The sequence below is a fragment of the Hyperolius riggenbachi genome, chromosome 12 (assembly GCF_040937935.1).
Source record: "Hyperolius riggenbachi isolate aHypRig1 chromosome 12, aHypRig1.pri, whole genome shotgun sequence".
Classification (NCBI taxonomy): domain Eukaryota; kingdom Metazoa; phylum Chordata; class Amphibia; order Anura; family Hyperoliidae; genus Hyperolius; species Hyperolius riggenbachi.
The window spans coordinates 149,817,222-149,939,117 of NC_090657.1; the positions used below are offsets into that span (position 1 = coordinate 149,817,222).

Consider the following 121,896-nt stretch of genomic DNA (forward strand, 5'->3'; position numbering starts at 1 on the left):
ACTGGTATAATACAGTGTGCAGTCACACAGATGCAGTGAATGGTATGCAGTGACTGGTATAACACAGCGTGCAGTCACACAGATGCAGTGAAAGGTATGCAGTGACTGGTATAATACAGTGTGCAGTCACACAAATGCAGTGAATGGTATGCAGTGACTGGGATAATACAGTGTGGAGTCACACATATAAATATCAGCAAGGAGCAAGCTAACAACAGCCTAACTAATGTTTCCCTAGCAAGCTCTCTCCCTTCCTCTCATTATAGCAAGATCAGCAGAGTGAGACGCTGTGGCATTTTTATAGGGGGTGGGGGTCCAGGAGGGAGTGCAGCATGATTGGCTGCCATGTGTCTGCTGACTGTGATGTAGAGGGTCAAAGTTTAGCCCAATAATGTGGTATAGGGGGCGGGTCGAACTTGCTATGTGCCACGAACGCGAACCGCTCGGATTCAAAACAAGTTCACCAGCGAATCGTTCCGGGCCATATCTAGGGAGAGGTTTCTTTTCTGTCCAGAGAGACTAAAAACTATGGGCATGGGGAGAAGAAACGTTCTGCTCTCTGCACAATTGTTCTAATGATTGCATCTGCTCAGCCACTGATAAGGAATCATACAAATTTTTGCAGACAAATATTTGTAGGCAGTCCCCATTCAGTTTGCAGCAACCCCCAACCTCTCTACCCCTCCCCAAGTACACTGTACTGTAGTGATCCTGTAGAAGTCTGCAGAGCCAGTTCTACATCTATCAGAGATGGACAGAGTGAATGTAATAAGTTGAGGCTGGGATCACACTCGTCTGTCGGTTTTCTATGTTTTCTGCACACCATGTGTGTTGTGTCTGTATGTGTGAATACATGCATGTTTTATTACAGAAGCTAATGAAATTGATAGAGAAAAAGCGTGCAGTGCTTCACTGCTGTCTATTTTTATCTTCACGGGGAAACACATTCAAGTGTGCACTAGCCAATTGAATAACATTCGTTCTCAGTTTACTTGTGCAGAAAGCAAGAGGGGAAGGGGGGCCCAGTGATTTCTAATTACGCCCTTGGACATGTCCTGTCACTGATCACCGCTGATTGCTCCCTGTATACAGGGCAGAAGCATGGGGATCTCCTTTTAGCTGCAAAAAAACAATGGAAATTCTAAGGAACAGGGAGAATTCTCATTGGTCTATGGTGGGCCAATGAAAATTCTCCCTGTTGCTACTAGGGAGAATTGGTCTATTGCATACTATGGAGAGTCCCATGATCCTGCTGACCTCCAGGCGGAGTACAGAGAGGGACCAAGCAGCATCATCTTTGGACGGGCAGATGGCGCAGAGTGAATGCATTTTGAGGTGTCAATTTTGCATCTGCTCAAGTGGGAACTGAGTCTCACAGAATGGAAATTATGTCTTGGCTTCCTTTTGGTCTAAACTCATGTCTGTTGGAACTAAGTCTGATGGACACGTCTTTGTTTTAGCCCAGTAAACTTGTGTATCCTGTTTCTGTGTCCTCTAGCCATTGCTGCCCAGCCCTCCCATTGTCTGATAATATCTTGAGTGAAAAACAAAGCCTTATTTTCTTCAACATAATGTGATGATGTCACACTTTCAGCTTTTGTTGTCCACAGTTCGGAACAAATACCTGAGCCAATCCCCAACCTGATCAGCCTCCAACCTTCTAATCTGCAGTGATGAGTAATTGAGTTTAACAGCTCTGAGGGCCCGTTTTGCAATGCATCCTGTGTTAGCACTGGCACAAAGGCATGTGGAGAAAACACACAGAGATTAAACGGTGAATAAAAGGTTATGTTTGCTCACTGAGAATTAGATTAAATATACAGTAGTCAAGTCAAGGTGATAGCTGTACATTAGCTCAGACAGCAGACAGTGAAAGATTATATGAGGTGAGATTACAGAGCTTTATTCTCTGCGATTTCCATAAGATGCCCACACAATTATCAGTTTTCCCGTTCAATTTCAGACAAGTATTTCATTAGAGTACTCTGATCAATTCTGACAGGCATTGATTCCCCCAAAATGTCTGATCGATGGACTTTCGATCGATATTAAATATCTCAATCTCGATATTGTGGCAATCTCAATCTCCTTCAGTATGGGGTAAGTGCTCAAAAGTTCAATCTCTGTAGCAAACAGGATGTCCTTATACTTCAAACAGGTGCGGGCGAGGTGCACAAAGCAACCCTCCCTATATGAAAAGACTCACCAGATCATGAGGCCTGATAGGCCGTACAGCCCGTCAGGGGTATTGGCCACCCCTCAGCCTCACCAACACTATCTGCTGGGTTCTTGTACTCCTGGTGTCACCTGTGGGCTGGAGACTTTGGCCCACGCCTACAAGTCTGAGAACCCCCTCTCCCTGCTTCCTCTCCTCCTCCTCGAGGAGAGGAAGCAGAGAGAGGGGGTTCTCAGACTTGTAGGCCCAAAGAGAAGCTGTCCTCACCATCAAAGTCTCCAGCCCACAGGTGACACCAGGATTGGAGTGCAAGAGCCCAGCAGATATTGCCGTTGAGGCTGAGGGGTGGCCAATACCCCTAACTCGCTGTACGGCCTATCAGGCCTCATCATCTGGTGAGTCTTTTCATATAGGGGGGGTTGCTTTGTGCACCTCGCCCGCACCTGTTTGAAGTATAAGGACATCCTGTTTGCTACAGAGACTGAACTTTTGAGAGCTTACCCGATACTGAATGACTCTTTCTCGCTAATTACTCCGATAGCAAGGGAGCGCTCCACTAGAACTGAGCACTGGCGAACTCAGGGGGCTATTCCGGGTGTCTGGAACCTCCCCCCTGCACTGAGCTGTGTATTCAGCCAGGGAAGCCCGCATAATATAAACAGCCTCATTCTCCCTCCCTTCTTACTTCTGGTGCCTCCCTCCAGCTAATAGAATGAGAGAGGCAGCCGAGCTTCCCTCACAACCCTCACAAGAAGATGCAGCCTGCAGTGAGAGAATGTTGATTATGGAGTCCTGGACTCTCCCCAGCACAGAAGTGTCAGACATGATGAAATTAGAGTGCAGGCAAGCTGGTAAATATGCACAGCATGATGCAGAGCTTGCCTGGACTCAGGGTCTGTGGGCAAACATCTGTCTGGTCTCTCCCCATTGTTATAATGACTGCATGTGTGGGTAAGGTGTGGATAACAAGCTGAAAAGTTTTTGACAGTCCCTAGACTCCAGGAGGGCTTCTTTCTGACTTGTGTGAGAGACTGACAGGGACAGGAGTCCGATTACAGGCAAGTAGCCTGTGTGATGTGGGGCTTCAATACAGATAAGTTCTCTGCTCCATCTCAGGCTATTCTCAATTTCTCCACTCCTCTCTCTGGGCTAGTGCAACGCCAAAATGACAATAGCAATCGCTAGCAATTTGTGAGTGTGATTTTGTGAAGTGATTTTCAGAGCGATTTTTTTTTTTGAATGAATTGTTCAAAAACATGCTACATGCAGTATACCTGCGATTTTGAAAAAAATCACAACGCTGCTGTGGGAACACCCACATAGGGTAACATTAGCCAAGCGCTTTTCAAATCACTGTTGATTTGAAAAACGCTCAGAAGCACTCTTGGAGTGCACCAGCCTCCTTCATTCACCTTTGTTTCCCTCTTCCCCTAGAGCTGACTGTGTGTTCTTGTCTTACAGGAAAGCTAAATAAAAGTGCAATCCTGGTGAGGCAAAATATTATTATTTAGTATTTATGTAGCGCCGACATCTTCCGCAGATGCATATATCCCTGCATCATATGGGTATCGCTTGCGCTATGTGAAACTATGTAGCATATTCCACTGAATTGTCCAAACTAAGTCTATCTCCCGTTCCTCTCTTGGGGAGTTGTTCCAGCGCTGTACCCCGTTCACATTTGCTGCTACCAGAAGCCCTCAGAAACACTAGTGTCCTTGAGTACTTCCAAAGATAGGCAGCTCCGTAATACGCCAGCGCACTTTTGTGCATGGGCAGTATGGAGCCACCTGTATTCGGAAGCACTCGGGACATACGTGCTTCTGGACCTTTCAGGAACCCCCCCCCCCTTAAAAATCCTGCGTTTGCCACTGCTGAGAGTGTTTTGTTCAGCCTGATTGTTTATGTCCTTTATGTACATTTAATTGCAGTTATTGATTGTAATTTCTCATGGTCTTTGAGCGCTTGTACTTAATAGTAGAATCTCAATCTCCTGACCTCAATATTATTGAGCTGGGGAAACCTAAAACGTGCAAGACGGCCTAATGTGTGGGAACTGGAGGCTTTTTGCCCGAAAAAATGGGCAGCTTTACCACCTGAGAAGACCACAAGCCTTATCCACAACTAAAACTTCAAACTATCATTGATGTCAAAGTGGGCAATACATGGAATTAATTTTGGGGTATGTAAATTTTTGATCAGGGTCATTTGAGTATGTTGGCCTCAATTCACTGCAGTTGGGTAAAATAATTTAGGTTGGTAAAATACAGCATTCAGCATGTTACACTTTTGCCCCAATTCACCAAGATTTACCGCATGCGGTAGAAGTTCAGTAATATAGCGGAAAAAAACATGCTGAAATTCAATTCACCAAGACCTCCTGCGAAATTCTCAACAGCTGTGGAGCAAGAAGCTGTGTCAAGCAGGAAGCTGTGAGTCTTCCCAAAAGTGGGGTGCATGAATCAGGGTTTTTTTCTGTCAAGTGCATCCCTGGTAACCCTTTAGATGTGCTGCAGCTCTTCTGTATACCAATATATAGATATACACATTTAAAAGGTATACAGAAAAGCCTTAGAGATGGCCCGAACTTCCGGAGGCTTGCGATCGCGGAGAACCGCAAACTTTACCGGAAGTTTGCTTCGCCCCCATAATGCACCATTAGGGTGAACTTTGACCCACTACATCACAGTCAGCAGGCACATTGTAGCAAATCAGGCTACACTCCCTCCTAGAGCCACTCCCCCCTTATAAAAAGCAGTCATCGCCGGCCATTTTACTCACTCGTGTGCCTACAGTAAATAGAGAAGGGACAGCTGCTGCTGCTGCAGACTCTCATAGGGGAAGCTTAGTTAGGCTCTTGTAGGCTTGTTAGTTTGTTTCTTGCTGATTCTTATTGCTAAAATAGCACCCCACAATAGCTCTATTGAAAGCTAATCTTGTTCTTGTGATCTATTTTTTTTTCTGTGTGTCCCACTGACACTTGTGTTGCATAGACAGCCTTGATAATTCATACTGTGTGTGTGCCACTGCCAGGCCCAGCACATTCAGTGACTACCTGTGTGTGTGACAGGTGCACATTGTAATACCCATTACTGCATATACAGTACCTACCTACCTGTTGTTCACAGTGCACCCACCTACCTACGTGAGTTGAGCGCACGCAGTGTCACTGTGCCTGTCCGCTACCTGTCTGTGTGTGACAGGTGAATATTGTAATACCAATCACTGCATATACCTACCTGTTGTGTTCAGCGCACACACCTCATCACTGCATATACCTACCTGTTGTGTTCAGTGCACCCACCTACCACCACCACGTGAGTGCACGCAGTGTGATATACCACTCCGTGCATACCTTTTAACTGCACCTGTGTGACTGCCCATTGTATAAGTCAAGTCAGTGCATACCTTTCACTTCATCTTCCCCCCCCCCCCCCCCGATATGGACACAACAGACAAAACAGGTAGAGGTAGTGGCAGACCCAGAGGAAGGCCACCTGGCAGGTCTGCGCAAAGTCGTGTTGATGTGATTTCGTGGGGCCCTGGCCCAAAGTACAGTGCTCAGAAGAAGGCACGTCCCATCAACTCCCAAGATTGTCAGGACGTGGTTGACTATTTAACACAGAACACCTCATCTTCCGCAGCCACCAGCGCTACTCCAAGCACCACATCTGCTGCATTTGACACTTCGCAGGAGTTAATTGGTGGGGAATTAACCGATTCACAGCCCTTATTGTTACAACCAGATAAAGGCGCTAAGCAAGTTACACCACCTCATATGTCTGATGAAGTACCTGCTGTTGGTGCAGTTTTGGAGGTGTCTGGGGAAAGCAAAGCTGAGCAGGATGATTATGATGAGGACGATGATACAGATCCCACGTATGTTCACAATAGAGGAGATAAACAGGGGGGCAGTTCAGAGGGGGAGTCAGAGAGGAGTAGGAGGAGACGAGTTCCTGAAAGAAGCAGGGGGAGCTCGTCGTCAGAAACAGCTGGTGGCAGTGTCTGGCGCCATGTATCGCCACCTATGTACAGCCAGCCAACATGCCCTTCAACGTCAGTTGCTGATTCCACCATAGTGCCATCACCCCAGGGGGGTTCAGCGGTTTGGACATTTTTAATGTGTCTGCCTCACATCGGAGCAATGCAATCTGTTCTCTCTGCCTCCAAAAATTGAGCTGTGGAAAGGCGCGAAGGGACAAGAGTCTTACGAAGGCACATGGAAAAAAAAGGTACAAACTGCAATGGGAAAAGCACCTGAGCAAAAGCAGCACACAAAAGAAAAGCCACCCTCAGGTGCATCATCTTCAGACGCTTTCTCCCTTGCACCTTTACAGCCACCCTCCTCCACTCCGCCTCTGCCCTTGAACAGTTCCTGCTCCTCTGCCCACAGCAGCCAGGTGTCCGTGAAGGAAATCTTTGAGCGGAAGAAGCCAATTTCTGCCAGTCACACCTTTGCCCGGCGTCTGACAGCTGGCGTGGCGGAACTGTTAGCATGCCAGCTGTTACTATAGAAGCCGGTGGACTCTGAGGACTTCCGTAAATTTGTGGCCATTGGGACACCGCAGTGGAAGATACCAGGCCGCAATTATTTCTCTAAAAAGACAATACCCAAACTGTGCCGTGAAGTTGAGAGGCAAGTGGTGTCATCTCTGGCACACAGCGTTGGGTCAAGGGTCCACCTGACCCAGGGCCGAGCCTGGGCGGGTGCTGTGGGTGCATTGCATTGCCCGGCCGCCGCTCACCCCATCTGGCTGCCGCTCTCTCCCTCCCTTTCTCCCTCCCTGTAGCCGCCGCTGCGTCAGACCTCGATCAGGCGGCGACCAATAGTGCGGGCGCTAGGACCCAGCTCCCGCAGTGATATGTGGAAGTGACATCACTACCGCATATAGAGCGGGTGCGTCCGGCGCTTGCACTTACTGGTAGGGTCGCCGCTGATCTTGCTGCGAGGTAAGGGGGGAGCGGCGGCTAGAGGGGGGCTCCCTGTCACTCACTAACTAAAGGGGCACCCTGTCACTCGCTAACTAAAGGGGCTCCCTGTCACTCGCTAACTAAAGGGGCTCCCTGTCACTCACTAACTAATGGGGCTCCCTGTCACGCACTCACTACCTAAAGGGGCTCCCTGTCACTCACTCACTACCTAAAGGGGCTCCCTGTCACTCACTCACTACCTAAAGGGGCTCCCTGTCACTCACTCACTGCCTAAAGGGGCTCCCTGGCCCTCACTCACAACCTAAAGGGGCCTCCCTGTCACTCACTCACTAACTAAAGGGGCTCCCTGTCACTCACTAACTGGGCTCCCTGTCACTCACTAACTGGGCTCCCTGTCACTCACTCACTACCTAAAGGGGCTCCCTGTCACTCACTCACTACCTAAAGGGGCTCCCTGGCCCTCACTCACAACGTAAAGGGGCCTCCCTGTCACTCACTCACTAACTAAAGGGGCTCCCTGTCACTCACTAACTGGGCTCCCTGTCACTCACTCACTACCTAAAGGGGCTCCCTGTCACTCACTCACTAACTAAAGGGGCTCCCTGTCGCTCACTAACTAAAGGGGCTCCCTGTCACTCACTAACTGGGCTCCCTGTCACTCACTCACTACCTAAAGGGGCTCCCTGTCACTCACTCACTAAAGGGGCTCCCTGTCGCTCACTAACTAAAGGGGCTCCCTGTCACTCACTAACTGGGCTCCCTGTCACTCACTTACTACCTAAAGGGGCTCCCTGTCACTCACTAACTAATGGGGCTCCCTGTCAATAACTAACTAATGGGGCTCCCTGTCACTCGCTAACTAAAGGGGCTCCCTGTCACTCGCTAACTAAAGGGGCTCCCTGTCACTCGCTAGCCAAAGGGGCTCCCTGTCACTCACTAACTAAAGGGGCTCCATGTCACTCACTAACTAATGGGTCTCCCTGTCACTCACTCACTCACTCACTCACTACCTAAAGGGGCTCCCTGTCACTCACTCACTACCTAAAGGGGCTCCCTGTCACTCACTCACTAACTAAAGGGGCTCCCTGTCACTCACTAACTAAAGGGGCTCCCTGTCACTCACTAACTGGGCTCCCTGTCACTCACTCACTACCTAAAGGGGCTCCCTGTCACTCACTCACTAAAGGGGCTCCCTGTCACTCACTAACTAATGGGGCTCCCTGTCACTCGCTAACTAAAGGGGCTCCCTGTCACTCACTAACTAAAGGGGCTCCCTGTCACTAACTAAAGTGGCTCCTTGTCACTCACTAACTAATGGGTCTTCCTGTCACTCACTACCTAAAGGGGCTCCCTGTCACTCACTCACTACCTAAAGGGGCTCCCTGTCACTCACTCACTACCTAAAGGGCTCACTGTCACTCACTGCCAAAAGGGCTCCCCGTCACTCACTACCTAAAGGGGGTCCAGGCTGGCTACATATACTGGGGACACTGGCTGTTTGTCATTATGTGCATTTACTGGTGAAAAGCTGTCTCTTATGTGCATTTGTTGGTGAAAAGCTGTCTCTTATGTGCATTTGCTGGTGAAAAGCTGTTTCTTATGTGCATTTACTGGTGAAAAGCGGTCTCTTATTATGTGCATTTACTAGGGAAAAGCTGTCTCTTATTATGTGCATTTACTGGGGAAAAGCTGTCTCTCATTATGTGCATTTACTGATGAAAGGCTGTCTGTCATTACGTGCATTTACTGGTGAAACGCTGTCTCTTATGTGCATATAGTGTGGAAATTTTGTCAGTAAAAATAATCTTTTGTCAGTACATTTTTAGGTATTTGTCAGTAAAAAAATAACGTGAAAGGTTGGCAACACTGGCTGGCGGCTAGAGTTGGGCCGAACCTCCGATTTTAGGTTCGCGAACCGGGTTCGCGAACTTTCGCGGAACGTTCGGTTCGCGTTAAAGTTCGCGAACCGCAATAGACTTCAATGGGGATGCGAACTTTGAAAAAAAAATTATGCTGGCCACAAAAGTGATGGAAAAGATGTTTCAAGGGGTCTAACACCTGGAGGGGGGCATGGCGGAGTGGGATACACGCCAAAAGTCCCCGGGAAAAATCTGGATTTGACGCAAAGCATCGTTTTAAGGGCAGAAATCACCTTGAATGCTAAATGACAGGCCTAAAGTGCTTTAAAACATCTTGCATGTGTATACATCAATCAGGTAGTGTAATTAAGGTACTGCTTCACACTGACACACCAAACTCACCGTGTAACGCACCGCAAACAGCTGTTTGTGTAGTGACGGCCATGCTGGACTGGTGCGCACCATGGCGAGAGTGCAGGTTTTGGTGGCTTTACAGCCCATATGGTCGCCTGGCTGATGTAGCTGAATGACAGAACAGTGACTGTCCAGCTGATCAAATTTGGTCTGACCACAATGAAGCAACGACCTTATTATCTTTTGTGTGCCCCCCGAGACACTCATCTAGGCGCCGGTCATTGCTTCATTGTGATACGCAAGCCCCTTCACCACGGCAAGGTAATGATCACGAAGGGGAATGGGCGCATGTACATGCCTTTTCTTTTGTTGTTGCAGCTGCCCGCAGTGCAGCCAGAAAAATTAGGCAGTCATGTACACGCACCAGAAAAATTATTACAGCGGCCGCTGCTAGCAGCGGCCTAAAAAACTCAGCAATCCGCCTGGAGTCCCGGACCCTGTTGGTGGTGGCGGAGAAGGTAGTCAAGCGGCCTGCAGGCAGACATGCTGTGTGGAGGGACTGGGAGCGACTTAGTCTTCTTGGGGCAGGCCAGGCAGCCAGTCACACGGCGTGCAGGCAGAGATGCTGTGTGTGCGGGGACTGACTTAGTCTTGGGGCGAGCAGCAGCCCTCCGGGATCCATGCCTCATTTATTTTGATAAAGGTGAGGTACTTAACACTTTTGTGACTTAGGCGACTTCTCTTCTCAGTGACAATGCCTCCAGCTGCGCTGAAGGTCCTTTCTGACAGAACGCTTGCGGCAGGGCAGGAGAGAAGTTGGATGGCAAATTGGGACAGCTCTGGCCACAGGTCAAGCCTGCGCACCCAGTAGTTCAAGGGTTCCTCATCGCTGTTCACAGCAGTGTCTACATCCACACTTAAGGCCAGGTACCTGCCGTTCCAGGCGTTGGTGGAGGGTGGATCCGGAAGGGCTACGGCGAGGCGTTGGACTAAAGAACGTCCGCATGTCCGACATCACCATGAGATCGCTGGAGCGTCCTGTCTTTGACTGCGTGGACACGGGAGGAGGATTAGTGGCAGTGGTACCTTGCTGGCGTTGTGCCGTCACATCACCCTTAAAGGCATTGTAAAGCATAGTTGACAGCTGGTTCTGCATGTGCTGCATCCTTTCCACCTTCAGGTGAGTTGGTAACAGGTCCGCCACTTTGTGCCTGTACCGAGGGTCTAGTAGTGTGGCCACCCAGTACAGCTCATTCCCCTTGAGGTTTTTTATACGGGGGTCCCTCAACAGGCAGGACAGCATAAAAGACGACATCTGCACAAAGTCGGATCCAGTACCCTCCATTTCCTCTTGCTCTTCCTCAGTGACGTCACGTAAGTCAACCTCCTCCCCCCAGCCGCGAACAATACCACGTGAAGGTTGAGCAGCACAAGCCCCCTGCGACGCCTGCTGCGGGTGTTCTCCTGCCGCCGTCCCCTCCTCCTCCTCCTCCCCCAAAGAAACACCTTGCTCATCATCCTCTGAGACTGACTCATCTTCTGCACATGACTTCTCTTCTTCCTCCTCCTCCCCCCTCTGTGCTGCCGCAGGTGTTGAGGAAACAGCTGGGTCTGATGAAAATTGGTCCCATGCCTGTTCCTGCCGTAACGGTTCCTGGTCACGCTCATTCGCAGCTTCATCCACCACTCTACGCACAGCACGCTCCAAGAAGTAAGCGTAGGGAATTAAGTCGCTGATGGTGCCCTCCCTGCGGCTCACCAGGTTGGTCACCTCCTCAAACGGCCGCATGAGCCTGCATGCATTTTTCATCAGTGTCCAGTTGTCGGGCCAGAACATCCCCATCTTCCCAGACTGTTTCATTCTACTGTAGTTGTAGAGGTACTGGGTGACGGCTTTCTTCTGTTCTAGCAGGCGGGAGAACATGAGCAGGGTCGAATTCCAGCGAGTCGGGCGTCTCACCGGCATGTTGTTTTTCCACTGAATTTCCGCAAAGCGTGCCATGGCTGTGTAAGACCGCCTCAAATGCCCACAGAACTTCCTGGCCTGCTTCAGGACATCCGCTAAGCCAGGGTACTTTGCCACAAATCTTTGAACAACTAGATTCATGACATGTGCCATGCAGGGTATGTGTGTCAGCTTCCCCATATGCAAAGCGGCAAGCAGATTGCTGCCATTGTCGCACACCACGTTGCCTATCTCCAGGTGGTGCGGGGTCAGCCACTCATCCACCTGTTTCTTAAGAGCAGCCAGGAGAGCTGCTCCAGTGTGACTCTCCGCTTTGAGACAAGACATGTCTAAGATGGCGTGACACCGTCGTACCTGGCATGCAGCATAGGCCCTGCGGAGCTGGGGCTGTGTAGCTGGAGAGGAGAACTGCCACTCAGCCAAGGAGGAGGAGGACAGCGAAGAGCATGTAGCAGGAGGAGAGGAGGTGGCAGGAGGCCTGCCTGCAAGCCGTGGAGGTGTCACAATTTGGTCCGCTGCGCCCTGCTTGCCATCGTTCACCACCAGGTTGACCCAATGGGCTGTGTACGTAATGTAGCGGCCCTGCCCGTGTTTGGCAGACCAGGCATCCGTGGTCAGGTGTACCCTTGACCCAACGCTCTTCGCAAGAGATGACATCACTTGCCTCTCAACTTCACGGTGCAGTTGGGGTATGGCCTTTCTCGAAAAATAACTGCGGCCTGGCATCTTCCACTGCGGTGTTCCGATGGCCACAAATTTACGGAAGGCCTCAGAGTCCACCAGCCGGTATGGTAACAGCTGGCGAGCTAACAGTTCCGCCACGCCAGCTGTCAGATGCCGGGCAAGGGGGTGACTGGCCGAAATTGGCTTCTTCCGCTCAAACATTTCCTTCACGGACACCTGACTGCTGCTGTGGGCAGAGGAGCAGGAAGCGCTCAAGGGCAGAGGCGGAGTGGAGGAGGGTGCCTGTGAAGGTGGAAGGGAGAAAGCGGCAGAAGCAGATGATGCACCTGAAGGAGGAAGAGGAGAAGGAGGGTGACTTTTCTTTTGTGTGCTGCTGCTGCTTTTGCTCAGGTGACCATCCCATTGCTGTTTGTGCCTTTTCTCCAGGTGCCTTCGTAAGGCACTTGTCCCTACGTGAGTGTTGGCCTTTCCACGGCTCAATTTTTGTTGGCAGAGCGAATAGATGGCTTTGGTCCGATCTGAGGCACACACATTAAAACATTTCCACACTGCTGAGCCACCCTGGGATGTGGGCACTATGGGGACCTCAGCAGCTGATGCTAAGGGGAAGTTGGCTGGCTGTACATAGGTGGCGATACATGGTGCCGGACACTGCCACCAGCTGTTTCTGACGAAGAGCTGCCCCAGCTTCTTTCAGCAACTTCTCTCCTCCTACTACTCTCTGACTCCCCCTCTGAACTGTCCCCCTCTTCATCTCCTCTATTGGGAACATACAGAGGATCCCTATCATCGTCATCATCGTAATCATCCTTCCCAGCTTCGCTTGCCTCAGACAAATCCAAACATGCACCATCAGTAGGTCCTTCATCCTTCTTACACGTTACATCCATAGTGTTGCCGCGTAACTCAGACACGAGCTGGTGAAAATTCATCTGGCTGTAACAACAATGGCTGTGCATCAGTGATTTCAACACTAAATAATTCTTGCGAAGTGTCAAATGCAGCGGAATTGGTGCTAGTAGTAGCGCTGGTGGCTGAGCAAGATGAGGTGTTCTGTGTCGCTAAATACTCAACCACGTCCTGACAATCTTGGGAGGTGATGGGACGTGCCTTCTTCCGAGCACTGCACTGTGGGCCAGGTCCACACGAAATTACATTTACACGACCTCGCGCAGACCTGCCGGGTGGCCTTCCTCTGGCTCTGGCACTACCTCTTCCTCTACCTGTTTTGTCCATATCGGGTCGGGTATGCACGGAGTGGTATATCACACTGCGTGCACTCACGTAGGTAGGTGGGTTCACTTAACTGCACAGGTATGTGCACTGATGCGGTGGGTTCACTGAACAGAACAGGTATACAGTGGCGGGTTCACAGAACAGGTATGCAGTGGCAGGTTCACTGAACAGAAAAGGTATGCAGTGGCGGGTTCACTGAACAGTACAGGTATACAGTGGCGGGTTCACTGAACAGGTATGCAGTGGCGGGTTCAATGAACAGAACAGTTATGCAGTGGCGGGTTCACTGAACAGTACAGGTATACAGTGGTGGGTTCACTGAACACAACAGGTATGCAGTGGCGGGTTCACTGAACACAACAGGTATGCAGTGGCGGGTTCACTGAACAGGTATGCAGTGGCGGGTTCACTGAACAGGTATGCAGTGGCGGGTTCACTGAACAGGTATGCAGTGGCAGGTTCACTGAACAGAACAGGTATGCAGTGGCGGGTTCACTGAACAGGTATACAGTGGCGGGTTCACTGAACAGAACAGGTATACAGTGGCGGGTCCACTGAACAGAACAGGTATGCAGTGGCGGGTTCACAGAACAGGTATGCAGTGGCAGGTTCACTGAACACAACAGGTATGCAGTGGCGGGTTCACTGAACAGGTATACAGTGGCGGGTCCACTGAACAGAACAGGTATGTAGTGGCGGGTTCACTGAACAGAACAGGTATGGAGTGGCGGGTTCACTGAACAGAACAGGTATGGAGTGGCCGGTTCACTAAACAGGTATGCAGTGGCAGGTTCACTGAACAGAACAGGTATGCAGTGGCGGGTTCACTGAACAGTACAGGTATACAGTGGCCGGTTCACTGAACACAACAGGTATACAGTGGCGGGTTCACTGAACAGAACAGGTATGCAGTGGCGGGTTCACTGAACAGGTATACAGTGGCGGGTTCACTGAACAGAACAGGTATACAGTGGCAGGTTCACTGAACAGAACAGGTATGCAGTGGCGGGTTCACTGAACAGAACAGGTATACAGTAGTGGGTCCACTGAACAGAACAGGTATGCAGTGGCGGGTTCACTGAACAGTACAGGTATACAGTGGCGGGTTCACTGAACAGTACAGGTATACAGTGGTGGGTTCACAGAACAGGTATGCAGTGGCAGGTTCACTGAACAGAACAGGTATGCAGTGGCGGGTTCACTGAACAGGTATACAGTGGCGGGTTCACTGAACAGAACAGGTATACAGTGGCGGGTCCACTGAACAGAACAGGTATGCAGTGGCGGGTTCACAGAACAGGTATGCAGTGGCAGGTTCACTGAACACAACAGGTATGCAGTGGCGGGTTCACTGAACAGGTATACAGTGGCGGGTCCACTGAACAGAACAGGTATGTAGTGGCAGGTTCACTGAACACAACAGGTATGCAGTGGTGGGTTCACTGAACAGGTATGCAGTGGTGGGTTCACAGAACAGGTATGCAGTGGTGGGTTCACAGAACGGTATGCAGTGGCAGGTTCACTGAACAGGTATGCAGTGGTGGGTTCACTGAACAGGTATGCAGTGGTGGGTTCACTGAACAGGTATGCAGTGGTGGGTTCACAATACAGGTATGCAGTGGTGGGTTCACAGAACAGGTATGCAGTGGTGGGTTCACTGAACAGGTATGCAGTGGTGGGTTCACAGTACAGGTATGCAGTGGTGGGTTCACAGAACAGGTATGCAGCCAGGAACAAGCTAAGCCTAACTAATCTTTCCCTATGAGAGACAGTCTGCAGCAGCTCGCCCTACTCTCACTAATGCAGGCACACGAGTGACCGTAATGGCCGCCGCTGCCTGCCTTATATAAGGGGGGTGGGGCTCCAGGGGCTAGTGTAGCCTAATTGGCTACACTGGGCCTGCTTACTGTGATGTAGAGGGTCAAAGTTGACCCTCCATGTGCATTATGGGGCAAACCGAACTTCCGCAAAACTTCGCCTGCGGGACGCGAACGCGAACCACGGAAGTTCGCATGGAACCGCTCGCAGGCGAACCGTTCGGCCCAACTCTACTGGCGGCGCAACGGGAAAGATACAGGCAGCCCACCTCACGCCTGGGCTTGGTGGGGGGAGGAGCCAACAGCGAGCGAAAGTAGGGTGGCCGCAGGCAGCCATAAGTACGCAGTGTGTGACTGCGTCGCACTCGCAGAGCCTCTCAGCCTGAGTCAGTCCAGAGACAAGCAGACTCGCAGGCAGCCAAAGCCAGCCAGGAGCAAGCCCATGGAAGAGGGGTAAGAATGGGGTATCACATGCATGCGTAAAGAGGTGGAAGGTGTGGGTGTGATTAGGCAGGACATGGGTGTGGTTATGTGGTTGGGTGTGGTTATGTGGTTGGGTGTGGTTAATTTAACCACTCCCATAGGCACCAGAAAAAATCTTGCACCCAGGTGCCAGGCACCCCAGGCTCACTCCATGCCTGGTCTGCCAAGCACGGTCAGGGCAGGTAAATAACTTACACAGCCCATTGCGTCAACCTGGTGACCGATGGCAAGCAGGGAGTACGTGGCTGTGCAGCGGGCCAACTTGTAACACCTCCATGGCTTGCAGGCAGGCCTCCTGCCACCTCCTTTCCTCCTGCTACATCCTCTTTGCTGTCGTCCTCCTCCTCTTCCTTGGCTGAGTGGAAGTTCAACTGGTGCTGCGATCTCTTCTCCAGCTACACAGCCCTATCTCACCAGGGTCTATGCTGCATGCCAGGTACAACGGTGTCACGCCATCTTAGACATGTCTTGCCTCAAAGCGGAGAGTCACACTGGAGCAGCTCTCCTGGCTGCTCTTAAACAGGTGGATCAGTGGCTGACCCCGCACCAGCTGGAGATCGGCAACGTGGTGTGTGACAACGGCAGCAATCTCCTTTCTGCTTTGAATTTGGGAAAGCTGACACATGTACCCTGCATGGCACATGTGCTTAATCTAGTCATTCAAGGATTTGTGTCAAAGTACCCAGGCTTAGAGGACGTCCTGAAGCAGGCCATGAAGTTGTGTGGGCATTTCAGGCGGTCTTACATGGCCATGGCACGCTTTGCGGACATTCAGCGGAAAAACAACTTGCCGGTGAGACCCTTGATACGTGATAGCCCGACTCGCTGGAATTCAACCCTGCTCATGTTCTCTCGCCTGCTAGAACAGGCGAAAGCCGTCACCCAGTACCTGTACAATTACAGTAAACGGACACAATCTGGGGAGATGGGGATGTTGTGGCCCAACAACTGGACACTGATGCAAAATGCATGCAGGCTCATACGGCCGTTTGAGGAAGTGACCAACCTGGTGAGTTGCAGTGAAGGCACCATCAGCGACTTGATCCCGTACGCTTACTTCCTGGAGCGTGCCGTGCGTAGAGTGGTGGATCAAGCTGTGGAGGAGCGTGAACAGGAACAGTTACGGCAGGAACAGTTGTGGGAAAATTTTTCTTCAGAATCAGATGTTTCCTCAACACTTGCGGCAGCACAGAGGGGGGGGGAGGAGGAGGAAGAGTCGTGTGGGGAAGAGGACTCAGACTCGGATGATGAGGAACGTGTTTCTTTGGAGGAGGAGGAGGAGGAGGCGGCAGCAGAAGAACAACCACAGCAGGCATCGCAGGGGGCTTGTGCTGTTCGATGTTCCCGTGGTATTGTTCATGGCTGGGGGGAGGGAGGAGGACTTACCTGACGTCACTGAGGAAGAGCAAGAGGAGATGGATAGTACGTCTGGATCCAACTTTGTGCAGATGGGGTCTTTCATGCTGTCCAGCCTGTTGAGGGACCCCGTATAAAAAAAACACAAGGGGAATGAGCTGTACTGGGTGGCCATGCTACTAGACCCTCGGTATAGGCACAAAGTGGCGGACATGTTACCAAGTCACCAGAAGGCAGAAAGGATGCAGCACATGCAGAACAAGCTGGCAACTATGCTTTACAATGCGTTTAAGGGTGATGTCACAGCACAACGCAATAAAGGTACCACTGCCAGTAATCCTTCTCCCATGTCCACGCAGACAAGGACAGGACGCTCCAGCAATCTCATGCGGACATTCTTTAGTCCAACGCCTCGCCTTAGCCCTTCCAGATCCACCCTCCACCAACGCCTGGACCGGCAGGTAGCCGACTATTAGGCCGTAAAAGGGAAGGTTCAGGGAGGGTGGGTAAAAAATAAAAATCAATTTTCACTTACCTGGGGCTTCCTCCAGCCCGTTGCAGGCAGGAGGTGCCCTCGCCGCCGCTCTTCAGGCTCCCGGTGGTCTCCGGTGGCCGACCCGACCTGGCCAGGCCGGCTGCCAGGTCGGGCTCTTCTGCGCTACAAGGCCCGGCACTTCTGCGTCCCACGCCGGCGCGCTGACGTCATCGGACGTCCTCCGGGCTCTACTGCGCAGGCGCAGTAGTTCTGCACCTGCGCAGCACAGCCCGGCGGACGTCCGATGATGTCAGCGCCCCGGCGTGGTACGCAGAAGTTCCGGGCCTTGGAGCGCAGAAGAGCCCGACCTGGCAGCCGGCCTGGCCAGGTCGAGTCGGCCACTGGAGACCACCGGGAGCCTGCGGAGCGGCGGCGAGGGCACCTTCTGCCTGCCACGTGCTGGAGGAAGCCCCAGGTAAGTGGAAATTGATTTTTTTTTACCCACCCTCCCTGAACCTTCCCTTTAAGTGTGGATGTAGACACTGAGCAGCGATGGACCCTTGGACTGCTGGGTGCGCAGGCTTGACCTGTGGCCAGAGCTGTCCCAATTTGCCATCCAACTTCTGTATTGCCCTGCCTCAAGCGTCCTGTCAGAAAGGACCTTCAGCGCAGCTGGAAGCATTGTCACTGAGAAGTTGTTCTATCATTGAGCTACCGCAGCCCGGCGACCATATGGGCTTGAAAACCGCCACGGCCTGCACTCTGGCCATGGTGCGCACCAGTCCAGCACGGCCATCATTACACAAACAGCTGTTTGCGGTGCGTTACACAGTGAGTTTGGTGTGTCAGTGTGAAGCAGTACTCTAATTACACTCCCTGATTGATGTATACACATGCAAGATGTTTTAAAGCACTTTTGGCCTGCAATTTAGCATTGAAATGTGATTTCTGCCCTTAAAACGCTGTTGTGCGTCAAATCCTGATTTTTCCCCGGGACTTTTGGCGTGTATCCCACTTTGCTATGCCCCCCTCCAGGTGTTAGACCCCTTGAAACCTCTTTTCCATCACTTTTCCATCTGGCCAGATTTAATGTTTGAAGTTTTGAAAGTTCGCCTGCTCATTGAAGTCTATTGCGGTTCGCAAAGTTCGCATTCGAGGTTTGCGAACCTAAAATCGGAGGTTCGAGCCATCAATGTCCAAGAGAGATATGATTTCTGCCCTTAAAACTGTGTTTTGCGTCCAATCCAGATTTTTCCCTGGGACTTTTGGCATCTATCCCACTCCGCCATGCCCCCCTCCAGGTGTTAGACCCCTTGAAAAATCTTTTCCACCACTTTTGTGGCCAGCATAAATCTTTCTAGTTTTCAAAGTTCGCCTCCCTTTTGAAGTCTATTGCTGTTCGCAAAAGTTCGCTCGAACGAAACTTTTTGCAGAGGTTCGCAAACCGAAAATCGGAGGTTCGGGCCTTCTCTATGTTTAAAATGTCTCCTTCTCCTGCTCTGCCATTCTGAAGTCCCACCCTCCATAGTATCAGATCAAATGGGGTGAGAAGCAGGGATGTAAGGCTCTCCCTACTGGCTGTCTGCTACATCTGTCAATATTACCGCATGGAGATTGCAACTTATCGGCCGGTTAGAGCTGGAGGTAAATACCGAACACTTTTCCTAGATTTACCGAATGCTTTAATCTTTGTGAATTGCAATTTCTTGACATTTCTTGAGGTATTTACCTCACTAGTCAGTAATTTCACTTTTCAGTGCAGTAAAGGTGCCCATACGTGGTACAATTTTTCTTTTTTTTCGATTAGATAATTCAGTTAGATTATTCCGTTAGATCAAATATAAACATTTTTCCAGCATGTCCGATCAGATTTTTCTAGAAAAAAAAAACGAGATAATCGTTTGAATTTCTTGATCGGTAAAAAAAATATTTTCTACTTTCATTCGATTCGATCATTTTGATGGAACAAACGGGAAAATCGAACGTTTTTTATTGTATCGTGTATGGGCACCATAAGATTGCATTTGGCAAGGTGATTGGTAAAATCGGCTGTTTTCTGCATTGCCAAATTCAGTAATGCTTAGTGAATTAAAGCTTTCGTGTAGTGATTATGATTTAAAAAGAGTAAACACAGTTGTTTGACAATAAATGGCTTCAGCGAGTGAAAGAAACGTTTTTGTGTTATCATTCATATTCTATGAAAAATTGTTAAGAAATAAATAATTCTGGCAGGGTATGTAAACTTATGAGCATAACTGTATACCCCTGAGTGCCTACAAATACTTAAAGACTTGTAATCTAGTTTTTACTAGACGCTATAGAATTCTCACTGCAGTTGAGTTGCATACACATTTACGATTTGTCGAACCTGTTGGCAATACTGTGGAAGAATGAGCACATGAAGAGGCATTGCTCAGCTACAGTTGGCAACATGAACTATGTGACTATGGATAGGGGACAAGGGACAACTGAGCAGTACACAATTGAGGGGCTTTCTGTAGGCTGAGTAAGGAGGGGAACAATGCATTCGGGCACAGCTCTCTCTTCAAGGTCCACCATGCAGGATCTCGAGGGACAGCTGTACCCCCACTAGATTCTTAGCCAAGACAGCCCTGAATAACTGTCTTGGCCAAGTTCCATCTAGTGTGCATTTGTTGCTTTGGGGTGCAGCCTCCTTTGGAACTCATGGGTGACATGTAAACTGAAGTGGAGTTGGGTAGTATTTCTCCACTTGCTGGTTGCCCATTCTGGCAACCTTTTTTGTGTGTAAATAATTTTATATCACGCTTTCAGTTTTCTAAAAGTATTTCTTCCATGTCCTTTGAATAAACCCTTAAGGTTCGTACACACATCAGATTGAAGTAGTTCAAAGACTGAGTCCATGAGCAATGCGTCATTAGCGATGGTAGCCAAAAACAGCATTTTGCAGATGCTCTTCGGTCATGATCAACAGATTCTTGTACACACTCTTCACTATGAACGATTGTCGGCTGTAACAATCCACCTGGCAGAGGTCCGTCATTTATAGTTGTCTTTTCAGTTGTTCCCTTCCATTTTTGATAATGATAATCGGTCGATCATTTATTTATTTTTTTTAATAACTTCCTTCCGATGTGTGTACAAAACTTAGAGGAACTCCAATGAAAATAATGTAATAAAAAAAAGGGCTGCATTTTTACAATAATTATGTATAAATGATTTAGTCAGTGTTTGCTTATTGTAAAAGCTTTCCTCTCTCTGATTTAGATTCTGACATTTATCACATGGTGCCATTTTTACTGCTGCATGTGATGTATATGGAAGTAGCTGCTGCATGCTTTTTTGGCAGTTGGAAACAGCTGTAAGCAGCTATTTCCCACAATGCAACAAGGTTCCCAGACAGGAAACTGCCAGGCCCATGGTCCTCACAGTGTCCTGTGGGAGGGGTTTCACCACAATATCAGCCATACAGTGCCCCCTGATGACCCCTTTGTGAAAAGGAATAGATTTCTCATGGGAAAGGGGGTATCCGCTACTGATTGGGATGAAGTTCAATTCTTGGTCACAGTTTCTCTTTAAGGATGCACAACTGTCAAACAGTTGGACTTAAGAAGGAGGCACATTTTTTGCTAATGTAAATAGATGCCATTAATATGTATTGCAAATGAACTGCCTGCACAGGTGTTAGCTAATCACTAAAATGTTATAAAGTCATTTACAAGAAATAGAGAAGACCCCCTGTATTGAGGTAATTTGGACGCTGCGTGGTGCACAGGATTTGGGCGCTGCCTTAGGCCGTAATGTGAATTACGGCTATAGCAGCACTTAATGGGTAATTTGGGAGCCATCAATAACCGGAGACCAAATTCCAATACAAATGGTGTAATTTGGGTGCTAGCATTAGCCAGAGCCCCAATTATGCGGGGAATAAAAGAGTTAGATTGTCACTAGGGAATAGATTATAAAATAGGCAGGAGAATAGCTAGATCAGGGCGCACCATCTTGCGGCTTCACCCTGCACCCAAATTACATAGTGAGAGCCACTATGGCTGTAATTCACATTACGGCCTATAGCAGCGCCATAATCCTAGGTGCTCTGCACCTGTCTCATCCCCTTGTGCCACCAAAACCGTTCTGATGAGTCAACACATGTACTCTTCTGAAGGTGTTCTGTGCTAGTTGGTATCTGGAAGTTAGCAGCAGGTACTTACTATCAGGAAATGCCATAGTCAGGAAAGGGAGTACGTGGTAAGTTTCAAAGTAATGTCCCAACCTTAAAACATGACTCATCAAACCAAGCCACCTTCTTTCATGCACCTTAATGTTTAGTGAGATGCTGCAGTTTGAAGACTTACCATAATTTAAAGCGAACTTAAAGAGGAACTGTAACATAAAAATATCCCCTGGGGGGTACTCACCTCGGGTGGGGGAAGCCTCCGGATCCTAATGAGGCTTCCCACGCCGTCCTCCATCCGTCAGGGGTCTCGCTGCAGCCCTCCGTGGAGTCCGGGCAGCGGTGACGTCATTATTTACCTTCCTGGCTCCTGCGCAGGCGCTCTGACGGCTTTCCATTCCGAACTACACGGAAATACCCGATCGCCGTCGGGTCCGCTCTACTGCGCAGGCGCAAGTCTCCTGCGCCTGCGCAGTAGAGCGGACCCGAATGAGATCGGGTATTTCCGTGTAGTTCGGAATGGAAAGCCGCCACAGCGCCCCCGCTGGAGCCAGCAAAGGTAAATATTGAAATGACAGTCGGCACAGTCGCCGGCTGTTCGGAGGGCTGCGGAGAGACCCCCGTGGGACAGAGGACGGCGTGGGAAGCCTCATTAGGATCCGGAGGCTTCCCCCACCCGAGGTGAGTACCCCCCAGGGGATGTTTTTAATGTTACAGAGTCTCTTTAAACTCAATTAAAAAAAGGCAGATTAACTTACCTGGGGCTTCTACCAGCCCCCTGCAGCCACCCTGTGCCCGTGCCAGGACAAACCAATCCTCCAGTGCCCTGCAGTGACCCAGTTACATTTTTGGCACTGCGCCTGCCCGGCCCTGGCCAAGTACAGTCTTGATCCCGCTCCTGTCGCCTGGAGCGTCCTGTGCATGCACATTACGAGACGGGAGCGTGATCAAGGACGCGCACGGCCAGGGTCACGCAGTCGGCGAAAATGAAACTTTGTCGCTGTGGGGAACCAGAGGATCAGTTTATCCTGCCGTGGACACAGGGCGGCTGCAGGGGGCCGGTAGAAGCCCCAGGTAAATTAAACTGCCTTTCTTTTTTCTTTATTGAGTTTAGGTTCACTTTAAGTAATATTCATTACAATAACGTGAAAAAATATTGTTGTTGGAAAAAACTCTCCAATTTATGTCTATATATAGACAAATTTATTGCCACCTATTCACAAAATAATTAAAGGATTGAAAACAAAGGAATATACGAAATTAATGTTTTCAACTGGGCCTCTGCATTTTCAGGAGCTATCTGCTATTCTGCGTACTGTAAAAAAAGCACTGGCTGCTGTAGAAAAAAATAAATGCGTAAAAACTAGGCGCAGGGGTGAGCCTGGGGTGCCTGGCACCTGGGTGCAAGATTTTCTCTGGTGCCTATGGGAGTGGTTAAATTAACCGCGCCCAACCACATAACCACACCTATGTCCTGCCTAATCACACCCACACCTTCCACCTCTTTACGCATGCATGTGATACCCCATTCCTACCCCTCTTCCATGGGCTTGCTCCTGCTTTGGCTGCCTGCGAGTCTCTGGACTGACTCAGGTTGAGAGGCTCTGCGAGTGCGACGCAGTCACACACTGCGTATTTATGGCTGCCTGCGGCCACCCTACTCTCGCTCGCTGTCGTCGGCTCCTCCCCCCGCAAAGCCCAAGCGTGAGGTGGGCTGCCTGTATCTTTCCCATTGCGCTGCGCAGCCTGCCAGTGTTGCCAACCTTTCACATTATTTTTTACTGCCAAATACCTAAAAATTTACTGCCGAAAGATTTTTACTGACAAAATTTCCCCACTAAATGCACATAAGAGACAGCGTTTCACCAGTAAATGCACGTAATGACAGACAGCCTTTCATCAGTAAATGCACATAATGAGAGACAGCTTTTCCCCAGTAAATGCACATAATAAGAGACAGTTTTTCACCAGTAAATGCACATAATAAGAGACCACTTTTCACCAGTAAATGCACATAATAAGAGACCACTTTTCACCAGTAAATGCACATAATAAGAGACAGCTTTTCACCAGTAAATGCACATAATGACAAACAGCCACTGTCCCCAGTATATGTAGCTAGCCTGGACCCCCTTTAGGTAGTGAGTGACAGGGAGCCCTTTAGGCAGTGAGTGACAGGGAGCCCTTTAGGCAGTGAGTGACAGGGAGCCCTTTAGGCAGTGAGTGTCAGGGAGCCCTTTAGGCAGTGAGTGTCAGGGAGCCCTTTAGGCAGTGAGTGTCAGGGAGCCCTTTAGGCAGAGAGTGACAGGGAGCCCTTTAGGCAGAGAGTGACAGGGAGCCCCTTAGGCAGAGAGTGACAGGGAGCCCTTTAGGCAGAGAGTGACAGGGAGCCCCTTTAGGCAGAGAGTGACAGGGAGCCCCTTTAGGCAGAGAGTGACAGGGAGCCCCTTTAGGCAGAGAGTGACAGGGAGCCCCTTTAGGCAGAGAGTGACAGGGAGCCCCTTTAGGCAGAGAGTGACAGGGAGCCCCTTTAGGCAGAGAGTGACAGGGAGCCCCTTTAGGCAGAGAGTGACAGGGAGCCCCTTTAGGCAGAGAGTGACAGGGAGCCCCTTTAGGCAGAGAGTGACAGGGAGCCCCTTTAGGCAGAGAGTGACAGGGAGCCCCTTTAGGCAGAGAGTGACAGGGAGCCCCTTTAGGCAGAGAGTGACAGGGAGCCCCTTTAGGCAGAGAGTGACAGGGAGCCCCTTTAGGCAGAGAGTGACAGGGAGCCCCTTTAGGCAGAGAGTGACAGGGAGCCCCTTTAGGCAGAGAGTGACAGGGAGCCCCTTTAGGCAGTGAGTGAGTGACAGGGAAGCCCTTTAGGTAGTGAGTGAGTGACAGGGAGCCCCTTTAGGTAGAGAGTGAGTGACAGGGAGCCCCTTTAGGTAGTGAGTGAGTGACAGGGAGCCCCTTTAGGCAGTGAGTGAGTGACAGGGAAGCCCTTTAGGTAGTGAGTGAGTGACAGGGAGCCCCTTTAGGTAGAGAGTGAGTGACAGGGAGCCCCTTTAGGTAGTGAGTGAGTGACAGGGAGCCCCTTTAGGCAGTGAGTGACAGGGAGCCCCTTTAGGTAGTGAGTGAGTGACAGGGAGCCCCTTTAGGTAGTGAGTGAGTGACAGGGAGCCCCTTTAGGTAGCGAGTGAGTGACAGGGAGCCCCTTTAGGTAGCGAGTGAGTGACAGGGAGCCCCTTTAGGTAGCGAGTGAGTGACAGGGAGCCCCTTTAAGTAGTGAGTGAGTGACAGGGAGCCCCTTTAGGTAGTGAGTGAGTGACAGGGAGGCCCTTTAGGTAGTGAGTGACAGGGAGGCCCCCGCTCTAGCCGCCGCCGCTCCCCCCTTACCTTGCAGTGTCAGACCTCAACCCTGTTCGCGAACCTCCGCGAAAGGTTCGGTTCGCGAAAAAGTTCACCACTAAATGCACATAATAAGAGACAGCTTTTCACCAGTAAATGCACAGAATGACAAACAGCCACTGTCCCCAGTATATGTAGCTAGCCTGGACCCCCTTTAGGTAGTGAGTGACAGGGAGCCCTTTAGGCAGTGACAGGGAGCCCTTTAGGCAGTGAGTGTCAGGGAGCCCTTTAGGCAGAGAGTGACAGGGAGCCCTTTAGGCAGAGAGTGACAGGGAGCCCCTTTAGGCAGAGAGTGACAGGGAGCCCCTTTAGGCAGAGAGTGACAGGGAGCCCCTTTAGGCAGAGAGTGACAGGGAGCCCCTTTAGGCAGAGAGTGACAGGGAGCCCCTTTAGGCAGAGAGTGACAGGGAGCCCCTTTAGGCAGAGAGTGACAGGGAGCCCCTTTAGGCAGAGAGTGACAGGGAGCCCCTTTAGGCAGAGAGTGAGAGGGAGCCCCTTTAGGCAGAGAGTGAGAGGGAGCCCCTTTAGGCAGAGAGTGACAAGGAGTCCCTTTAGGCAGAGAGTGACAGGGAGCCCCTTTAGGCAGAGAGTGACAGGGAGCCCCTTTAGGCAGAGAGTGACAGGGAGCCCCTTTAGGCAGTGAGTGACAGGTAGCCCCTTTAGGTAGTGAGTGAGTAACAGGGAGCCCCTTTAGGCAGTGAGTGACAGGGAGCCCCTTTAGGTAGTGAGTGAGTGACAGGGAGGCCCTTTAGGTACTGAGTGACAGGGAGGCCCCCGCTCTAGCCGCCGCCGCTCCCCCCTTACCTTGCAGTGTCAGACCTCAACCCTGTTCGCGAATCTCCGCGAAAGGTTCGGTTCGCGAAAAAGTTCGCGAACCGCAATACACTTCAATGGGGAGGCGAACTTTGTAAAGAAAAAATTCTGACACCTAGAAAAATGATGAAAAACATGTTTCAAAGGCTCTAATACCTGGAGGCAGACATGATTGAGTGAAATACACATCACTGCTGGAGGACCCGCCCACCCTCCCTCCTCCAAGCTAGGTCCTTATACCATTTGACTCAGTTGTCTGCCTACACTAATTAGTTATGGGACAGCTGCTACACACTCTGCTAGGTAGCTTTTAATTAGCCTCTTCTGGGCTCCCTCCCTCCCTCCTCCCACCTCCCTCCTACCCTTCTACCTATTCCCTTCTCCCTCCTACCGGAGGGAGGGTCTCATCTGCCAGGGAATTCCAGTATTTCAAAAACCAGCTTATATACCATGATAGGGATTTGAACCCAGGCCTCAGTGTATGGTAGGCAACTAACATATCCATTGTACCACCAACACTACTAGCTGAAAGTAGCTGAAAGTAGCTGAAAGTAGCCTAGCATGTACCATTTATGCTTAATCAGCAAAAACTCGGTATACAGAGGCGCCAGAGTAGAGTAAAACGTTTTAAAAACCGCTTAAAAGGAGAGGGGGATGTTAAGGTGGACTCACCTCCCTCTTACAAAAAAAGAAAACTCACTTGAGTCTCAATAAAATAGAATTGTCAAGTAATTTATTCAACTCCACAAATGCAACGCGTTTCGCGGGCGTGACCCCGCTTCTTCAGGCAAAAATGGAAGCACAACTCAGTGGGTCAAGCAATAAGTTTGAGCACCTCTGAGAGGCGCTCAAACTTATTGCTTGACCTACTGAGTTGTGCTCCCATTTTTGCCTGAAGAAGCGGGGTCACGCCCGCGAAACGCGTTGCATTTGTGGAGTTGAATAAATTACTTGACAATTCTATTTTATTGAGACTCACAAGTGAGTTTTCTTTTTTTGTAAGAGGGAGGTGAGTCCACCTTAACATCCCCCTCTCCTTTTAAGCGGTTTTTAAAACGTTTTACTCTACTCTGGCGCCTCTGTATACCGAGTTTTTGCTGATCTTCTAGTCCACCCTGGGTGGAGGGGTGCATCCCCATCTACTATCTACAGAGAGCGACTTCTTAACCTGAGTGTGGTCAGGTCCTAATGCTCCCCACCTGCATTTAAAGTGGTTGCCTATTGGTAACCCGTGTTTGTGAGTATATATATACATAAAATTGTATTGAACTCTTCATTTTACCTGACAATACTGCACCATATTGGGCTCTCGATTCTCTTCTTGTTTTTAAGCACATTTATGCTTAATGCAAGAGAAAAATTAGACAAAACAAATAACATTTATATCACACTTTTCTCCTGGCAGACTCAAAGCACCAGAGCTGCAGCCACTAGGGCACACTATATAGGCAGTAGCACAGATATGTAGCCAGACATGGCCTTGTATTTTGTGTTCAACAGTTGTCAAGAGAAAAATTAGACAAGATAGCAGTGTTAGGAAGACTTGCCTAAGGTCTCCTACTGAATAGGTGCTGGCTTACTGAACAGACAGAGACGAGATTCGAACTCTGGTCTCCTGTGTCAGAGGCAGAGCCATTCACCATTACACCATGCAGCCACTGCCATGCAGCAAATTTTCTAGCATTGTAGGAACTGTTAGGGGGATCATAACTGGTGAGTTTCAGGCCCCTAGGCCAAATATGTCATAGCCTAGGGTCACAAAAACCTGTTTATTTGGGCAATTTCAACGGTAGTGATGCTGACGTACATAAATCGCAGCCATGGCCGTTAGCAACGTCTGAATTTCACGAAATGTCTCATGCAGGTAGAAGACATATTGTTAGACTTGGAATCCAAAGATGGGGTCCCTACATCTTTGCAAACCAGAGTTAAAGGGGTCCAAAATTGGTAAAATCCTCCATAGGCTTTCATTGCCTCCCTATTTCACTTTCCAAAATCTCACATCTTTTCAAAGGGCAATTGCTCAGCAGTGGCAAATTTTCTAGCATTGTAGGGACCCTTAGGGGGAACATGACTGGTGAGTTTCGGGCCCCTAGGCCAAAGAGGTCATAGCCTAGGGTCACAAAAACCTATTTGGGCAATTTCAATGGTAGTGATGCTGACGTACATAAATCGCAGCCATGGCCGTTAGCAACGTCTGAATTTCACGAAATGTCTCATGCAGGTAGAAGACATATTGTTAGACTTGGATTCCAAAGATGGGGTCTCTACATCTCTGCAAACCAGAGTTACAGGGCTCCAAAATTGGTAAAATTGGTAAAATCCCCCAGTACATTGCCTAGGGCCTGATAGATGTTCTTTGTTCCGACCTGTACCTTTTACAAGTACTCTTACCAAGGACTAGTTTTAGTCTATGACTAAAGGGAATAAATATGGCAGTCTCCATATCCTTCTCACTTCAGTTGTCTTTTAAAATTCCTAAGCGTTGGCAGTTAGAGACGAATTTCATGTTACATACTTTCAATCAACAAGATTGTAATATACAAATTAGAGGATTCGGAGTCGAGGAGTCGGAGTCGGAAGTCGGTGGAATCCTAAACTGAGGAGTCGGAGTCAGTGGATTTTTGTACCGACTCCACAGCCCTGGTAGGTACCCCCAGTATAGGTTAGCTAGGTAGGTGCCTCCAATATAGGTAGCCAGTATAGTTGCCCCCAGTATTGGTTAGATAGGTAGGTGTCTCCAGTATGGGTTGCGTAGGTAGGTGCCCGCAGTATAGGCAAGATAGGTAGGTGCCCCCCAGTATAGGCTAGATAACTAGGTGCCCCCAGTAGGCTAGATAGGTAGGAGCCCCCAGTATAGGTTAGATAGGTAGGAGCCCCCAGTATAGGTTAGATAGGTAGGTGTCTCCAGTATGGGTTGCGTAGGTAGGTGCCCGCAGTATAGGCAAGATAGGTAGGTGCCCCCCAGTATAGGCTAGATAACTAGGTGCCCCCAGTAGGCTAGATAGGTAGGAGCACCCAGTATATGTTAGATAGGTAGGTGCCACTACCCCCCATAATGGAGGGGGTGCAGCGGCATCACTGGGATTCAATGAGCCGCGGGGAGGGTGGCCCGACTTCTCCCTCCCTTCCTCTTCCTGGGGGCTGCCCCCCGTGCCCCCCCTCTATGCAGAGTAAGCACAGGGAAGCCTAGAGCAACACACTCTTATACACACTCTACTTCCTGTTTAGCAGGAAGTAGAGCGTGTATAAGCAGCTATGCAGATGGAGGAGACCAGCGGCAAATGAGCGGCGATTGGAACGCAGGGAGGTGAGTTGCTCTAGGCTTCCCTGTGCTTATTCTGCAAAGAGGGGGGAGCACGGAGTGTAGCCCCAGGGAGAGGAAGGGAGGGAGAAGTTGGGCCCCCCTCCCCGCGGCTCATTGAATCCCAGTGAGGCTGCTGCTCCCCCCTCCATCACGGCGCCCCCTTCCCTCACAGCGCTCAGGGCGGCTGCACGCCTTGCATGCCCCTAAAAACAGGGCTGACAGCAATAAATTTTCCGAGAAATATACTGTACATTCAAAATGTACTTAAAAGAGGAGCTGTTAGCCATACTATCTCAGAGAAAAGGAAAAAAAAACACATATATTAGTAGATAAATACTTACTCTACTTACATAACACATGTATTGCACTGTCATGGTTTTGGTTTTAGTGATTTTTCTATAGTAAATAAAGAGAAAATCCTTGTCAGAGGCATATCTGGGTAATGTAGCAAACACTATAATTGCGCTGCATCCTTTCTCGCGTACATTTGTTATTGTTTTCTGTGGGGGGTTTTTGTCACTAAATAGGGCCGGGTTACTTTTGAAAAAATATCTATATTATATTACAATTAAGTAACCATGTGCCTCAAAATTAAAGAAATAAATAGTCACGTGCTTCCAGATAAAAGGATAAAATAGTTTTATGCCTCCACATAAAATAATCAAGTAGTCACATGCTGCCCAACAAAAATATTAAATGGTAATAAGCATTCAGACCAGATAAAATAAAATAATTGAGTAGTCATGCACCTCCAGATAAAATGTTTAAGCAACCAGGTGCCTCAAGATAAAGTAAAGAGCCTGCTGTGTCAAGATAAAATAAAATAGCCAAGTACGCCTTATATACATATATTAAGTAATCATACTTCCCAGATAATAGTAGCCAATAGCCCCTATGTAGCAGTATTAGATAGCCAGAAGTGCCCCTAGATATTAGGTATCCATAGCTGTCCCTGAATTAGCAGTATTAGACAGATGTACCCCTCAGATATTATTACGTAGCTAAAATTACCCCCAAAAGTATTATGTACACAGGCCTACCAATAGGTAGCCAGGTGTGATCCACCAGTATTATGTAGCCAGAGGTGTCCCCAGTATAGGTACCTCGTCAGTTTAGGTAGTGTCAGGTGCCTCCCCAGGTCAGGTAGTGACAGGGGACTCCCAGGTTCGGTAGTGACAAGTGCCTCCCCAGGTCAGGTAGTGACAAGTGCCTCCCCAGATCAGGTAGTGGCAGGGATCCCCTAGGTTTAGATAGTGACAGGGACTCCCTAGGTTAGGTAGTCACAGGGACCCCCAGGTTAGGTAGTGACAGGGACCCCCATAGGATAGGTAGTGACAGGGACCCCCATAGGATAGGTAGTGGTGGGGACACCCTAGGTTAGGTAGTGACAGGGACCCCCATAGGATAGGTAGTGACAGGGACCCCCATAGGTTAGGTAATGGTGGGGACACCCTAGGTTAGGTAGCGGCAGGGACCTCGTAGGTCAGGTAGTGACAGGGACTCCCATGTTAGATAGTGACAGGCCCCCCCAATGGTTAGGTAGCAACAGGGACCCCCAGGTTAGGTAGTTACAGGGACCCCCATAGGTTAGGTAGTGATAGGAACCCCCATGTTAGGTAGTGAAGGTCCCCGTGTTCTCTCTTAGCCAGTCTCTCTCTGTCCGTCATGCAGCATTGCAGCAGCCAGCTGAGCAAGAATCAACAATACAAGTGAGCCATCTACGAGCAATGCTTAAGATTCACCTGAGAGCTGAGGTGGCTCATATCTGGTGAGCATATAGAGAGAGGGGACGAGGGTCCATATATGAGAGTGGCACTTAGTGATTCACGAGGCATAAAGGCACTCAGGTGGTGTATTCACATAAGAAAACAGACTGAACGTTATTAACCTATGTGGAGCATATACTGTATGTGTGTTTCAGGTTCTGGAGAGCGCAGCAGTCACCTAAGAGTTTGTTTACCTAATTTCCGAGAAATATTTGCATTTAAAGAGGGCTTTCCTTGAAATGAAAGCAATCCAGGACCATAATTACTAGGTAATTCCTGGCAGTGATGCCTTAAACCTTGTAAATCACAGACACAGAGAGCTCAAAGACTACAGGAGAGCTGGAAGAAAAACTCCCCCTTTCACGTGTATTGCAATAATGTTTTGTTTTGTTTTTCCCAAAAAATATTACATTTTACTTGGTAGCTCACCCAGGCTATGCATATACATAGGTTAGGATTTAGTTAGTGTTAGGCCCCTTCCATGGAGAATTGACTTCTTCGCAGTGGGAGGGACGAGTACTTAATAGGTTTCATGCAAGCTGTTACAGGAAACCAACATCCTCCAGTGGTAGACAGGTCATGTGTATGCTCGGTGTGTATTCGACCCCACAAGTGGGGCTTGCACTCTTTTGCAGGTAGGCACTAGTCTGTTTTTAAGTAGCGCTGCTCATTTCCTTGCTATGTACTAATTGAATTCGTTTTTGGTCAGCTGCTCCCACTTAACAGCCATGCTTTTGGTGTATATGCAGAGCTTCTGTTTGGGTTCAAGGTGCATTTGTAGTTCCTGGGGGGCTCAGCGCATCTCTGATTGGAGGCCATTCGGAGGCGGCCTGGTGTTGCGCTGATCCACCTTTTGCGCAATTTTCGATTTTTCAATTTTACTTGGTAGCGCACCCAGGGTATGCATATACATAGATTAGGATTTAGTTAGTGTTAGGCCCCTACCATAAACAGTAGCTCATAGTCCAAATTAGTAATAAGCTTAACTTGGCTAGTGATAAACAACCAAATATTCTAAAACAAATGCCTATGAAGAATTCTTTCTAGGTTTCACTCACAACACACGGCTGCAACTATCGTATCTACTGTGGCACAATTTACCTCTAAGCTAAGAGGAGGAAACCCTATCCATAAGTGGGTAGAACCTTTTCAAAAAACAACAGAAAAGGGGGACTATGTGCCCCTGAGGAGCATAATATCCTGTATAAAACTTCAGGTGAGTTTCAACTGCCAGACTAGCAGTGCGTTGAATGCGCATCAAGGTTAGAGCAGTTACGGTAAGCCCCCCACATGGGAGAGTTGTGTGTGCCCCACAATACAGGGGGGAGAGAAGAGGGTGACTCAACACAATAAAGAGGGTATAGTCGTCTGGGTCTTTGAAGGCTGTCCACTGAACCCAGGTCATAGTGAACTTGTGCGTCCTGTCCAGCTTCACAGTCCTCAACTCTTCCAAAGAATAAATGAAATTTATTTTAGCAAAGCTATCCCTTCATACTTGGTATCTTGGGGGATTTTCACCAATGGGGTAGTAGAGCTTTGGCTGCGTTGAGGAGATGGATCATTGGGGAATTTTTGTATGTTTTTATTGACATATCCTTGTGGTGCAAAAGCATAAAGAATGTGTTAAATGGGACAGGGAAAGAGGATATCTTAATTGACCATTTTGTGAATCGGTTTCCAGAAGGGGACAATATGAGGACAGTCCCACCCAGTGGCGTAGCTAAGGAGCTGTGGGCCCCGATGCAAGTTTTACAATGGGGCCCCCCAAGCACTCTATACATAACAATTGATATGGTGCACCAAAACCTGCCAATGGTAACTACAGTGTCTGAGGTGCAAGAAGGGGATGGGGAACAGTTTGTTAAGGATTACCACTATTCAAAGTATCTATAGAAGTGATTATTATGAGCACAGGACCAATAGAGAGCTAAAACTGTAGTTGAGGGAGGGCCCTTCGGGGCCCCTCTGGCCCAAGGGCCCCGATGCGGTCGCTACCTCTGCAACCCCTATTGCTACGCCCCTGGTCCCACCGCACATGCTGAAAAGGTCACAGGTATCTGATCACAGCACCAGCAACCAGCAGAGTAATCAGGAATTATCCTATTCAGGGATTTGGGAGTTTTATGCCATCTTGTAAGTATTTTATAATTAGCTTCCTAAACAGTAGTATTCACAGAACCTTTATGGGTTAATATAAGGATATTCTCTCAGTCAAGCTCCTCAGTATGGTCTTCTATTGATTTCTCCCATTTGTCTGTGAAAGGCAATGGGGTTTCGGGTCTGGAGTTCTCGAGCTTTAGACATTGTATGTGGTATGGAGTCCCCCATGTGACACATCTCGAATACTGTGAGGGATCTGAGCATATGCTGTCTGTTTGGCTTGCCAATATACTGTATGTACTAATCTGGAGATGTGGCCAAGGGGGAATTTGGGGCACCTGTTGGTTGCTCATTTTTTTACCGCCTGAAACAAATTGACATGCTTTCAGTTCGGGGTTGATTGTGTCAGACTTAAAGGGGCACTACAGCGAAAAACTGTAAAATTTAAAATATGTGCAAACATATACAAATAAGAAGTAATTTTTTTTCAGAGTAAAATGAGCCATAAATGACTTTTCTCCTATGTTGCTGTCACTTACAGTAAGTAGTAGAAATCTGACAGAAGTGACAGGCTTTGGACTAGTCCATCTCTTCATAGGGGATTCTCAGCAAGGCTTTTATTCTTTATAAAGATATTCCCAAAAAAGAATTTAAACAATAATGCTACCAGCTTCCCTGCTCGCTACACAGATTTTGGCAGTTGGTCAGAGCAACTGCCACTCACTAAGTGCTTTTGAAAATAAATATATCCCTGAGAATCCCCTATAAAGAGATAGACTAGTCCAAAACCTGTCACTTCTATGGGCTCGTTTCCACTAGTGCGGCGTGCGTCTCGTAGACGCACGCCGGCACTGAGCGGGTGGGCGGGATCGCAGGCGATTCCCATCAGCCGTGCCATGCACGGCTATGGGAATCGCAGCCTCCGCCGCGAATTCTGTGGGGGTTTCCGGCCGAATCGCTACTGCAAGCGATTCGGCCGGCGGCGCCGTTGTCCCCTATGGCAGAGTTTCCCCGCGCGATTTGCCTGCGGGGAAACTCTGCGGATTCGCGGCCGTTTCCGCGAGAGTGGAAACGGGCCCTGTCAGATTTCGACTACCTACTGTAAGTGACAACAACATGGGAGAAAAGTAATTTATGGCTCATTTTACTCTGGAAAAAATGTACTTCTTATTTGTATATGTTTGCACATATTTAAATCTAAGGGAAAGAAAATATTTAATAACAAGACGTTCTCTACCGAAGCCATCAGAAAAGTGGCTGTTGATAAAGGGAGTCCAGATTTTCTGGAGTTAAAGGACTTGAGTCATTTAAAGTGGACCAGAACTCTTGCACATGCCAGAAGAAAAACAGAGAAATGCACCCTGTGTATTTAGAGAGTTTAGCCTGTCTAATTCCTCCTCATTCATGACTAATCACAACTGTAATTTCATCTCTCAGCTGTGTGAACTAGCTGCCTCAGCATAGCAGCTAAGTTTGTAAACACAGGATGTTAACACTAGGTCTGCTTCCATGAAAGCAGACAGAGCAGTAGACACACTGCAGATTTATTGCAGGATTTGTATCAGCTGTAACAAAGAAATGTCATCTTTAAGGCTGCTTTCACAGTTACAGGCGCACGTTAGAGCAGCCTGTAACGCAGCCCAACTCACAGTAATGTAAAATCAATGGGGTGTTCACAGTACCCACGTTGCAATACAGTGTAACGCTGCACGTTCAATGAAAGTGCAGCATGCTGTGCGTTATTCGCGGTTTTAGCCGCGTTAGATTGTTTGCACATGCTCAGTGCAGGAGAGGAGGAGGGGAGAGTCCGCTATTGTCCCTAGCCACATGGCTAATTAATATTCACTGCACTGTGTGACAAGCAGTGTTTACTTCCTGGAGTGGCCGCTTTGTGCAGCAATTGGCTGGCGGGACAACGTGATGCGGAGTGTTCCGATCACGTGGTCTCCACAGTCTTAGGACGCATGCGCCATTTTCGTTCTACCAGTATCGAACGAAAACGGCACACCAAGAGAGGCGTAACGCGTCTATGTAGCATCCGAGTTTAGCACCGCCATGCGTTGCGTTAGGGGAACGTTATGCGACCTTAACGTCCCCTCTAACGCAACGTCTCTCTGTGAAAGAGGTCTTAAAGTGATCCTTAAGCCAACGGAAAAAAATGAGATTTACTCACCTGGGGCTTCCCTCAGCCCCCAGCAGCCGATCGGTGCCCTCACAGCTCCGCTCCGATGTCCCAGGACCCGCCGGCGAGCACTTCCGGTTTGGCCGTCACCGGCCGACAGGCATGGGAACGCGAGTGATTGTTCGCGTTCCCAGCCTGTATATCGCCCCTTATGCTGCTATTGCGGCCAGGAGGTTGCAGGAGGCGGGTCCTGGGACATCGGAGCGGAGCTGCGAGGGCACCGATCGGCTGCTGGGGGCTGAGGGAAGCCCCAGGTGAGTAAATCTCATTTTTTTCCGTTGGCTTAAGGATCACTTTAAGGTTATTATGCTGCTGCGTATCTTTTAGAGCAGAGAGGAAGTTCTGTGTACAGGTACGCTTCAAAAAAATACTATTTTATTTTTTCAATGAAGATAGACCATTCCAATCTTTACTAACCCTGTTCAAAGTTTATAAATGTACAATTCCATAAATGTGCTTTGCTTGTTTCACCACTTTTAGCAATATGTCTCATTAATGTAAATTGGTGTTTCATACAACCATACAGCTTTGTTTTTTTTTAACTCACTTTATGGAAACAATATCTAAGAATTCTGAATCAACATATTAGAGACAGTGTATATTTTAAAAAGCCCGAGGGGAGAGAATCTGGATGCTGCCATATTTATTTCCCTTTAAACAATACCAGTTGCCTGTTGATCTTTCTGGCAAGTAATGTCTGGATCACACATCTGAAACTAGCGTGAAGCAAACTAGCATGTAGCTAATCTTGTCAAACGCCTGCTCTGCATGCTTGTTCAGGGTCTGTGGCTAAAAGTATTATGCTGGGAATACACGGTTCGTTTCTGCTGTGCGTTTCTGCTCTCGTTCGTATTTGTCACTCAATTCAGCTGTCAGAAATTATCTATCGAACCATCTTATCAGCTAAAAACCGAACCGTATATTCCCAGCAATAGAAGCAGAGGATCAGCAGGACAGCCAGATAATGAGCATTGCTAAAAATAAATATAGTCAGCCTCCATGCGTCTCACCTCCGGTTCCTTTTAAGAGTAATAAACAGACTTAAAACTCATTAACAATTCAGATTGCTCAAGAGATTGCAGTGGTTACAGACAGTAGCATGACCGTTTATTGCTCATTACAGTCTTAATGTAATGACATTTCATATTGACTGAGTATATATGTGTATGACCTTGCACAATGTGTGTGATTACCACAGATACATTTTATGTAAATGTAACCATAAGAGCAAAATGTAAATAAAGGAAAAAAGAAGACAGGATTCCTGTAGCATTGTGTAACTAATTTAAAATGCTGGCCAGAATCTCCTCAAATTTTTGTAATCCCCCCAAGTAGTGTAAGTTTAAGAGTGCTTGTATCAAGGCAGCTCCTAAACTAATCTGAGCTATAGCTTCAGGCAGAGTATTTTTCTTATGTGGCATAAGCATTAATGAGTTATAGTCATTTTTTATAGCATTGAAGTTAATGGAGCATCTACAGATGCATCATCAGATCTTTATTAGCTGGAGGATCGGATAGATCTGTTCAGCTTCTGGTCAAAGATGCATATGCTATGGTGACCAGGCCTCAGGCTCGGATTTACATCACAGGAGCCTATAGGCAGGGCTGCCCATCAGGATTCCGGATATCCGGGTAACCCGGATATCCAAACTTTTTTCAGCTATCCGACAGGATTCGGATTCCTGGGACAAAATCCGGATAGCTATCTGCGGATATTTGGGCGCATACTGCGGATATCCGCGGATATTGCGGGTATCCGGATCTGAAATACTGTAACTAAGGAGATGACGTCCTCCCAGCAGAAGCCCTAGCAACCAATCACAGAGGGGAACCCTGGCCAGCCCCACCTGACCTCATTAAGCCAATCAGGGGGCTCCCAGCCTAAACCCTGGCACCCAATCACAGAAAAGAACACTGGCCAGCCCCCCTGTATAATAAGGAGGGCTGCCATGATGAGACATATCATCTAGCTGAATGCTCACTGAGAGACATGCTCCAGTGTTGGTGGCCTAGCAAGGGCTGTACACAGTTATAAACCTAAAGCTGTTCAGTTATTAACCCCTTCAATATCACTACACTATTGTTAAATCATTAATTAGCTTGATGTCATTTATAGTGACAGTCAGAGTGTGTGCTGCAGGCAGCTGCTATGTGTCTGTGTGTGTACTGTGCACAGTCCAGGTCAGCTGCTGCCTGCTGGCCAGCTACTAGCCTTAGGTATAGGTTAGGTTAGGGATTAGCGGATAGGATTACTGTGTTATTGCGGAGTTAGTACTGTAGTACTGCAGTCAGTGCTAGTAGTTGTTAGAGTAGTAGTACTACTGTGTTAGCTTTCTACAGAACTGCTGTGCTGTGAGCAGTGCCAGTGTGACATTTAGTGTGTACTAGTGTCTTATCCTCTGCTGTCTGACTGTCACTCTGCACTTGGCACGTGGCACTTGCCACGTGCCAAGTGTAACTTGTCACGTGTCACGTGTCACGTGTCACTTGCCAAGTGTCACATGGCACTTGCCACATGGCAAGTGCCCCAGGCCACGTGCCAAGTGCCCCATGACACAGGCCAAGTGCCACGTGCAAGGTCCGGCATTCTCCTGGCACACGTTACACCTGCTGCTGCTGCAGTGCCCTGCTCCTGCTGCCTGTGCAGCTCCCCCGCTAGGCCAGGGTGCCACATGCCACTGATACCACCTATATTTAACCCAAAACACAATTGCTGCGTAATTTTTTGGAGGGGTCTTGGCTGAAAACTGTCATGTTCCAGTTGTGCGGTTGGACTTTGGACACGATGTGGGCTGCACGACCGCTGTCTAGAACCTAGGCCTAATGATAATTGACAGCCATTTTTTTTTTTGGGGGGGGGGGGGGGATTTTAAGTCCCCACATCATCAATCATATACCCTAAAAACGGTGTTTAAAGCAATTTAAAGACCACTTCCGGTTTTCTATCCGGATATCCGAACCCGCTGGATACTGAGGTCGGATATGCTATTTGGATCGGAAAATTTTGAAATCGGATATCCGACCCGGATCGGATATCTGGGTATCTGGATCCGAATCAGATCCGGATTTTGAAAAGGGGTATCCGAGCAGCACTGCCTATAGGCACAGATGTCCTGGCACCCTAAACTTCAACCTCCATGAATCTAAAAACACCTGCCAAACCGCACTGCAAGTGTGCTGGCTGTCCCAACTGTCCCTTCTCCCTCACTTCCCTTGCCAGTCATAGGTAGCTACAGGCAGGGCCGGTTTAAGCAACAATGGGGACCCAGGGCAAAATAAACCTGCCCCCCCCCCCCCCCCCCCAACAGATAACCCGAAACAAAAATGGCATTAAGGGACCTTTTTTGCAGCTGGTATAGTCAGGGTGTGAAGCCCCAATCGGTCGGAGCTCCATATTCTGGCTACCCCAGCCTGCATGGGGGACAAGGGGTTAAAAAGTTTCAGGAGGGGGGAACCCACATAATTAAAAAAAAAAATTCCCACACTCTAAACATACCAAAAAAAAAATGTGAAAATAGGAAAAAATGTCAGGGATCTTCATACAGCCATATTGCGGCTGTATAGCGATCCCTGGCCAAAGTGCTGTGGCTGCGTATTGACCCCCTGGAAACCCCATCAGGAAATGTATTGCGCTTTCTTTTGATACATGTAAAATTACACTACCGTTAGGTTTGCTACTAAAAGTGACATTTACCGCATTTAAAAAGTATACTTTTTCCTTCAAAACTTTAAAATTGATTTTCTCAAAAACTATAAGGTCTTTTTGAAAAAAATTTTCCTCTTATTCCCAATGATCTCCTTAACATATCCTGCACATTTAGGGTTTCTAGCATTTAAGGTGGATTTGCTATTAACCGTTAAAGTCGGCGGGTTTTTAAATGTGTATTTTTTTTCCTTTGAAACGTTAAAATCGATTTTCTCAAAAACTATAAGGTCTTTTTGAAAAAAAATGTTTTCCTCTTGTAGCCACTGGGGGCCCCTACAGGCTCTGGGGCCCTGGGGCAGCTGCCTCCTTTGCCTCTATGGTAGCGCCGGCCCTGGCTACAGGAGTCCCTTAGTATAAGGTAGCCAGAAGTACCCTCATTTTTAACCATTTCAGCCGCCCAGCCGTAATCCTCACATCCAGACGGCTGCTCTGCTGCGGTGTTGCGCTTCGGCATGCTCCCGCGCGCGCGCCCCCCCATGCTGTTCCACCAGTAGCCCTGTGATCAGTGAACAGGAACATGGTTCCCGATCACCGATCAAAATCCCCAGCAGAAACTCAGATGGTCTCTTACCAGAGGCCGCAGTCTTTCTGCAAAAAAAAGTTTCCCTGTCCTCCTTGTGCTTCCGGTTAGCGAGAAGCACAAGATTAAAAAAAAAAAAAAACGCAAGGTGACCATCTTGTGGCCAAATAGTAAAACTACATCTACAAACATTTTTGAAGGGAATTCACACAAATTTTAACATTTAAAATACGGCCGGGCAGCGTATCAACACACAGCGCACACAGCCAGCGCTGTATGGAGGAGGCTGCATCCTATGCTTTACGGCGGCTGCTGTGAGCAGAGTAACTGCAAGTTAGTGCAGTTACAAGGTGGAACAAGGTAAATGAGCTGGCCAGAGGGGAGGCAAATAACGGCAGCTCTACCACCAATAACAGATGCCTCCCTACTGTACAATGGAAGCTAAAGCTACTGACGTGACTGCCTGGCTATAAATCATTATTGGCAGTGAACAATTACATTTATATTAGACTATATACTGTGCAATAACATTACTCCAACAAGACATATGTATGTTAAAGGGTCTAAAAAAAATGAAATTAGCAATAGTGCCCCTTTAAAGAGACACTGAAGCAAAAAAAAAAACTATGATATTATGATTTGTATGTGTAGTACAGCTAAGAAATAAAACATTAAGATCAGATACATCAGTCTAATTGTTTCCAGTACAGGAAGAGTTAAGAAACTCCAGTTATCTCTATGCAAACAAGCCATTAACTCTCCGACTAAGTCTTAAGCTGGCCATACACTGGCCCGATTTGCGCCCGTTTCGACAGCAGATTCGATCACTGGGATCGAATCTGCTGCCAATCGTTCACGCTACACGCCGAATTTCGATCCATTTCGTCCGATCCCGTCGATCGTGCCGTGCGGAAAATAACCGTCGATCGCCCGCTGGTAAAGAGCGCATCGCTAGCGGCGTTCGAGTGCCCGACGACCGACGCAATAGAGCCCGCATACATTACCTGCTCTGCCGGCGCGACTCCAGTCTCCTCCCGGTCACTGCTGCTCTGTCTGCGCTCTGGTCTCCAGGTCCGGCATGCCTCACTTCTTCTAGCCCGGCAGGAAGTTTAAACAGTAGAGCGCCCTCTACTGTTTAAACTTCCTGCCGGGCTAGAAGAAGTGAGGCATGCCGGACCTGGAGACCAGAGCGCAGACAGAGCAGCGGTGACCGGGAGACTGCTGTCGCGCCGGCGGAGCAGGTAATCTATGCGGGCGGGCGGGGGCAGCAGCAGCAGTACCACCACAACAGATTGTGAACGGTTTCAGGCTGAAATCGGTTCACAATCTGTTTGCTGTAAAGGTAGCCATACGATCCCTCTCTGATCAGATTCGATCAGAGAGGGATCTATCTGTTGGTCGAATCTGATGGCAAATCGACCAGTGTATGGCCACCTTTAGTCGTGGAGAGTGCTGTTATCTGACTTTTATTATCTCCAACTGTAAGTGAACTGTTTACTTTTTCTCTGCTAGAGGAGAGGTCATTACTTCACAGACTGCTCTGAAAGACTCATTTTGAATGCGGAGTGTTGTGTAATCTGCACATATTAGAGAATGATGCAATGTTAGAAAAAAACACTATATACCTGAAAATAAAAATATGAGAATATTTTCTTTGCTGCTAATCTTCTAATAATTATTCATAGTACACAACCAATTCATTATATCATATTTTTTTCGCTTCAGTGTCTCTTTAAGTAGCTAGAGGCGCCTCCAAGTATTAGGTAGCTAGAGGTGCCCCCGACTGAAGGGAGGTCTGGTCAGTGGAATGCCCGAGACTCCACTTGGGACTCTGCATATGTAAGGCAGGAGAGAGGCACTTGGGGAGGGGAGTGAGCCACCTTTCCATTATCAGGCGCCTGTAGGCACGTGCCTACAGTGCCTTATGGTAATTTCCAGCCCTGCCAGGCCTAAAATTAGTGGTTCCTAGTGGCATTTATTTTCTAAGCTTAACTTAGCGTACAGATAGAAAATAGTTTGTGTTGCCTGCTCCCTGGCACTTCTGTCCACAGATAGATGACTACGATTGGAGATCTGGTTACAGTGAACAGTTGTAGAGGGCCATGCTCATCTTTTCTGTATTGTTTCTACTTTAGTATATATCCTGCTGAAGTAAGCATTGTAATCACATTTAGTGCAGCTAATTGTGCAATTTCAACTGTGCAACAGTATTTAATGATAATTGGAGCCCCAGCTTTCTGCAGCTGCCATTTTTGAAAGGAAAGGAAGATGGAACTCTTTTCTTCCTCTTTCAACAGGTTTCCTTCAAGACCTGTAAAAACAGACTTCTGACAGCTGAAATGATCAATTGTGATTATTTTAGCCAATGTTCTGACTCAAGTACAGGCGCCTCCTGTCCTCTGCATTTGTCATACCTCAGACAAGATGCAGAGGCTGTATTGCTTTTTTTGTGGCTGATTACTATGTCCTTCTGACACCATTCCCCTTGTTCCTCATTACATCAAAATCAGTTAACCCTTTGCACACGCACATGCTTTCATGCAAATCAATAATTTGGGAACCACTGCTATCCCTATAGCTAAAAAAACAAACACATGATCTTCATTACAAAATAATACATTCTCTGGCATTGTCACATACGCTGCATAGAGGTTCCTCGAGGGTTCGTATATGTCCTAACTTTGGCTCTATAACATGCATAGTGCAAGCGTACCTGCATTCAGTGCATTAACCTATCAGACACAGAGATGGATTAGGATTCAATGGGGCCTTATGCAAAGTAGTAGATTTGCGACCCCTTTTGTGGTCCTTTTGGTCAGCTGAAGTGGAGAGAGGATAAATAAGGTGGCTGGTACTTGATCCTTCTGTGATCAAACAAGATGCAAAAGGCTGGATTACATATTTATGGCCAATTACTATGTCCATCTGACACCATTCCCCCTTCCTCACTATAAATTAACTCTTGAGAGCCCATCAGCAAACAATCATTAGTGAAAAGTCCCATGCCTGCATTTCATAAATGTACAGAATTAAGAGGTACTTCTTTGTAGTCACATGCTTGAAATGATGCAAGGGTGGTATTAGTCAGCTGTCCTAGGGGGCAGAAGGCATAAATCTTTCTTTTGCTGAAAAGTCAGCCAGATTTTATCTGTAGAGGATGTAAGAAAATTGGTAGCTACAAGAGGAAATTCTGGTTTAACAAGTAGGTTATTATAAACTAAAAGAATACCACAACAACTTCATAAAGCAAACAGGATGACAGGCAGACAAGAGTCAAGAGTTTATTCATCAAGGTGATGCACAGATCCAGTCTTTTGACGGAAAACAAAAAACATTGTTAGCATGTTAAGAAATGACCATTGTCACTTAAGAAAACACTGGGGGTGATTTACTAAAGATACAAATTGTCCCGCACACCAGGACCACCAGGCCCATATGCAATTCACTTTTTCTCCTAAAGGGAACCTAAACTGCGAAGGATATGGATGTTTCCTTTTAAACAATACCAGTTGCCTGGCAGTCCTGCTTATCTGTGTGGCCTCAAAGTTAGCCAATAAATGGTATCATCCTGATTCAAAACTCCTTGCTTTGGCCTCAGTAGTGTTTGCATCACACACCTGAAACAAGCATGGAGCAATCCAGTCTGACTTCAGCCAGAGCACCTGATCTGCATGCTTGTTCAGGGGTTGTGGCTAAACATATAGAGACACAGGATCCGCAGGAAAGTCAGGCAACCGGTATTATTTTAAATGGAAAAATCCATATCCTTCTCAGTTTAGGTTCCCTTTAAGTTTTCTCCTAGGTAATATTTTCACACCTAGTTATAAAATGCCTTTTGAACCATCAACAAGCAAGAAAATAATTTTGATAGTACTTTTTCACCAACTTTTGAGTACTTTTTCAATTTTAAAATGCTTAAAAGTTATTCTGAAGAGAATATAAAAATTATCTCCTAGGACAGTGGTGGCAAAACTTTTCAAGTGCCTAAACTTCAACTCAAAAGTCTCTTGTCTCTCGTAAGTACCAATACGCCAATTTGAACAAAATGCCCCCCCCCCCCCTCAGAAGAGATGACAAATTCCAGGCCCTCAAACCTACAGTAACCAGATTTTTCTGGGTTCAACACGGGGCGGGGGGGGGGGGGGTGTTTACGTGCGCAGCGCCGAACATTGTATGGGCGAAGCTAATGTAATGATGTAACAGTGAGGCATAAGAAAGCAGTGTTTCCGCCATGATGTGGTGAAACGAGGATTCGCATTATGGGTGTGCAGAAACTGTGTGATGCTATTTATTAGTATACCGTAACCCCAAAGCAGCAAATATAGGCAACTATGACCATTAAATAACAAAATGCAGCAACAGTTACCCCAGACACCAGAAAATAAACGTAATGTGGGCAGCATTTCACCAGAAAATAAACGCTGTGGGCAATATTTCAGCAGAAAATAACGCAATGAGGGCAGCATTTCACCAGAAAATAAACGCAATGAGGGCAGCATTTCACCAGAAAAACGAAATGAGGGCAGCATTTCACCAGAAAATCAACGCAATGAGGGCAGCATTTCACTAGAAAATAAACGCAATGAATGCAGCTTTTCACCAGATAATAAACGCAATGAGGGCAGCTTTTCACCAGAAAATAAACGCAATGAGGGAAGCTTTTCACCAGAAAATAAACGCAATGAGGGAAGCTTTTCACTAGAAAATAAACTCAATGAGGGCAGCTTTTCACCAGAAAATAAACTCAATGAGGGCAGCTTTTCACCAGAAAATAAACGCAATGAGGGCAGCATTTCACTAGAAAATAAACGCAATGAGGGCAGCATTTCGCCAGAAAATAAACGCAATGAGTGCAGCTTTTCATCAGAAAATAAACGCAATGAGGGAAGCTTTTCACCAGAAAATAAACGCAATGAGGGCAGCAGCAGCAGTTCACTAGAAAATAAATGCAATGAGGGCAGCTTTTCACTAGAAAATAAATGCAATGAGGGCAGCTTTTCACCAGAAAATAAACGCAACGAGGGCAGCTTTTCACCAGAAAATAAACGCAACGAAGGCAGCTTTTCACCAGAAAATAAATGCAATGAGGGCAGCTTTTCACCAGAAAATAAACGCAATGAGGGCAGCCTTTCACCAGAAAATAAACGCAACGAAGGCAGCTTTTCACCAGGTAATAAATGCAATGAGGGCAGCTTTTCACCAGAAAATAAACGCAATGAGGGCAGCTTTTCAAATGAAAAAAAAAAAAAATAATTTACTCACCTGGCAGAAGTCTCCTCACCCGGCCGGCTTCTGGTGTGCAGCTCCCCGGACGATCCTCCTGCATATCTCCCATGCTGAATGGAATAGCAGGGCTACGGGAAGATGGCACCCGAAGCCCTGTACTGGAGACACAAATAGTCTCCAGTGCAGGGCTTCGGATGACATCTTCCCGTAGCCCTGCTCTGCCTGCCGGAAGACTATGCAGGCTGGAGCGGAGCTGCGGGCTATGAACTGGCGCCGCGGCCAGTTCAATGCAATTATACGGTGGCCAGATGAGCAGCGATGGCGTGCCTGCAGATGAGGCTACGCGTGCCGGGTCTGGCACACGTGCCATAGGTTCGCCATCGCTGTCCTAGGAGATAACGCAGGAGAAAAAATTGCATATGGGCTTCGGACTGTTGAAGTGACTGTTAAAAGGCAGAAAACATTTGTTACCCTAAATTGGGTCATATTAGAATAGTAAGTATTACTGAAAAATTAGTATCAGTGGCGCAGCAATGGTGGATGCAGAGGTTGTGACCCCACCGGGGCCCTCCCTCAGCCACAGTATTAGCTCTTTATTGGTCCTGTGCTGGTAATGATCACTTCTATAGATGCTTTGAATAGTAATTAAAATGTATCTCCAGCCTGCAAGTAAAAAGTCAGCAGCCATCCTGTAAAATAAAAGTTATAGTTACCTGTGCTTCCTTGTCCCTCAAAGCCGTTCCAAAGACCCGAATCACCCGACTACTGGTGCATGGCCCCACCTCCCTGACCTACACATGGAACAGCCCCAAGCTACTAGAACTCTGTAAACTAGATAACACAGAGCTATGGGGGGATAAGGGAATTGTATACCTTGGCCAGCTCATGTGCAATACCCAATTAATTCCTTTTGATATACTCCACAACCAATATTCCCTAACTCCCATACACTGTTATAGGTACCACCACCTCCGACATGTCTTGAGAGCACAATTTCCCCTTGGTTATTCCCCATACTGGCACTTCCCTACTCATTGAATCTAACAAAGATGGCCCAATTAAGCACCACATCAGCTCATCATACTCACTATTTTATGTACCCTGCCTAGTCACGTTTTGAACTGGATTAACAATGTCAATGCATCACCCAGAGTCTGTGGTATGTGATGTTTTAGCAAACAAGTGGTCTTCTGTTTTTGTCATAAATTAGCTATCAACCCTGTGAAGTTGTAATTAAAGCATCTAATGACATTTATTTATGTTTGCAAAAGAATGTTTATCTACCGAATGTCCAGTGTATATGAGCTGTGTGTTTTAATATCTTGTTAATATTCAGGAACTATGGGCTTGATTCATCAAGCTGTGCAGCTAAAGCAGTGCAGCTTAAAAGGGACCTCGAGCAGTAATTAGAATCAAAACTTTCACTTACCTGGGGCTTCCTCCAGCCCACCGTAGCCTGCGAGGTCCCCCGCCGTCCTCCTTGCTCTTCTGTGGGCCCCGCTGGCGGCGCCGGGTGTCGGGCGACACTTCCCGATTTTGAATCCTTGCCTCCCGCTTTGCATCATTGTGCCGGCCGCTCAGCGTCATCAAAGCGGCCGGCGTGACCGTACTGCGCATGCGCGGTTTTCTACCTCTGAACCGCGCATGCGCAGTACTGTTACGCCGGCCGCCGTGATGACGCTGAGTGGCCGGCGCGATGACACGAACCGGGCGCTAAGGATTCAAAATCAGGAAGTGTCGCCCGACACCTGGCCCGGGTGTCGCCGGCAACGGGGCCGCCAGCTGGACACACAGAAGAGCCAGGAGGACGGCGGTGGACCTCGCGGCCTACGGTGGTCTGGAGAAAGTCCCAGGTAAGTGAAAGTTTTGATTTTAATTACTGCTCGGGGTCCCTTTAATGAGAGGAGCGCAAGCTCAGCACACACTATGCTGCAGCTAGCATGTGCTGGTAACTTACGCGAGGTCCTTGTAACTGACGGCATCTCCTCTCATCCCGCTCCGAGCCCCAGAGGGTCCAGTGGCTCTATAGGACGTGATCCGTGCACGTTGATTGGCCCAATCGGCTGCCTGTCACTGGCAAACTCTCAGGCAGATTCTTGTTTACTAGCGCATAATCATAAAGGTACAGATTCCCGTGTCTCACAGTCTGTCACCTATAGGCACAGTCTGCACTATTCGTTTGTCCCCCTTCCTTCTCTGTATCCAGGAACTCCTGGCCGACAGACCCTGGAACGCAGCGTGGAGCGCAGTTGGTGATGGTACTTCTGGCAAGTGTGCCTGACCCGGCTGCAGTTTCTCCTGCGTCTGCTGGCTGTTTGATGACTTAAACTCCCAACCTGTAGGAGGTGTGCCCCGTTTATCTGGCAGATTATAACCAGCTGGTTATGGGAGGTGATACATTGCTGCGTTCATCGGTTGACAGGTACTGTGCTATTCCACACCGAACGCTGGTGGCTGGGACCTACCTATTGCACATTCAGCATTTCTCTTCAGAGCTATCCATTTTATGCATGCCGGAGCTGCTGGCAAAATTTTGCATACTACATATTGTCGGAGACATTTGTCTACTATATATTCAGTGCCTGTTTTTTCCCCTTTTTGCATACTGACTTTTCCTGAAGCGCTTGAGAACTGGCCCAGTGTCAGGGCCGTATCTATTAAGAGGCACCCGTGGGCCGGTGCCATGGGCGGGTCCTCGGGGGGGGGGGGGGGTTGGGTGGCCACTGTTTCAAATAATAATTCCTTTTTTATTTTTTCTCCCCTTCTGACTTTTTTTTTTATTATTTACATTTCGGGGGGGGGGGGGGGGGGGGGTAAGCACCGCCGCAGAAGCCAGCACTTACTTAGAGTTCTTACAGTTTGCAAGCGCTCCCCCCTCCCCCCCCCCCCCCCCCCGCCACCACCATCCACAATGGTTTCGTCTCTGTGCGCTCTGACTGACTCATCGCACAGCGATGAGCCAGCCAGAGCAGAGGGAGCCACTTGCACGTACGGGGAGGGGGGCGTGGCTTGACATTGAGTCTGACTGAGGCAGCATGAAATACATTGGCCTCCTATGCTCCGCCCCCCCATTTGAATGGACTTGGATGAGCCGAGCCCAGGAAAAGTGATGACTCCTCCTCCCTCAGCTCCATTTTAGATCACGCAGGAGGAGGACAGCATTGCATGAGGTGGTCGGGTCGAGAGTCACTCGGTCGGGAGCCACGTGAAGCAGCTGCTGCAGCCCAGCCACAGCTACCCAGCCAGCTAGTTATCGGTGGCAGCCTGCCCACTCGCCCAGGCAGACAGGTACCCAGCAAGCACCCTCGCCCAGCCCAGAGGCAGCAGGCCCCAGCCGCCCAGACAGCACAGCAGGCCACCACCAGCTAGCCCAGGGTCACAGGCAGCAGGCCCCAGCCGCCCAGACAGCACAGCAGGCCACCACCAGCTAGCCCAGGGTCACAGGCAGCAGGACCCAGCCGCCCAGACAGCACAGCAGGCCACCACCAGCTAGCCCAGGGTCACAGGCAGCAGGCCACAGCAGGCCACCACCACCAGCTAGCCCAGAATCACAGGCAGCAGGCCCCAGCCGCCCAGATAGCACAGCAGGCCACCACCAGCTAGCCCAGAGTCACAGGCAGCAGGCCCCAGCCACCCAGGCAGCACAGGAGGCCACCACCAGCTACCCCAGCCCAGGGTCACAGACCCCAGGCACCACAGCAGGCCACCAGCAGCTACCGCAGCCCAGGGTCACAGGCAGCAGGCCCCAGCTGCCCAGGCAGCACAGCAGGCCACCACCAGCTACCCTAGCCCAGGATCGCAGGCCCCAGCCGCCCAGCCCAGGCAGCAGGCCACCACCAGCTACCCTAGCCCAGGGTCACAGGCAGAACAGCAGGCCACCAGCTACCCCAGCCCAGGGTTGCAGGCCCCAGTCGCCCAGGCAGCAGGCCACCAGCTACCTACTAGAAAAAAAAATGCCACACTCAGACTCAGCCCAACTTCAAGGACCCAGGCCCATTCAAGGGAAAGAACTTTCCAGCGATCTCCAGTGATGTGTACTGGAAATCAGAGGCTGAAAGTAGCAGAAGTTACCATGTGAACCTAGTCACCAATGCTAAGCCCCATGCAGTCACTGCATTGCTCTGCAATGCCCGCTCTATAAACAATAAGACAGCCATTATTGCGGACCTTATTCAGACATGCGATTTTTCATGCATCACTGAAACCTGGATTGATGCCAATGCGGGCCCCACATTGGAAGCAACCATCCCATACAATTACTCAGTCCTAAGTGAGGGAAGACGAGACCGCAGAGGAGGGGGTGTAGCAATTTGTGGCAAAACAACTCTGCAGCTCAGAGCCCTGAATGTTGGCTCAACAAAGTCCTTTGATTGTATAGGTGCCCAGATCTCAGCTGGTAAAAGCTTCAAAATTTTAGTGGTTTATCGTCCCCCCGGAGATGCTGACCCATTCCTACAGGAATTCTCAGAACTTCTGGCAATGCTAACTCTGTCTTATCCGAGATGGATCATCCTTGGTGACTTCAACGTCTGGGCTGATAACACTCAATCACAAAATGCAAATGAACTAATAAATCTCATGGGTGGACTAGGCTTCACACAAGTTGTAAAATCTGCTACCCACAGAGGAGGGCATACGCTAGACTTACTGTTCCACCTCGGAATGGACATTAGTAACATAACAGTAACCCCAGTGGTGTGGTCAGATCATCACATAATACAGTTTACTATTGAACATCACCCTATCAAGCAGCTCCCTAAAGAAACAATCAAAATCCATCCCCTGAATAAATTAACACCGGAGAGGATAACTGACAACCTGGATTTTACAAATCTGTTCCACAGTCAAATGGACCCAAACACTCTAGTAACCCAGTACAACAACACGATATATGAAACCCTTGACAGTATTGCCCCATGGCGCACCAAATCAGCAACCAAAAAGCAGAAAGCTAATTGGTTTGACAAAACCATCATGGATCTAAAAAAGAAAGGGCGCAGACTTGAAAGACAGTGGCGTAAATCAGGGTCTGAGGAGCACAAATCTAGCCTAATTCAACACCTCAGACAATACCAACAAGCAATAACCAAGAAAAAAAAATCAGACTTTATCTCGTACAAAATATCTACAGCCAACAACAGAGCTGCTCAACTCTTCCACACAGTGGAATCACTCTGCAATCCTTCCTGCCTAAAAGCCCCAACCGCATTCTCCAGGGAAAGGTGTGAAGAATTCTCTGCCTTCTTCACAAACAAGGTGCCTACCATCCGTGCCAGCATTACACCAACATCAAATGACCACTGGACTTTGCATCTGCCTACTACCGTACCACCATGGCAAGTCTTTGACACTCTGAGTGAAGATTTTGGAATTCTCATTCAAAGTCTCCGCCCCACTACCTGCGACCTGGATCCTGGCCCAACTGGATCCTTAATGCAGTGCCCAGAGCTGATCAGGCCAGCACTTCACAAAATCACTCAGTGCTCCTTGCAAAGTGGACTTTTCCCTGAAGAACTAAAGAAAGCAATCATAAAACCCCTCTTGAAGAAACAATCACTAGATCCTGATTCTGTAACCAACTACAGACCTGTGGTGAACTTACCATTCCTATCAAAAGTTATCGAGAAAGTAGTCGCCAACCAGCTGGAAGCCAGGCTTACAGATAACATATTTGATACTTTTCAGTCAGGATTCAGGAAAAGGCACAGCACTGAAACGGCATTAGTCCGAGTAATGAATGATCTACTTACTGCAAGGGACAAGGGTGATTGCTCAATTTTGATTCTTCTTGACTTGTCTGCAGCATTTGATACTGTGGATCATGAAATACTAATCCAGCGACTGAAGAATTACTGTGGCCTAAGGGGTACTGTTCTTAGCTGGTTTCAGACCTTCCTATCTGGCAGGACACAGCAAGTATGTCTTGGCACACACTACTCTAATCCAGTGCCACTTCCCTATGGAGTTCCACAGGGTTCTGTACTATCACCATTACTCTTTGCAGTCTACATGCTCCCACTGGGCAAAATAATCCAGAACTATGGCCTAGGATACCATTGTTATGCAGATGACACACAACTGTATCTGTCCTTCAAGCCTGGCACCCAAGACCCATCAGCATCCATAAATGCGTGTCTAGTGGATTTACAAAATTGGATGAACACCAGCTGGCTGAGGCTGAACTCTGACAAAACAGAGGTGTTGGTGGTAGGTGGTCCACACATGATGGATAAAGTTCAAAACGCTCACCACCTCAAACTAGCAATTGAGGGAGATACTGTACAGTATAAAGACTCTGTGCGAAACCTTGGGGTGATCCTGGATGGAAATCTAAAACTCAAACAGCAGATATCAGCTGTCGTCAAGTCTTCCTTCTTCCATCTAAGAAATATAGCGAAAATCAAACACCTTATCCCAGCTGAAGACCTACCTGCCCTGATTCATGCATTTGTATCCTCCCGCCTAGACTACTGCAACGCCCTGTTTATCGGATCTACAGAAAAGGTTCTGCGCCCCTTACACCTAGTACAGAATGCTGCAGCCAGACTCCTAGCCAATGCCCCCCACAGTTCACACATCACCCCAGTACTGCAAACTCTTCACTGGTTGCCAGTAAAATGGAGAATCCATTTTAAGATCTGCCTGCTGACATTCAAGGCTCTACACCACATGGGACCCAAATACATAGCGGATCTATTGGAACTTTATGCCCCTCCACGCACCCTGCGCTCTGCCAACAAGATGGAGCTGATTATTCCCAGGATACACTTAACATTTGGTGCTCTGGCCTTTTCCTACGCAGCCCCTACTCTATGGAACTCACTTCCACAATCAGTACGAGAGGCTCCCTCTCTGGACAGCTTTAAAAAAAGGCTAAAAAAAACTCACCTCTTTTCCCTAGCCTTTGAGACTGCTTAATGCAGGGTCACAGCGCTTTGAGTCCCCAGGGAGAAAAGCGCTATATAAATATTATTGTTATTGTTACTAGTGACCCCAGCCCAGGGTCGCAGGCAGCAGGCCACCACCAGCTACCCCAGCCCAGGGTCACAGGCAGCAGGCCCCAGCCGCCCAGGCAGCAGGCCACCAGCTACCTACTAGCTACCCCAGCCCAGGGTCACAGGCAGCAGGCCCCAGCTGCCCAGGCAGCAGGCCACCACCAGCTACCCCAGCCCAGGGTCACAGGCAGCAGGCCCCAGGCAGCAGCCAGCAGGCCACCACCAGCAATCCCAGCCCAGGGTCACAGGCAGCAGGGCCCAGGCAGCAGCCAGCAGGCCACCACCAGCTATCCCAGCCCAGGGTCACAGGCAGCAGGCCACCAGCTACCCCAGGGTCACAGACAGCAGGCCCCAGCCACCCAGCCCAGGCAGCAGGCCTCCAGGTCACAGGCAGCAGGCCCCAGCCGCCCAGCCCAGGCAGCAGGCCACCAGGTCACAGGCAGCAGGCCCCAGCCGCCCAGCGCAGGCAGCAGGCCACCAGGTCACAGGCAGTAGGCCCCAGCCACCAAGCCTAGGCAGCAGGCCACCAGCTACCCAGCCTAGGTCACAGAGGCTCCTAGAACTCCACTCGCTGCCAACCACATAACTGAGAAAGACCCTGAGGCTCAAAGAGCAGCCGAAGTTCTGAGGCTTTGGCCTCCTCCCCGGCTCCCCCTACAGCTCCTTGATGCTGAGAGAGACGTCAGGCGTACTCATGCTGGCCTGACGTCTCTGCATCTTCACCATGTGTGGCACCGGTGGGAAATACCAGAGCTGGACAGAGACGAGGAGACAGAGCGAGTGAATGATTGAGCAGCTAGCCATGACAGCAGAGAGAGGAGCTGCAGCCCGAGCCTGCCAGTGACAGCCTCTAGCCTGCCTCACAGACACCCAGAGGGACATAGCTGCCATAGCCAGCCCAGCAGAGTGCACAGAGACAGAGCCTGCCAGCCAGACACATGACAGAAGGGGAGGAGGTAATGTACAATGCTCTGTTGTGTTCCTTTTGCCCATACTCCTCTCTTGAATACTGTTAAGGCTGGTTTACACGGACGTCTGCGTGGCGTCGCTTTTGATGACGTGCAGGCTTTCAGCAGCCGTCGCGTCCGTATGCGGTCGGCGTTTTTATCTCCCAAGGGGGACATTACCCGTCGCGTTTGGCAGCCCCTGGAAGCTACATGTAGCTTCCAGGGCGGCCACGAACGCAAGCGAAAATCGAGACCCGAATGCCGCGTTCGTGTAAAAGCTCGGTGCAAACGTTTAACAAGACGTTCCGAACGCTTGAGGTAAGCGTTCCGCAAGCGTCCGTTTGAACCAGCCCTAACACTTTCTGTACCTGTCTATCTGCTTACCCTATGTCTCTCTCTCTGCCCACCCTCTCTAACCCTCCTTCCAACTCTCACCGAAATGCTGCCCACTGTACGATTATTTTCTGGTGAAATTTGCACGCATTGCGATTATTCTCTGGTGAAACGTTGCACTCATTGCGTTTATTTTCTTGTGAAATGTTGCACTCATTCTGATCATTCTCTGCTGAAATGTTGCTCTGATAGCGATTATTCTCTGGTGAAATGTGGCTCTCATTGCGATCATTCTCTGCTGAAATGTTGCACTGATTGCGATTATTCTCTGGTGAAATGTGGCCCTCATTGCGCTTATTCTCTGGTGAAACATTGCTGCTTTACGATTATTTTATGGTGAAATGCTGCCCCATTACAATTATTTTATAGTTAAACACTGCCCCATTACGATTATTTGGCACCTATGGGGGGGGGGGGGGGCATCCAAATTTTTGCAAGGGGGCCCAGTGATTTCTAGTTATGCCCATGACTACTACCTAAACTGAGGATACCTATAGACCTGGCTATCTATACTGGGGACACCTATATGTCTATATTGGGGACACCTATAGACCTGGCTACTTTATACTGTACTTATACTAATTTATATAGCACCAACATATAACGCAGCACTGTACAGAGTATGTATTATCTTGTCACTAACTGTCCCTCAGAGGGGCTCACAATCTGATCCCTACCATAGTCATACGTCTATGTATGTATCGTAGTCTAGGGCCAATTTTTAGTGGGAAGCCAATTAACTTATCTGTATCGTATCGTATTGGGATGTGGGAGGAAACCAGAGTGTCTGAAGGAAACCCACACAGACACAGGGAGAACATACAAACTCTTTGCAGATGTTGACCTGGCTGGGATCTGAACTGGGAACACAGCGCTGCAAGGCGAGAGCGTTACCCACTACGCCACCGTGCTGCCATACTACTGTACTATATTGTACTGCCATCTTCAGCAGTACTTCAGAGTACGTAGTCATGTCACTGACTATCCTCTGAGGATCTTAGAATCTAATCCTACCATAGTCTAATGTCCTATCATATTATGATGTATTTATATAGCACTGACATCTTCTGCAGCACTTTGCAGAGAACATAGTCCTGTTACTGACTTTTCTCAGGGGAGCTCACAATCTAATACCTACCACTATTTTGTGCGAGAGAACACTGGCTAATGTGTGTTTTTTTTTGGGGGGGGGGGGGGGGAACATTTCCTACTTGCTTTTTTAGGGTCACTTTACTTATACCCGGGGAGAAAAAATGGCCCCACCGACTTTGGGCTGCACTCTTACTAGGAAATTTTAATTGGCCACACCCACTGTATGTTATGGACATGCCCACTGCAGACCATGACCACGCCCATTTTTTACCGCGGCGCGCTACGTGCGCCAACGCCCTCCTCGGGGGGAGCCCAAACCCTAAATACAGCCCTGCCCACTGTAAAACCCTGGGCAGCTTGGTTCCATTTTGTGTGCTACCTTTCCATTGGATGGGGGCAGGGCGACATTTCCCTGGAAGATCACAAAGCTAATGTGTTCAAAAGAAAGTCATTAGAAGTATGAACTGTTCATTTGTCGGGTAGTTCAGCCTCCCTGGTTACTACCCGACAAATGAACAGTTCAGCCGCCCACAAAAAAGAAACCTAAATCTATAGTACAATAATATTCAGGCAATATCTATGCTATAAAAAAAAAAAACAATGCTATATATCTATATATATCTATGCTATCAAAAAAACAAACAAAAAAACCTAAACCTTGTAGTCAACTGCACATTCCAAAGTTTTATTTTTATTATTAAAGTACTCACGGACATAAAAATATGCAAATATTAAATATATGCAGTGTTTGAGTAACTCCTTCACACTGCCATTCACAGCCTATTTCAATGCAAGCAATTCATCTCCTACACTAAAGACTGCCTGTCCTGGCACAACTAGAGCAAGTATTTGATTAATTCATCTTTGAATAGTCCAATAAAACAGCATTGTGTTGTCAGCAGGGCTTATCTCCTGCCTGCTGGGACAAGTTGTATAGTAACTACAACAGTTGAGAAGGGCTGACATAAAACTCAACCAACAGGTATTTGGATGGGGGCAGGGCGACATTTCCCTGGAAGATCACAAAGCTAATGTGTTCAAAAGAAAGTCATTAGAAGTATGAGGAAGTCCAGTATAGGGTGACAGAGAAGTCGTGGAGATAGAGAAATTTCTTGAGGTGACAGGTAAATCGAAAGTGTGGCAATCAGCTGATTAGTATAAGAAGGCTGGGAAGTTTCTCGCAGGAACAGCTGTAAGGAAGAAACTGAAGCTGTGACCATTTGTTTTCTGGAAGCCTGGATATTCCTGCAGGGATGCTTAACCCTGAAGCCAGAAGAGGAGTGAGGACTGCTGGGCAGCTAAAGAGCAGAGTGGATGAACTGAAGAACCCTTGGAGAAGCAGTTCCCCTCTTGATCTGAATTACAATGAATCTGCACGTTTGGCTACAGATGCCCTGGTGGAACAAGGAGAAAAAGCATACATACAAGCACTCAGTGAGGAGAAAGAGCTGCCTTTTCTGTCAAGTCTGGACATTACTTATATATGCAAGAGTACCAATAGTATCAGTAAGACCCAGGATTCACTGCTGGACAAGGACTGGGATGGAGACCCTGAAAACTGTCCTTCAGACCTAACTTCTGGCACGTACTTCCCACTGATGTCTGATGTGGATGTCCCTGTCTTGGAACTAGGGTGGCCTGAAGTCCCTCCGCTGACACGCAGCAAAGGTACAGAAGCCCAAGTGATTTTCCAAAAGCACCGAAACAACAGCATCAAGGATCTGATCAGGTCCCTCATCAACAAAGCAAAATCAGTAAGTTTTTCTTCAATATGCTTAATGTGTGATAAAAACTATAACAGCAACAAGTAAATAACAATGATGGACTGCTTAGACAGAGAATGCAGATTAATCGTACAAGTATTACATTCAAATTCAATTGTATAGCCATTAACGTGAAAAGGTACATACAAACATGCGATAATGGTTGGCCCAAAACAGTCAATAACGACCATTTAGACTGAAGATCATTTGCGCAACTAGTGTGTTTACAGCAGCCATCTGACGTTGCGGAGGGCTTGTTTTTGTTATTTTTTAAGTGCGGGCGATTTTTCAAAATCGCCCTGAAAGCGCTTACACAATGATTCTTTATGAGATAGTTTATATCTAAGCGGTTCTTTTCCGATCCATTTAGATAAGCGGTGCTTGAGCCATTTTTGAGGAGATTACGCCTCAATAGAAGGTATAAGAAAAACGCAAAACACTCCAAAAACAGCTTTGTGGAGCAATTGCATTGGCGTGTTTAAGAATAAATACATTGTATTTATTCTTTCCTGGATCAAAGTGTTCACTTCCTGACTTGTGTCAGGGAGTGAATTACCAAAACGCTCGGGAAAAACGCGTCGGAAACCGCTAACCACAAAAAAGAATCACCCAACCAAGCGCCGGAAATCGGAAAGAAAAAAACGTCTCAAAATAAGCCCACCGCGGACGGACACGCGAGCCGAACGCAATGTGAGCAAGGCCTGAAAGGATACATTTGGCAATTTAAAAAAAAAACAGATTTACTTTCCTGGGGCTTCCTCCAGCCCCTAGAAAGCTGTGTGTCCCTCACCACAGCTCAGCTCTAAGGCAGTCTCCTGGGGTCCGCTCCGTAGCATTTGCCGACCCAGCCAGGTCGGTGGCCTCTGCAAATGCGGGAGGCCACACCACTCCCATAGCCAGGACCGTTCTGCGGAGCATTCTGCGCTCGCACATGTGCCGGGACCGCAACCTGGCTGGGTTGGTGGCTGCTACAGAGAGGACCCCTGGCGACAGAGTGAAGCTGCGGTAAGGGTCACATAGGCTTCCAGGGGCTTCCTGTAAGTAAATCACATTTTTTTTAAATTGCAATATGTATCCTTTAAGGTTCCCGCATGCTGAATCCTTAAATACCCCAAGCACGACCTCCGTTGTGTGCTGATTGTCGTCCTTCCGCTACCCCCTCCCCTTTATAGCAAAAGGAGGTTAGCAATGCAGATGTAAAAGCACCATTCCCTGATTTGTCATCCGAGGGATTCTTTCCCAATCCCCGATGGGCACCAATTATGGCATGCATGTACTTAGCATGCATGTACTCCGCCAGACAATAATCTTCATGACTATCTTGAATACAGCTGGGAAGTATTTGAAACAAGGTTTTACTGCCAGCTGTGCCCCTATTGGAAAGAGTTCTGCTAAGTTTTAGTTCTTCAATCTCAGTAGGGACACAAACCATAATAAAAACCTCAGATTTCCTCTACCTTTCTGACACTACTAAAAAAAATGTAGCTTTTATTGGTAATATATGACACAAATGGTGCAATTTCACCATCTTCCCATATTTTGTGACTCGGGAGCAAAAAGTGAGTAGAAATCTCTTCAGCCAGAACTAATGCCTGGTACACGCCATGCAATTTCCCTTCAAATCTATGGACCAAATCGATGATTTCCCACAGGTCTGATTTTATTTTAAATAGTTTTTCTGATCAATTTTCTTATCACTTTTGTACAAAAATGTCATGCTGTGTACCAGGCATACTATCTCTAGATCTGTACAGATACTGTAGATTAGCTGGCGGAAACAATCACCGTTGATCATTTTTAGCTGGTGGCAGTTTATGTATCAGCTGTAATGCTGGGAATACAACATATGTTTTTTCTGCAGATAGATGGTTCAAAAGATAATTTCCGACATGTTCGATCTTGCTTTCGATCATTTTATCGCTCGATTTCTCATAGAAGTGAATGGAAATAGATAAGAAAAGTTAAGAGAATTGAGCAGGAAATCAAGCAGAAAATCGATTGAAGAATCGATCGGACGGAAAATCGACCAAAAAAACGCATTGTGTGTACCCAGCATAACAGTGGCTACATGATTAGCCCTTTGACCTTGCAGTACTAAACTACTGCATGTACATACGCTAGTTCTGTGATAACTGGTCAATGGTTTTGGATGAGAATCTTGTTTGGATACAAGCATCCCCCAGTGTCATTGGCATCCCCTCCTGTGATTTGCTGAGTTACATACTGTTCAGCCATTCGCTTTGTAGTTCCTGCTGAGAGCTACAGAGGGACAGCTCTTTCTCATCCTCCTCCTTCCCCATACAGAGGGGCTGCTTGGTAGGGAGCCTAACATGTTATCTGGACCTTAAAACACAGGTAAACTGTCCCCCAATGTGATCATAAAAATTGTTTTGGGCAGCATATATCCCATCTTTACACAGCTCTGGCCATACACTGGCCCGATTTGCCGCTGTTTCGACAGCAGATTCGATCACTGGGATCGAATCTGCTGCCAATCGTTCGCGCTACACGCCGAATTTCGATCCATTTCGTCCGATCCCGTCGATCGCTCCGTGCGGAAAATTATCGTCGATCGCCCGCGGGTAGGGAGCGCGTCGCTAGCGGCGTTCGAGTGCCCGACGACCGACGCAATAGAGAGGCAATACATTACCTGCTCCGCCGGCGCGACTGCCCCCGCTGTCACCGCTGCTTCTTCTCCGCTCTGGTCTCCGGCATGCTTCAGTTCCTTCTGCCCGGCAGGAAGTTTAAACAGTAGAGGGCGCTCTACTGTTTAACCTTCCTGCCGGGCAGGAAGAAGTAAAGCATGCCGGGGCCGGAGACCAGAGCGGAGACGGAGCAGCGGTGACCGGGGGCAGTCGCGCCGGCGGAGCAGGTAATGTATGTGGCGGGGGAGGGGAGCGGCAGCAGCAGCACCACCACCACAACAGATTGTGAACGGTTTCAGGCTGAAATCGGTTCACAATCTGTTTGCAGTAGAGGTAGCCATACGATCCCTCTCTGATCAGATTCGATCAGAGAGGGATCTATCTGTTGGTCGAATCTGATGGCAAATCGACCAGTGTATGGCTAAGGTTTAAATCTTAGCTAGGAAAATACCTTGTTTGCTTGTACTCTCTGTGCAATCGCTCAATATTATTTTGGGTGACATGTATCTAAACCTTGTACAAATCTTTAGGCAATGGTTCAGACAGTCAATGGTGAAGTCCTCAGTAGGACAGTTAGTGACATAAATGGGGGGGGGGGGGGGGGGGGGGTTAAGGGTCTTAGGGTTAGGTATTGGTTGGGGAGGTGAGGTCAGTTAGGATTAGGCATTTTGTGATCGGGGATCGGTTAGGAATCGGTAGAGGTAAGGCTCGTGTGGGAGTAGGTTAGGGCATAAATATTAGCAAAATTTGCAACGAGGGATTGGGTAGAGTTAGGCATCAGTAGATGCTTGTGTGGGAACAGGCTTAGGCTAGGTGGTAGAATAATGGCAATTTTATCCATATTCCACTAGCAGGCTTTCTCCGGCACCCAAATTGCCATGCCCCATTTTTTTAATGCACAAACTCACAGCACGTGCAGCCAAAGCAAACAACTGGCAATATTGCTTGCTGTGCCTTGACAGAATCTAATGACAGAGGAACCCTGTCGGAACAATCAATCATTTCAGATGTCAAAATTTTATATCTGTACATACATTACATTTAAGCTTCCCCCTCAATAAAATTCTAAAATGGATAGTTTTGACAGGGGATCTACTTGAAGTTGGGTGTGGACCTTCATATAAAGCCCTTGTTTGGCTGCTCCGGTTAATAGATGACATATTTTATGTTCTTCCTTCTAATTCCTCGAAGCAAAGAATGCTAATAGTGGGTGTTCATTGACTACAGTAGACTTGCTCAGCCTTGCTCTGACTCTCTGGCCCAGCATGCAGGAATCTCTGAAGCACTTAGAGCTTCTCCCATGAATAGTCTCTAGTCTGTGCATGCCAAATGACTTCCAAACTATCCAAAGAGGTGAACACAAGATTAGATAAAAAATTCCAACCAATCTCACCACTACGTTGGGTTTATGCAAGGAACAGAAACTATCGCTCAATGACTTCATACAGTGACAGATGCAGTCGACGCATGATAACATGTTCCATCCTACAAGATTAATCAGCTAAGGAAGTCGTTTCCTGTAAATGAGAAGTTGCCAAATCTGACAGGAAGACATGAAACATGTGATGCATTTCCCTGAAGCACATAGCTATTTTGTTGTGATAAAAGGACTTCTTCCTGTGTTTGTATAGAATATAGAGTTATTTATAGTTTGTGGAGCAGAGAGATGCTGGGCCAGGCCATCACTATGCGGTCGCATAAGGCCTGAATAACTATTGCTCTCCAAGGTTGAGGATTTAAAGATCCCGGGCAAGCTCATGGAAAACCACAACTTCTAGGAGTGTGTAATGCCTGGTACACACCATGCAATTTCCTGTCAGATAGACGGGAGGAATCAATCATTTCTGACAGGTCTGATTTTATTTCCGATAATTTTTCTGATTGATTTTCCAATCACTTCTATACAAAGCTGATCAGAAAAATTATTGGAAATCAGATGTGGATTGGAAATCAGAGGGTCTCTGCTGGAATCTACTGAAAATCGTTCTGAAGTATATGGACAGAATAGATTCTTCTCTGAATAGATTTTGATCAAAGAGGAATCAATTATCAAACATTAAAAACCTATTTGTGTATGGCTACCTTAAATAAAGTCCTAAAGTTAGATGATTGCCAAAAATAACATGCACATTACTTCCACTTTACTGGGTGCTCCAGGGCCGTTCGAGCCATTTTCTAGTACCAGGCAGGACAACACACGCCACGCCTCTCCCCATACACCCCCCCCCCCCCCCCCCCCCCCCCAGCCAAATTCCAGGGAAAAATAGTTTGGGATGGTGTGATAAGGGGTTGGTTAGACTTTTTTGGGGATTTGAATTCCCACCCTGTGTCTCCATCTGTGAGATTCTCCATTGAAGTGGGGAAATCTCCCTCAAACAAGTGACAGAGATGGCAACTAATAAATGTTTCTTTCCTAGAGTGGAATTGGGGAAGACATAGACACAGTTAATTATTTTATTGTTAATTTGCTGTCTTGGTGACCAGCGCACTCTAACCACAAAGCTCTATGCACGTCCCAGGCCAGGAAGGATGGGAAAATCTTTTTATGGGAAGTGAAGACTGCAAATCTATCTGAAAATATAATATACATATATATATATATATATATATATATATATATATATATATATATATATATACACATATATATATATATATACACACACACACACACACACACACACACACACACACACACACACACACACACATATATATACATATATATATATATATATATATATATATATATATATATATATATATATATATATATATATATATACATACACATATACATACACACACACACTCAGTGTTCTCCCCAGGCTCTTTTAGCTGTGTGCTCCACCCGGTTAATTTTGGTGAGCACCCGGCTGTCATCAACTTACCTTCTCATCCTCATCCTATGCTGTAAGCAGAGTTGTGCCAGTCCTGCATTCCCCCGGTTGCACCCCAACCAGCTACTTTTTCATGCCAACCGGCTGGGAAAAAATTCTGGGGAGAACACTGCTTACACTAATAACATACAAATAATTAAATGTTTCCATGTTTTTATTGAACGCACCATGTAAATTTCATAGTGCAGGTGGAAAAGGAACGTGAACAGTGTTGCTCGAATGTACCCAAATTCGATTCGAGTACATTCGAATTCGGGTCCGGGGCAAAGTCGGATTCGATTGCGATCATCGAATTCGATTTGTGATCGGTAACTAAATTTGCAAAAAAATTCTTTTTTGTGAATTCGGAGAGCTTTTTTTTTTTTTTTTTTTTTTTTTAATATACTGTATATAAAAGGGAAATCACATTTAAATAGGTGCAATTAAAAAAAAATTGATGGAAAACTTCCTCCTCCTCCTCCTTCTCATATTCTTCCTTTTGAACCCAACTTAATGTTTTTTCCCTTACAGAACTCTACTGTTGTAATTTTTTTCTTCACCACCAGCATAGCTAAATTTGTGGCGTAATAGCTAGTGGCGCATGGCAGCAGCGTATAATTATGTGGACCGTGGTGGTGGGAACACAGACAGCAGGAGGATAAATACAGTGGGAGGAGGAGTAGTGACGTTTGGCAGCAGGCAATGTATTCTGTGGACCCTGGCGGTTGGAACACAGACAGCAGGAGGTTAAATACAGCAGGAGGAGGAGGAGGAGGAGGAGTGACGTTTGGCAGCAGGCAATGTAACGGGGCCATGGTACCTACCACGGCTGTAAATATACACCAACATCAGGAGGTTCCGGACAGCAGTCGTGAAGCCCACATTGTGTCCAATGCACAACTGGGACTGCACAGTTTTCAACCCAGACACCTCAGAATTATTATTCTTTTTTTTACAACAGTATATAGCTATTTTAGTGGTGTAATAGCTAGTGGCGCATGGCAGCAGCACATAATTCTGTGGACCCTAGCGGTGGGAACACAGACAGCAGGAGGAAGAAAATCGGCGCTGCGAAATATGTTGGCGCTTTATAAATACAATAAATACATAAATAAATAAATACAGCAGCAGCAGGAGTGACGTGTGGCAGCAGCAGGCATGTCATGGGCCATGGTACCTAGCCTTAGTACCACAGCAACTAAAGAAAAACCAGGCCAAATTATCAAGATCCAGGGACTGAAGGTTGATGTCAAAGAATAATTCCCAGGCACCTCATGTCTTCTCGCCGACAACAGGTGCCTGGAACGTGCCTTCAATCCAGGCCTTGTTGATCTTAAGGAATGTCAGTCTGTCCATGCCCTCTGTGGACAGACGAGAGCGCTTCTCGGTGACTACGCCACCGGCCGCACTGAAGCACCTCTCGGACAGCACGCTGGAAGGGGAGCAAGACAATACTTCCAGGGCGTACTGCGCCAGCTCACTCCACATGTGCAAATCGCTCCACCCAGAACTCCATGGGGTCCACAGGCTCCTCGCTCCTTTGAAGGACCCCATGTAGTCGGCAACCATCCGGGTCATGCGCTGGCTGTGACTTTGAGAGGAAGTGGTTGCTGCACGCACCTCCTCTCTCGGCTGCTGTACCGTCATGTACAGTGCCTTCGTCAATGACAGCAGGTCTCCTGGGCGCCTGACGCTGCTGCTGGCTGCAGGCACCGGCCGCTGTGCTGGCTGGACAGGGACAGAGGGGGTGGAAGGCTGGAGGAAGGCTTCCTCCAATCGCCGAAAAAGGTTCTCCTGCAACTCCCTTGTTCGCTGCTCACGGCCTCTAGCAGGCAGAAACTGAGCCCACATCTCCCTCAGCCGTGGGTCCAGGATCATGCTGATGCAGGTGTCCTCCCTCGCTTGTATCTGCTTGACCCTGGGGTCTGTGCGCAGGCAGCGCAGCATGTGCGCTGCCATGGGGAACAGGGTGGTCCTTCCAGCAGAGACATCAGGGTCAGCGTCCTACTCCTCCTCCTCTGGCCCCTGAGCCTCTTCCTCCTCTCTCCACCCTCGCACCACTGCTGCTGTGCTCTGCTGTTCCCCCTCAGCAGCAACGTCCAGCACCTCCAACTCCTCCTCATCCTCCTCCTCCAGGGACTCAAATCATTCTGCTTTGACAACTACATAGTGTAGTAAAAGAGGCAGTTATTTTAGACTACAAACTGAAGATGCCCACATCATGAAAAGTGCATTACACGTGCTTAGATCAGGTGTCTGGATCTGTGTACTGTAAGAGTTTGTAATGCTAAATTAACCTTCCACCAGTCATTTCACGGAAGTTGTCTAAAAGAAGCACCTATATAGAAGATATGTATTTAAAAGTGGTTATGAAAGCGACTGCCTAGCTGGTAAATATTTCTGTGCAGCCAATGCTATCTCTTTCCTATATACTATATATAGCTGCTTAAGTGGGTAGATGAAGAGGCATAATCCAACCACTCAAAGGCAAAGCAAGCAGCAGCATACTTCAAACTTGTATACATGACTATCTGTCTCCTCTCTCATTTCAGCAACTAGTGCGGGCGCTCAGACTCTAAAGCAGCCCACGGAATTAACAGCTGCTCTATCTAGCAGGAAGATTTCATGTCAGTTTGCAAATAGCTTTCTGCTTAAAGCAAACCTGAAATTAATATTTATTCGATAAATAATCAAGAGTCTTGTGTTCTTATTTTCAATTTAAAGAGAAGCTCCAGTGAAAATAACAATGAACAAAAGTGCTTAATTTTTACAATAATTATGTATGAATGATTTAGTCAGTGTTTGCCCATTGTAAAATCTTTCCTCTCCCTGATTTACATTCTGACATTTATCACATGGTGACATTTTTACTGCTGGCAGGTGATGTCAGTGGAAGGAGATTCTTCTTTCGTTTGTGGCATTTGGAAACAGCGGTTATTTCCCACAATGTAACAAACCTCCTACTGTATGTCGGCACCATGGTCCTGACATCACACTGGGAGGGGTTTCAAGACAATATCAGCTGTACAGAGCTACCGGATGACCCGTTTGAGAAAAGGAAAATATTTCTCATGGGAAAGGGGGTATCAGTTACTGACTGGGATGAAGTTCAATCCTTGGTCACGGTTTCTCTTTAACCTCCTGGGGACTGCCTAACGCCGATGGGCGTGACCACGGCGGCAGCCCCAGGATCACCTAACGCCGATCGGCGTCAAGTCATGGGGCTGCAGTTTGCAGGAGATCGCACGCAGGCTGCGCGCGCATCTCCTGCTTGTGGGGATCGCCGCTCAAGAGACTGTTAGCCGGCGAAACCGCCGTCTTTGCTGTTAGTACAGCGCTGCGATAAGCAGTTAGTTGAGGAGGGCATGCGATCAGACCCCACCAACAGAGAGCTCCGTTGGTGGGGGGGGGGGGGGAAATCACTCGTGTGCGGTGATGTGCAGCCCTGCAGCTTGGCCTTTTTATTAAAAACGTGCCTGGTCTTTAGGGGGGTTTACCACTGTGGTCCTCAAGTGGTTATGGTTTCAAGTCTGAGGTATTTTAAGCAGCCATGTCAGTGCAACATAAGATATAGTTTTAAGTTATAACAAAAGAGAAGCATTTACCTTTTTTACCTTAGACCATTTTGGCTTCTAGATACTTTTCAGAAGATCTGCCATCGCATACAACTGCAAATTTCCTGCTGTATTTACATGCATAAAGCACTGAATTTGTTAACCCCTGCAATGAGAAAAATAAAAAGCAAGCTTAGGGAAGTTGTTATTGGGACGGATCTTATATGTTCCCATGTTTATATTGTGTCACATGTAAGTCCAGGTATGCTTCAAATCTGACCAGAATCAAGAGGAGCAAAATGCTGGCTAGTCAATCAATTATCCTGGTAAATCATAGTTTGCCTGAGTAGGCTACCATTACATAATAATGTATGGCCAACGTTCGTATTGTCAAATTAAAATAATTACACAAAACCCTAATTTTACAACAATATGCAAAAACCCACATGAAAAAATTAACATGCAGCTGGATATGCAGACAACTTGTTAGCAAAACCTGCAGGCATTCTGCCAGCCTACTAGACAAGTCAAGACACAGAACATTATATCTCGCTTTTCTCCTGGCAGTCATCAGTAGGCAGTAGCAGTGTTAGGCAGTCTTGCCCAAGGCTGAATAGGTGAACAGGAAAAGTCAAGGTTTGAACCCAGATCTCCTGTGTCAGAGGCCTATCCCTTAACCATTACACTATCCAGCCACTAGACTACCACAAACATGAATGCGTTTTGGGAAGCAGCAGATGAGATAGGAAGCGGCTGGACAGTCCCGGTAGCCTGAGCAGGTGAGATTTCCAGTGCACGGGCACTGGGGGCACAGCGGACCAGGGGTCCTACGCATTTGTCAGTCATCGTGATATCGCATGCTGTGTCAGAGGCCTATCCCTTAACCATTACACTATCCAGCCACTAGACTACCACAAACATGAATGCGTTTTGGGAAGCAGCAGATGAGAATGGAAGCGGCTGGACAGTCCCGGTAGCCTGAGCAGGTGAGATTTCCAGTGCACGGGCACTGGGGGCACAGCGGGCCAGGGGTCCTACGCGTTTGTCAGTCATCGTGATATCGCATGCTGTGTCAGAGGCCTATCCCTTAACCATTACACTATCCAGCCACTAGACTACCACAAACATGAATGCGTTTTGGGAAGCAGCAGATGAGATAGGAAGCGGCTGGACAGTCCCGGTAGCCTGAGCAGGTGAGATTTCCAGTGCACGGGCACTGGGGGCACAGCGGGCCAGGGGTCCTACGCGTTTGTCAGTCATCGTGATATCGCATGCTGTTACCACCCAATCGACCAAATTGGACTGAGAATTTCTAGCATGCTCAATCGATAGTCAACCGAATTCGGCCCAAAATCTGACAAATTGTTAATCAGGCATGCTTGTTGTGGTACCATTCGATTAAATTATCAAATCGAAGGGTCAATTGGGCTGTAAAATAGATAGATGTATGGCCAGCATTACCTTTCTCCACACCATCAAAGTAGTTAAATAAAAGGAGGGGGGGGGGGGGGGAACAACATTATGCTGGAGTTGGACTTCAAGTTTGTAAACACTTCCATGAGAGATAATCTAAAGCCTCTTTAGAGGGACCCTGAAGAAGGATTATTCTACAAAGAAAAAGATTGTAAAGCAGCCACAGCAAATACCACCTGTCTGGAGTCATCCAGCAAGTCAATAAGCACACATCTGTATTAAGATGCGTACACACCCTTGATGGATGTCGTCCGTCGGGGATCCGATCCCTGGGCGACATCGCTGGGCTAGGCTGCACAGACGACTGTCGACTGTGTAGCTGACGACATACTGTGTTGCTGTGGTGTGCGTGTATGTACGTGTGTGTGGGTCAGTCGCTACAGTTATGGAGACAACAGCAAATTGTTAAGATCCAGTTTCATGTACAACAACCATCAAAATTAAGTTAGATGACACCTGTACTTGGCTTCCTGTCTTGTAAGATTTGGGTTGCCAAAGGGAAACTGGATTGCCAAAGGTAAACAATTCCCCCCAGTCAGAACCTGGCCATTTTATGGTCTCTGGAGCTTCCGCTATTGTCTCACAAACTGAAGCATTTGAAGAGGTGGGTCTGATAGAAAAATTGTGAGTCACACATCCAGACAAATTATAAAACTCTTAAATTTATGTGAAATCTAGTGAGGTTTTGGAACCTTAGCGATTTCCAAATCACAACGATGAGGTGCTGACTCACAACTCTTCTGCCAAATTGCATTGCTTATCCTTCCTCCATCCAGGGGTAACAAAAGGCCAATACCCTCCCACTAGGCTTGCCACCCATAGATCCTCACTGTGGCCATCGGTCCCAATTGATAAGTGACGTTTGTGGAGCGACAGAGTTTCTGATGTTACAACAAGAAAATCTCTATGGTGCAATGTCAGAAACTCTGCTTAGATCATGTTACTCAGTCAGTCTATAGACTTAGGCATAGATCAGCTGAGGTTCCAGAATGCTGCTATGTTAGCATTGCTGTCTTTACCAAGTCACTGGGCTAGGTCATGACCAGGTGTGCAAGGTGAAGGCATAAAACCTACACATGCATGATGATGCATCAGCCTGTATTTTCAGTCCTGTATGATTAGAACCTGTAACCAGGTTTTATGACCTTCTGTGATGCAACTCTTAACCAGCTGTTGCTGACTCCATTTGTGCCGGAGCCTTTCACTACTGCCAGATTACTTGTTGCAAACTCTTGCCTGCCTGACTTTCATGCTGCCAACTCTTGCCCATCCAAATACTATGCGGTTTGATTCCCTATTGCGGCGTTGCCGCCACCTGCACCCATGAGTACTCTACTCGTGACCATCTGTTGCTGACCACCTGTCCAGCAAACAGCCATACACACATCCAATTTTGATTGGCCAACGAGTGGCCAATTTTAGCACTTCCATGTAGTATGAGGGCCAATAGACTGAATACTTTGAACAGACTGTGTAGGAAAGCTCTCATACTACATGCAGGCGCCTGCTGCTTGGGCTCATTAATCTTTTGGCACTTTATTCGGCCTGAGGAAGTGGGCATAGACCCACAAAATGCATTACCAGTGCAAATAAAGGTTTGTTGTTTAGTATACGAATTTGTCTTCATTGAGGTAAGCCACCTCATCCTTTTCATTTTAGCTGTTTTTAATGCAGTTTTATCATACCTTGGGCGCCTCTTTTCCCTTTTGTACTACATGGGGGTGGTAAAATTGGTAAATGATTGGCCAATCAAAACTGGATGTGTGTACACACCCTAGATAGATGTCTGCAAATTAAACATTTCCAATTTACCACAGTCATGCCTGACAAGCTTATTTCACAGACTTCAGCTTGCTGCAGGCACTTTGCCTTTGTTATTTGCCATTAGTTGCAAGGGAGGTCACGATCTCATGCTGAACCTCTGACTGAGGTACATAAACTTGACAGATACACATATTACAGTAGTATTTGCTGGTAGTTTTCAGCAAATCAGCAAATCACAATTTCGGCTATGGTTTCTGGAGAAAAAGTACTTGTGTGGGTTCAAGTTAAAGCCAACTCAGTTACTTTTCATTGCTTGACTTTTTACTGTTTGTCCTACACTGTAGCTAGAGAAAAAATAAATATTGATGTTGCCTGCAGGTAGTGCTCATTTCAGGAGAGCAGTTATACCTTGCAGCACCTGCTTGAAAAGAAAAAAAAAAAAAAAAAAAAAGAAGAAGAAGAAGAAGGTCTCTCTGCTCTTATACAATGCCATAGCTGGGTGCAGTTACTATCTCCATGCCGCCACAAAGCTTGTTCCATAGGGCTTCATTGTTTTAGTTTTGTTGATCAACTGTGCAAACTGTCACTGTGTAATTTAGATGCATCTCCCTGGAGCAGAAAATCATTAAGATGAAATGGAACTTCTTTTAAAGATGCAAGCACCAGAGTTTTTAGGGCTATACCTATGGTAGAAGCTGCAGCTGTAGCAGGTCTCTGTGAGAGGGGCGTTTCTGGCCTCTTTTTTCACTTTGGGCAAGAAGTCCTGTGACGTCCCTTCAGCCCCCCCCCCAAAAAAAAAACACACACTAGAGAATATAAACCATGTGCTGTATATAGGGTGGATGCATAATACAGGGTGTCCCTGAGATACGAACAACCCGCCTATCTGGTCGCAAATGCAGAGTATAGTGCAGCAGAAGCTGTGCTCACACCTCTCTGCTGGAGTCCAGTACTGTGTGTCACAAACCACAAGGCCGGTCTGCGGATGGGGTCAATCGATTAGCGTCAGAAATACTCTCACACGGTCATGTTGTTCATCACGAAGGGTAACCCGACTTCGCAATTTGATGAACCGACTCGCGGAGGGAGCGTTCGGATGCCAATGGATTCACCTCACACATACAATTCAAAGATCTGCCACCAAGCGAGTTACACAGCCCGCTACTGTAATTATACTAGGACTTCAAGAACGCTCTATTAACCCTTAGCAGTATGCAGGAACCTGGGTCAGATCGTTATATCTGAGCCGGGTTCTCGTATACGGGTTATACATGTATACTTCTATAAAACACAGGGTAGCGAGTTCAGGAGAATAGGTACGATTGTGTATGCTCAGCAATAGGTCATAACCGCCAGGGGCGGCGCCAGGGGGGTGCTTGGGGGTGCTCGAGCACCCCCTAGAATTGTCCAAGCACCCCCAAAGCACCCCCTGGAGTGAACTGACTTCAGGCGTCTAAAAGACGCCAAGTCAGTTCACACCGGCAGCACGGAGCAGCAGGCAGGGCTACGGTAAGATGGCCGCCCGGAGCCCTGTTCTGCAGACTTCGGGCGGCCATTTTCCCGTAGCCTTGCTCTCTGCATGCAGGCAGGAAGTCTCGTGGTGACGTCGGGAAGGAAGAGGATCGTGGGCGCGCGGGCGCTGCGCGCCACAATGAGGTCGGGACTCGGGACAGGAGGTCGGGAAAGAAGGTCTTCTGGCTGTAGGTGAGTAAATGGGTTTTTCTTTTCTTTTTCAGGTGATGCGGATTGTGCATATTGGGGTCATATCTGCTACGGATTGTGCATATTGGGGTCATATCTGCTACGGATTGTGCATATTGGGGTCATATCTGCTACGGATTGTGCATATTGGGGCGATATCTGCTACCGATTGTGCATATTGGGGTCATTTCTGCTACCGATTGTGCATATTGGGGTCATTTCTGCTACCGATTGTGCATATTGGGGTCATTTCTGCTACCGATTGTGCATATTGGGGTCATTTCTGCTACCGATTGTGCATATTGGGGTCATATCTGCTACCGATTGTGCATATTGGGGTCATATCTGCTACCGATTGTGCATATTGGGGTCATATCTGCTACCGATTGTGCATATTGGGGTCATATCTGCTACCGATTGTGCATATTGGGGTCATATCTGCTACCGATTGTGCATATTGGGGTCATATCTGCTACCGATTGTGCATATTGGGGTCATTTCTGCTACGGATTGTGCATATTGGGGTCATTTCTGCTACGGATTGTGCATATTGGGGTCATATCTGCTACCGATTGTGCATATTGGGGCCATATCTGCTACCGATTGTGCATATTGGGGCCATATCTGCTACCGATTCTGCATATTGGGACCATATCTGCTACCGATTGTGCATATTGGGACCATATCTGCTACCGATTCTGCATATTGGGACCATATCTGCTACCGATTGTGCATATTGGGACCATATCTGCTACCGATTGTGCATATTGGGACCATATCTGCTACCGATTGTGCATATTGGGGCCATATCTGATACCGATTGTGCATATTGGGGCCATATCTGCTACCGATTGTGCATATTGGGGTCATATCTGCTACCGATTGTGCATATTGGGGTCATATCTGCTACCGATTGTGCATATTGGGGCCATATCTGATAACGATTGTGCATATTGGGGCCATATCTGATAACGATTGTGCATATTGGGGCCATATCTGATAACGATTGTGCATATTGGGGCCATATCTGATAACGATTGTGCATATTGGGGCCATATCTGATAACGATTGTGCATATTGGGGCCATATCTGATAACGATTGTGCATATTGGGGCCATATCTGATAACGATTGTGCATATTGGGGCCATATCTGATAACGATTGTGCATATTGGGGCCATATCTGATAACGATTGTGCATATTGGGGCCATATCTGATAACGATTGTGCATATTGGGGCCATATCTGATAACGATTGTGCATATTGGGGTCATTGGACGTGTTTTTTGTTAAAATCTGCTCACATTACGTGTATTTTCTTGAGAAAACCTGCACAATTATGTGAATTTTCTGGGAAAAGGGTCACCAAAACTTGGGCCCTCTGTCTTTGTGTTGCACTTTTAAAGGGAACCCGAGGTGAGAATAATATTGAGGCTGCCATATTTATCTCCCTTTAAGCAATACCAGTTGCCTGGCTGCGGTGCTGGTCCTCTGCCTCTTATTCTTTCAACCATAGACCCTGAACAAGCATGCAGCAGGTCAGGGGTTTCTGACAATATTGTCAGAACTGACAAGATTAGCTGCATGGCTTGTTTCTGGTGTAATTCAGTTCACTACTACAGCCAAATAGATCAGCAGGGCTGCCAGGCAACTAGTATTGTTTAAAAGGAAATAAATATGGCAGCCACCATATCACTCTCACCCTGGGTTCACGTTAAATTACAGTTAGCCCCGCCCTCACCCGGTCATGACCACGCCCATTTTTTCGACGCGGCGCGCTTCGCGCGCCGCAGGTTGTAGCCACACCCATTTTTGGCGCGGCGCGCTTCGCGCGCCGCAGGTCGTCAGCTCCCCCGGAAATTGGTCCAGCACCTGCATAGCACCCCCTAAAAAAAATTCCTGGAGCCGCCACTGATAACCGCTAAACCATTTTTAAAACGTTTAATAACAAAAATGCATTACATACAGTTATATACACCAATTAACATATACACACAGAGCTTAAAAATAAAAAGGAATAAAATCAGAAAGTCTTAGCTAGCTGAGCAGTCCATTTGAATAATGAAGAAAAGAGTCCAGTTTAAAAGTAGGCATTAAGGTTAAAAGTCCTTAACCACTTGAGGACCTAGGGCTTTCTACCCCTTAAAGGACCGGCCACTTTTTTTCCATTCAGACCACTGCAGCTTTCACGGTTTATTGCTCGCTCATACAACCTACCACCTAAATGAATTTTGGCTCCTTTTCTTGTCACTAATAAAGCTTTCTTTTGGTGCTATTTGAGTGCTCCTGCGATTTTTACTTTTTATTATATTCAGCAAAAAAGACATGAATTTTGGCAAAAAAATGATTTTTTTTTAACTTTCTGTGCTGACAGTTTTCAAATAAAGTAAAATTTCTGTATACATGCAGCGCGAAAAATGTGGACAAACATGTTTTTGATGAAAAAAAAACCCATTCAGTGTATATTTATTGGTTTGGGTAAAAGTTATAGCGTTTACAAACTATGGTGCAAAAAGTGAATTTTCCCATTTTCAAGCATCTATGACTTTTCTGACCCCCTGTCATGTTTCATGAGGGGCTAGAATTCCAGGATAGTATAAATACCCCCCAAATGACCCCATTTTGGAAAGAAGACATCCCAAAGTATTCACTGAGAGGCATAGTGAGTTCATAGAAGATATTATTTTTTGTCACAAGTAAGCGGAAAATGACACTTTGTGACAAAAAAAAAAAAAAAAAAAAAGTTTCCATTTCTTCAAACTTGCGACAAAAAAAATTGAAATCTGCCACGGACTCACCATGCCCCTCTCTGAATACCTTGAAGGGTCTACTTTCCAAAATGGGGTCATTTGTGGGGTGCGTTTACTGTCCTGACATTTTGGGGGGTGCTAAATTGTAAGCACCCCTGTAAAGCCTAAAGGTGCTCATTGGACTTTGGACCCCTTAGCGCAGTTAGGCTGCAAAAAAGTGCCACACATGTGGTATCGCCGTACTCGGGAGAAGTAGTACAATGTGTTTTGGGGTGAATTTTTACACATACCCATGCTGGGTGGGAGAAATATCTCTGTAAATGACAATTTTTTAATTTTTTTTACACACAATTGTCCATTTACAGAGTTATTTCTCCCACCCAGCATGGGTATGTGTAAAAATACACCCCAAAACACATTATACTACTTCTCCCGAGTATGGCGATACCACATGTGTGGCACTTTTTTACACCCCAAGTACGCTAAGGGGCCCAAAGTCCAATGAGTACCTTTAGGATTTCACAGGTCATTTTGCGGAATTTGATTTCCAGACTACTCCTCACGGTTTAGGGCCCCTAAAATGCCAGGGCAGTATAGGAACCCCACAAATGACCCCATTTTAGAAAGAAGACACCCCAAGGTATTCCGTTAGTAGCATAGCGAGTTCATAGAAGATTTTATTTTTTGTCAAAAGTTAGCGGAAAATTGATTTTTATTGTTTTTTTCACAAAGTGTCATTTTCCACTAACTTGTGACAAAAAATAAAATCTTCTATGAACTCACCATACTCCTAACGGAATACCTTGGGGTGTCTTCTTTCTAAAATGGGGTCATTTGTGGGGTTCCTATACTGCCCTGGCATTTTAGGGGCCCTAAACCGTGAGGAGTAGTCTGGAAATCAAATTCCGCAAAATGACCTGTGAAAGCCTAAAGGTGCTCATTGGACTTTGGGCCCTTTAGCGCAGTTAGGGTGCAAAAAAGTGCCACACATGTGGTATCGCCGTACTCGGGAGAAGTAGTACAATGTGTTTTGTGGTGTATTTTTACACATACCCATGCTGGGTGGGAGAAATACCTCTGTAAATGACAATCTTTTGATTTTTTTACACACAATTGTCCATTTACAGAGATATTTCTCCCACCCAGCATGGGTATGTGTAAAAATACACCCCAAAACACATTGTACTACTTCTCCCAAGTACGGCGATACCACATGTGTGGCACTTTTTTGCACCCTAACTGCGCTAAAGGGCCCAAAGTCCAATGAGCACCTTTAGGATTTCACAGGTCATTTTGCGGAATTTGATTTCCAGACTACTCCTCACGGTTTAGGGCCCCTAAAATGCCAGGGCAGTATAGGAACCCCACAAATGACCCCATTTTAGAAAGAAGACACCCCAAGGTATTCCGTTAGGAGTATGGTGAGTTCATAGAAGATTTTATTTTTTGTCAAAAGTTAGTGGAAAATGACACTTTGTGAAAAAAACAATAAAAATCAATTTTCCGCTAACTTTTGACAAAAAATAAAATCTTCTATGAACTCACCATACTCCTAACGGAATACCTTGGGGTGTCTTCTTTCTAAAATGGGGTCATTTGTGGGGTTCCTATACTGCCCTGGCATTTTAGGGGCCCTAAGCCGTGAGGAGGAGTCTGGAAATCAAATTCCGCAAAATGACCTGTGAAATCCTAAAGGTGCTCATTGGACTTTGGGCCCTTTAGCGCAGTTAGGGTGCAAAAAAGTGCCACACATGTGGTATCGCCGTACTTGGGAGAAGTAGTACAATGTGTTTTGGGGTGTATTTTTACACATACCCATGCTGGGTGGGAGAAATAACTCTGTAAATGGACAATTGTGTGTAAAAAAATCAAAAGATTGTCATTTACAGAGGTATTTCTCCCACCCAGCATGGGTATGTGTAAAAATACACCCCAAAACACATTGTACTACTTCTCCCGAGTACAGCGATACCACATGTGTGGCACTTTTTTGCACCCTAACTGCTCTAAGGGGCCCAGAGTCCAATGAGTACCTTTAGGCTTTACAGGGGTGCTCACAATTTAGCACCCCGCCCACTTGCCAGGACAGTTAACAAACCCCACAAATGACCCCATTTTGGAAAGAATACACAACAAGGTATTCCATGAGGGTAATGGTGAGGTCATTGAAAATTTTATTTTTTGTCACAAGTAAACGGAAAATGACACTTTGGTAAAAAAAAAAAATAAAAAAAAAATTCTGCTAACTTGTGACAAAAACTAAAATCTTTTATGAACTCACCGTGCACCTCACATAATACTTTAGGGTGTCCTCTTTCCAAAATGGGGTCATTTGTGGAGTCTGTCCTGGCATTTTAGGGTCTCTGCAATCATTACATGTATGGCCAGTATTAGGAGCTTCTGCTATACTCCTTATATTGGGTATACAAGTAATGCACTCTGGGCTGAAAGGAAAAATGAACGGCAAACATACCTTGCTCCACATCAATGGCAGATCTTCCTCCACATCAATGGCAGTGATAACCTCAGGAGAGAGACACCCCGTGCCACCCTGCACTCAGGGTGAGCCACCAACTTATGTGACTGGGCCTCAGAACTTTAGTATACAGCATTATGCCTGTAGGATACAGCAATATGCCTGCCAATAGAGATGACTCTGTGTGGCATTAAAGCATCATCATCGGCCCAAATCACATATAAACCGGGGGTGTCCACACTCAAGGGAAATTCAAACATGCCGTCTTATATCGCCAACCCAGGACAGATCAGCAATATCAAGCATGGAAACCGATCCTTCTTCCCACTTTTATGCTTACCCGTTTGGTCTTCAAGCTTACCTCTCCTCTCCCTGCGACAATGTGCAAAAGACCACTGAGTGTGTGCCTACTCCTGTGTCTGGAGTTCCCTAGGTTCTAATAGTGTACCTACTCATGGTACCTCTCAAAACACGGCCCTACGCATAGGCCAGGCTGGTCAGGACAGCGGGGACAATAAAAACTGGTGTCATTCCTTCTTCCAGTCCTGCTGCAGACACGACAACGTTTTCTTCGGATGCGTTGACCTGGGGCACACGGAATCTGATAGGCGTAATGCCTACCATGCAGTCGGCTAGTTGCATCTGGGGGGGGGGGGGGGGCCTGGCACCTCCTGGATACAGGATGTCCAGAATGATCTGTTCCTGAAATTGGAGGAAAGATCCAGTTCTCCCAGCCTTACTGTAGAGAACAAAGCTGTTGTAAACTGCCAATTGAATCAGATAAAAAGACACTTTCTTATACCAGCGTCTTGTTTTCCGGGTCATTAAATAGGGCGCTAACCTCTGGTCATTGAAGTCCACCCCTCCCATGTTGACATTATATTCGTGGACGACAAGGGGCTTTTCAATGACCTTAGTTGCCCGTGTAATTTGGACTGTCGTGTCTGTGTGAATGGTGGACAGAAAGTAAACGGCCCTCTTGTCCCTCCATTTCACCGCGAGCAGGTCTTCAGTACGCAAGGCGGCCCTCTGCCCCCGTTCATGTCTGGTGGTAATGAGCCGTTGGGGGAAGCCCTGGCGACTAGGCCGCGCAGTGCCACAGCATCGGATTCCTTCTAACTTTAAGTGCTGAAAGAGGGCCACACTTGTGTAATAATTGTCCACAAAAAGATGGTACCCCTTCTGGAACAAGGGTGACACCAAGTCCCACACAACCTTTCCACTGCTCCCCAGGTAGTCAGGGCATCCGACCGGCTCCAATTTTGAGTCTTTTCCCTCATAGACCCTAAAACGACATGTATAGCCTGTGGCCCTTTCACAGAGCTTATACAGTTTCACCCCATACCGGGCGCGCTTGCTTGGGATGTACTGTTTGATGCCAAGGCGCCCGGTAAAGCGTAAGAGGGACTCGTCTACGCAGATGTTCTGTTCAGGGATATAAGCATCTGCAAATGTTGAGGACAGGTGGTCTATGAGGGGCCGAATTTTGTGGAGCCGGTCATAAGCAGGGTCTCCCCTTTCAAGACAGGTTTCCTCGTCGTTGAAGTGCAGGAAGCGCAGGATGGACTCAAATCGTGTCCTGGACATGGCAGCAGGGTACAAGGGAACATGATGTACTGGGTTCGTAGACCAATACGACCGCAATACATTCTGTTTCATTAGTCCCAAGTGAAGGATAAGGGCCAAAAAGATTTTAATGTCGGAAACTTGGACTGGTTTCCACCCGAAAGGCTGGGCATACATGCTCTCCGGGTGCTCGGTGATGAATTGTGTGGCTTTACGGTTGGTCTCAACCACAATTAAGTCCAAGAGAACCTGGGTGATGAACAGCTGCAAAAATTCTAGGGCCGTTCCTAGATGAGCTGTCGCCACCTGGACTCCAGACTGGGCGGTGAAAGGGGGCACTACGGGTGCGGCGGAATCAGGGGATTGCCAATCTGGTTGTGCCAGCACCTCTGGGAGTCTATGGGTACTACGGGCCCGTCTTCTTCTTGGTGGCTGCGACGGGGGTACTACTGCACTTGCCACCGTACCAGTGTCAACTTCCATGCTGACGCTCACCACTTCGCCAGGGTCTACGGAAGCACTGGCACTAAGTCCAGGAGATGCTGCGCTGCTGGTGCCTGCCTCACCAAGAAAACTATCAACAGCGCTAGCACCACCCTGCTGCCCTTGAGGCGGATCCTGCGCCACCTGCGGTCTAACGACTTGGGGTCTGGTACGCCTGGCTCTAGCCGGGACCATAGCCTCGTCATCACTATCGGTCAGGGAACCACTGCTTTCTACAGGTTCAAATTCGGACCCGGAAGATTCGACGGATGATTCTTTCCAAAAGAACTCATCCGACTGGTCCATGTACCTGTATACCTCGTCATCGGAAAGCCCCCTTCTTGCCATTTTGGATTGCTAAATTTATGGGGTTTTCCTCCGAGACTACCCAGAAAAAAAGAGCACCTACCTAGCAAAAAGGGAGTATTTGAGAGGTATTGGGGTTGGTGGGGTCTCAGAGGCAATCAAACAATCACGGGACAATCAAATACAATTACAGCACAATCGACTCCAATCACAGCACAATCAAATCTGATGCACTCGGAAAGGTGATGGGGGGAAGGTGGGATTGGGTGTGGCGGGAAGTGGGGTCTCAGGCAATCAAACAATCACGGGGCAATCTAAGCCAATCACGGGACAATCAAATACAATTACAGCACAATCGAATCCAATCACAGCACAATCAAATCTGATGCACTCGGAAGGTGATGGGGGGAGGGTGGGATTGGGTGTGGTGGGAAGTGGGGTCTCAGGCAATCAAACAATCACGGGGCAATCGAAGTCGATCACGGGACAATCAAATACAATTACAGCACAATTGACTCCAATCACAGCACAAGCAAATCTGATGCACTCGGAAGGTGGTGGTTGGAGGTGGTGGGGGGGAGGGTGGGGTTGGGTGTGGTGGGGGGGGGGGGGGGAGGGTGGGGTTGGGTGTGGTGGGAAGTGGGGTCTCAGGCAATCAAACAATCACGGGGCAATCGAAGCCGATCACGGGACAATCAAATACAATTACAGCACAATCGAATCCAATCACAGCCCAATCAAATCTGATGCACTCGGAAGGTGATGGGGGGAGGGTGGGATTGGGTGTGGCGGGAAGTGGGGTCTCAGGCAATCAAACAATCACGGGGCAATCGAAGTCGATCACGGGACAATCAAATACAATTACAGCACAATCGACTCCAATCACAGCACAAGCAAATCTGATGCACTCGGAAGGTGGTGGTTGGAGGTGGTGGGGGGGAGGGTGGGGTTGGAGGTGGTGGGGGGGAGGGTGGGGTTGGGTGTGGTGGGGGGGAGGGTGGGGTTGGGTGTGGTGGGAAGTGGGGTCTCAGGCAATCAAACAATCACGGGACAATCGAAGCAGATCACGGGACAATCAAATACAATCGCAGCACAATCAAATACAAGCGCAGCACAATCGAATACAAGCGCAGCACAGTCAAATACAATGCACTTGGACGGTGATTAGGGGGGGGGGGTCTGAGGGCGATTTGAGGGGGTGGGGGGTTGATCAGGAGCCCGCACGGGGCAGACTGAGTCCTGATCTGATGAGAGGCAGACACAGGGGGTTACTGATCGCAGATCAGTTAGTGATCGCTGGGGAGGACAGATGTAAACAAAGGGCAGGGGATGTAATCAGGAGGGGGGTATGGGGGCAATCGAGGGCCTGGGCAGGTGATCGGTTACCCCCGCGGGGCAGTTAGGGTCTGCTCTGATGGGTGGGGGTGCTGAGGGGTGATGGACAGGTGATAGACAGGTGATCAGAGGGGGATCAGAGGGGGATCAGGGGGTAAGGTAGCTGTATACAGATGTATACAGTATACAGGGGGGTAGTCTGGGATGGGGTCTGGGGGTGATCTAAAGGTAGGGGGGGGGATCAGGGGTGACAAGGAGGCAGTTAGGGACCTAAACTAAGGGGCAGCGTCGCTAGTTAGTGGCAGGTGGGGGGGTGGGGGTTTTGCAGGGGTGCAAGGGTGCTAGGCAGGGGTCTGCTGGGGTGATCAGGGGGTGGTATGAGGCCTGGGGTGGGTGATCAGGGGGGCTGGTAGGCAAAAAAGGCTGGTGTGCAATATACTTACTAAGTGCTTCCTCCTCGCTAGTGGTCTCAGCAACAATGAGACCACGAGGCGAGGAGGAAGCATGTATAAGGCACTTTGTTTACTTAACAAAGTGCCTTATACATTTCTATTGGCTACTTTTTAGATTCCTCCGCTCGCCGGCTCTGCTAAGTGGCCGGCGAGCAGAGGCAAAATGCCGGGCTTCCGACTCCCGGCGGAGGATCGCGTCACTGATGACGCGATCGCTCCGCCCATGCCCCTACAAGGACCGCCGCCAATTGTACATACGGCGGTCGGGAAGTGGTTAAACACAGCATGCGGCGATTCTCCTTGAACGCATGCCTAGACTTCCCTGGTCGATGGAATTTGGAGAACTCGGTGGGTTTGGTCCCGTCCCACTTTTATAGGACCTGAGTTTTGGGCTGTCACTACCTGAAAAGTAGGTGTTTAAGGCGGGGTTACCTCCTAATCAGCAGGTTGCCGCCCCTCAGACTCAGAGCAAAAAATGTACCAATTAATAATAATCTGTGTGACCCCGCCCCAGATTAGCGCATCGCAAATCCAAGACTATATTCATAAGCGGCCTGCGACCCTGTATTAAACGAGGCTATACATGCCTATTCTATCACATTCGCGCTACGCAGGCCGGATAAAGCCGTTTCTCGACTGATTCCTGATAGCCAGAAAATTGCAATTCAGGTGAATGATAGAACTGATTTTTAGGTATCAGGAAATGTCATTTTTGTCTTGCTGTGCCAAACCTATTTTTAATTATGAATAAATTAAAGTTCTCTTTGTTTGAGTCTATGAGCTTGGAGGGAACTTTTATCTCAGCCAGTTTGAGCTGGCTTGGGGGAGATGAGCTGTGTAGCCACGTGTGAAATTCTTTCCTGACCTGACACAGGATGTGGGTGAGGGGCTGTTGCTCTCAGTAAGAAGAGCAAAAGAAAGGTATTTGTGTTATTCTACAAAGGACTGACAGTAATTGTGCAGGACCATACGAAAATCGTTAGCGATCGTGCACTACTTTCCATAATGTTCGCCACACTGTGCTTCCGCCTGTCCGCTCACCACTCGCCCTAGTGCCCAGCATCTCCTGCTGCATGTAGCATGATTACATGCTACATAAGGAGCGCCAGCACTAGAGTAAGCAGAAAACAGACAGGATTGTCACACAGGCACAGCACTGGACTCCATAGGGGAGGTTAGAGCACAGCTTCTACTGCGATATACTCTTTTTTTTGTCCCCCTTTGTGCCTCCCTCTGTCCCCTTGTCCCACTATATGTTCCCGCCCCGCTCATGTGCTCCCCCACTCTAGTGTGTTTTACAATTGAAAAAGTACCCAAATGTTGGTGAAATGGTACTATCAAATTAATCTTGAGTATTTTCTTGCTTGCTGGTAGCTTAAAAAGGCATTTTATGAGAAGTTGTGAAAATATCACCTTGGAGAAAACTCAGGTGAAAAAGGGAATTGCATATGGGCCCTAGTGCAGAGTTGGCCTTGAACAGTCGCCTCATTCATACTCAATCTACCATGTGCATGCACCCCACCATTTCTCCAGTTGCATGCCTATTTTAATGAGTCACTTTGATAACAACAAAGGTTCCGATCGCTGTAAACAATCAGCACCTTTGTCATCACTGGGGTGGCCAATCAGAGGTTTTACACTTGATGGTCCTCTACTTATGTTTGGAAAGGTCCTCATTGGTGCAAATGACACAAGGAGGAAGGCATCAATAGGAGAGACTGTTGAAATCCACTAACAGGATCAGCAAGCAGGAACACTAAGGAGTCTCTACCCTTCAGTGATGTATACCATATTAATACCATATTAAAAAATTCATTAAAAAGGAAAAAAAAAAGAAAGTGGCATGATCATTGAATATCTATCCATCGATTGTTATGACATGAGTGTTAAAGGTTTATTTTAAAAAGTTAATAAAATGATTCGTTACACTTCTCACTGTTCACTCGGCTGCGCCAATAGCACTTTTTAACACTGGAGCGGTGCCATCAGAGGTAAACAAATTTGTGATTTTTTACCTCTGCGCTGATAAGCAGCTGGCAACCTGATCGCTGGGACCCACTGTGTACAGCGATAGGAGCTCCCGTCAAATCTCATTCCTCGCCATATGGGGTTGCGGAGACCCGAGAAAGCCTCTGTCTCACTGACATCCTGCGTTAGGCAGTTGGGGAGCAGTTAAGATAAAGCTGGGAGGGGGTGGCTGGTGACAGTAGGCCTTGGGCAGTAAAAAGTACAAATCCAGCCCTGCCCATTCCCATATTTTACTTAGGCAGTGTCACAGCAGGTGAGAAATGCTGCCCCTGCCTGGTCTGGAAAAAAAACGAGAAGTTCTGAAATGCTGGGTATGCATTATAAGTTTTTCCTCTCGATACCTGGATTCGATAGATAATTTCTGACATGTCCGATATTCCTTCCGATCGATTCTGTGCTCGATTTCTTATAAAAGTGAATGGAGAAAGAAAAACTAGCGGAAGATAAGAGAATTGAGCGCAGAATCGAGCAGAAAAAACGATCAGGTGGAAAATCGAGCGGAAAAAAAGTATCGTGTGTACCCAGCATAAGTCATGACAAGAGGAAGGAGCACATGCCTGACCTATTATTGACTTCTCGTCTACTTCTTCTTATTCTTCTTCAAGAGGAAATAGAAGACAATAAAGATATAAAAGACAAAGTACGCCCTATATTATATTCTATGCAAAAGGTGAAGATTTATAAATACATTTGCATTAAATAACAAATTGCCACATTAAGGTCCACTATCGTAATAAGGGATTGATTAGAAACCAGGATCAAAAACTGTCCAAAACTACTGTTGCAAAGCCGATAGTAGAATATTGATAAAACAACATTACCGATTTTCCACCTATTGTCATCACCCGGCACCTAAATCAATATGTACCACTATTACATAAACATGTTCTTTAGCTAAACACAACACACCTACATACCTCCCAAATTTTAGAGATAAGAAAGAGGGACACTTAAGCCACAACCCTAACCACACTCCTAGTCACACAAACCACAATGGTCCTTTCTATCCTGGTATTGATATAGAAATATATCAATTTAATTGATGGGAATGAAGTTTAGAAACATTTTTCTTCAGTAGAGAAATACATATATTTACACAGATCTGTACATCAGTCCTGAAATAGGGACAAAAAAAAAAAAAAGGTAGAAAGAGGGACAGAGGGACTGGGTTCCCAAAGAAAGACTCTCCCTCCAAAAGAGGGACAGTTGGGAGCTGTGCACCTACAGAAGTCACCATATCATATGCCCAAACATTACAAAGGAGACAAAAGCACCTTACGCTACAACACTAGTTTAGCCCAAAAAGGCATTTCAGCTCTTTTATCTACACTGCAGTGTTTTTTATTACTGCGAATGTATTCAGACCCAAGGAGTATAGAAAAAGTGATAAGGCAGTGACATTTTAATATAATGTAAATAAAAAAATAAAAATACTACTCTAGTATATGCTAGTTATAAAATAAAGTGGGAATGTTTAGACTGGAAATTCCAATGCTGAAAACTCAAAATAAATCATCTGTAGTTTCCGTAACAACATGTCATTTCTATGACTCAAAGTGACTTCAGTGTTTACCCTGAAACTAGTGACTTCCTCAGCAGGTGTGCGAGAATGATTACCTGTATGAGGACACACAAACCATCTGATAAGTGCAGCTACTGCCTCTGGTGTCAAACAGGCGTGTTCTGTTTATTATGGGATTCACAACAGGCAAAATTAGAGCCAACTACACACATGTGATACATGACCCAGTTACTGCTTGTAGTGCTTATTTTATATCACGTTATAACACCAAACAGTTGGAAGCAGACTTCCAGTCATGTACAGCAATAAAAAGCTGGTAGCTCTGGCAACTGCTCAACTGAGGAGGTCATCTGCTTACACCAAACTAGTCTAGCTTCCTGGTTCATAAGAACAAAAAAGCACCAGAAGTGTAGCTAGAGGGGAGCAGCACCTGTGATTGCAGGGGGGGGGGGGGGCCTCTAGAGCTCCATAGTGGATAGCGCTCTCCTCTTGCAGCGCTAGGTCCCCGGTTCAAACCCCAGCCAGGTCAACAACTGCAATGAGATTGTATGTTCTCCACGTGTCTGTGTGGGTTTCCTCCAGGTACTCTGGTTTCCTCCCACATCCCAAAAACATACAGATAAGTTAATCGGCTTCCCCCTAAAACTGGCCCTAGACTACGATACATACACTACATGATACATACATAGATATATGACTGTGGCAGGGATTAGATTGTGAGCCTCTCTGAGGGACAGTTAAGTGAAATGACAATATACTCTGTACAGCGCTGCAGAAGATGTCAGCGCTATATAAATACTAAATAATACTAACCTTCCCTTCCTCTAAAACAGGGCACTATACTTCAGATCAGGTGTTTTTGTGGCTACACTTGTTATGTATATGAAGATCATGATGGCCACACTTGTTTTATGACCCTTGTGAGATGGGCCCCAAAGGAAGCGGTGTGAACAATGGAGGGCACCATCAACGTTTGGCTGGGGCGCCCCATGAATAGTAGCTATGCCACTGGCAGTGGTGTAGCAATAGGGGATGCAGAGGTTGTGACCCCACCAGGGCCCTTGTGCCAGAGAGACCCTCCCTTAACTGCAATATTAGTTCCCTATTGGTCATGTGCTGGAAATAATCACTTCTATAGCTCCTTATCTGATGACACAGTACCATTGAGGAAACAAAGGAATGATTCGGGGCTTTTAGCAGCAGGCTGGTGGGAACATGGGCAAGCTAATAAGGGGGGTATAAGTGGAGCAGTAGTAAGTATAGAGGAGAACTGGCACGGTTCTAAGTGGAGCAGTGGCTGCCATACACAGAAGCTAGGGAAACAAATATGTCCTTCCCTCCAAACTCATTACTATGTCATGGTAACCCAGAAAAGATTGTGACTTAATAGCAGGCAGTTTCTAATAAATCTAGTCCAAATTCTCTAATGTCCACCAGTGGTCTGCAGATGTTAACAAGGGGGTTAAGAGTTCTCCAGCCATTGTAATCAAGGGGGTTAAGTGTTAACTGGAATGCACGCACCTTCATCTGCAACTAGCCTGGCTGCTGTACTGATCATCCAATTGTAATGCATCCAGAAAAACAGACAGAGGGAGGATGCAGATCAGTTCTGTTGCCTATCAGAGTGCTCTGGCTGCATACTTGTTCCAAGCATGGCTCAAAATTACTCAAGACTATTATACTAAATACTGAACACCTCACGATTAATGAGTAACTGGTTTACCGTATTAAATCCTGGGAAAAGATCCAAACAAGTCTTTTGAGACATCTTCTTGGAAAGAGCCATTGATTTCTCACTGAAAATGTCTCACTGTGTATGATCAGAGAATTATATCAAAAAATGTTAATGAGATGGTATATTACCCCAAAGAAACTATGCCACTTTAGCCCCTCAAAATATGACAGATGCTGGAGAAATTGCACTGGGCTGGGCGATTTGTTACACATTTGGTGGAGTTTCCCTTAAATCAGAAGACTTTGGATCTCTAGCTTTTAGTTTATTGAATACCTGACAGGATTGAGACTTGTCCTGGATCCTAGCCTGGCCTTGCTTAACATAGGTTTGGAGAGGATACCGGTCAATTACAAGATTCTGGTAGCAAATATTTTATTAGCAACAAAATCTGAATTGCTAGACACTGGAACGACCCTATTAGTCCAAACATTTCAGAAATGAAGCAAATCATTAAGCTTAACTTTAAATACGAATATGCTTTCGCAAAAGCAACTAACCAATGGAAAAAAATTGTCAAAAATTGGGGCCTACAGGTAATAGATCCAGGGTTTTTTTTTTACAGGATACTCTTGATTGGCGAGGTGACAAATTGATCTGATTTATATCTACACAGTAGACAGAGAATACTCGCTCTGGATAGTATTACAAAGTTATGCATGAAAAAAATGTGGGATCATTAGACTGTGGAGAAGGTGGAGCGGGTATAATCCTCTCCTCAGAGGGAAGTAACCTACCCTTGTGGCATGGAAAAACTTGAAGTTTACTTTTTATGAGTTTGTTATCTACGGGTTTATTTCCCTTTTTTTGTTCCTTTCACCTTTTATTTTTATCTCTTACTGCTAAATATAGTATAGTAATTTGATAAACTCTCTCTATATGAAGATGCGTTTTGGCAAATATAAGAAGCGTCATATGCTCAGTTCAAACGCTAACAGAACTTTTAGAAGAAATCATGTAGTTTGTTTGAAAAGGTTATGTTGTTTTTCTCTTTACTTTCCTCTTTAAAACAAAATGTGGCCTTTTGTTACTTAAAGTGGTCTGAAACTCCGACATAACATTCAATAAAAATGTTTTTTCCTAATTTGTATTATTCATACAGTTATCACATTTGCTTTTGTGCACTTGTAATATTGTCAATTTACAAATTACAGGTTTCTAAAGTGTAGTTTTTCTTACCCTGAAAGCTGGCATTGCATTTTATTCTTTTTCTATTATAACTGCTTTTTATTATATATAAACATTTTCTAATGAGCTATTCTGAACACTGTGTGTGACTGAAGCAGAGACAGTTTCTCAGAGAGTGTTTGTTTACATTCCAGTCTTGATACATTTGTGTTTAACAAGTAAAAAAAAAAAAAAAAGATACTGTTATCTGCAGTTTGGATGCGGATTTGAAGCTGAATAGCAGGAGAAACTGCTTTGTTTAACCATTTCAGTGATGTTCTGCTAAAATGGTTTCTGGGATAGTAGCTTTCAAGCTGTGAGGAATCTTTTAGAGCAAAGTAGAAATGCTGGCTTTCACCCACTTTAACCTTTGTCAAGTATAGGATGTATACATATATATTTTTTTGTGCCACAATAAAAGGATTTAAAAAACAAAAACAAAATTACTAAAGACTAAAGATCAGTAATACAGCAATTTATGGTACGGTACGCCTCTGGTTCTAAAATAAAAAAGATGGCAGACTCTACATCTAACAGTAGCTGGATAGTGTACTGGTTAAGGGCTCTGCCTCTGTCTGTGCTCTTCCTGTTCAGAAAGCTAGCACCTATTCAATAGGAGACCTTGGGCAAGACTCCCTTACACTGCTACTGCATATAGAGCGTGCCCCAGTGGCTGCAGCTCTGGTGCTTTGAGTCTGCCAGGAGAAAAAAGTGCGATAGAAAGTGCCGGCTGCTTACCTGGTAGCAGTGTTTCGGCGAGTCCTCCAGGACGGCCCTCCTGAGATTGTGTAGTCTCCCCCCCCAAATCGGAAACACCTGACAAGAATTAGAATAATAGATTAGTATAAATCCCACCCCTCCACAATCTCCCCTCAGTTTAATGAAGAGAAAATAGTCCACCAACCACTACCATACCATTAATAGATTTAATAGGGCCGGGAACTTAGGCGGCCGTCCTGGAGGACTCGCCGGAACAATGCTACCAGGTAAGCAGCCGGCACTTCCTCCCTACGTCCTCCAGGACGGCCCTCCTGAGATTTAGCGAGAAATTTACCTTTAGGGTGGGATAACGGCTTGAAGAACCTTGCGGCCAAAGGCCTGGTCCTGACTTGAAAGGAGCTCCACTCTGTAGTGTTTGATAAAGGTCGAGTGGCTGGACCAGGTCGCGGCTCGACATATCTGATCCAGAGACGCTCCTGATCTTTCCGCCCAGGACGTTGATAAGGATCTTGTCGAGTGTGCCGTAATGTGGTCAGGCACCTGTAACTGAGCTTCTGAGTATGCTAGGGATATTAACTGCTTAATCCATCTAGACACTGTCATTTTAGAAACGTGACTTCCCCTCTTAGAACCCCCAAACGCTACAAAAAGGTTAGTGGAAGTTCTCCACTCTCTGGTTTTATCCAGATAAATCAAAACTGCCCTTCTAACATCCAAAGAGCTCAACCTCCTCTCCTTGTCATTCTGCGGGTCAGCCAAAAAGGAAGGGAGTACAATATCCTGGGTTCTATGAAAGGACGTAGATACCTTGGGTAAGTAAGAGGGATCTAGTTTGAAGATAATCCTGTCAGCATGGATTACCATGTACGGATCTTTAATAGATAATGCCTGGATATCTCCGATCCTGCGAGCCGAAGTAATGGCCACCAAAAAAACAACCTTAAGTGTAAGGAACTTCAAGGGGACCGAATCCAAGGGTTCAAACTTGTCTGAAGTTAAGAAATCTAATACCAATGATAAATCCCATGGAGGAACTAGTCTCTGAGGGGCCGGTTGTGAACGCTCCACCGACTTCAGAAAATTTTTAACATAAACATCGGCCGATAACCGTCTAGAAAGAAAAACGGAAAGAGCCGACACCTGGGCCCTTAGTGTACTAACCGTTAAGCCTAACTGAACCCCATGCTGTAAAAATTCCAAAATTGAGGCAATGCTATCTGACCTGGAAACATTCTTCTGTTTCCAAGCGGAGAAGGTGTACCAAACCTTGTTGTACTTCTTCCTAGTAGCTGGCTTCCTACAGGCCAATAATGTTTTAACCACATCACTGGAAAACCCCCGATCCTTCAATATCTGCTCCTCAGGATCCATGCGGTCAGATGTAAGAATTCTGGGTTCGGATGGACCTGGCCGTTTTGTAAAAGTAGGTCCGGCCTGCACGGAAGATGCCAAGGGCCCCTGATTACTAGGGACTGAAGGAGTGGATACCAAGCTCTTCTTGGCCACCACGGCGCTATCAATATCACCTCCACATGCTCTATCAGGATCTTCCTGAGAACTCTTGGTATCAACTTGAACGGAGGAAACGCGTAAAGCAGACCCTCCGGCCACGGAATCGACAGGGCATCTATTCTGTTTATTGAAACAGAAGGATCCAGGGTACAAAAATCTTTGACTTTTGCGTTCTCTGGACTGGCAAACAAATCGAGAACAGGAGTTCCCCAACTTTCTGTGATCTCCCGAAAAATGTCGGGATTGAGCTCCCATTCTGACTCTTCCACAAAGCCTCTGCTTAGAGAGTCTGCCTGTTTGTGGTGGATCCCTCGAATGTGGACCGCCGATATGGACTCCAGGTTGGCTTCTGACCATGACATGATCTGCGATGTTAGGTACTGCAGGTCGGCCACTCGTGTGCCTCCCTGTTTCCTGACATAGCAGACCAAGACAAAGTTGTCCGAGAACACGAGAACCTCCGAGTTGGAGATTATCGGATGCAGGGCTTGTAATCCCAGAAGGATCGCCCTGAGCTCTCTGTAATTGGATGATCTGTGGGACATCTGTTCGTCCCATAATCCCTGAGCCTGGTGACCCAGACAGTGGGCCCCCCAACCCCAGGCACTCGCGTCTGTGTACAACTTCAATGGAATCTCCTGGGTCCACCTGCGGCCCTGATTTAGGTTGGCTAGATGATCCCACCAGAGAAGGGACTCTATCACCCGATCGGGTATCGTCACTCTTCTGTCTAACGACCGATGATCTCTGTCCCAATTTGTTAGAACCCAAGTCTGTAGGTCTCGTGAATGGGCCTGGGCCCATTCTACTGCTGGAATGGCAGAAGACATCAGACCTAGGATTGATACTAATTTCCGGAGGGGAACCTGAGGATTCAATCTGATTCCCTGAATCTCTGATCTCAGCTTGTCTATTTTTTGATCGGGTAAAAAGACACGTCTGACCGTCGTGTCCCACCTCAGCCCCAGAAAAATTAAGCTCTGAACCGGGTGTAAGTGAGACTTTTCCGCGCTCACTATCCAACCCAGACTGTTCAAGAGCTGGAGCGAAAAATCTAGCTGCTGTCGCAAGACCTCCTGGGTCTCTGCCATAAAAAGAAAGTCGTCTAAGTAAGGAAGGACCCTTACATTGTGGAGATGCAAAAAGGACATCACCTCTGCCACAACCTTCGTAAAGATCCTTGGGGCCGACGAAATTCCGAACGGGAGAGCCTGATATTGAAAGTGGCATATCGACTCCCCCGTCTGGACAGCAAATCTCAGATACTTCTGAAACAGGGGGTGGATTGGAATGTGGAGGTAAGCATCCTCCAGATCCACCGTTGCGAGAAATTCCCCTGGAGACATGAGGTTGCGAACAGAGGCAATGCTCTCCATCCTGAACCTCTTCTCCACAATGTAAGGGTTCAAAGGTTTCAAATTCAAGATCATTCGAAACTTCCCTGATTGTTTCTGGATCAAGAATACTCGTGAGTAGAATCCCTTCCCCTGTTCCTGAGTTGGAACCGGTCGAATCATGTTCTTCTGCAGAAGGGAGGAAACAGAGTCCATGAAGGCTTCCGCTTTGATCTGATCCCTGGGAATAGAAGTGACTATAACCCGGGAGGGAGGAGGAGATACAAATTTTATTCTGTAACCCTGTTGAATTAGAGTCAGAATAAACTCGTTCTTTGTTATCTTTTGCCACTCTGGAACGAAGTGGAGAAGCCTCCCCCCCACCGGGATCTGGCCGTCACTTGGCGGACCTTGCAGTGGACGAGGTTGGTTGAGGTTTATTGAAAAGGAACGGCCTGCCTCTGCTTGCATTATAGGTCCATTTCTTATTTTGTCTCTGCCCCCTGTTTGGCTGGTCCTGCCTAAAAAAGGGCTTCCTGTTCTGAAAGGACCGTTTAACACTTTTCTTTTTATCCGGGAACTTCCTAGCCTTACTGGAAGATCTTTCCAAGACCGAGTCCAAATCCCGTCCAAACAAAAGGTTACCCTGGAATGCCATTCCACATAGTTTTTGTTTGGAGGTAACATCTCCTTCCCACGTATTTAACCAAACAGCCCTTCGTGCTGAGTTAATTAGTGCTGCTGTCTTGGCGGCTGCTCTGAGAGATTCAGTAGCTGCGTCCGCCAAAAAGGCAATAGATTTGATGATAACTGGAAGGCTCTCCAGAATTCTAGCATGCGGAGTGCCCTCTTCTAAACGTTCCTGGAGCCCCCGAATCCATTTATCCAAGTTACGGGCTACACATACTGAGGAAATGGCTGGTTTAAAAGAGAAGGATGTTGAATCCCACGCTCTTTTAAGCAGGGCCTCTGCTTTCCTGTCCATCGGGTCCTTCAAGGTCCCCATATCCTCAAAAGATAAATCAGTATCCTTAGAACACTGAGAAAGGGGAGCATCTAATCGAGGACACTTGAATAATGATTCATGTTCCTCAACATTAAAGGGAAAACGGCGTTTAAAGGATCTAGGGATAAATAGCCTTCCCTCCGGATCCTTCCACTGAGCGGAAATAACACTTTTGATTGCTCTATGGACAGGAAAAACCCGACCTCCCCGGTCCTCTAATCCTCTATAAATATCATCCTGAGGAGTAGAGGACGCTCTAGGTTGCTCAATCTGTTCTGAATCATAAACTGCTTTCAGCAGTTCAGATGTGTCCTCAGCATTGAACAGATATCTAGGAATTCTAGCTTCCAACGGATCTCCTGAAGCATCAGATTCAACCAGTTCACCCTCATCCGATCCCTCAGAAATGTCCGATAATGGTGAGGAATGCTCAATACCAACAGCTTGGAAAACCCCCGTATCACCCCCCTGAGTATTAGGGAGTACTGGTAAGGGTGCCATGTCCTCTGTGGGGACAGAGACAGTCTGAGGAACCTGTGATTGGGAAGTTATTACAACAGACTGGGCAGTGGGTAATGGTGGCAAGGCTGCCGAAGTCTGTGGAAGAGGAACCACTTGGACTGGACAAGGAGGCAGAGCTGCTCTAAATGCCGAAAATGTAGTCGCCAATTCCTGTTTCATTGATTTCATTAAATCTAATAATGCTACAGTAGTGCTTTCGGGCCTTGGAGAAAGACTTTGATCTATTGTAGCAATCAGCACATAAAGACTTAGAAGACCCCTCAGGTAGCCTGCAACCACATTTAGCACACTTATTAGATTTCCCAGTGCTCTTGTGTTGCTTCTGTGAAGAAAATAGACAACAAACCACCAGGGGATGCTTAGCCTGAATAAACAGCACATTGTAGCATAAAACAAACAGGAATCAAAAAGCACCTTACCGGCTGCTGTCCTGACTCCCCAGTGACAGCCGGAGGCGTCTGCCTAGTCTCTGGAGTGGGCTCTGCTGACTGCTCCATGGCCCCTGCAGAGTATCGCTGCACTCAGTGCAGTCCTGGTGGCGTGCTGGGTGGTCTGCTGTCCAGCCGTATCGCTGCTTGCGGCGGCGGGGAGTGCTGCGCTGATTCAGAGCTGCACAGTGTGGCCAGGCTGCGTGCGAAGTGACTACCCAGATGCGCACGCCGGGACCGCCCCCTTTATGCGTACACGTGCCTCCGCGTCTGACGCTGGCCATGCGGCGTGCTTCCGCGTCATTTCCGACTCCCACTTCCGGAACTCCAATGCGGAAGAGAAGCCGGCGTCCACCCAGCCGCCATGCCGTCCAAGAGAGCAGTGGAATGGGAGAAATCCTACGACCTCCCCCACCCCAACACGTGGAGAAAGGTATGGCTGCCCAACAATCCACTAGCCGAGTCGCGCCCAGCGCAGACCCGAACCGCTCTCAGACAGAAATCTTGACAAACTTGAGCCTGGTCATTTAGATAAAGTAGGTGCCATCAGGCTCCCCTACCACCAGGATTCCGTAGGTGCTTCCGTGGTGAGTCTAGGAAACTTACAAAAAACTGAGGGGAGATTGTGGAGGGGTGGGATTTATACTAATCTATTATTCTAATTCTTGTCAGGTGTTTCTGATTTGGGGGGGGAGACTACACAATCTCAGGAGGGCCGTCCTGGAGGACGTAGGGAGGAAATGTTATTTGACTTGTCTACATTACTCACAGTTCAAATATATTTACTTCCGAAGTGAAGACTAGCAACCCATCAAAAGTGTGTGTGTGTGTGTGTGTGTGTGTGTGTGTGTGTGTGTGTGTATATATATATATATATATATATATATATATATATATATATATATATCTGGTGGATCATAGGGCAAGCTGATTGCTCCATTTTGACACGTAATGGTGTTGTTGAGAAATGCCACAATGCTTTATACAACCCCCGGCAGCAGAACAAGATGTTGCTTGGCAATGTGTTGTACAACTCAACATGACGCCAAGTTGACCTTGTGCGTAGCTGGGACAATATAAGAAAGGTTTTTGTGGGGGCTTCATGCACCACCCATGGAGGGACAGGGCATACTGACAAACAAGGCATGATTTATCACCATGCCTTGTGGTAGTTGACAATACCCATTTTAATGGGGCAACATCTTCGGTCTCCCCCTATCCCCCTACCTCTTTCCCCAATGATCTTTGGTCTCTTCCAGGTTTTTCAATTGCGTGTATACATCTCCAGGGTTGCATATTCCTGGCAAATAAATCCTGTGATGGTAAGAAGTTGGGGGATAAGGAGACTCTCTGAAAAATGTTAGAATAGCTGGTCTGAGTATGCATGCTTACAAAACTTTACAGGATCTACACTGAATTCCATGATCTAGATTCCTTCATTTCTAGCCCACTTTTGTAAGATATACATACTTGCACAACTAGCTGCAACTAAAAAAAATCCTTGTAAATACGTTTAAGGTTTGCACATATGCAAATCTTCTATGGTTTTACCAGAGCTAAGGAGATCTGCAGTGAAAGATTGGATCATTATAGGGTGAAAGATTTGCTGCTGAAAGACAGGATAATCTTTAAGCTTAAAAAACTGTATAACAAGATAAATAAAACAAACAACATATAATAAACAATAAATCTAAAAAAAAAATGAAAAAAAGAAGAAGAACTTGTTATTATAAACATGAGTGTTACAGGGGTTTAAAGAAACCCATCTCCACCAAAAGAACTACAATTAAAATCTAGTGCTATAATTTAGAAATTGGTGCCCAATTTAGTTTTTTCCCCTAGAATGAGGTTTAGGTAGCTACAATAAAAAAGTAAAAAAAAAAGTAAAAAATAAAAATAAAAAAAAAAATTGTTGACCAAAATTAGGGATCGGGTTTTATTTAGAGATCTTAGATTGCATCATCCTGTTGACTACAATGAAGAAGGCACAGACTCTCTGAGCAGACTGCAGCTACTGGCAGTCTTTGAAGCAGTAAGTGGTGTGTCTGGATTTCTGACCAGGTATTTTACTTGACATCAGCTATTCAAGGATTTCCTAAGGTGTAGAGACTAAAAAAAAACAACAAAAAAACTCTAAAAATACATCTGTGCTAGTAGTGTGTCGGAGGTGGAGCTTAAGTGGCCCCTGAAAGAAATCTCAATAGGAGTAAGGGAAAGGACAGATGAACACTAGATGGGTATATTTGCCGAGGACTACATGACCTGTTTGCCTCTGTGACCAGCTAGATTTGCACCAGGCACTCCTGGAACTCATGAGGTTTTGTATATAAAGAATGCAGCATCAGCTGATCATATATTAGTCACATGACTACACGTATCATGTATACAGACAGAAGACTGAGCACATGCTTTAAAATCTTTTTGACCAATACCTGACACTCTGCATCAGATTCCACAAATATTTCAACTCATGTCTCAAGGCCTCCATCACTGGAACTGGACTGGCTTGTATGTTACCATCAGCAGAAAATAACAAAGATGATGCATTTTAAATTCAGACGTACCACCTGTGGTACACATAACTCATTGCTGTAACATTTACCATCGGGGTAAGACCTAATAGTAAGATATTTTTTTTTACTGATCATCCTTTTTCTTTCATTCGGTACTCGCATCTCTTTGTACTTTCAGGGAGATTTAAAAGAGTTTCCTGCAGCAACTAGATTCCTTTTTTTCATCTGAAAGACAGTCTAGGAAAAGATGAACAAACAATTGTTCAAAACGGAGGTGCCAAATAAGTATAAAATAGATGAAAACTGTTTAAAAAGGGGGAGGTAGTGGTGGACTTACCTCCCACAAGTAGACACATGATCAGTTATTCAATGAAAAATATCTTTATTTAAATAGACTCCAGAGTGATAGCAACGCATTTCACGGGTTATATCCCGCTTCATCAGGCAGTATATGGAGCTTGTAAAGATCCAGACCAGGTAGGAATGCCTCCGACGGACCTCAGACAGAGGCGCTCATTTATTTTGCCGCCTCCGTTTTGAACAATTGGTTATTCTGAGTGTCCACCCTTGGTGGAGGGGTGTTACCTTATTTTCTTCTACTTCTACGGAGAGCGACATTTCTAACCCGAGTGGGTCGGGTTTAATCTCCTCACCTGCCTACTGAGTGGTTACCAGAGGTAACCCACCTTTGTGAGTATATTCTCATGTATATTTACCAATTGATTTGACATACTGCACTATTGGGCCTCTCGATCAGCTTTGTTTTTAGGAAAAGTTGACGTACTGTACTATTTTTTCAGCTACTGTTTCAAATCCCTCAACACAAATATGAGACATTCCCTATCATTTTCTCAGTAAAGTACAAGCAGTTCCCTACTTACAAAGAGGTTACATACCTGTAGTTTGTAAACCACATTTTTAAGTCAAGTCATACATACTGGTAGGTGTGGATAAAGGATTTACTTTCAGACAACTATGCATTTGGAAATACATTATAAACAATGATTTGGGGCAGTTTTCAGTGTGCTATAAATAATTTGCAACAGTTTAAAGGACAACTGAAGCAGGCAGAATATGGAAGCTGCCATATTTTTTTCCCTTTTAAGCAAATACCAGTTACCTTGCTATCCTGATATAATCCTCTGCCTCTAATACTTTTAGCCCTAGACCTTGAACAAGCATGCAGCAGATCAGGTGTTTCTGACATTATTGTCAGATCTGACAAGATTAGCTGCATGCTTGTTTCTGATGTTATTTAGACACTACTGCAGCCAACTAGATCAGTAGGGCTGCCAGGCAACTGGTATTGTTTAGAAGGAAAGAAATATGGCAGCCTCCATATACTTTTTAATTCAGCTGTCCTTTAAACAATACTGTAACGTAATATTTAAAACAGTACAGTGAATTTTGGCCTTGATGACAACATTGTTTGTATGAGACATTTGTAACTGGACTGTGTGTAAGTAGGGGACTAACTGTACTGTGGGATAAGGGTACTTTCACTGTCGAGTATTTTATGAAAACAGATTTAAGGCGGGTTCACACTTGTTTTAAAAATGTATCCGTGGGATACGTTTTTAAAACTCTGCAGAAACATTGGAAGCGGATCCTATGTTCAAAATAGGACCCTCTCCCATTCGTGCAGAAACACGAATCGCACACCGATCCATGTTGCACAGAAACAAAACGCCCCAGAGAGTCCGGATTTGACACATTTTCCCGTACTGGATGGGAAAACGTGTCCAATGTAAGCCTATGGGAATGGATACTGTCCGCTCTCACTAGGCTAGTCGCCGCATCCCGTCGCCATTGTGACGTTATACTCACATGTCCCGCTGTCCATCACAGCCACTCAGTCCATTCTGAAGAGCCCAGAGGCCAACAGACGCATGGGGATTCTCCATTTGGCTGCAATAGACCAATGGGAGTCATCAGCAAGAGAATTCTCATTGGTTCATGTTAAACCAATGAATATTCTCCCTGTTGCTAGGCAGAATTGGCCTGTTGCAGCCTATAGAGAGTCATGCTTCTGCTGTCCTCCAAACTGTGGAAGGGACCTGAGCGGCGGGACAAGTGGTGGCAGCAAGACAAGGTGAGCAGCGATGTGTACGTACCGACGCTATCGACGTGCGGATACGGAACGTGCCCTAACATTCAAATCAGATACGTGCCCAACGGATCCGTTTTTCAGAAAAATGTATCCGTTTGACGCGGATCCGATCTGGAATCGGACAAGTGAGGACCGAGCCCAACTTCAGGTCAGTTTTAAAGTGGACCTGTACTCTTTCACAGGACAGAAATAAAACATATAGAAATGCACCCTGTATGTATTTAGAGAGTTTAGCCTGTCTAATTCCCCCTTATCTGTGACTAATCACAACTGTAATTTGATAGCTCAGCTGTGTCAGCTGACTGCCACAGCAGAGAGCGAATTGGTAAACAAAGGATGTTAACAATAGGTCTGCTTCCATAAAAGCAGGAAGTAGACACACTGCAGATTTATTGCAGGTTTTGTATCAGCTGTAACAAAAAAAATGTTTTTTCTTTAAAGGTTAAGGAGTTCAGGTCCACTTTAATTGATGTGCAGTGCAGAGTTCTCCAGGAACCATAGAGCAGAGGCCGCTCTAATATGCAAATGTTATACTTCCCAAGAAATGCTCATACTTACTGTTTATGATCTCTTTATTATATCTGCAGTCTCTGCAGATGCAGAGCTAGCAACAAATTGCAAGACTTTGTATTTACTACCACATAAAAGAATCTGCAGAGTCTTGTATCATCGCTGAGCATTGTTGAACCACTTTCATAAAGATTTGGCAACCACTTACCAAATGCCTGGAAATTGTTCCGGTAATTCTGATAAGCTGCTGTCCATAGTGCTATCGAGTACCCAACCCTTATTTACAATTAGGTTTCCCAACATCCTTTTCTTGTACACATTATCTCAGGGTAAATATAATCTTTAGGCCGATCCCTCACCCCTTTTGCCATTCTACGTTCACTCAAGTGCTTCAATAAACCCTAATCCTACTACTGGTGCACGGCACGGTTTTCTACTATCCCCTATGGATTGATGTGTGTTTGGCCAAGGAGCAAGGTTTGATGGAACTGGGGAGCTCTGTAAGTGCGTCCACCAGCCTGCACTAAGTACTGTCCATCTAATTCATGTCCAAAGTCCGGCCGTGGGGCCAAATGCCCCCCAAGACTTTTGTGGTGGCCCCCAAAGCACTCTTCAGCCTTTAATTCCATGTGTCCCCTAGGCCTTGTATCATCACTCTGCCTCCCCCCCCCCCCCTTTGCTTGCCTCTAGGTTTTCAGTCACCACTGCAGCAATAGCAGCCACTGATTAGCTACTGCCACTATGTCAACAGTAGTTAAGGTACCCATACACTACATAGATTTCCTATTGATATACAGCATGTTCGATGACCATGATCGAATCTGCTGTGAAATGGTTAACGCAAATGTTGGCTAGTTTCCATCCGAAATCGACCGATTCAATCGATCTGTCCAAGCGGAAAATTTCTTTCAATTGCCGGCAGGTCGGGAGCGCGTCGTCATGACCAACGCAACATTAATCGCACCTGTCCCGCTGGCGTGAGTCCTTGGGTCTGTGCTGTCAGTTTCCCCAGCTGGCCTTCTTCTCCATCATCTCTTCACTTCCTATCCCATCTTGTGAGAAGGCAAAGTTCAAACAGTAGAGCGCCCTTAACCGTTTACTTCCTGTCCCGTCCTGCGACAAGCAGAAGTCCAAAGACGAGAGAAAGGGACAGCACGGACCCGGGGACTCACGCCGGCGGACAGGTAATCTCATTGCTGCTGGCCGGGGGAGCCAAAATGGGGGAGGCCAGGCAGGCAGAGTTAGCGGCAGCTCCACAGGCTGTGAATAGATTTCATGCTGAAATCGATTAAAAATCTGTGTGCAGTGTATGGGCAGCCATTAGATCCCTCTCTGATCAGATTCGAGATCTGTTGGTCAATCTGTTGGCAATCGACCAGTATATGGCAGCCATAACAGCCACCGATTAGCAGCTGCCACTGTGCCAGCAGCAGTAACAGCCACTGATTAGCAGCTGCCACTGAGCCAGCAGCAGTAACAGCCACTGTTCAGCTGCCACTGTGCCAGTAGCACTATGCCTGCATACTAAAATGGCCTTGCTAACTGCACACAGTATATGGGTTATTTCCCATGGAAATGTTTTATTTGACAAAATGTCACAGGCATAGTGTTCCTAAAGGCAATCATAAAAAATTGTGTTTAATTTCGCTAGTTTGGCCCTTTAGCACTCTCAAAAATGGCGATATGACCCATAACCTAAAAACTTTGTACACCCCTGATCCAACTGTTTTTTTCCCTCTATAAATATAATCGGTTTGGTTTACTGAATGCTCTGAGCTGAAGAACACTGTAAATCCGCTAAACTTACAGCAGCACCCACTATAGGGTGATATGACCCAAGCAAGAAGTGTACATTTCTGGCAATCTAATAGACAATTTTTTTTATAAATGGAGAACTAGTTCCCTGTAACACTTATGCACAGCTCAAGAAAAACACTTGCCAAGCATCCTGCGGCATCTTTGTCAAAGGCTTTTCTGCAAGTGTGCAGGAAAGCATTTGACCGCTTTTGCAGGGGACCACAGGGGCGAGGTGGTAAATTACTCAAATAACAGGATAAATAGGGGTAAAACCACAGCATTTGCGCAAATGGTGCTACACACATCAGGAAACGACAGTACTTGTGCTGACCCTTCAGTTGAATCAGATAGTTTAAACAATGAGCACCGTGACCCTTTTACTGCCTGGCAAACGTCAGTGTGAACCGGGTCTTACTCAAAAGTTCCTAATATTTTAAAAGTGATCCTTCAGTGCAGCCTGGAGAGTCCCACTGTGATTCCTGTATTTTATGGTCATGGAAATGTAGGAATGGGCATTCTGTGATGTTATTCTCCTCCCACCTCTGCATCCATCTATCTATGCATAAACTAGATCTTGGGTGGGTGATGGACAAGTGGTCAGAAAAGTTCAGGACCACTTTAGTAACAGACCTATACTCATACTATGGTTTTATAACCAACATCTTATTTTTTTCTGAGGATTATGTAATAAAATGCATCAGAATATACTTAATATCCTAACTAAACGGTATCATACTATGTAATCATCAATTAATTCAAAATCAAGGGCACCATCTTTGGTAGGCGTTAGGTGGGGCTGACTGCGTCTTCTGCTAATGTAAATCTCCTCACATGCTTCTCAGTTGGAACAAAATATTCAGCAATTAGTCGCATGATCACAAGACAAATATAGCTAATGAGGGAAAGGGTGAGAAACCAAGAACCTGAATCGTGTGGTATGTATAGTGAAAGTGAATAATCACAAAATAGGTAATATACTCACAAGTGTGGCATAGGGAAACGCAGGGGGATTACAGCTGCCCAGAATCCCCCCTCAGGCCAGGACCGGGGCAGTGTCTGGGGACAGGCACAAGATTAGACACCAAAATATCTGCAGGTATCCTGCAGCTCACAGTACTGCCCCTTCCTTTCCCTGCTACAGCTGACTTTGGATGGAGCAGCTCTGGGGAACTTAAAGTAAGGTATGAGCACAGCCTTGTGCCCTGCTGTGTGAATGCTTCATTTTCCCTTTCATTAACAATGTCGGCTGTCATTACTATCTGACTGTATCCAAACTGCTCCTGATCGATCCCGTTGTCAATTGGGAGCAGATCGGATATTTAGGAAATAATTGTCAGATCCTGTCAGTCAGATGGGAAATTGCATTATGTGTACCCAGCATGATGTCCTACCATATTATTATCCTTTGTGTGTGGCTGAGGGAGACCTTTCAGGAAATCCCTCCCCCCCCCCCCTTTGAAAATCCTGGATTTGCCCCTGCGTGAGTAACAGCAAGTTACCACACTGGATATTCAGGTGGTGAGAACCAACCTGACCCCACTCAGGTTAAGAAGTTGCTCTCTGAGTGGAGGGCAATCCCCTATTGTCCATTTATACAAAGCGGATTAAACAAAAAGTGTGTACTAACCAGAGGCATCAAAATGACAAAATATTGAACTGCAGTTAAAAATTAGGTGGTAAACACTTGCCTCCTTGAATGACTACTTAGTAGTTTGTTCTAAACAACTTTATTGCAGCTTTTCTAAAAAAAAAAAACATTCGAAAAGCGTTTCTTGTGATGTAATCTCACTTTATCAGGCAAACAGAGAGAGTAAACCCTTAAACCCGGGTCCCACTGGCGGTGCTTTTGCTGATCACCGGCGAACGGCAAAGTGGTGCAACAGTGGAAACCTATGCGGGTGGTTCCATACTGCATTTTGGGACCGATCCCAGAGGCATCACATTAATGGCTGCAGAGCCAAATCAAGATTGCTCGAGAATCTGGTTCAGATTCATGGGGCTTTCACAATATGGAAATCATAAAAGTTTAGCAATCTCATGAAAAATGCCACCAATGAGTCCCAGGCCTTACACAAAAAGACAGAGCTGGGTCAGCTCCACCTCTTTCTGAAGTAAATCTTATCCATCTTTTATGTTTCGATGTTTAGGCTATTTTTATAATATACACTTTTCTCATCTGGTGATACAGTCAGGGTTGTGGAGACAAAGTCAGAGCAATTTTTGGGTAACTGGAGTCAGAGGTCTCATGAACTGAGGAGACGTAGTGGGGATCCATCTGAAAATGGCGCCTGCGGATAATGGCGCACGGTGTTGCCGCTAATCTGTTTGTCGCTTATCGCTATTTACAGTTAAAGCCTTATCGTTATTTAGCTCTATTTTATTGATTAGCGTTAACACACAGAACCCTCTCTGTACCTATCCCTAACCCCTAGACCCCCCCCTCCTATTATGAGTACAGGACCAATAGAGAGCTAATACTGCAGTTAAGGACCCCTCTGGCCCAAAGGCCCCGATGCGGTCTCAACCTTTGCACCCCCTATTGCTACGCACCTGGTGCCCATGGTGGCAACTGTACAGACTCTTATTTGCCTGTGAGGCATTTTGTCTGTGATCGGATATGACCCGGGTGAATCTTGCGCCCCCTTGTCACTCAATATTAGATCATTTGTAAGAAAATAAATTACTTTCAATAAATTCAGCTGAGGTGTGCAGGATCACTTGTGATCTCTGGTGTTTTCCAATCCAGGAGAATCCTGAGAAGTACGTTTAAATATTCTTACCAAGCGGGGCTGCAGAGGTTGCGACCACACCAGTGCCCCTAGACTTCAAGGGCCCACTGAGGACCTCCAATGTCTGTATTAGCTCTTTTTTTGTGCTATGCTGGTAATTATAACCTCTGCATGTGCTTTGAATAGTGGCAATCATTAATAAACAGCTCCCCTTCCCTTCTTACACCTCTGACACCGGGGCTGTCTTTGGCAGCTCTGGTGTTCCATATCAATTGTTATGTATAGAAAGCTTCAAGTGACCTATATGTAAAATTTGCACTGTGTCCCACAGCTCCTTAGTTACACCATTCATCCTCGTTGTGCTTTAGCAGCCTTGTGCTGAGAGCGGACCTGAACAACATAACAACCTTTAAAAAAAATACCATTTCTTGTTACACCCGATACAAAACCTGCAATAAATCTGCAGTGTGTCTACTTCCTGCTTTCATGGAAGCAGAAATAGGGTTAACATCAACAATTAGCTGCTCCGTCTCCAGCCAGGTGACACAGCTGAAAGATCAAATTACAGTAATGATTAGTAACAAATGAAGGTAAATTACACAAGCTAAACTCTCTAAATACATACAGGGTGCATTTCTCGGTTTTTCTTCTGTCCTGTGCAAGAATTCAGGTCCACTTCTTAAAGAAATATTAGTGTGTTTTTAGAGCCTAGCAACACACTTTGTTTTTGTTTGTTTTTTACTACAGTTGTTTAATCCGCAGACAATACTATGGACTTGCATGTATGCGTGTCTTTAGTATCTATTATTTGCATCTACCCCATGCAGACAATAAATGTTAATATATTCTCTCTCTTTTTTTTAAAGGTAATTGCGGTTGTCATGGACCTTTTCACTGATGTGGACCTCTTATGTGATCTGGTAGAAGCTGCTAGCAAAAGAAGAGTACCTGTTTACCTTCTTCTTGATGAAAAAAACCTGAAGTACTTTATAGAGATGTTTGAGAAGCTGGGGTTCAATAAAATTCATATTCCTGTAAGTGCCATATACTACTTTATATTACATGATTTATCAGGGCCCCAGTGGTGCAGCTAGACATTATGGGGCACCATAGCCAAACTTTCATGGGCCATAAAATGTAGGAATTCTTGAGAAATGCCACCTAGCTCTACCCTATGGATATGAGTTGCTTTTAAACAATGCCAGTTTCCTGGCAGTCCTCCTGACCCTGTGTCTCTAATACTTTTAGTCATAGACCCTGAACAGGCATGCAGATCAGGTATTCTGAGTCAGCTGACTCATGTTTTACTATATTAACCATATGCTCATTCCAGGGTCTTGACTCAGACACTACTTATGCCAGAAGATCAACAGGGCTGCCAGGCAACTGGCATGGTTTACAAGGAAATAAATATGGCAGCCTCCATATCCCTCTCACCTCAGATATCCTTTAACTGGGTGATTTGGATTCTCATGTGATGCATATAGTCCATGTGCACTTAGATAAAATCACAGGGTGGGAAGCACAAGAAAGTTGATGAATACATAAAGTACCACCTGGGCCCCCTCTACTCCAGGGCTCCATAGCAGCTGCTATGACTGCAATGACTATTGCTACGCCCTTGCAGAGCCCTATTTTTAAGTGTTAAAGTGGAATGAAACTCCATAGTAACTGAAAAAAATCACTAGCATATTTAGGAGAAATGGTTATTTCTGATGGTTTCCATCTTTACTATTTCTTTGTGAAATCCTGCTGGCACTATGTAAAACACACTTAGGGCCTATTCTCACTAGAGCGATTAGCGGGTGATGTACACTACTAGCCATAGCGCTAGCGCAATAGTAACCTAATGGCAGTGATCTCACTGCCACTATTGGCGTCAATCGCGGGCGTTTCGCAATTAACAGCAATCACAAAAACGTGTTACCTGCTGCATTGTGCCACAATTCTTGAGCAATCGTGGTACAGTATCGGAAATCACGGAAGTGTACAGTGATTTTACCATGCAAATCATGCTTTTAAGTGTGAATGGGCCCTCAGGTTTGCGCTTCTGGAGAAAACAACCAATCTAAATCTTACAATGTATGTGGCGCACGCTCTCTACAATCTGATGAAAAATTGACCAAATAATATAACATATAAAAGCTGCACTTCAGGCCTATAAATCAGATGAACAGTATAATTGGTAACCTGACAAAGTCCACCTGTATTGACAAAGTCCTTATCATCGCTTTGGGCCTGTAGGTGCCTCTGTTACAGTCCTCTTATGGCTAACGCGTCATATGCAAAGGAAAACAGAATAAAACTGCCTATAGTGTGATTCTGTATATACAGTGGATTTGATCACCTCCTTATGCTTCTATTCCTACCACTGTGGTCACCCTAGTGCGAACGCCAAGGCACTCCCCCACATTAGCTGCACTCACAAAGCTTAGAGGATATAGGGATTGGAATCCTCTTGTCCACAACATTAGCAACAGGCATTGGCCTCAATTCACTAAGATCATGCTGGAGATAATAAGGCAAGAGAAAACATACCACCACCCAGTAAGAGAGTTATCTTATCTCTTCATTCCTTAAGTTACCTACTCTGTAGTTATTTTCACACACAGTTAATTAACAGCTTGAATTCTGGCGTTATTTTAAGGATTGAAGAGTTAACTTAAAGACAGAAGAGTTAACTTTAGGTTTTCCTGAGGTAAAATGTTTCCTGAATACGACATGCCTCATCACCATGGTGATCACTCTAGAAATGTTATTAAAGACAGGAGATAAGCTTAGTGAATTGAGGCCATTGTCATAAACTTGATTTCCCACTTAAAGGATACCCGAAGTGACATGTGACATAATGAGATAAGCATGTTTATGTACAGTGCCTAGCATACAACTATGCAGTGTTCCTTTTTTTCCTTTCTCTGCCTGAAAGAGTTAAATATCAGGTATGTAAGTAGCTGACTCAGTCTTGACAGGAAGTGACTACAGTGTGACCCTCACTAGTAAGAAATTCCAACTATAAAACACTTTCCTAGCAGAAAAGCTTCTGAGAGCAAGAAAGAGGTAAAAAAGGGGAATTTCGTATCAGTGAGGGTCACACTGTAGTCACTTCCTGTCTGAGTGAGGACTGAGTCAGCTACTTACATACCTGATATTTAACTCTTTCAGGCAGAAAAAAGGAACACAGCATAGTTATTTGTGTGCTAGGCACTGTACAAACACATGTCTGATCCCATTCACTGAGAGTGAATGGGTCAGCCAAACGTTTTGTTAAAAAATGCGTGAAGCATGCGTTCTCGGACAGCACTGGTCCGTAACGCATGCAGTGTGAACATCAGACAGTGCAGTCTATGCACTTTCTGATGTTGCGCGTGCTGAAATCTGGACGGCAACGCGTGCAGTGTGAATGGGGTCTTAAGGTGCATACACACAGACTATAGTCTTTGGAAAATGAAAGATCACAGACCAATCTTACCACCCTTCATGTAGTATGAGAGCCATACTCTACACAGTTTATTCTATGGAGCTGAACTCCCCATCAGAAAAAATCTTTGCAAGATGCTGCACGCAAACATGCTGTACAGACACAAAAGATCTGTAGCTGCAAAAGATCTGTTCCTGCCAAAAATCCATTCCTGCAAATTGCAATGATAGTCTATGAGATCTGCAGATCATCATACACACATGATGTAACTGACATTCATCTACAGATCAGATCCACCAGGATGGATTTTCAGATCTGCAGATCTGCAGATGAATGTCAGTTAAATGTGTATGATGATCTGCAGATCTCATAGACTATCATTGCAATTTGCAGGAATGGATTTTTGGCAGGAACAGATCTTTTGCAGATACTGATCTTTTGTGTCTGTACAGCATCTTTGTGTGCAGCATCTTGCAAAGATTTTTTTCTGATGTGGAGTTCAGCTCCATAGAAAAGACTGTGTAGAGTATGTCTCTCATACTACATGAAGGGTGGTAAGATTGGTCTGTGATCTTTCATTTTCCAAAGACTATAGTCTGATGTGTGTATGAGCCTTTAGCTAAAATCATTCTTCTCAAGTTGTATAATCTTTCCATAAAATATAGATTAACCACTTAAACCCCCGCGGTACGAATTTCTCCGTCCCTTTTTTCCCCCCTAAAAAACCAGGGACGGAGAAGTCCGTACCTTCCGCGCTACCGCCGCTCGTGCGCGCGCACCCGCCGCTCGTGCACGCCGCCGCCTGCTGCTCGCACGGAGATCAATGAACGGGAAAATCCATTCCCGTTCGTTGATCTAAGCCCCCGCAATGATCGCGCTGCTTCTATTAGAAACAGCGCGATCATTGTGATTCTCCAGCCTCCTACTGCTTCCTGTAAGCGTCCGGAAGATTGCTTACAGGTCGCATGTAAACTACACCCTAAAAGCATTTTACATAAACAAACATTACATTTACACAATAAATTAACTCATTACCTCCCACACTCCCCAATTTTTTTTTTATTTTTTTTTGTAATTAAAAAAAAAAATACAATAAAAAAAAAAAAACATAAATAGTTACCTTAGGGACTGAACTTTTTAAATATTTATGTCAAGAGGGTATAACACTGTTACTTTATAAACTGCGGGCTTGTTATTAGGGATGGATGCAAAACTGAAAAAAATGCACCTTTATTTCCAAATAAAATATTGTCGCCAAACATTGTGATAGGGACATAATTTAAATGGTTTTATAACCGGGACAAATGGTTAAATACATTTCATGGGTTTTAATTACAGTAGCATGCTTTATTTAAAAACGATAATGGCCGAAAACTGAAAAGTAATAATTTTTTCCCACATTTTTTCCTATTTTCCCATTAAAACACATTTAGAATAAAATAATTCTTGGCATAATGTCCCACCTAAAGAAAGCCTAATTGGTGGCGAAAAAAACAAGATATAGTTCATTTCATTGGGATAAGTAATAATAAAGTTATAGACGAATTAATGGAAGGAGCGCTGAAAGGTGAAAATTGCTCTGGTGTTCAAGGGGTAAAACCCCTCAGTGGTGAAGTGGTTAAACTGACTTTAAAGTGACCCTGTGGTGGGTAATCCCCCCTATCTAGCAGGAAGATTGTATATTATAAAGCCTGGGCACTGCTGTCCAAATGGGTCTTTACAGAGCCCAGCAAGCCACAATAGCCAGATCAAAACATATCTATAGACTTCACAGTTATCTCCCATCCCCCTCCCCAAGGGACAACTGCCTGGCTTCACTGCTGATACTCAGCCCAGATAATGATTATGATGATGCCACCAGGGCCAGGAGGAATGTAATTGGGGATGGAGGGAAATTGAAAAGGTGCACAGTGACTTGGCTTCTGAAACAGGGGGTGTCATGAATCTCTTGCATCTCTTTCCCCAGAAGGAAATATCCCCACACAGACTGCATTTCGGCTAAGTAAACCTTTCACAATTATTCTCTTTTATGTTAAGCTTTGTGTGTACAGGTATATGTTAATTAGTGTATGTAAATGTGTGTAAGGCATTTTTGTTATTAAAACATTTAAAAATCGTTTTACGGTTATGACCTGTTCCTGAACATACACAATTGTACTTACTCCTCTGAAAATGTTACCTTGTGTTCTAGCGTATCTTGTATTTATAACCCGTATGCTTGAATCGGGCACAGATAGACAGATCTGGCGCCAATCCCTGCATACAGCTAAGGGTTAACTTACAGTGTTCGCAGTATGCTAATATATTTACAGTCATGTGCTGACTCACATGTGGTGGCAAGTATTTGAATTGTACGTGTGTGGTGAATCCTTTGGAGTCAGGATGCTCCTCTAGCTAGTCGGTTCATAGATTGCGAATCCACATATGGGCATCTATGCGCAAAGCGACAGCGAGACTGAGTTTCTGACTCTGAGTGATTGACTCGACCAAGGACCGGCCCGTGCGGTCTATGACAGGGGGTCCTGCTAAACACTGGTACTCACAGAGGCTCAGAGTTTGCAATGCTGTTAAATATGTAAGGGTGGCCCAAGGTGTGTTCTAAAACAGAAGGGCCTTCCAAACACTGGTACTCACGGACACGCAGAGATGGTAAGGTTGTTGAATATACAGCCTGATGCCTGATACAAATCATGCAATTTTCGAATCAATTACTTCAAACAGGTCCGATCTGATTTACGATTGTTTTTCTGATCAATTTATAGAAAGAAAAAATGATGGGAAATCAGATCGGACCTGTTGGAAGTAACTGATTCGAAAAATTGCATGTATAATAATCAATTTGAACCGTCTGACTGGAAATTGCATGGTGTGTACCAGGCACTACAGCCAGATAGGGATATATGAGCCCTGTACAGGGTTAATATAAAAAGGGAAAACATTAACCACTTAAGTACCAGCGGTCTCTGCCCCCTTAAGGACCAGAGACCGCTGGTACAAGAACGATGGAATCCTGAAGAATCGACGCGCATACCCCGCCACAATCGCCATCATTGCTGCTCGCCGGGGTGACCCTGACGCCCACTCTGCCATCTCTATGACGGCAGAGTCATGTGAGCCGGTCAGGAGCCGCTTTCATTGGCTCCTGACCGTGTCTATCAATGTAAGCCAATGGGAGCAGCTTACATTGATAGACACGGCCAGGAGCCAATGAAATTGGCTCCTGACCGGCTCAGAGAGGTAGAGCCAATGAGCTGCGGCGAGAGACGTTGGTTTTGAGCGGCGGGTAGCGATGGAAACGGCGCATGTGCGCTGTGGGCAGTGATTGAAATCTACGCCCTGCCAGCCAGGAGCTCACCAAAACAGGGCGTAGATTTCAATCACTGCGGTCCTTCAGTAGTAAAAATCCTTTATAGGCCTGGAACCCACTAGGAGCACTTTTTGGAGCGCTTTGTGATTTGAAAAGCTCTTCCTTATGTAACGCTATGGGTGTGATCCCACTTGAGCGATGTGATTTTATAAAAATCCCCCATAGCATTGCATTAGCAAGAGCTTTTTCAAATTACTAGCACTTAGAAAAGGCTGCTCCTGGGTTTGAGCCCAAATAGTAAAACCCCCATTATCTGTAACCATCTGCAATTGGCTTATGCCGATAAGTGTAGTTTCAATGTTAAAAATAGGCCTAGGCTAAAAAAAAGAAAAAAAAAAAGTACTACTATACTCCACACTGTATACTTACCATAAAATCTGTATTCAAATACAGTAATTAAAACATTATTAGGACACAGGACAGACTTAACTTAAAGCTAATGGGATCTTTATTTTAAAAAAAGAAACCAGATACTTACCTAAGGAGAGGGAAGGCTTGTGGTCCTATAGTGCCTTCCCTCTCCTCTCCCGGTGCTCTCGTTCAGGTGGCAGCTCCTCCGTTCAAATCCCCCACCGCGGGGGACTTCAGAAGTCTTCGGGGGCCGAGTCCTCCCGAAGACAGGCGGCTCCAATACTGCGCACATGCGAGTGTGCAAGATAGGGCGCAAAAGAGGGCACTCAGGCGTGTGTGCGCAGTACGGAGTGCGTCCCATCTTCAGGAGAACTCCGGCTCCCAAACACTCCCTTCGGTGGCGGAGACAGCAGCATATGACCAAATTGGTTGAATGCTGCTACGGCGGAGCCAGCGCTACTACGGGGACCGGGAGAGGGAAGGCTCTATAGGACCCAGAAGCCGGTTCCCATTCACTTTAAAGGGAACCTTAACAGAGGTACAAAAAAAAACAAACAAACAAAAACTTACCACCTACCTGGGGCTTCCACAAGCCCCTGCAGACGTGAAACTTATTTTGTTGCCTCAGTTAAGGTTCCCTTTAACAGAGGTTTTATTAATATATAGAGGTTTATTAATGTATAAAGAAGTGCAAAAGAGTAATGCTGGGAATACACGAGTCGATCCGGCGGCCGATTAGCCGCCGGATCGACTCCCGCCGCGTCACCGCTCGTCCGCGCGGATCGATTACCGCTCGTCTCCGCCGGCGCTCCTTATCAGCTGCTCGATTCCCTGCCATTGTCCGCAGGCGGGGATCGAGTGGGCGGGGGTCGAGCCGCGTGATTGGACCAGCTGATTATTATCAGCTGGGTGGATCAGCTGCTCGATACACGGTACAGAAACGTACCGTGTATGCCCAGCATTATGCATCCTGCAAAGCCAGATATTTTTGTCTGGTTGCTTGAGACTTCTGTTTAACTGAGTTTTGAATAAGGGGGTGTTTTGTTGTATACAGTTTCAAATGCAACTTTTTAACATAAACTATTGTAATGTTGTAACAGATTTTTAAGTGCTTTTAAACTGCAGAAAGTAGTTCTGTAACTTACCTGCTACTTTCTTTCAGAACATAAAAATCCGGACTATAACAGGAGATACATACTGCACAAAGTATGGGAAGAAATTTTCTGGACAGTCACTAACAAAATTCCTACTGATTGACTGTGAGCATGTGATCGCTGGATCTTACAGGTAAACCCGCAAGACCTATAATATTCTTATATTCAACAACTAGGATACATTTACATAAAATTACCATAAAATCTGCAGTAATCCAAAATTATTCGTATCGCATTGATGATCCTTCATAAAGACTCATACACACATCAGACCATAGTCTTTGGAAAATGAAAGATCACAGACCAATTTTACCCCCTTCCATGTAGTATGAGAGCCATACCTACACAGTCTATTCTATGGAGCTGAACTCCCCATCAGACAGAAATCTTTGCAAGATGCTGCACACACAGATGCTGTACAGACACAAAAGATCAGTATCTGCAAAAGATCTGTTCCTGCCAAAGATCCGTTCCTGCAAATTGCAATGATAGTCTATGAGATCTGCAGATCATCATACACACCTTGTTTAACAGACATTCATCTGCAGATCAGATCCACCAGATTGGATTTTCAGATCTGCAGATTATTGTCTGATCTGCAGATGAATGTCTGTTAAACAAGGTGTGTATGATGATCTGCAGATCTCAGACTATGAATGCAATTTGCAGGAACGGATCTTTGGCAGGAACAGATCTTTTGCAGATACTGATCTTTTGTGTCTGTACAGCATCTATGTGTGCAGCATCTTGCAAAGATTTTTTTCTGATGGGGAGTTCAGCTCCATAGAAAAGACTGTGTAGGTATGGCTCTCATACTACATGAAGGGTGGTAAGATTGGTCTGTGATCTTTCATTTTCAAAAGACTATAGTCTGATGTGTGTATGTGGCCTAAGAGTCCACTGCGGTCACAAATAATTTTATAGAAAAAAAAAAAAAAAAAAAGAAGAGATAAATAATCAATTGTAACATCCTAAATCTCTGTTTTACAATTGCTCTTATAGACAAAACCGCTAATTTGGGTGCTGCACTGTGGGTATGATTTTGGCACCTCCATAGGCCGCAATGTTAATTACAGCTATAGCGGTGCTCACTGTGCAATTTGAGTGTCTGCAACAGCTGACTGTGATCATTCATTTTCCAAAGACTATGGTCTGATGTGTGTATGCACCCTTATGGTGTGTATCTTAGACCAATTTTACCCCCTTCCATGTAGTATGAGAGCATCCTCTACACAGTCCATTCTATTGAGCTGAACTCCCCATCAGATACAAATCTTTGCAAGATGCTTTACACAAAGATGCTGTACACATTCAAAAGAACAGTATCTGCAAAAGATCAGTATCTGCAAAAGATCCGTTCCGGCAAAATGCATTCATAGTCTATGATATCTGCAGAACTCATACACACCTTGTTTAACAGACATTCATCTGCAGATCAGATCCACCATGATGGATCTTCAGATTTGCAGATGATTGTCAGATATGCAGATGAATGTCTGTTAAACAAGGTGTGTATAATGATCTGCAGATATCATAGACTATGAATGCATTTTGCAGGAATGGATCTTTTTCAGGAACAGTTCTTTTGCAGATACTGATGTTTTGAATGTGTACAGCATCCAGGGCCGGCCCGCTCATGAGGCGGGGTGAAACTTTTGCCTCAGGCGGCACATTTCTAGGGGCGGCACCCGCCTGTCCGTAGGTGCAGAGAGCCGGCCGCCGAGCTAGAGGGGTAGCGGGCAGGACGGGAGTATTGGGCCTAGCGGCGGGGAGGGGGGTCGGACCCCCCCCTCCCTTGCCTGGGTCCCCCGATCTGCGCTCCCCTCCAGCCTTAAATAGTTAAGAAGCAGCCTCTACTCGTAAGAGGCACGGGCGGGGAGGACTCACCTCTTCCTCGCTCCAGCGTGCGCTCCACTGACGTCACTTCCTGCAACAGGGGGGGGGGGGGGGGGGGCGGAGGCGGCAATTTTTTCAAAATTTGCCTCAGGCGGCAAAAAGTCTAGGGCCGGCCCTGACAGTATCTTGCAAAGATTTTTATCTGATGGGGAGTTCAGCTCAATAGAATAGACTGTGTAGAGTAAGCTTTCATACTACATGGAAGGTGGTAAAATTGGTAAAAGATCTTGCATTAATCTTTTAAGTGTGTACACACCATTAGCTATGGTGAAAGCAGGTGTGGCATGTAGGAGATTGGATTTGGATGTCCAGGCAAATTTGGGGACCTTGTAGAGCTCCTGAGAACGTGCTAGATACAACAGGGAGCACTGCTGAGACAGTGGCTGTGAGGAGGAGGAGGATGATGATATGTACGGTAATATACAGAACATAGCAGCCATATTGTATCGCATGGAAGCCACATGTTTCATTTTTCTGCCTGTGTCATATGTGTAATTCTGCTCAAAGCCAGCTGGCTTTAGAGTAATTGGACGGGCTCATGGAGTTCCTTATGTAAATGTAAATTAACTCTGCATTCATTGTCCAGCAGGGGAAGCTATCATTGTCTGCTTCTAATTAGGAAACACTTAAGAGCAGGGAATGCTAAATGGATTTGCTAGCCTCTGGCAAGGAGATGGCTAATTAGTCAATAGCCAGTCAGATCCTTACCTTTGATCTGCTAGTATACTGTCACCAATGTGTTTGTCACCTATAACCTGGAGTAGGGAAGTCTTTTGATGTGTGTGCTATAATACACTTACATGTGGAAGTTAGATCTCTGGGAATTAAATTATGTCTGGAAATTTAATTAAAACTAGTCCCCCCCCCCCCCCTTCCAAACGGGCTTGCAGCCTCAAGGCAAATCTCCCAGCATAAAAAGCAGGGGCAGATACCTAAAATCAGTCCGCTCCTGATGGTAGCTGAAGCTAGGTGGACTCCTGGTCCAAGCTAGGTGGACTCCTGGTCCAACCAGAACTGTGCCCGTCCACAAAACCAAGTCCAAGGTTCTTCTATCTTGATTCCTGTTTATTTTGGTAAGCAAATATCCTTGTGTGTATCTTTGTAACTTTTTATTTTGTAACTTTTTACTTTTTTTTTTGTAAATCTTTTGTATATATTACTTTCTGCATTGATCCACTTTTTCTGGAATATTAAATCGTTATTTAATAAGTTTGACTTCTGCTGTACTAAGCCAACGCTCATAGCCTAGAAGAGACTGCAGTGTAGCTTGCATTACAAGTCAGTGCCGGATTGTGCCGTGCTACTGTACGATTGTACTGTGTGTGTGCGTGGCGTTCTCGTTATCGGCCTAAAGCGCACAGCTGACCTGAATACGAAAACGCGGATTGCGTGCAGATTACTCGATAGAGTGGAAGTGTCTAGCAGGAGCTAGTGGTGGTAGTGAGAAGTGTTTGAGGGGTCACAGCGTTATTTTAGCTTGAATAAGGCTGCTCCCCGCTTGATCTGGTGAAACCCGCAGTCGGGAACCGTATCCGCAGGCGTGCCGGTTCCTAACAGTGGCTGTAGACTGTGAATGGTGCATACAGCTGCTTACGGTTAAAGGACACCTGAAGTGAGAAAGGTATGGAGACTGCCATATTTATGTCCTTTTAAACAATACCAGTTGCCAGGTAGTCCTACTGATCTTTTGTGCATCAATAGTGTCTGAATCACCCACCTGAAACAAGCACACGGCAAATCTAGTCAGACTTCTGTCAGGCCTCAGCAGACAAACCAAACTTTGTTAGGCAAGTATGCTGGGAATTTTTTTGGTTTTAGCGTTTTACATATAAGCATCATGCTTAATAGCCAACAATGGCAATTAAGCAAGGAGTGATAAAACTTTTGCTGACCAGTAGAAAAGCTCAACTCACTTTAAGGCCCAGTGCACACCAAAACCGCTAGCAGATCCACAAAACGCTAGCGGTTTTTGGTGCGGATTGCGAGGTTTGGCCCCGTGCACACCGAGCAGATTTTGATGCTATCCGCCTGAAAATCCGCTTGTCTAATGTATTTGAATGGGCTGGTGCACACCGGCGGTTTGAGGTTTTTAGCAAACCGTAAACGTGCAGCAGGAGGAACGTTTGCGGTTTGCTAAAAACCTCAAACCGCCGGTGTGCACCAGCCCATTCAAATACATTAGCCAAGCGGATTTTCAGGCGGATGCGGCCGGCGGATCCGCTCGGTGTGCACTGGGCCTAACTTCCACTCTCTGAACTACAAAAAAATTAAGATATGCCGTTTTCAATGACTCATGTCATGTGGTTTAGGCCGGCTTTACATTTGAGGTGTGCACTTGTGGTGCAATGCCCAGCCCCATTGCACAAAATCACAAATCTATGACCCTGTGGCAGCGTATGTTGACAGGACATATGCATAGCACCACCCAGGGCCGTTTCTAGCCTTTTTGTTACTCCAGGCAAGAAGTCCTATGTCACCCCCCACAAAGGAAAAAAAACAAAACACACACACACACACACACACACACACACACACACACACACACACACACACACACACACACACAAGAATATGAACCATGTGATGTATAAAAAGGTGGCTGCTTAATACAGGGAGTCTCCAAGATACCAACAACCCGCCAATCCTGTCACGTTTCGTTGCACACCCACTTCCTGCTCAGAGTGTAGTGCAGCAGAAGCTGTACTCTCACCTCTCCGCTGGAGTCCAGTGCTGCGCTTCTCCCTGTCCGCTTGGCCTAGTGCCCAGCATCTCTTACCACATGTAGCATGATTACACAACAAGCTCACTCCCCTCAAAGTAGCATATATAGAGCTGGTTGAAATGACATACCTAGAGATGGTCAATGAGATGCTAAAAATTCCAGCGTGTATGCAAGTTTAACCATTTAAGCCGCCTGGACAGGATTGACATGTCCAGGCGGCTGCTGCTGTGCTTCCCCCCGTTAGCCCGGAGATCATTGATCTAAGTACCCGGTAGAAAGACCGACTGCTTCTCATCAGAAGCCGCCATCTTTCTGACAAAAAAAAAGAAAAAAAAAAGTTTCCCGTCCTCCACATCGCTTCAAGGGTTAAAAAGAAAAAAAAATGGCACTGTGGCCATCTTGTGGCCAAACAGTAAAACTACATCTACAGTACATATTTAAATAAAGTAAACCAACATTATTACATTTAAAATTGACGGTTTACCTCCTACACCAAAAATTACCCAAATAAAATTTCTAATGAAAAAAAAAAAAAAAAAATTACAATAAAAAACAAACAAAAACAAAACATAAATAAATAAAATAGTTACCTAAGGGTCTGAACTTTAATATGCATGTAAAAAGGGTATATTACGAACATTTTTTTTAAATTATGAGCTTGTAAATAGTGATGGACGCAAAACTGAAAAAAAATGCACCTTTACTTCCAAATAAAATATTGGCGCTAGGTGATAGGGACATAAATTAAATAGTCAGGTGGAAGACAGGCTTAGACGGAGGGGGTACACAAATAGACAACTCGAGCTAGGACGGTTTAAAGGGACTAGGAGAGCACTATCAGATCTACTTGGGACTGCGAGACGGGAGCGAGGTAATAATGACAAGGTCACCTTTGTCACAGAATATAGTTTGGAATTTACAAAAATCTAAAATATTGTGAGAAAATACCTTCCAGTTTTACATTCAGACCCCAAACTTAAAAAAGTTCTCGATGGTGGATGTCGTTTCTCCGCCAAAAAAGCCAGAACCCTGGGTTCCATCCTTTCTCCCAGCCTTTTCAGGTCCCCTTCTTCACTACATACCCCTACATGGTTGACTACGGTAGGTTCATACCCTTGTGGCTATCGAACCTGTAAATACTGTCATTGTCACAAGCGGGGAACCACAGTGCCCTCTTTTTCATTTAATACTAGCTTTCCCATTAAACAATATGTTAACTGTGATACGAAATACACCATCTATGTTATATCTTGTTTAGAGTGCAGGATTCAATATGTGGGCTGCACTACTCGCAATTTAAGAGCACGAATAGCCGAGCACTATTGCGGTACACATTGGAATACGTTTCAAAAGTCAGCAGTCTCCAAACATTTTGAAACTGTGCATAATGGTAATCTAAGATCATTCAGTTTCCAGGAAGTTGAACGAGTCACCTGTCCCATCAGAGGAGGTGATTTACAAAGATTCTTGCTAAAACGAGAGGCATATTGGATTTACAGGTTAGGTACTCGTACACCTTCTGGTTTGAATAAACGTTGGGATCTGAACTTAGTATATGATTATTGATGGGTACAGCACCCCTCTGTCCCTGTATTTGCCCTCTCTTCTTTCGGTATTTTCTTGTAGCAATATTGTAGTTCCAGTGGTTATCTTTCTTTCTTACATTACTCTTATCTTTTTATACCTTTTTGTAATATTTTATACATTGCAAGTCTGCTTTTATTACCTGTTTGTAATGTTTCCCTTCAAGGACCTGGCTGTTGGCTTGTGAGAGGTGGAGTCATCCCTCTCAGCCATTTATAAGCTGCTTCTTTGACAGGTTCACTTTGACTATGACTAAGGGCAGATTGTAAGCCCGACACGCGTCAGTCGATCCTGTGATTTTATTGCACATTCTCTGTCATGTGGATTTTTTTAATAAAGAACGGACATTTTTCACTAAGCCAATTCTGGTTTGCGGATCCTTTCTTCATGGACATAAATTAAATGGTGTAATAACCGGGACAAATGAGAAAATAAAATACATAGGTTTTAATTATGGCAGCATGTATTATTTTAAAGCTATAATGGCCCAAAACTGAGAAATAGTGATTTTTTCCATGTTTTCCTTAATATTCCTGTGAAAATGCATTTAGAAAAACATTCTTAACAAAATGTACCACCCAAAGAAAGCCTAATTGGTGGCGGAAAAAACAAGATACAGATCAATTTATTGTGATAATTAGTAATAAAGTTATCGGCGAATGAATGGAAGGTGAAAATTGCTCTGACGCATAAGGTGAAAAATACCCGCGGGCTGAAATAGTTAATGTAAATTGTACCATCAATTGCAGCAATGGCACAATATGAGAACAGACAGGGAAATCCAAGTCAGACCCAACACCTGGCAATAAGTGACACTTTTCAAACAGTAAGTTTTCCCAGCACTTTAAAGCGGACCTAAACTCAGAACTCCATAATATGATACGAAACAGCATAATAACCTTTAAAACAAAAAACATTACTTTGTTAGCGCGGATACAAATCCTGCAATAAATCTGCACGGTTTCTACTTCCTGCTTTCATGGAAGCAGATATACTGTTAACATCCTGAACTTATCTGCCATGGCAGTCATGTGACACAAGGGAGAGGATCAAATTACAACTTGTTATTAGACACAAGTGAGGGGGAATTAACCAGGCTAAACTCTCTGAATACATACAGGGTTCATTTCTCTCGGTTTTCCTTCTGTCCTGTGCAAGAGTTCAGGTTCACCTTAAAGGGGAACTGAAGAGAGAGGTAAATGGAGGCTGTCATGTTTATTTTCTTTTAGACAATACCAGTTGCCTGGCAGCCCTGCTGATCCTCTGCCTCTAATACTATTAGCCATAGCCCCTGAACAAGCATGCAGCAGATCAGGTGTTTCAGTGGTTCAGACTTATAAGTCTGATCTAACAAGACTAGCTGCATGCTTGTTTCTGGTTTTATTCAGATACTACTGCAGATAAATAGACCAGCAGGGCTGCCAGGCAACTGGTATTGATTAAAAGGAAATAAACATGACAGCCTCCATATACCTCTCTCTTCAGTTCCCCTTTAACCTCCTTAGCGGTAACCCCGTGTGTGACACGGGGTAAGCCGCCGGAGGGTGCCGCTCAGGCCCTGCTGGGCCGATTTACATAATTTTTTTTTTGCTGGACGCAGCTAGCACTTTGCTAGCTGCGCCAGCACCCCGATCGCCGCCGCCGCGCGCCCGATCGCCGCTATCCGGTGCGGCGCGCGCCCCCCCCCCCCAGACCCCTGCGCTGCCTGGCCAATCAGTGCCAGGCAGCGCCAAGGGGTGGATCGGGTCTCCCAATGACGTCCCGACGTCGCTGACGTCGGTGACGTCATTCCGCCCCGTCGCCATGGCGACGGGGGAAGCCCTCCAGGAAATCCCGTTCTTTGAACGGGATTTCCTGATCGCCTATCGCCGGAGGCGATCGGCGGGGCTGGGGGGATGCCGCTGAGCAGCGGCTATCATGTAGCGAGCCCTCGGCTCGCTACATGATTTAAAAAAAAAAATTTTTTTTTTAAAAACTGCTGCGCTGCCCCCTGGCGGTATTTTTCATACCGCCAAGGGGGTTAAACAGAGGCCTGGTTGCAACCCCCAGGTCTTACCACCTCCAGGCCAGTGGGAGAGTGAAAAGCTAATCCTTCCACTGAGGGTTAGCTCTGGAGTATGGCTCCAATGGAGCTAACCCTCAGTGGAAGGAGGACTAATGCCTGGTACACACCATGCAATTTCCAATCAAATCGATGGGTAAAATCGATAATTTCTGAAAAGGTCCAATCTGAGATTTCCGATCGATTTTCTGATCAATCCTGTATAGAAGTAAAACAAACTTAGAGAGAAGTAGGCCGGCACTCAGTGTATAACTGCGGTTGCAAAAATTCCAGCTGTGTATGTGGGTAGCTCCAGCAGAAACTACGTGCTCAAAACAGTCAGTAGGAACATGGCATCAAAAACATGGGAGGAAACAGCAGAAAATTTCTGGCACTGTAGTTTAATATAAAAACAGCAAGTGTACAGCAGTGGTATGGAGAGTACACAACAAACATGTACATAAAGATGGTTCTTATCGTGCTGGGTGCTGGATGTGGGAGGCACTGTGGGCGCCAGTAGGTGCACGGCCTTACGACAGTTTCACATGGGGTGAGCCTTGCTTCTTCGGAGGCCAAACGTGCATCTTTATGTACATGTTTGTTGTGTACTCTCCATACCACTGCTGTACACTTGCTGCTTCTGTATAGAAGTAATCAGAAAATCAATCAGAAAACAAATGGATATCAGATCAAACTTGTCGTAAATAATCATTTCAACTTGCTGATCTAATGGGAAATTGCAAGGTGTGTTTTAGGTATTAGAGACTTTTCATTCTCTCTCTCTCGACCAGAGTTAAAGCGCACGTTTGAATAATGAAAATTGTATACAGCTTGAAATGGAGCTTGTCAATTGCATTTCATGACAGTTGTTACTAGCCTAATTCCAAGCTGCATATGGTTTGCATTACATCTGAGCATACGCTGGAAGTGTTAGCATCACATTGATCATCTCTAGTTATGGAAACAAACAAAAAAAAGATGCTTAAGGAGGACCACTATCGCATAAAACTGTAATATTCAGGCTACACACTTGAAGAAAATCTGTAACGAAAAAACCTCCCCTAGGGGGTACTCACCTTGGGTGGGGGAAGCCTACGGATCCTATTGAGGCTTCCCCCGTCCTCTTTGGTCCCACGGTGGGGGCGAAAATCCTCCCAGAGCGGCGGCGATGTAAATATTTACCTTTTGGCTCCAGCGCAGGCGCAGTATCTGCTCCTTCCCATGGAGATAGGCGGAGATAGCAGATTTCCGTTGGGCTGCTCTACTGCGCAGGCGCAAGTCTCCTGCGCAGTAGAGCGGACCCGACGGAGATCGGCTATTTCCGGCCATCTCTGTCAGAAGGGCCGCAACAGCGCCCCCGCTGGAGCATGGAAAGGTAAATATTGAACAGGCTGTCGGATCTGTCGGCCCGCTTTTTGGAGGGCTGCAGCGAGACCCCCGTGGGACAGAGGAGGATGGGGGGGGGAGCCTCATTAGGATCCGGAGGCTTCCCCCTTCCGAGGAGAGTACCCCCCCCAGGGGATGTTTTTCTTCTTACTGTGTCTCTTTAAGTACATTTCTCACAGAGTAAAATGCACTATAAAATTACCTTTCTCCTACGTTGCTGTCAGTTACAATAGGCAGTAAAAATTTAACAGACAGGTTTTGGACTATTCCATCTCCTTATGGAGGATTCTCTGGGTTCCCTTTATTCTGTACAAAAACATTCCCTAAAAAGGAGCTATAGAAATATGCTGGCTGGTCTCCCCTGCTTGCTTGCATACTATTTTGGGAGTTGAGGAAATGCTTTTGAAAATAGAGAAAACCCAGAGAAACCCCCATGAGATGTACTAGTCCAAAATCTGTCAGTTCTGTCAAACTTAAACAAGGTACTGTAAGTGACAGTAATATAAGAGGAAGGAAATTTCGAGTGAGTGAGAGAGTTAAATTTTTCACGATAATGGTCAGTGTAGGTGCAAAGTTTGCTACTGCAATGTTAAAGTTAGGCCTGTTTCTGTTACAGACGTTTGCTAGATTTTTGGTATGCTCTCAAACAAAAGGGTTTGGTGCACATACCTTCATTGGTGCCTTCAGTGTCCATTCTGACTTTTTTTTTTTCTATCAACAGTTTCAGCTGGCTTTCTGGACATGTCCACAACAACATGGTGACATATTTCAAGGGGAAGATAGTGGAAGAGTTTGATATGGAGTTTCGTTGCTTGTATGCCTGCTCGCTGGAAGTGGACTATTTCTCAAGTCCTGAAAATGAGAACAGCAAACCTTTTGGACACAGTCCCACCAGGAACAGATGGGCAGCAACGAAAAAACTGCCAATACCACCGCCAGTCCTTGAACATTCCTTCAATTCTGACAGCAACTCTAGTTCTGATAGTCAGTCAAGTGTAAGGACACCTCCATTTGCCAAGAACCAGGCCAACACAGTCATTCGGGAAGACCTGCCTGTAGCCTCAAAGTACCTGAACAGAAAATCACCAGGAACACGAGAGGATACAAGTAAAGTAAAGACCGAACAAGTCAGTGATCAGAGACGTCAGTCAGATCCTCACACTGACCAAAACAACCTCATGCCTATGCAGAGAAATGCATTATCGAAATCTACACCTGATCTACTTGAAAACAAGACTTCTGCGCTGAGGGCCAAGTTTGAACACATCCAAAATAAACTTCTCCACCCACAGAATAAAACATCCCCCAAAATGAAGAGCGATGTAGCACTTAATAAAGCCTCCAACTACAATGGTTCTTCTGCAAACAGGAATGTTTCTCTGGCAGAGATGAAAAGGGAGGATGCCAGCAAAGACTTTAAGAGGATGACTCTTGGACACAGCCAGCTAGCACTTATAACAGAGACTAACAACAAACTGCTAGAGAATAAGGTGTATAGCCGATTTCAAGTCCGCCCTTAAGCATCTCAATATGTTGGCCAGGGCAGAGATAGAAAGTTTATCACCTACATTGCATTGACTTATTGCTGGCTCATTGTACAGTACTTAATACAGTGTACTTTATGATAATCCCAGCAATGATGAAGATGCATCGTAGGATCTTCCCCACAGTCTGGTCATCATCTACATATGCTGCTTAGTGCTGAAAGGCATTAATGCAACAGAATATGCTTGGGTGATGGATGAAGGCAGGGGAAACCCACAATTAAAATAAAGGAAATAGAAAAATAAACATGCTGGTTTGAGCACAGAGACATCAGGGATGTTGCTAGGCTGAGTTAGCAACCCCAATGCCAGCAGGCTGTGGGAGAAACATAATGGACAGAGCATGATGTAGACTCAGAAAATATTGCAACTACTAGAGATAGTACATATGGATTTAGGAATGAGGATAGCTTGTCCAAACATTGCCTCTAGTTCTACCAGAGACCAAAGAAAAATATATACTGCACTTCTATCCAAATGTGCCAAAAAACCTTGGCAATAAAAAAGAGATCACATTTTGAATATGTTGTTTTTTTCTCCTATCCGTTAAATCTACATACCAAAAGTTCCTGAGAGTAGTTTTCAAAATCCGGTAACAATGAACATACAGTAAGTTGAGCTTTTGGTTGTTGGCAGTGTGGATGTTGGCAGAACACCCACACTGAAGTTTAAGCAGGTGTCTAGGGTCTGGTGGGTGTCAAGTGGCGTGGCTGATCTACCTCATCCAAAAAAGCCAGGTGGCAAGTAAGGGGAGCCAAAACTATTTTGTCTTGGGCACCATTTATTCTTGAAGGACATTTGAAGTGAGAGCACTATGGAGGCTGCCGTATTTATTTCCTTTGAAACAATACCAGTTGCCTGGCTTTCCGCTGATCTTTCATGTATCAGTAGTGCCTGATTCACACTCCTGAAACAAGCAAATCAAGTCAAACTTAATGCTGAGAATATATAATGAGTTTTTTTGGCAGGTGGCTTAATTTTCTACAGTTCCGGCCATGTTTCAGACCCTCCAGCATTGATAGCAGATCCTGCTGTACTGATTGCAGCCTCTCTGATTCATAGGATCACCTGAGCATCTGCTAGAAATGTTGAGAAGGAAAGGGGCCCTCAGAAAGCAGGAGTCAGTTATTTGTCATTTTCAGATAGGACATGGCAGACAGATTATTCATGTACAAGTATCCAGAAAATGGCTGCCGGTATTACAACAAGAAGCAGATCTACAGTGTGTAGTAGGTTACACAGGGCCGGATTTCTGGCAAGGCCGTATAGGCCATGGCCTAGGGCACCAGAAATTTAGGGGCGGCTCAGTGAGGGGCAGTAAAGCTGTTCTATGCAGCCATCCCTATATACAAAGACAGAGTTAACCTTTGAACTCTCTATCCTGTACTTGTTTCGTCCCTGCAAGACCTGTAAGCTCTTTTCTGCAGGTACACATAAACCTAACTCTCATGGTGACACAATGGTTCCATCATTAACAAGATGGCAATCATAACATAAAAGTTCTTAAGGAAAACAATTTATAATCTATACACATATTACTAAAATAGTTATTGTCTGTGACATCCAATGATGGAAAGTAAGGAGAATTCTCATTGTGGCACACAGAGATAACAACCATACAGCCAGTATTGTTGGCCTTGGGCGGTAAAAAGTACAAATCCGGCCCTGAGTAGGTATACTCTAGAAGTGCTGCAGATCTTTCTCTGTTTTTGGTTTTGTTTTTTGGTGAAGGAAT

At 46.3% G+C, this 121,896-nt stretch overlaps 1 protein-coding gene across 1 annotated transcript; it reads left to right on the plus strand.

Moving 5' to 3' along the window:
- The first annotated feature begins 54,857 nt into the window (after nucleotides 1-54,857).
- Nucleotides 54,858-120,683, plus strand: LOC137542160 (protein FAM83C-like). The gene is made up of 4 exons (XM_068263878.1): nucleotides 54,858-55,676; nucleotides 101,565-101,732; nucleotides 108,997-109,121; nucleotides 119,339-120,683. The coding sequence occupies exons 1-4, from the start codon at nucleotides 55,176-55,178 to the stop codon at nucleotides 120,135-120,137; spliced, it is 1,593 nt and encodes a 530-aa protein (XP_068119979.1). The 5' UTR covers nucleotides 54,858-55,175; the 3' UTR covers nucleotides 120,138-120,683.
- The last annotated feature ends 1,213 nt before the right edge of the window (nucleotides 120,684-121,896 follow it).

Coding starts and splice junctions, on each gene's coding strand:
- LOC137542160 (XM_068263878.1), top strand. CDS start 55,176: ATGCTTAACCCTGAAGCCAGAAGAGGAGTGAGGACTGCTGGGCAGCTA. Junction 55,677..101,564: donor TCATCAACAAAGCAAAATCA/GTAAGTTTTTCT, acceptor TTTTTTTTAAAG/GTAATTGCGGTTGTCATGGA. Junction 109,122..119,338: donor GTGATCGCTGGATCTTACAG/GTAAACCCGCAA, acceptor TTCTATCAACAG/TTTCAGCTGGCTTTCTGGAC.